General features: G+C 43.3%; 5 protein-coding genes across 6 annotated transcripts in view; 1 reads left to right on the top strand and 4 right to left on the bottom strand.

The window, feature by feature from the left end:
• Nucleotides 1–6,496, top strand: part of slc25a15b (solute carrier family 25 member 15b) — a gene marked incomplete at its 5' end in the record, with an annotated part of 12,896 nt that extends 6,400 nt beyond the window's left edge. The window contains 4 exons of the mRNA XM_084177969.1: nucleotides 1–92; nucleotides 2,863–3,038; nucleotides 3,461–3,619; nucleotides 3,965–6,496. The exon at nucleotides 1–92 is cut by the window's left edge and continues 46 nt beyond it. Of these exons, the coding sequence (XP_084034095.1) occupies nucleotides 1–92; nucleotides 2,863–3,038; nucleotides 3,461–3,619; nucleotides 3,965–4,086 (549 nt within the window). The 3' untranslated portion in view covers nucleotides 4,087–6,496. The remainder of the gene's footprint in view (nucleotides 93–2,862; nucleotides 3,039–3,460; nucleotides 3,620–3,964) is intronic.
• A 3,196-nt stretch (nucleotides 6,497–9,692) lies between these two features.
• tm4sf21a (transmembrane 4 L six family member 21a) lies at nucleotides 9,693–13,473 on the bottom strand. Its single transcript, XM_084178385.1, has 5 exons — nucleotides 13,070–13,473; nucleotides 12,374–12,439; nucleotides 10,870–11,003; nucleotides 10,563–10,749; nucleotides 9,693–10,279 (listed from the first exon to the last, which is right to left on the bottom strand). Exons 1-5 carry the CDS (start codon nucleotides 13,244–13,246, stop codon nucleotides 10,271–10,273), a joined length of 573 nt encoding a protein of 190 aa, XP_084034511.1. The 5' UTR covers nucleotides 13,247–13,473; the 3' UTR covers nucleotides 9,693–10,270.
• Nucleotides 13,474–37,189: 23,716 nt separating this feature from the next.
• Nucleotides 37,190–39,609, bottom strand: LOC311142694 (transcription factor Sox-19a-like). 2 transcript variants are annotated; one of them, XM_084178352.1, is made up of 3 exons: nucleotides 39,513–39,609; nucleotides 38,700–39,285; nucleotides 37,190–38,421 (listed from the first exon to the last, which is right to left on the bottom strand). In XM_084178352.1, exons 2-3 carry the CDS (start codon nucleotides 39,281–39,283, stop codon nucleotides 38,115–38,117), a joined length of 891 nt encoding a protein of 296 aa, XP_084034478.1. In that variant the 5' UTR covers nucleotides 39,284–39,285; nucleotides 39,513–39,609; the 3' UTR covers nucleotides 37,190–38,114. The 2 variants fall into 2 exon arrangements, with proteins under 2 accessions (XP_084034478.1, XP_084034477.1); XM_084178351.1 differs by having other exon boundaries at nucleotides 38,700–39,603.
• Nucleotides 39,610–49,733: 10,124 nt separating this feature from the next.
• Nucleotides 49,734–104,833, bottom strand: LOC311142390 (eukaryotic initiation factor 4A-I-like). The gene is made up of 11 exons (XM_084178039.1): nucleotides 104,763–104,833; nucleotides 95,060–95,117; nucleotides 94,688–94,820; nucleotides 93,955–94,094; nucleotides 93,085–93,253; nucleotides 79,662–79,771; nucleotides 65,807–65,950; nucleotides 63,685–63,822; nucleotides 57,271–57,360; nucleotides 56,820–56,899; nucleotides 49,734–50,843 (listed from the first exon to the last, which is right to left on the bottom strand). Exons 1-11 carry the CDS (start codon nucleotides 104,783–104,785, stop codon nucleotides 50,699–50,701), a joined length of 1,230 nt encoding a protein of 409 aa, XP_084034165.1. The 5' UTR covers nucleotides 104,786–104,833; the 3' UTR covers nucleotides 49,734–50,698.
• Nucleotides 104,834–143,884: 39,051 nt separating this feature from the next.
• The window catches only part of senp3a (SUMO specific peptidase 3a), an 11,946-nt gene continuing 11,651 nt past the window's right edge, over nucleotides 143,885–144,179 (bottom strand). The window contains exon 11 of the mRNA XM_084177898.1: nucleotides 143,885–144,179. This exon is cut by the window's right edge and continues 561 nt beyond it. The gene's annotated coding sequence lies outside the window, so the exon portion shown is untranslated.

The raw sequence follows: 144,179 nt of genomic DNA, 5'->3' as shown, positions 1-144,179 counted from the left end.
TCTCTGGTCCTCTGCCCCACTGAGCTGGTCAAGTGTCGTCTTCAAGCCATGTACGAGATGGAAGCGTCGGGCAAAATCGCAAAGGGCCAAAAGTGAGTGGTTTAAAGGCCCAGTGCAGTCAACATTTTTCCTGTGTTTTGTGTCATATTGTACAACAGCTGATGAAACTAACACTGTAAAAGTGTAAAAAAAAATGTGATCAGTGTTATTTCCTGATAGTTGCTGGTTGAAAATACAATCTACACAGGACCTTCTAATCAGCAGATTTTGCACGAGTGGAGCTTCGGCAGGTGGTAAATTAGTTACAGTGAGGGAAAAAAGTATTTGATCCCCTGCTGATTTTGTACGTTTGCCCACTGACAAAGAAATGATCAGTCTATAATTTTAATGGTAGGTTTATTTGAACAGTGAGAGACAGAATAACAACAACAAAATCCAGAAAAACGCATGTCAAAAATGTTATGAATTGATTTGCATTTTAATGAGGGAAATAAGTATTTGACCCCTCTGCAAAACATGACTTAGTACTTGGTGGCAAAACCCTTGTTGGCAATCACAGAGGTCAGACGTTTCTTGTAGTTGGCCACCAGGTTAGCACACATCTCAGGAGGATTTTGTCCCACTCCTCTTTGCAGATATTCTCCAAGTCATTAAGGTTTCGAGGCTGATGTTTGGCAACTCGAACCTTCAGCTCCCTCCACAGATTTTCTATGGGATTAAGATCTGGAGACTGGCTAGGCCACTCCAGGACCTTAATGTGCTTCTTCTTGAGCCACTCCTTTGTTGCCTTGGCCGTGTGTTTTGGGTCATTGTCATGCTGGAATACCCATCCACGACCCATTTTCAATGCCCTGGCTGAGGGAAGGAGGTTCTCACCCAAGATTTGACGGTACATGGCCCCGTCCATCGTCCCTTTGATGCGGTGAAGTTGTCCTGTCCCCTTAGCAGAAAAACACCTCCAAAGCATAATGTTTCCACCTCCATGTTTGACGGTGGGGATGGTATCTTGGGGTCATAGGCAGCATTCCTCCTCCTCCAAACACGGCGAGTTGAGTTGATGCCAAAGAGCTCGATTTTGGTCTCATCTGACCACAACACTTTCACCCAGTTCTCCTCTGAATCATTCAGATGTTCATTGGCAAACTTCAGACGGGCATGTATATGTGCTTTCTTGAGCAGGGGGACCTTGCGGGCGCTGCAGGATTTCAGTCCTTCACGGCGTAGTGTGTTACCAATTGTTTTCTTGGTGACTATGGTCCCAGCTGCCTTGAGATCATTGACAAGATCCTCCCGTGTAGTTCTGGGCTGATACCTCACCGTTCTCATGATCATTGCAACTCCACGAGGTGAGATCTTGCATGGAGCCCCAGGCCAAGGAATATTGACAGTTCTTTTGTGTTTCTTCCATTTGCGAATAATCGCACCAACTGTTGTCACCTTCTCACCAAGCTGCTTGGCGATGGTCTTGTAGCCTTTCCAGCCTTGTGTAGGTCTACAATCTTGTCCCTGACATCCTTGGAGAGCTCTTTGGTCTTGGCCATGGTGGAGAGTTTGGAATCTGATTGATTGCTTCTGTGGACAGGTGTCTTTTTTACAGGTAACAAGCTGAGATTAGGAGCACTCCCTTTAAGAGTGTGCTCCTAATCTCAGCTCGTTACCTGTATAAAAGACACCTGGGTGCCAGAAATCTTGCTGATTGAGAGGGGGTCAAATACTTATTTCCCTCATTAAAATGCAAATTAATTTATAACTACAAGAAACGTCTGACCTCTGTGATTGCCAACAAGGGTTTTGCCACCAAGTACTAAGTCATGTTTTGCAGAGGGGTCAAATACTTATTTCCCTCATTAAAATGCAAATCAATTTATAACATTTTTGACATGCGTTTTTCTGGATTTTTTTGTTGTTATTCTGTCTCTCACTGTTCAAATAAACCTACCATTTAAATTATAGACTGATCATTTCTTTGTCAGTGGGCAAACGTACAAAATCAGCAGGGGATCAAATACTTTTTTCCCTCACTGTAATAGACCAATAACAAAGAGTTCCAAACCTCTGCCAATGGGCGAGATCGTTTTGCATCACCTGGTGCCTCGGGAGGGCAGGGTTTGCACATTTTAGACCTTTACATTGGTCCTAAAGTGAAATCTCCACCCACTCTGGGCAGCGAGCCATGCAAAACGAACTCGCTCAATAACAGCTAGTTTTCAGTTTTCCCCTCCCGCTCAGACCACTCCTAGGCAGTCCTAGCAAAATTCTTGCTTGAGTTTTTTTTTTTTTTTTGGGACCATATTAATGGAAAAACTATTACACTAAGGTACTTAATTGTTAGCCAGAAATCATTTTATATTGATATAAAAACAGACCGCATTGGCCTTTTTAAGAAGGATATTTACTTAACTACTTAAATTTTTAACTGAAGTTTTGCTATTTTAAAGCCTTGTTTTTTTCACTGTTTTGTTTAGAGGTCTTCCTGGTTGTGTAAACTATTCTTACAAAATGGCCATGTTTTGATTCTCATATTACCTTTTATAAAAGAGAGCTTTTCTACCTCTGAACTTCATGAGTGGTCCGGTGTGGCTGAGTTGGTAAAAGCTTAGCCCTAATAATGCCAAGGTTGTTGGTTCAATTCCCACAGGGATCACACACATTTAAGCACTCACTCTTCTGTAAATCCCTTTGCATAAAAGCGACTACTAACTGGCATATACAAAGTGTATAAACTACCCATTTTCTCTCTGTCTCTGTCTCTCTGTCTCTCTCTCTGTCTCTGTCGCTCTCTCTCTCTCTCTCTCTCTCTCTGTCTCTGTCGCTCTCTCTCTCTCTCTCTCTCTCTCTCTCTCTCTCTCTCTCTGTCTCCAGCACAGTGTGGTCGGTGGTGAAGTCGGTGATGAAGCAAAATGGTCCTACAGGGTTTTTCACAGGCCTGACCACAACCATCGCCAGAGAGGTGCCTGGGTACTTCTGCTTCTTCGGGGCCTACGAGCTCTGCCGAACCACCTTTGCTGACCACATGAAGTGCAGCAAGGAAGACATAGGTACTGTAGTATTACTTAACTATTAAGGGGCGGCAAGTAGCCTAGAGGTTGGAGAGGCAGGCCAGAGTCCCGGACCTTCCGGAGGGGATGGGATAAAGGAGAATGCAGTGTTCTTATTCTTCATTACTACAGTTGTGTCTCAGACCACATGTTCACCTCTGTTATGGAGAGTGAGCTGTAAATACAGCCACTACTCAGTACGTTGTAGATTAGTAGCTTTTAAAGATTAATTGTGTAGCAATATGCTTGATTGGGATTCCTTTGGGGATTATGCCGGAATTGGCCAATGTAAAGCAATCGCCTTTTGCGCCAAACTCTCTTTCCAAAACATTCAACCTAATTTGTTTAGTTTGTTGGAAAACAAAAACACACTGTGCTTATGGCTGTGTTCCTGATGACTTGTGGTTATGTGTATGTTACAGGAGTGGCCCCTATTGTGTTCAGTGGGGGATTCGGGGGTGCGTGCCTGTGGCTGGTGGTCTACCCCTTTGATTGTGTCAAGTCTCGCATCCAGGTCATGTCAATGATGGGGCGCCAGGAAGGCTTCTTCAAGACCATGATGACTATCGTGAGGATGGAAGGTAAGCACTGTGTGGGATGTTTTATGGCTTTGAGCAACATTTTTTATTTTTAAACATGAATTGTAAAGACATTCCTATCTTTATGACATCCAAACATTTATAGATAATTGATGTAAATCCCACCCCAAAAAATTGATTGAGATGCAGATGCATTATTTGTTCTCGCTGCATGTGATGTGTTTGTGGGTGAGCAGTACCAGAGCAGTTGTAGAGCGATCGACAAAGCCAACATTCTGACTTTGAAAAATCCGCTCTGTGCTTCAAGCGAGATGCATCACTCCTCTTACATGCTTTGTTGAGGACAGTAGTAAATATGATCCTTTCTTGTATTTCCCTTTTGTTTAGGTGTAAGGGCACTCTATTCTGGTTTGACCCCGACCATGATCCGCACGTTCCCCGCCAACGGAGCCCTGTTCCTGGGGTATGAGGCCAGCCGTAAGTTCATGATGAAACAGTTTGACAGCTGACCTGGTCCTCCTCCGACAACGATGTCCCCCATCTCTTTTTTTGCCTTGTCATTTGTTCTGGTTAACCCTACTACGTTGTGTCGTTAACCTCTTACAACACTCCATTTCAACACTTCAAACTGGTTGAAATTATCTGATTTCAACGAGTTCTGGTTGTAAACGGGTTGAAATTACGTCATTTGCCCGCTGGGTTGGGCTTGGAACCCACACTCCTCAGAGTGAAGCATTGTGGCTAATAATATGTTTTTAGGTACTTGATTTAAATGTGAATATACACTGAGTGTACAAAACATTAGGAACCTATTTGCCCTCAGAACAGCCTCAATTCATCAGGGAATGGACTCTACAAGGTGTCAAAAGCGTTCCACGGGGATGCTGGCCCATGTTGACTCCAATGCTTCCCACAGTTGTGTCGAGTTGGCTGGATGTCCTTTGGGTGGTGGACCATTCTTGATACACACAGGAAACTGTTGAGCGTGGAAAAACCCAGCAGCGTTGCAGTCCTTGACACAAACCGGTACGCCTGGCACCTGCTACAGTACCATACCCCGTTCAAAGGCACTTCAATATTCTGTCTTGCCCATTCACCCTCTGAATGGCACACATACACAATCCATGTCTCTATTGTCTCAAGGCTTAAAAACCCTTCTTTAACCTGTCTCCTCCCCTTCATCTACACTGATTTTAAAGTAGATTTAATCGGTGACATCAATAAGGGATCATAGCTTTCACCTGGATTCACCTGGTCAGTCTGTCATGGACCAAATGTTTTGTACACTCGGTGTAAGGTTGATATAATGGGTGCTTTCCCAAAATGCTTCCTCAGTGAGACCTGACTTGAAACGGGATCAAGGTATGGAAGTGGAAAATTAGTGTTTTAAATATAATTTTATAGTATTCATAAAATACATGTTATTTTATAAAGCCCTTTTTACATTAGCAGTTGTCTTTTGTACATCAGCAGTTGTCTTTTGTACATCAGAACAGAATCTCAGAATAGTCGTAATCTATATCTTAATCTGTGAGAAGGGTATACTGCAAAGCAGAATCAAGGAGTTAGACAGCGAACTTGGTTATATATTCTGAAAAAAACGTTTTATATTTTAAAAAGGTAAGCTTGAAGTGGGCATGGTAATATTGACTCCTCAAACAAAAACGCATATCTAAGTTTAGCTTTCTTAATGAACCAGAAAATGATCAGTTATTCCTGGCTGTTCTGTTGTGGTCTTGTGTCTGTCTACCGCAGCAGAGTTATGCATATACACAGCCAACCATTATTTCCCTCATATATTCACAACACTCCACTGGAGTGGACTTGACCTGAGGGGTATACTAAAGCAGGCTCAATGGGTTAGCCAGCTAGCTTTGATAAACAACCAGAAATAACTATTGATTTTCTGATTCATTAAGAAAGATAGATATGTGTTTTTGGTTGTTGAGTCAATTAGACCATTCCCATTTCAAGCTATCCTTCAAAAAAAAAAAATACAAAGTTATTTCAGAATATTTAGGCAAGTTAGCTGGGTAACTCATTGATTCTTCTTTGTAGTACACCCCTCTGGCTTACTTGTCATATTGCTGGTACACAATTGAGAAAAACACTCTGTAATAGTACTGTATTTTCCAGCCATTCCAAGAAAACAACACTCGGTATTCAAACACATGTTTAATACTGCTGCCAGATTGTCTAGGATTGCCTTTATGCCAAGTTCCCTGAACTATAACTCCATTAATTTAGATGTTCAGTGCTTTTCCGGCTTTTTTTTTTGTAATTAATATTGGTAACACTTAACATTCAGTTGCTCTTATACCTGTGTAATAATGCTGTAATTATTATAGTAACAACATTGTACTAACATGTTGTACTTCAGGAACTGCGTTATAATTGATTTGAGCAGTTTTGTAATTAATAGGGGAGGAATTGGGGGTGAAGTGTTACCTTATTATTGTTTGTCTATTAACCACTATTCTTCACCTTTTTTGTCATGTACTGTAACGTTATATTGTGATGTGCAAGACCATGAAATTCTCAGCTTCAAGGAACACAGGCTAAGTATCATATCCAAGCTGCCATTTGCACAATGTGTAATGCTCAGCAGGAGGTATCATTCCGTTGTCAAATATTCCTTAAAAACAAGCCTTTAACTTAAGACATTTTACATATGTGATATTTATTTCAAATAAAGATGCATATTCTTTTAATCATGTTCAGGGAATTATCAGGACCGAGTAGCCTATTACACTATCCTACTGTTTAGAGTACAATAATACTATATAGAGTACAATAATACTGTATAGAGTACTATAATACTGTATAGAGTAAAGAATACTATTAACTGTATATGTTGGGAAAAATTGTTTTTGTATTGTAATTACATGACTTGCATTAAAAGTGTCACTGGAGGACAAAGATGTGGGACATCTCTTGTGTTGTGTTCAGCACTTCACACCCCTTGACTTTTTCCACATTTTGTTATGATACAGCCTGAATTTAAAATGGATTAAATTTAGATTTTTTTTTGTCACTGGCCTGTGCTCAATACTCCATAATGTCAAAGTGGAATTATGTTTTTCAATTTTTTTGAGTCATTAAGTATTCAACCCCTTTTGTTATGGCAAGCCTAAATAAGTTCAGGAGTAAACATTTTCTTAACAAGTCACATAAGTTGAATGGACTCACTCAGTGTGCAATAACAGTGTTTAACATGATTTTTGAATGACTACCTCATCTCTGTACCCCACACATACAATTATTTGTAAGTTCCCTCAGTCGAGCAGTGAATTTCAAACACAGATTCAACCACAAAGACCAGGGAGGTTTTCCAATGCCTCGCAAAGAAGGGCATCTATTGGTAGATAAAAAAATAAAAAAATCAGACATTAAATATCCATTTAAGCATGGTGATGTTATTAATTACGCTTAGGAAGGATGCCTGTATCTTTATAGTGACTGGGTGTATTGCTACACCATTCAAACTCAGTTGCCAGAGAGGAAGGAAACTGCTCAGGGATTTCACCATAAGGCTAATGCTTTAGGACACTTTCACATGTACCCGGATCCTGTAGCGTTTGGTGCCCTGATCTGTGCTATAAAGCATGTGAGAAACGCAAATGAACCCTGGCTGAAACGAATCCTGAACCTGCGTCAGTAGTGGGTCCAAGATCCGGGACCAGAGTACCAGGTATTGTGACGCAGCAGTGTGAGTCGTGTGGACCTTTTTGGCCGTTGCAAACAAGCTAACTCGTTGATGTCATGTAAAGTACGCGTCTTGCTAATCGCACCCTAAAAAGGTTGTTTTCAGGTTTTGTGGAAGCATAACGTATTCTGTAGAATTCTCACAAATGCTCCAGGAAACCAAACCAGGGTGCCGAATTTCATATGTGAAAACGCCCTAAAACAGTTAGAGTTGAATGGCTGTAATAGGACAATACTAACCTAACTAACAGAGTGAAAAGAAGGAAGTCTGTACAGAATAAAAAATATTCCAAAACATGCACCTTGTTTGCGATAAGGCCCTAAAGTAAAACTGCAAAAATATGACAAAGGATTGTCCTGAATACAAAGCGTTATGTTTGGAAGTTTATATACACTTAGGTTGGAGTCATTAAAACTCGGTTTTCAACCACTCCACAAATTTCTTGTTAAACTATAGTTTTGGCAAGTCGGTTAGGACATCTACTGCATGACACGTAATTTTTCCAACAATTGTTTACAGACAGATTATTTCACTTATAATTCACTGTATCACAATTCCAGTGGGTCAGAAGTTTACATACACTAAGTTGACTGTGCCTTTAAACAGCTTGGAAAATTCCAGAAAATGATGTCATAGCTTTAGAAGCTTCTGATAGGCTAATTGACATCATTTGAGTCAATTGGAGGTGTACCTGTGGATGTATTTCAAGGCCTACCTTCAAACTCAGTGCCTCTTTGCTTGACATCATGGGAAAATCAAAAGAAATCAGCCAAGACCTCAGAAAAAAATTGTAGACCTCCACAAGTCTGGTTCATCCTTGGGAGCAATTTCCAAATGCCTGAAGGTACCACGTTCATCTGTACAAACAATAGTACGCAAGTATAAACACCATGGGACCACACAGCCGTCATACCGCTCAGGAAGGAGACGCGTTCTGTCTCCTAGAGATGAACATACTTTGGTGCGAAAAGTGCAAATCAATCCCAGAACAGCAAAGGACCTTGTGAAGATGCTGGAGGAAACAGGTACAAAAGTATCTATATCCACAGTAAAGCAAGTCCTATATCGACATAACTTGAAAGGCCGCTCAGCAAGGAAGAAGCCACTGCTCCAAAACCGCCATAAAAAAGACAGACTACGGTTTGCAGTTGCACATGGGGACAAAAATTGTACTTTTTTGGAGAAATGTCCTCTGGTCTGATGAAACAAAACTAAAACTGTTTGGCCATAATTACCATCGTTATGTTTGGAGGAAAAAGGGGAAGGCTTGCAAGCCGAAGAACACCATACCAACCGTGAAGCACGGGGGTGGCAGCATCATGCTGTGGGGGTGCTTTGCTGCAGGAGGGACTGGTGCACTTCACAAAATAGATGGCATCATGAGGAAGGAGAATTATGTGGATATATTGAAGCAACATCTCAAGACATCAGTCAGGAAGTTAAAGCTTGGTCCTAAATGGGTCTTCCAAATGGACAATGACCCCAAGCATACTTCCAAAGATGTGGCAAAATGGCTCAAGGACAACAAAGTCAAAGTATTGGAGTGGCCATCACAAAGCCCTGATCTCAATCCTATAGGACATTTGTGGGCAGAACTGAAAAAGTGTGTGCGAGCAAGGAGGCCTACAAACCTGACTCAGTTAAACCAGCTCTGTCAGGAGGAATGGGCCAAAATTCACCCATCTTATTGTGGGAAGCTTGTGGAAGGCTACCCGACACGTTTGACCCAAGTTAAACAATTTTAAAGGCAATGCTACCAAATACTAATTGAGTGTATGTAAACTTCTGACCCACTGGGAATGTGATGAAAGAAATAAAAGCTGAAATAAATAATTCTCTCTACTATTATTCTGATATTTCACATTCTTAAAATAAAGTGGTGATCCTAACTGACCTAAGGCAGGGACTTTTTACTAGGATTAAATGTCAGGAATTGTGAAAAACTGAGTTTAAATGTATTTGGCTAAGGTGTATGTAAACTTCCGACTTCAACTGTAGCTGTATCGCTGGCAAAGGTGATTCTAACATGTATTGACTCAGTGGGTTGAATACTTATCTAATCAACATATATTAGTGTTTTATTTTTCATAAATGTTTTACAAATTTTAGAATTTTTATTCCACTTTGCCATTATAGAGTATTTTGGGTAGATTTTTTTACTAAAAATGATAATTAAATCAATTTGAATCCCACTTTGTAACACAAAATGTGGACAAAGGGGTGTGAATACTTTCTGAAGGCACTATATAATGCATTAATTAATGTCTCTTGTAATGGAGAATAGACTATCATTAACCATTACTTAGTAATGGACTCAATTAGTAGAAATCATAAATGTATCTCACTTATTTTCAACACATAGTGTCTATGTATCAATACAATGGAAAAGAGATCACAAATAGCCTTAAAGAATAACAAATATTTCATTTTATTTCAGAAAATGTATACAATGCGTGTATACAATGAACACAAATAATTGATTTTGTATATTATATGCGGCACAACTGAATAGCAATTGCATGTCACTGAAGAGTTTACTGAAAAATTCTGAAATGACACCAATCCATTTTTCGGACAAAGCGTTAATTTCTGTTTAAAACACATTTAAACACATTCTACATTTGCATCTAACTATACCCACAAATGATATGCGGTTGTCTTACCTACCTATAATAATAATAATAAAAAATATAATAATATGCCATTTAGCAGACGCTTTTATCCAAAGCGACTTACAGTCATGTGTGCATACATTTAATACATTTAACAGTTAATTGAATTCACTAACTGTAAGTCACTCTGAATAAGAGCGTCTGCTAAATGACTAAAATGAACATTTAGAAGGTATATCACATTGCAAACATTCAAATAAGTGAGAATGGTGTGCATCGCATTGCAAACATATTGAAGCCAATTTCTTTCTTGGTCCACTTAGAGGCACCAGTCAATCATCATGGATTGAGTGTAGAATAGGAGTCTTCCTTCCATTAAACAACCTGGTTGGGACAAGATTAACAGGGAGAACAATTTAATAAGGAAACTTTCCCCACAGTGAAGGACTATTTAGAAGATGAATCAGCTCTCGAGAAGACAATACTATAGGAGTTAATGGGTCTCCTTTTCAAACCAAGCCATTAACCTTTCAGCAGCGTAGGCTATAGCTGATACATTTTAAGGATTTACAACACAACAATTAAATTACATTAAAAAAAATGTATTTAATTGAAGAAATATTTCTATTAAATTCAATGACAACGGTCTCACAAACAGTCTCCATACCCCTTTGTTGGTGCAGGTTCCACAGAGGCATCCGAAGAGCCCGTTGATCATCTGGCTGCAACAGAGCACCAGCTGCAGAGAGCTGGTCACCAGCAGGATGGCGAACAGCCCAATGTTAAACTCCACCACGTTGTTAGGCGCTGTGCACAAGCCCCACAGATCACGGTTGTTCAGGTAACTGTTCTCTCTGATGGGGAAAGAGGGAGCGGGTTGTAATTCATTACAAGCATAGTGGTGGTGGTGTGTGCGTGTGTGTGTGCATGTGTACGTGCATGAGTGTGTGTTTGTGATCTGTGAAGTCTCTAACCTGTCTTTGAAGGGAGTCATCCAGACCAGCACAACTCTACAGTAGGGCCCGTTAATTAGGCCAAGCATTGCCACTATAAAACTGTAGAGGGCGCCAGCAACCCCGACCGCAGCAAAGGCAATGGAGAGGAACATCTGTGGGAACAAGATTAGTTTAGTTTGGTTTTAATTTACTGGTCTTTCAGCATTATTACAGGTTCTTTAAAAAAAGTTAGCATTAAAAAACACTGAATTACAATAACAAATAATGAATATGAAATAAATAAGACAATTTCAAAGTGCTGAAAATGATGATGACTATCTCATTTAGTATTCCCTACATTCTTTGCATCCTATCTCCTTGTCCTTCTCAACTGTATTGGAGCAGAAGGCTCAAGAAACCAATGCTTTTCGAAAAAGAGGAGGAGAGAGAAAGCAAGCAATCAAGGAAAGATTAACTGAGAAAGAGACCAAAAGGTCAATTAAGTCACATAAAATGCAAATATCTTGTCATAACAACATTGAGTATCTACATCTATAACATGATTCCCCTTTGTCTGACCACTTCGAGACAATTTATTCACCAGCTTCCCCTCTGAGAATTGCAATGCAATACAGAACCTGCTGTTTTTATTATCCTGTTTTTCCATTGTCTTTACAATCAATTTTGGGTTGGTCAAAGTCATTATTATCATTATAATCAGCCCTGGTGAGAGGTGAGCATGTCTTGTTGGTATGATCTTTGTGCCTCTGTAACTTTCTCACTCATCTATATTTACGATTCATTCATGATTATCCGTAACCATGGTAGCATCCACCTTAATGTAGACGTGTTCAGAAACATTCTACTCTTATTTGCAATAAAAGTAACTCAAAAATTACACAATGCATTATTTACCATTCATTTTTGTTGGTCACAACACAATCCGAAACACAACCCAAACAAACTGCAAATGCATCCAACAAGTTTGTAGAGTCACAAGCTTGGCGAAGTCATTGCGTGCTAGGAATATGGGACCAAATACTAAACTTTTGACTAAATGTAATACACTATACGTGAATTTGTTCAAATAGGGGGACTAGATACATAAAGTGCTTTCGTTTCTAAATGGTAAAACAGATACATATGAAAATACCCTCAAATAAAAGTTGACATTCTGTACTGTTGCTGCATATGAAACATTTGATCTCAAATCCAAAATGCTGGAGTATAGAGCTAAACTAATCATTTTAGCTTCACTGTCCAAATAAATACGTTGGGGAGTGTATACAATGTGTTGGCAAATGATTAACGCATGATTCCTTTCTTCCTTTCTTTCTCTCTTGCTCTGTCTCTGTATCTCTCTCTCTCTCCCTCTCTCTCTCTCTCTCTCTCTCTTTCTCTCTCTCTGATCCTTTTGTAATCTTTCAAAATTCATCTTTCAGTTCCCTGCTCTTCTTTTTAGAGCTTTCTAGTCTTTTAGAGTTATACAGTATTTATCCTTATAGACTTCTCCAGTGTTTTGTTGTCTGTAAAGAGGACTCACCCCGCAACGATTGGCACAGCAGCCCTGCTGTCCAGTAACATGGATGTAAAATGCTGGTACCAACACCTGGAAAGGGAATGGGCAAGGGAATCAGTACCATGCATGTAACCTGAAGGACTTTTATCCTGGTTAAATAAAGGCTAAATAAATAAAAATCTACATTTGACTAACAACAATTTGCATTTGAAAAAGGCAATACTAGTGGTTGAACGTTTGAATGTTTTTCTTTTTGTGTGTGAATTATTTTGTTGATCTTCTTGTTCTTGAATGAGGCAGTAGTAGGAAGATCCAGCAAATGTGCCGTTTGATAAGGGCTGTGGTGAGCTTCTTGGCAAATAAAGCAGCATGATTCACCAGATTACTCACATATCACACTGTAGTTTGTCCCTAACCATGTAAAGATCTGAAAACTAGTAAAAAACACTAAAACATGCAAACCATATTTGAATCACTGGCCCCCTTAGATAACAAAACTGTGTCAACTCTTGGGTGACTCCCTATTACACATATAGTTGTGAATCATGTGGAACCTAACAAGGGCTTCATCAATACACAAAACAAAATTTAGATGCAATTTCTCTGACATTGTTTCTCATATGAATGTTTTTTGGGGATTTCCCAATGGCTTGCACTTAAAAAAATATCAAATAATAATTAAATTAAAGACCATTCGTTATTTAAGAAGAAAGAACTTACCATTAGTCCCCCTCCAACCAGTCCTCCCATGTACTTCACCTCTTCTGTGATGTATCCATCTTTGGCGTAACTGGTTTCCCAATCCGGGAAGAACAGTATGATGTTACAGATGATGGAGATGACTGCTAGAGGGTACAGCGTCACCCCAATACACCGGGAGCATTTACCTGTACACATCCTATCTGTCACTTACTGTTCGGCTGGTCTAAGAACTGTGCAGCCAACAGGTTTGAGACCCTTGGATGATGAGAGCCTTGAACGTTCCAAAAGAAAAACTGGGTTATTTCAGTTAGGTATAAAGTTGTAAAACAAAGTCTTATAATTCCACAAAGGGTTTTTTCTGATGTTGATACGCGGGGGGAATAGTTTAAATACTAGGTGGGAGGAGTGGTTTTGTGTGTGAGTAATAGTGTACTGTGAGTCATAGGAAAGCAAAGCCTATATTTGAACGCCTATTCTTCACCCAAGGCAGCTAGGGGACTCTGAACGGCGCCATTGATGTCAAATCGATTATGGAGTAATGATTAACACTAGACGTTGGCATGGTTTCCTTTGGTGATAAACACCTAACCATAGTCAGAAAGGATACCCGAGAAATAACCTAGTAAACCTACAGACTACAGTTGTTTGTCTGTTTAGTATGCCCCCATTGTCACAATATTCTCTAATAAATAAGAGAGGGTCATTGTTTTTGTTTTGTTCTGCTTCTTTCAAATCCTCCAAGCTACACTGAAGGTGTTCCGCCAGTGTGTGTTTGCATTGTCTATCTGAGTTTCTGTGCAGGCCCCACTCCTTGTGAACTTTGGACCGGTAGTGCGTGATGCTATAGATGGGAGGGATACAATAAGTCAGCGATATCAGCAGTAAAACATGAATAAGCGACTGATGAAACATTAATAAGAGACTGTACACTAGCCAGGGTGAGCTAAGAGAATGGAATGTCATTCACAACTTAAAAACATTAGCCGTTTTGAATAGAGTAACTGTAACTTCCAAATGTAGATATTACTTGGAACAGTTGTGTGCACCACTAATCAAATATTTCTCAGTCACATACTCCATGATTTAGTCTGTCATTATAGGATGATGAGCAATGAGCATCCTTTTGATTACAAAAAAAGGAACTGACGAAAACCAAGAGGCCGACATGTAAACTTGAATAAAAATAAGTGATACTAGCAAAAGCAGTGTGCAGGTTTCTCTTTTCTTTGAAGATTACCATGAGTTAAAACCTGTGAGAAGTAAGGGGGATCTTTGCTATTAGCGCAGGTGACAAATCTAGGGAGAGAGAAAGTTTTTGTAATGTTACCTGCAATGTTCCCCAGATGTTTGAGTGTCCAGTTTTCTGTTAGTTAGGGGAACATTCTATGTATGTTAGCAAAAACCTCCTGAGAACCTGTTTAGACTGTTTTGGCATTAGAGTTAGGAGAAGATTCCCTAAATGTCAAACAGAACATACCCAGAATGTGGTTGCCATGTTCTCAAAATATCCAATATTAATGTTCTAGACACGTTTCATTGGAACGTTGCAAGAACATTCCTGTGTCCAGTTTTCTGAGGGTTAGGACAATATTCCATCAACGTCCCACCAAACATACAGTGCATTCGGAAAGTATTCAGACCCCTTGACCTTTCCCACATTTTTTAACTTTACTGCCTTATTGTAAAATTGATTAAATAAAAAAAAATCCTCATCAATCTACACACAATACCCTATAATAACAAAGCAAAAACAGGTTTTTAGAAATGTTTGCAAATGTATTAAAAATAAAAACAGAAATACCTTATTTACATAAGTATTCAGACCCTTTGCTATGAGACTCAAAATTGAGCAATCGGGGGAGAAAGGCCTTGGTCAAGGAGGTGACCAAGAACCAGGTGGTCACTCTGACAGAGCTCCAGAGTTCCTCTGTGGAGATGGGAGAACCTTCCAGAAGGACAACTGTCTCTGCAACACTCCACCAATCAGGCCTTAATGGTAGAGTGGCCAGACGGAAGCCACTCCTCAGTAAAAGGCACATAACAGCCCGCTTGGACTTTGCCAAAAGGCACCTAAAGGACTCTCAGACCATGAGAAACAATATTCTCTGGTCTCATGAAACCAAGATTGAACACTTTGGCCTGAATGCCAAGAATCACGTCTGGAGGAAACCTGGCCCCATCCCTACGTTGAAGCATGGTGGTGGCAGCATCATGCTGTGTGGATGTTTTTCAGCGGCAGGGACTGGGAGACTGGTCAGGATAGAGGGAAAGATGAACGGAGCAAAGTACAGAGAGATCCTTCATGAAAACCCGCTCCAGAGAGCTCAGGACCTCAGACTGGGGCAAAAGTTCACCTTCCAACAGGACAACGACCCTAAGCACACAGCCAAGACAACGCAGGAGTGGCTTCGGGACAAGTCTCTGAATGTCCTTGAGTGGCCCAGCCAGAGCCCGGACCTGAAAATAGCTGTGCAGCGATGCTCCCCATCCAACCTGACAGAGCTTGAGAGGATCTGCAGAGAAGAATGGAGAAACTCCCGAAATACAGGTGTGCCAAGCTTGTAGCATCATACCCAAGAAGACTCGAGGCTGTAATCGCTGCCAAAGGTGCTTCAACAAAGTATTGAGTAAAGGGTCTGAAAACGTATCTAAATGTAATATTTCAGTTTTTTTATTTTTTATACATTTGCACAAAAATCTAAAAACCTGTTTTTGCTTTGTCATTATGGGGTATTGTGTGTTGATTTATGAGGGGGAAAAAACAATTTAATACATTTTTGAATAAGGCTGTAACGTAACAAAATCTGGAAAAAGTCAAGTAGTCTGAATCCTTTCCGAATGCACATGGTTGCCATGTTCTCAGAATATAAGATATTAATGTTCTAGACATGTTTCATGGGAACGTTGCAAGAACATTCCTGTATCCAATAACGTTTAAAGTAACTGTCCAGTGGTTCCAGATTTCTATAAAATATGACCTATAATTACTTAGAAAATGAATGAGATAGTTTTCCTTCCAACATTTTTTTATTAAGCATGTTAAAAAGCAGCTTTTCTGCTTTGTAATGGTGTGGGCGTACCCCAACAACAGATTGTATACCGGTCATTACAAATATTCATGCAAGTAGACCTCTGATTGGCCAGCTCATCCTGCTTTAGACCGCTGATTTGCCATGACATCATACTCTATGAGGAAATAGCAAGCATTTTTTAAATGGTCTGTTTGCGATGTTTGAAGTTGTGTTTTTGAATTGTTTTTTTTTCTCCAATTTATGCTTTGGCCAGAAATACGAGTATAGGATGAGTCAACGACATTATTAAGCTATGAGTTAACAGAATATGAACTTTTAAAGTGAGATTTTCACTGGACAGTTACTTTAAAACATATGCCATTCTGAAGGTTTTGTCTAGTTCCCAGCTTGTTTCGGGGACATCCCAAAATATTTTTTTTAGGACCTCGCCTGATGGTCCCAAAGAAACGTTCTCCAGAAGAAAAAAATACGGTTTCTTTACACATCACCCCTCGTTACCATGCCAACCCCATCAAGGGCCTGATTGGTGAACCACTGATCCATTCACAGCTCATTGTCTGTTGGCAAGGTTAGGGACACCCACACACACAAACAGTGCTTTTAACATGCAATGTTTTCAACTTACATATTTGACACACTTGTTCATTTATACAGTAATTAATTTTACAACATGTCGATTTACACTCACAACCACTTGGTTCACGGCATTCCGATCTTCCTGCTACGCCACCATGTCTGTGCCAGTTAACAGTTAATCTGACTATTCTCTCATCATTGATTTGATTGACTTATTTCAGCAATTTTGGGGTTTTCTGTACAGTTGTCTAATGTTGGTGGGGCATACTACTCTGTTTTAATGTTACTCCTTAATCACTATGATAAATAAAATAGTTATTCTTGAGTGTACTTTGAACAGAGCTGAGATTTACTTTGAAATGCAAAGTGAAGCAAATCAGGTGGAATAAGTCGTTGACAGAGACATGGTGGTGTAGCAGGAAGATCGGAATGCCTCAACCAAGAGGTTGCGACTTCAAATCCCAGGTGAGGACATGGGGGGGGGGATTCCGACCCGAGTTAAGTGTGCGTAAATGGAACGTAATTCCCTTTTTGTGCACTTTTCTCTCTATGCGTATTCTGATCTTGAACTTAAGCATGAGAATAGCATGCTATTCACCTGCTATTCATTTGGGGGTTGATTCCAACTTAGGAAATGTACACCTTTCGCACGCCTTTCGTACACACTTCTCAGTAGTTGGTATTCAGTCTTTCCTTATTCAGTCGCATATCGTGCTCTGCAGGTGTAGCTACTGTACCTTGCGCCCTCTAAATTTAATTCAACCACTGAAAACACTCCCACAGTTTTTATTCAATAGGGTTTTCAGTACATTTACACTATATGTATATAGAAAAGTCTGTGGACACCCCTTCAAATGAGTGGATTTGGCTATTTCAGCCACACCCGTTGCTGACAGGTGTATAAAATCGAGCACACCACCATGCAATCTCCATAGACAAACATTGGCAGTATAATGGCCTTACTGAAGAGCTCAGTGACTTTCAACGTGGCACAGTCATAGGATGCCACCTTTCCAACAAGTCAGTTAGTCAAATTTCTGCCCTGCTAGAGCTGCCCCGGTCAACTGTAAGTGCTATTATTGTGAAGTGGAAACATCTAGGAGCAACAACGGCTCAGCAGGGAAGTGATAGACCACACAAGCTCACAGAACGAGATCGCCGAGTGCTGAATCGTGTAGCGCGTAAAAATCGGTTGCAACACTCACTACCGAGTTCCAAACTGCCTCTGGAAGCAACGTCAGCACATTAACTATACGTCGGGAGCTTCATGAAATTAGTTTCCATGGCCAAGAAGCCGTACGCAAGCCTAAGATCACCATGCGCAATGCCAAGCGTCAGCTGGAGTGGTGTAAAGCTCGCCGCCATTAGACTCTGGAGCAGTAGAAGCGCGTTCTCTGGAGTGATGAATCACGCTTCACCATCTGGCAGTCCGACGGACGAATCTGGGTTGGCAGATGCCAGGAGAATGCTACCTTCCTGAATGCATAGTGCCAACTGTAAGGTTTGGTGGCGGAAGAATAATGGTCTGGGGCTGTTTTTCATGGTTCGGCCTAGGCCCCTTAGTTTCAGCATGACAATGCCCCCGTGCACAAAGCCAGGTCCATACAGAATTGGTTTGTCGAGATCGGTGTTGAAGAACTTGACTGGCCTGCACAGAGCCCTGACCACAACCCAATTGAACACCTTTGGGATGAATTGGAACATCGACTGTGAGCCAGGCCTAATAGCCCAACATCAGTGTCCGACCTCACTAATGCTCTTGTGGCTGAATGGAAGCAAGTCCCCGCAGCAATGTTCCAACATCTAGTGGAAAGTCTTCCCAGAAAAGTGGAGGCTGTCATAGCAGCAAAGGGGGGACCAACTCTATATTAATGCCCATGATTTTGGAATGAGATGTTCGAAAAGCAGGTATCCACATACTTTTGGTCATGTAGTGTATCTTAAGCCATCCCTTTAAATACGGTGTGCCTTTTAGTTAGAATTGTATTGACAGACTCACTATAATATATTGAGAGAACGGGTTCAGAATATTAGGGACAAATGAAAGAAGAAATCTAAATCTATGCATATTCGTCTTAGTTTCAGCACCAATTGGTAGATTTAAAAATACTCTGATCTTGTAGATTATTTAGGGTTAGGTAAGTATTATATAAAATCAGGTTTGGAGAGCCTTTACGCACAAAATGTCTTGATGAATCAGAAATACAGTGGTTTGATTTATCTTGGAAGTTGCCATATTCAGTTCTTCAACCCATGGAAATGTTGGAATATTAGTGTACATAGTAGGCTATACCCTCGTCTATTGCCTGCACTTGCCTGCAATAATCATCTGGTTCAAACTGTTACGGCTACGTCTGCGCTCCATAACAATTGATTTAATTGTAATTTTTTTATTATTATCAACTGTTACTAATGATCCTCAGCAACAACCACACGGCCGTGACAGCATTGAAGCAAATGAAGGTAAACAAAACAATGTAATTAAATGGAATGGTAATGTAGGCTGTACCAACTGAAGAGAACTAACAGTAAATTGGAGCAGTCCACCACCTTTACGTGCGATGAAACGATGAAAAAGGTCGAGCAACCTGTGGAACAACATCTACTTAATTTTTTCAGATAGATATAACACCATTCTCCATGCATGGTAATTTACAAATTGATAAGAGCTAGGTAAATGAGTAAGCCGTTTGGATAAGGGGGTTGTAAATATAAATGACAATTGTTTTAGATCTATTTTACCTTATGATCACTAGAGACAAATGTGAAACCAGTCACATGGCACTAATGACAGCAAACTGAAGCATATTAACATATCACCTTTTCCACAGTGAAGTTTATGAAATGCTGGCCTTACAACTTGCAGGGATGAAATTTGAAGACCCAAGCTATAGGCTTAGTAGCCATGCGCAAATGACAGTATAGTGCCAAACCTGCCGAGTTGATTTATGATTTATAGAATGTTTTAATTATAGGCCCAGACTTTTCACTGTATTTTTAACAGTTTGTATCATGTTAAATAGCCACTATCGGTAGCCACCGTCAGTTATACCCACATACACTTATAACTGTCACTTTAGTGTTAGTTTCCTTACATTTTGTATCATTACATTACATCATTAGTCTACTTTTCTTTCCTCAGTCACATTCATGTGGTTGTTCCTGAGGATCGCTAGCAATATTGGATCATATTAGGCTAACGTATTACAAGTTGTGCAATAATTTGGGACATGTAGCCTATTTTAATCATTAATGTTTAAACCTGGAGCCTGGCGCACGGTTCACGATGACTGGACTATTGACATCACAGTTCCATGATTAGTGATGATTACTAGGTTAGATTTGTAGACTAATATATAGACTACTGTTCAACTCCTGTTGTACACTTTTCTCACCTTCCAATATTTCATGTTTTGAATAATTTAATATGGCAACTTTCACCGATATATTTTGTGCGTAAAGGCTCTCCAAACCAGTATTTTTGTTGTATTATTCATAAATACTTTCCTATCCCTAAATAATATACAAGATGAGTATTTTTTATTTACCAATTGGTGCTGAAAAGGAGACAAATATACACTGAGTGTACAAAACATTAGGAACACGTTCCTAATATTGAGTTGCACCCCCTTTTGCCTCAATTCGTTGGGGCATGGACTCTACAAGGTGTCGAAAGCGTTCCACAGGGATGCTGGCCCTTGTTGACTCCAATACATTGCACAGTTGTGTCAAGTTGACTGGATGTCCTTTGGGTGGTGGACCATTCTTGATACACACAAGAAACTGTTGAGCATGAAAAACCCAGCAGCGTTGCAGTTCTTCACAGTCTCAAACCGGTGTGCCTGGCACCTACTACCATACCCGTTCAAAGGCACTTAAATATTTTGTCTTGCCTATTCACCCTCTGAATGGCACACATACACAATCTATGTCTCAATTGTCTCGAGGCTTAATAATCCTTCTTTAACCTGTCTCCCCTTCATCTACACTGATTGAAGTGGGTTTAACAGGTGACATCAATAAGGGATTATAGCTTTCACCTGGGTTCATCTGGTCAGTCTACGGTATGTCATGGAAAGATGTTTCCTATTGTTTTGTACACTCTGTGTATGTGTATTTACATGGCTTTCTTTAATTGATCCCTAATATTCTGAAACGTTCTCTCCATATATTCTTTCGAGAAAATTCATTTTAAAGGTCCAGCAAATTTAAAGGGATGGGTTTAGATAAATGTGCTGAAAACCCTATTGAATGAAAACTACAGAGAAAATCTGTTGGCCAGCAAGTGGGAGGGTTTTCAGCGGTTGAATTAAATGTATACAGCGCGCGCAAGGGAACCACGCCAGCAACGTCTGTTATGCACCTGCATAAGGTAAGTCTGAATACCAACTACTGAGAAGTGCATAGGAAAGGCATGCATTTCCTGAGTCTGAATCGGGCCCATGTTGAATAATAAATACTGTATAAATGAACATGCACAATGTAATCATGTATGTCAAAGTGTGTCAAATATGTAAGTTGAAAACGCTGTATGTTGAAAGCACTGTTTTTGTGTGTGGGTGTCCCTAACCTTGCCAACAGACAAAGAGCTGTGAAAGGATCAGTGGTTAACCAATCAGGGCCTTGAATGGCTCTTCAACAGTAACAAGGGGTGATGTATAATGAAACAAGTTCTTTGGGTGGGAGAATATTTCTTTGAGATCATGGGGGCGACGTCCTAAAAACGTCTTTAGGGATGTCCCCAGAACAAATCGGGAACTAGACAAAATTCTCCAGGGGACCATGACAGAATGTTTTTAAACATCCTTGGACACAGGAATGTTCTTGCAACGTTCCAACATTCTAGAACATTAATATCTTATATTCTGAGAACATGGCAACCATGTTCCGTGTATGTTTGGTGTGACGTTGATGGAACATTCTCCTAGCCCTCAGAAAACTGGACACATGAATGTTCTTGCAAAGAATAAGGTTTTGAAGTATCTGTCCTATATCTAGGAGAAATAAGGAAGCTCAGGAAATGTTATATATACAGTACCAGTCAAAGGTTTGAACACACCTACTCATTCAAGGGTTTTTCTTTATTTTTTACTATTTTCTACATTATAGAATAATAATGAAGACATCAAAACTATGAAATAACACATATGGAATCATGTAGTAACCAAAAAAGTGTTAAACAAATTTAAATATATTTTATATTTGAGATTCATCAAATAGCCACCCTTTGCCTTGAAAAGCAGCCATATGTGGGAACTCCTTCAAGACTGTTGGAAAAGCATTCCAGGTGAAGCTGGTTGAGAGAATGCCAAGAATGTGCAAAGCTGTCATCAAGGCAAAGGGTGGCTATTTGGAGAATCTCAAATAGAAAATATATTTAAACGCTTTAAATGGGCACTTCCGACATATATATATGTACACTTCCGGTCAAAAGTTTTAGAACACCTACTCATTCAAGGGTTTTTCTTTATTTTTACTATTTTCTACATTGTAGAATAATAGTGAAGACATCAAAACTATGAAATAACACATATGGAATCATGTAGTAACCAAAAAAGTGTTAAACAAATCAAAATATATTTTCTATTTGAGATTCTCCAAATAGCCACCCTTTGCCTTGATGACAGCTTTGCACATTCTTGGCATTCTCTCAACCAGCTTCACCTGGAATGCTTTTCCAAAAGTCTTGAAGGAGTTCCCACATATGGCTGCTTTTCAAGGCAAAGGGTGGCTATTTGATGAATCTCAAATATAAAATATATTTAAATTAGTTTAACACTTTTTTGGTTACTACATGATTCCATATGTGTTATTTCATAGTTTTGATGTCTTCACTATTATTCTACAATGTAGAAAATAGTAAAAATAAAGAAAAACCCTTGAATGAGTAGGTGTTCTAAAACTTTTGACCGGAAGTGTAGATATATATATGTCGGAAGTGCCCATTTAAAGCGTTTAAAACCAAGATATGGTCATTATGCCAGGGTTCTCTCAAAATAAGATTGTTGATGCGCCACATTGCTGGCTTGGCTGCGCCACCATGTAAAGATTTCACAGCAAGTGAAACTTATATTTAGTAATGATTGCCAATGACATTGTTGTGAATTGCAAAATAGGCCATAAATTCAGGGCGTTATCATGTTCCTCAATTAATTCAGTGCATTTCAGCAGTAGGCCTAGGCTATCTTGACACATAGCGCTTTCAGGACACACAGAGCACACCCCCAAGTAGGCTATAGCGCTGTCGAATCATACAATGGCAGTCAAACAAAAGTAATATGACTAAAGTTGCAAAGCTTGCTACATAACCTCCAACGAATTACAGAATATCTCCCATTTGGTCAAATCAAGTTGATGATTAGGCCTATACAGCACAGGAGGCTGCTGAGGGGAGGACAAATCATAATAATGGAGTGGATGGAATGGTATCAAACACATGGAAACCATGTGTTTGATGAGTTCGATACCATTCAATTGATTCCATTGCAGCCATTACTATGAGCCCGTCCTCCCCAATTAACGTGCCACCAACCTCCTGTGCTATACAGATAGCAGATCAGCTCATGAATAACGGGGAGATGAAGAGAGGAAATTGTTTAAATATCAAGGTATCTTGACGGGGACCAACTCTGTTTTTAAAAAAATATCCATATCTACTCTCATACTGTTTGTTGTTCACACATTCTCTACCGAAGCTCTCATATGTGGTCCTCTGTGGTCCTGTGGTCCTCTATAGCTCAATTGGTAGAGCATGGCGCTTGTAACGCCAGGGTAGTGGGTTCGATTCCCGGGACCACCCATACATAAAAATGTATGCACACATAACTGTAAGTCGCTTTGGATAAAAGCGTCTGCTAAATGGCATATTATTATATGGCCAGCAATACGAGATAGCGCAGAGAAGTGGGGGAAACGTTATAGCGGTGTTTTGTCATGAATAGGAAAATAGCCTAGGCTCTATATTAGGCTATATAAGGCTACTGCGTGAGTCAATAGATAAATAATACACTTCATTTAGGCTACAAATATCCAAACGGAGATTCAGTGAAAACAATCTGACATAGATTTTTCTAGATGAGTTCCCCACGCTTGTCTCAAAGCAGCGCGATGGCTCTCCCAATCAAAACGGTGCTGAAATGATCATCTATCTGACCACATTGCTTTAAATTGGTAGGATATGACTTTGGGAGTTTAAGTATAAGCTAGAATTTGATACATGCCTTCAATTGCATTAGCCTACTTTAGTCCAATATGTTCATCATTGTTGCTTCCACTGGTCCAAGGGCCCTTCCCACTGTTTCAATGTCATGTGATGGCGTTGAATCAACGTGGAAAACTGATTGGATTTGCAAAAAAGTGATCAACATAAGGGAATTGTCTTTTTTTCACCTAATTTTCAACCTAAATCCAATAACATGGTACATTTTTTGTTGATTTCACATTAGGTGACAACTCAACCAAATATAAATCAAAACTAGACGTTGAAATAAAGCCTTTGCCCAGTGGGTTGTTAAGGTCAACGGCATCGTGAACTCTATTAAGTACCAGGAGATTTTAGCCAAAAACCTGGTTGCCTCTGTCAGGAGGCTGCAACTTGGCCACAAGTGGATCTTCCAGCAAGACAATGACCCCAAGCTCACATCATAATCCACAAAAATGGTTAATTGACCACAAAATCTACATTATGCAATGGCCATCTCAGTCTCCAGACTTGAACCCCATTGAAAACCTTGAATTGAAGAGGGCAAAGCACATCAAGGATATGGAAAGATTCTGTATCAAATCAAAGTTTTTGGGTAGCGTACACAGTTTAGCAGGTGCTATAGCGGGGGCAGCGAAATGCTTATGTTACTAGCTCCGAACAATGCAGTAAAAGGTCAAACAATTAAAATGTAAGGGAAAAAAAATCAAAAATGACAAGAAATCAAGAAGGGTAGGACGAATCTGATTAACAACCTAAATAGCACTCTAGCAATAATCAAATGCAATCTATATGTATGTACACCAGGAGAATTTACACAAGATCAGCTAAGAATCATATGTACAGCAGTAGATATACTACAGTATGTAAATAATCCAGTGTAGAAATATGCAGTGTAACTAAAATACAGTGTACAGTAGTAGAAATATTATGATGAGCTACGTCGGGGATACAGTTTTTAAATACACAGTGTAAAACGGGAAATGACCAGTGGTTGAATGTCGCTATAGCATGGGACAGCAGCGTTGGTATATGTGTGTTTGTGAGTAAGAGTTGTGTGTGTAACGAAGACGCAGGGAGTCAGGAAGCAGGTGCAGTCGGTGAGTTTAATACGAACAAACATATAGTGAATACACAAACAAGAGTAGCGTCTGAACATGAACACAGAAACAATACTGCCTGATGGGTGATAACGGAGTGCTACATAAAGGGGGAGTAATCAGGGAAGTGATGAAGTCCAGGTGTGCCTAATGAGGCGCAAGTGTGCGTAATGGTTGCCAGGTGTGCGTAATGATGGGATGCCAGGACCGGTGGTTAGTAGACCGGCGACGTTGAGCGCCGGAGGAGGGGGAGCGGGAGTAGACGTGACAGTACCCCCCCCCCCCGACACGCAGCTCCAGCCGCAGGATGACGCCGGCAAGTAGGACGGCCCAGAGGGCGAGGATGTCCAGGGGAGGCGGAGGGGTGTCGTGGGGGACAGCATCAGCCAGGGGACCAGGAAGCACCGGCCTGAGGAGGGAAACGCGAAAAGAGGGTGAGATCCGGTATTTAGTGGGGAGCTGTAATCGGTATGTTACCTCATTGACCCTCCGGAGGACTTTGAATGGCCCCATAAACCAGGGGCTCAGCTTCCGGCAGGGCAGGCGGAGAAGGAGGTTCCTGGTGGAGAGCCAGACGCGATCACCAGGATAGAACACGAGAGCCTGCTCCTTCTGACAGCAGACAGCGCGTTAGAGCCTGAAGTGGACAGCATTCCAAACCTCCTCTGCGCGCCATAAACACTCATCCACTGCAGGAACGTTGGTCTGGCTCGGGGTCCATGGCTGGTACCCCAGGATGCACTGGAAGGGAGACAGCCCAGTGGAGGAGTAACAAAGTGGATTCTGGGCTTACTCCGCCCAGGGAAGGAACCGGGCCCACTCCCCCTGCCGGTCCTGGCAGTGACTCGTAAGGAACCTCCAGGTTCATCCTCGCCACCTGCCCGTTGGACTGTGGCCGGTACCCGGAAGTGAGGCTGACCGTGACCCCCAGCTTCTCCATGAAGGCTCTCCATACCAGTGATGTGAATGGGGGCCACGGTCGGAGACGATGTCCTCCCGAAGGGCATAGTGCCGGAAGACCTGCTGGAACAGTGCCTCAGCAACCTGGAGAGCGGTAGTGAGATCAGAGAGAGAGATAAAACGGCAGGATTTAGAAAATCTGTCCACAGCAACCATAATAGTAGTGTAACCATCAGAAGAGGGGAGATGAGTGATGAAATCAATGAACAGATGAGACCAAGGCCGCTGAGGCACGGGAAGGAGTTTCCCTGCTGGAGCGTGACAGGGAAATTTGGTTTGGGCGGATAAGGAGCAGGAGTTGACGTAGCGAGCAACGTCCTGCGCCAGGGTGGACCACCAGTACATAGCGGAGATGGATTTAATGTTGCGGGTGATACTTGGGTGTCCAGCGACAAGGGATGTGTGCGCCCAGGTCAACAGCCGATCCCTTACCTCAGTGGGAACGTAGGTGTGCTCCGGAGGGCAGGTAGCAGGCGCAGGTTCCCCCTCCAGAGCCTGGCGGATGTCCACGTCCACGTCCCAAACCACGGGGGGAACGAGTCGGGAGGGTGGAATGATGGGCGCACTCAGCACAGGGACCTCTCCCGAATCGTGGAGACGGGAAAGGGCATCGGCCTTGATGTTCTTTGAACTTGGGCGGTATGACAGAGTGAAGTTGAATCTAGTGAAGAAAAGGGCCCACCTTGCTTGGCACGGGTTCAGCCGCCTCGCTGTCCGTATGTACTCCAGGTTCCGATGGTCGGTGAGGATGAGAAATGGGTCCTTGGCGCCTTCCAGCCAGTGTCTACAGTCCTCTGGATAACATTTGTGGGTTACCTAGACATTTGTGGGTTACCTAGATGTTGTGACAGGACAGCCCCCACGCCCATTTCGGAGGCGTCCACCTCCACCACGAAGGGCAGCGTAGGATCTGGGTGTTTCAGCAACAGGCGGAGGTGAAATGCCCCTGCAGTAGGCGGAAGGCCTCATCGGCTGCAGGACTCCACATCAATTTACGGGGACCACCCTTGAGGAGAGAGGTAAGAGGAGAGGCGATGGAGCTGAAGTTTTTAATGAAGCGGCGGTAGAAGTTGGCAAACTCCAAAACAGCTGTAGTCCCTTTATGGTGGTTGGGACTGGCCATGACCTCACTGCCTCGACCTTCCTGTCATCCATAACCACACCCTGCGGGCTGATCCGGTATCCCAGGAAGGAGACAGCGGCCTGATGGAACTGGCACTTCTCCGCTTTGACGTACAGGTGGTTCTCCAGGAGGGGTCCCAGGACTACCCAGACATGGGCGATATGATTCTCCAAGGTGGCCGAGTAGATCAGGATGTAGACGATATACACGACCACCTGACACCCAAGCATATCCCGGAACACCTCGTTCACGAATGCCTGGAACACCGACGGAGCATTGACTAATCCATAAGGCATCACCAAGTACTCGTAATGCCCAGACATTGTGCTGAAGGCCGTCTTCTATTCATCCCCCTCCCGGATGCGGATCAGATTGTAGGCACTCCGCAGGTCCAGTTTAGTAAAAGACCGGTTCTCGCGGAGCTGTTCGATGGAGGCCGGTACCAATGGTAGAGGGTAGCGGTACTTGGTGGTGATGGAGTTGAGACCTCTGTAGTCGATACACGGACGTAGACCACCCTCCTTCTTGGCCACGAAGAAGAAGCCTGCCGACGCAAGGGAGGTGGATGGGCGGATAAAACCCTGTTGGAGAGCCTCCTGGATGTACTCCTCCATTGCCTTGGTTTCAGCCACCGACATGGGGTAGACACGGCCTCGCGGAGGGGCAGAGTCTGCTAGCAGGTCGATGGCATAGTTCCATGGGCGATGAGGAGGGAGACAGGTTGCGCGGTTCTTGGAAACCTCCCGGAGATGCTGGTAAACCTCCGGGATGTCAACCACAGGACTCTCAACCGACGTGGAACCACAGGGTAAGGAAAAGCAGGTCTTCCGACATCTGGGTGCCCAGGCTCGACCAGGAGATGGTGGGGTCGTGGCGTTGGAGCCATGGGAGGCCAAGGATGATTTTGTGTACGGGTGATGAGGAAGGGAAGGCTTTCTTGGTGCAGGGGTCCCATGGTGATGATGAGTGGTGCTGTGCTGTGCTGTGCTGTGTGTGATTGCCCCAGATGCCAGTGGTCGATTATCCAGCGCTTGAACTGGAAACGGAGAGGAGAGTTCAGGGAGGAGGCAAGGGCCTGGTCAATGAAATTTCCCGCGGCACTGGAGTCCACTAGAGCTGTAGAAACAACGCATGAGGGACAGCCAGCTGGTGAAATCTGTACTAAAAAGGATTTGTTTTCTGTAACGAAGACGCAGGGAGTCAGGAAGCGGGTGCAGTCGGTGAGTTTAATAAGAACAAACATAAAGTGAATACACTAACAAGAGTAGCGTATGAACATGAACACAGAAACAATACTGCCTGATGGGTGATAACGGAGTGCTACATAAAGGGGGAGTAATCAGGGAAGTGATGACGTCCAGGTGTGCCTAATGATGAGGCGCAGGTGTGCGTAATGATGGTTGCCAGGTGTGCGTAATGACAGTGTGTGATAGCTTGTGTGAGTGTGCATTACCTGGTAGCTAGCTAGTGATGTCTGTTCAACAGTCTGATGGCCTGGTAATAGAAGCTGTTCAACAGTCTGATGGCCTGGTAATAGAAGCTGTTCAACAGTCTGATGGCCTGGTAATAGAAGCTGTTCAACAGTCTGATGGCCTGGTAATAGAAGCTGTTTTTTAGTCTCTCTGTCTTAGTGCTGATGCACCTGTACTGTCTCCGTCTGTTGGACGATAGCAGAGTGAAATGTCTGTGGCTCAGGAGCTGAGGTCCTTAATGATCTTCTTGGCCTTCATTATAGAAAAAGACTCAGTGCTGTTTTCCTTGCAAGGGGAGGGTATTGAAAACAGTAACAAATGTCATAATAAACATTTGCCTATAGACTTTGACAGACTGGCTGCTGAGTGTTTATGTTGGGTGTATTTGGCCAGGTGATCCAGACAGGAGCTACTGCCATGGCAACAAGGGCCAGCTGTCACCCCTGTCTGTGTTCCTGGTCTTCACTGGTTTTCACTAGAAAAAGGTAAAAGCAGTGTTTCTCTGTGTTTGTATTACTCTTATCAAAATATTCAGTATCATTACAACCCCTTTCAATGCCTCTTTTTGCATTTTACCCTGTTTTCTCATTTTACTCATACCATCTCTCTTTCCTTCTCACTCCCTACACTCCTCTGTTCCTCATCATTCACCTTCCCTCATTCCCCTCTCATCACTTTCCTCCCTTATCCCCCTCTCATCTCTCTCCTCCCCTGGTCCGATCCCTCTCTGTGGGAGACTGGAGACTAGAGCTCTGTTTTTACTCTGACCCATGTGTCTGTCACAGCTGCAGACCCGGCGCCAGGATAAAGTGACTAAGGAAGCAGTTGAAATCGGTGAGGGGGCACCATTTTGTCATCTTGTCATAAATCATTGAAATGACATTGAATTCTGCTTATATCACGCTATACCACAATAAAGAAAAAGCTCAAATGCCGAAACTCCGAGAACATTGATTGAGTGCTTTTGAAATGACAGGTTGGCGAGAAATCTGTAGCCTATGTCCACTGTGCTGTATCAGCTCAATAGACAGCGCCCTACCCACTAAAGCAAGGCCGTTTTGGTAATGAATATAAGCTACAAGATAGATAGGGTAATTCACCTATTACAAACAGCCTTTGTGAATGCAGCCGTACACACAGGTGTCTTACCAAAATAATGCTAACGGAATGCTGAACGTAGTAGCCTAGTTATTCATGCATGCAAACAAAAATACTGAATAGCAGTTTGGCTTCGAATACTGACAAAACTGCGAATGCGAACGAATGAATGCGAACAGAACAAAACAGTGGTACCAAGTACTCTTCCTGTTAACCAGTTGCTATTAAATGAACGTTTTTGGACAGAAAACCTGTTGCTAGGGTAGGGTTGAAGGCTAACCTGGGTTGGCTCCTCTGTTCCTAGATCTTCAGGAACAGTTGGAGGTGGAGTCGGCTGTGGAGCCATTATCCTGGCGGCGCTTGTGGAAGGGTGGGTAGGCTCTGCACGCGGAGCTAGCTGGAGCTCGGCATCATTATCGCAGCTGGAATTGGCGACGGCCTCGCTAGTTTGATGCTGCTGCTCATTGCTCTCCTTCTGCTTTGTTTGTGTACTTTAGCGATGCCAATTTCTGATATCCATTGTGGCAGTGGCAGATTAGCTGGTTCGAACTAGCTAAATAGGCTAATGTGAACTGAACTCTCATTTTAATATGGTGAAACTATTCCTTTAAAAAAGTCCATAATATTTCAGGTCACATAACAAAATATAATACTCTATAAACTATATAACTATATAAACTGTATATACACTGCTCAAAAAAATAAAGGGAACACTAAAATAAAACATCCTAGATCTGAATGAATGAAATAATCTTATTAAATACATTTTTCTTTACATAGTTGAATGTGCTGACAACAAAATCACACAAAAATTATCAATGGAAATCAAATTTATCAACCCATGGAGGTCTGGATTTGGAGTCACCCTCAAAATTAAAGTGGAAAACCACACTACAGACTGATCCAACTTTGATGTAATGTCCTTAAAACAAGTCAAAATGAGGCTCAGTAGTGTGTGTGGCCTCCACGTGCCTGTATGACCTCCCTACAACGCCTGGGCATGCTCCTGATGAGGTGGCGGATGGTCTCCTGAGGGATCTCCTCCCAGACCTGGACTAAAGCATCCGCCAACTCCTGGACAGTCTGTGGTGCAACGTGGCATTGGTGGATGGAGCGAGACATGATGTCCCAGATGTGCTCAATTGGATTCAGGTCTGGGGAATGGGCGGGCCAGTCCATAGCATCAATGCCTTCCTCTTGCAGGAACTGCTGACACACTCCAGCCACATGAGGTCTAGCATTGTCTTGCATTAGGAGGAACCCAGGGCCAACCACACCAGCATATGGTCTCACAAGGGGTCTGAGGATCTCATCTCGGTACCTAATGGCTGTCAGGCTACCTCTGGCGAGCACATGGAGGGCTGTGCGGCCCCCCAAAGAAATGCCACCCCACACCATGACTGACCCACCGCCAAACCGGTCATGCTGGAGGATGTTGCAGGCAGCAGAACGTTCTCCACGGTGTCTCCAGACTCTGTCACGTCTGTCACGTGCTCAGTGTGAACCTGCTTTCATCTGTGAAGAGCACAGGGCGCCAGTGGCGAATTTGCCAATCTTGGTGTTCTCTGGCAAATGCCAAACGTCCTGCACGGTGTTGGGCTGTAAGCACAACCCCCACCTGTGGACGTCGGGCCCTCATACCACCCTCATGGAGTCTGTTTCTGACCGTTTGAGCAGACACATGCACATTTGTGGCCTGCTGGAGATCATTTTGCAGGGCTCTGGCAGTGCTCCTCCTGCTCCTCCTTGTACAAAGGCGGAGGTAGCAGTCCTGCTGCTGGGTTGTTGCCCTCCTACGGCCTCCTCCACGTCTCCTGATGTACTGGCCTGTCTCCTGGTAGCGCCTCCATGCTCTGGACACTACACTGACAGACACAGCAAACCTTCTTGCCACAGCTCGCATTGATGTGCCATCCTGGATGAGCTGCACTACCTGAGCCACTTGTGTGGGTTGTAGACTCCGTCTCATGCTACCACTAGAGTGAAAGCACCGCCAGCATTCAAAAGTGACCAAAACATCAGCCAGGAAGCATAGGAACTGAGAAGTGGTCTGTGGTCACCACATGCAAAACCAGTCCTTTATTGGGGGTGTCTTGCTAATTGCCTATAATTTCCACCTGTTGTCTCATCCATTTGCACAACAGCATGTGAAATGTATTGTCAATCAGTGTTGCTTCCTAAGTGGACAGTTTGATTTCACAGAAGTGTGATTGACTTGGAGTTACATTGTGTTGTTTAAGTGTTCCCTTTATTTTTTTGAGCAGTGTATTTGTTCTGTCAGTAAATGCATTTTTGCTTGGAGACCTCTAGAGAGCGACAGAGCCCAATGTTCATGTCATCTTGAGGAAAGCTTCTGCAGAAGTATAATCTTCTAATAAAAAAAGAAAATAAATATTCAAAATGTTGCTTCTCTTTTGGCTCATATATGGGGATTGGGTTATTGAATTTGTTGAATTTTCTTATAATTAAAACTGTTGAATTGATTAACATACTTGAGTTTTTTTAACTTCTAGGAAGATTTTAACCCACTTAACCCCAACACTTCTCCAAGTGTATACCATCATTGTAAAGTCTTTGTTATTTCTTGCTTTGACAAGTCATTTCTGAAGATTATAATTTATTTAATGTGATTAGTGATTAATTAATGTCTGTCCCTCATTTTAAGGTCAACCCTATCATGTGAACTGAAGTCTCATTTTAATTTGGTGAAACTATTCCTTAAAAAAATTAAATAATCTGAACATAATAGTCAAATCACTGTGTAAAAGCAGGTGAGCTGGTTCTACTCTTTTTGGCCATTTTCTGTTGTTTTGTGGTGGAAAACTGAGCGCGTTGAGCATAACATGTCAACCCTGTTACCCATAGATAATGTTTTTAACTATTTTAAAAACATTGTGAAGCTTGAATTCAATTGCCGCTCCCTGTTGCACCAAAGTTTCCATTCCCTCTGTCACAAGGGGATTTGATGGCTGATTTTAAGATGAACCTCAACCCTGTTATGGTCAGTCCTGTTACTTTATTGGCACTTACAATAGTCATTTTGTTTATTTGTTTATGAGATGGGAAAACATGTTTTTTATGAAGTTGAACAAGTGCTCTTTATGACAATGTAAAAATTAGGTCATATTAAAAGTTTATTTTGACCAAGTTACACTACCCAAAATGTACTCTATTACTGGGTTGACCCTACAGCAACCAGAGCAGTGGCATCATGGCCAGCTTTACAGTTGAATGCACTAACATCATTAAAGGTCCAATGCAGCCGTTTTTATCTCAATATCAAATCATTTCTGGGCAACAATGAAGTACCTTACTATGATTGTTTTCAATTCAAATGGTCAAAAAGAAACTAAAATAGCTTCTTAGCAAAGAGCAATTTCTCAAGCAATAATTTTGCTAGGACTGTCTGTGAGTGGTTTGAGTGGGGAGGGGAAAACTGAAAATTAGCTGTTATTGGCAGAGAGGTTTGGAACTGTTTCTTATTGGTCTATTAACTAATTTACTGCATGGTGATGTCACCATGGAAGGCCTAAACTCCCTCCCACCAAAACTGGCTGAAATTACAGGCTGTCTTTTCAAACAGCTCTTACACTAAAAGGGCATTATCATAATTTTCACAATATCACAGTATTATTCCAACCTCATAGTGTGGAAATATATATAAAATCATGTTTTTGACTGCACTAGGCCTTTAATGAGAAAGGTAGTCTCACTGTGTGGGTGCAAACATGTAATGATCTTATTTGTTTGTGTGGAAGGCTGTGGAAATGTTTTTTTTTTCACCTGGCCATCATCTTGGGAGGTCTTCTCTTGAAGTTAAGCTTCATATCTGCTGGAACTCTTGTGGCCCAATGTGTTGTCCTGTCCTTATCTACCTGTACAAGCTCATGTGTCTCCAATCTCTCTGACGCATGAATGCGTCAGTGAGTTTCTATGCCTTTAGGCTGCTTTTTGATGTGCCGTGTACAGCCTCACCCTTCACAGATCTGATCGAAGGATATTTGTGTCCATGTCCCTGTGGCCAATACTTGTCCACGTTTTGTTTAGTTAGGGTTTGCAAAAGTGTCTCCCGAGTGGCGCAGTGGTCTAAGGCACTGCAACGCAGTGCTAGCTGTGCCACTAGAGATCCTGGTTCAAAACCAGGCTCTGTCGTAGTCGGCCGCGACCGGGAGACCCATGGGGCGGCGCGCAATTGTCCCAGTGTCGTCCAGGGTAGGGGAGGGAATGGCCGGCAGGGATGTAGCTCAGTTGGTAGAGCATGGCGTTTTCAACGCCAGGGTTGTGGGTTCGATTCCCACAGGGGGCCAGTATATAAAAATAATGTATGCACTAACTGTAAGTCGCTCTGGATAAGAGCGTCTGCTAAATGACTAAAATGTAATGTATTACAATAACATTTTATTTTCTAGGACTAACACGTTAGAATTAAATTAAGAGACAATTCCATGAAAATGTGTATACAAGAGAACATCTAAGCACAGCCAGCCTTTCTAAGAAATCAGTTGAGTGCTGTGAAAGTTTTTGGAGGGATCAACTCAACAAAAAAACGGGTCTGTTTGCGTGCCTGAACAAAACGTGGGTTTACCGGTGCATTCATTTGAGGAACACCTGTGCTAACTCCACGCCATGTTTCTTGGGCGGGAATTGTGTGAGTTGTTGACCTCGATGTGTTGGCTTTGTGTGGTGTGGCACGTCATGGGGAGACTGAGAACTGGATAGACCAGTCCAGCCCCAGCCCAACCTTAGGGTGGTCCCTCTCTCCCTGTGAGAACTAAAGTACAGCTGTGGTGGTGGTGGGAGTGGAGCAGTGAGTTTACACTGGAAACACACCTTCCAATGCTTCTAGAATGGGGGTAGAAGATAATTGTCAGAGTGATTCGTTTGAACTAAAATCAGCCCAGTTTTGGGGGTAAGAGATTGTCATGAGTCCATCGTTCCAGTTGGTCCAAAGACCATTATTCAGAACCAAAATCTTAACCATCATAAATTTAGTCACCAGGTTTCTCTGAAACCATTTATGTAATAGGGATGTATTTACTACCCTTACGACACTTCTCATCAGTTGCAAGTTGATTGACAACTGACGTGTAATTTAGCTATTTCGTGGAGTGCTTGAGTATCTTCAGTGTTTTCACATTGTTCTGTAGAAAATGGAGATGACTGTTTGCTTTGACCAGCTAATGACTTCTGAGGCAGAGGTGTATTATGTGGGAGCCAGACACAACACCTTTCCCTATCTCCACCATCACACATGGCCCTGGCCACACACACACACAAACGGCTGCCATGCCAGCTTGTCACCCGTGACAGAGCACAGCCCTGATCTTTGGTGACTGTTCACAGTTGTGGTAAAATATGCTGCAGATCCAGCCCCCTCTTGTCACATACCACTGAAGCGTGGCAGCCATTCTACTAACTCTAGAAGACGCCCACTCATAGCACTCACCTGCTGTCTGCCTGCCTGCCCCCAAAACATTGTTCATTATGACTTGGGTAAAACTACCCTGTCTGCCCAATGCACATGGGAGTGGCTCTTGCTTGTGCACGTTTTATTCATTCCCTCGCTCTAACCTAAAGGAAATTTAAAAAAACAATTGAATAAGTATTTGAAACTAAATGGGTCCTTCCACCAATTAGGTGCCTTTTAAGTAGTGTAACTTGGTGAAAAAGCCCTTTTATTTAACCTAATTTAAATATACTATCATAAATAGCACATGTTCAACTTAATAAAAACAAGTTTTCCCATCTCAAGAAGTTCAATAAAAAAATTACTACAATAAGTGCCTATTAAGTACCAAATAAAGTAACAGGGTTGACGACTTCCTCTTAAATCATCCATGAATGCTCTTGTGACAGGGGGAATGGAAGCTTGTCGTGTGCAGCAGGGAGGGGCAATTGAATGCAAGCTTCACTAAACAAATTACATTGTTAAAACATTTCTAGTCTGTCTATCTATGGGTAACAGGGTTGACGTGTTATGCTCAGTTTTCCACCACCACAACAACCCAAAAAAAGAGTAGAACCAGCTCACCTGCTTTAACACTTATTTGACTATTATATGCTTCTTTTGAAAAAATATTTTAAAAGGAATAGTTTCATACATATTAAAATGAGTTCAGTTCTCGTAACAGGGTTGACCTTAAAATGAATCACTAATCACATTAAACAACTAATAATCTTCAGAAATGACTCTCAAAGCAACAGGATAACTAGGGCTTTACAATGATGGTGAAAACTTGGAGAATGTTGGGGTTAAGTGGGTTAAATCCTCATAGAAATCACATAGGATTCACAGAGGGACATGTCAAAATGCAGAATTGTGGCACTTTAGCAAGTCTTAATTCATATTAAAAATCACGTATTGAATTTTCCATGTGGTTTAAATTAATAGGCACTTAATTTAATATAACAGGCTTTTAAAATTCAATATTTGTGCACAATTTCTACTTAAAATATCAAAGGGACGCAAAAAGGCACTCATTTCAAGGAACGGCCCAAATGTGATTTTTTTTGGCCGCAGATATGAAAGCCTTCTGTCTAGATCTTAACCGTAAACCCCTTACACACACATTACGTTATCCTTTAACATCATCAGTTTGATCATCAGGTTCACAGATCAATGTTTAACTATCAATTGCATATTATACAATTGTTGAATTGTGCTGTCTAGGCCTACATAATTTACATCTACAAACGAATGTTGGGTGGGTAGGATTAGAGTTGTTTTGCTGTGATGCAAGAGGACAAGAGTGTCTTTGGAGTGGCATAGTCATTTAACTGGAGGGGGTAGTTTGGTGACAGGGGTATCCCTTGGTAACAACAACCTGTGGAAGACTGTCTGTTGCTAGGAGATTTCTTCAGAATAGTGGACCCCCCTTCCTTTGGGGTCCACCCCCCCTCCCTCCCTTCCTCCAAAAGAGAGTATAGCTTACATGCAGACTCTCACTCTGTTAGTTTACATGTTCCTAGTTGCCCCAATTAAGACAATATTTTATAAAAAAATATTTGAACTAACTGTCTTCAGTTAAGGAAATTGTTTTGTCACAATAGGTTGTTGAGTTCCGCTAATATGAATCCATGGCCTACCCTAGGACATTCCCTAGCCTAGCTTGACTAGTCAGTCAGTGATGTGATGGCAGACCTTATTTCCATGAGAATGGTGAGGGGCAGGGAAAGGGTTAAGCCTGGACTGTGGGATAAGGAAGAAGGGGCACTCAATGCAACGCTAATTTTCTGCCCCATGGGGCACCCAGAGAAAAGAGGACAAAGCCCGCCATAAGACACGCTGAGAACCACGGTTTACTGTGTGCACCTGCATGCTCTAAAGCAGTGAGAGAACAATGAGATTTACCGAAACGGGTAATTATGCTCTGGAGTTGGATGGCCTTCCACTCTCCTTTTCTGTTGGGAAAGAGAAACGGGCAAAGGCCTGGAGAAAGTTTCTCCTGTCTCTATGTTAAATCATATAGGCCTTGAATTTATTCCACGGTTGCATTGGTAGACTTTAGTTATGTTTTATGTAAATGGTGTTAGTTTAGGAATTTATCATAGGCACATTATGTGACAGTAGAAAATAGAAAAATAATAACATTCTTTATTACTTTTTTTTTTTACATAATTGTTGTCAAGTGACTTGAAATAACAATACTCTTACTAGAAGGTATTAATAAAAACATTCAATACATTTCACAACTGTAAATAAGGCCTGAACCTCAGAAAAGCAGCATTGATTTAAACTAAACACTAACAAAATCCTCAAATATTGGTTCCGTTTTGTGTTTCAAAAAGTGGAAAAAACCAACTGCTGTTTAACTTTTATATAAATTACAGGGTGTAGACCCATTTAGAGGTAAATTCCTTTTCTGAACGGATATAGAAATGGCAGTTGTCTGAGAGAAACATTTGGGATTGTCAACGTCAAAGCCATTTTGTTCAGAATTCATGAAAACAAAATGTAATACGTCCACTCCAACTTTTTGAGTTCCCATTGCAGTCATTAAAACTCTTTTAGACGGTGGGTTTAGAGAAATAGCAGAATGGGACAATTTCTGGGGGTTTGCAATCACTCATAACCATCAAGGCATTCCAACTGGAACGTACACTGAAACCATTCAACCAATCAATGACCAATGATGACATCATCATCTTGTCACACAATATTGTCCGTGTCAGTCAGTGAATGATCTCATCTTTGTATAAAAATTAATATTATTTTCTTTCTTCAGTCCCTGCACGTTTACTGACCCCATTGGGCTGCCACCAGTCAATCCCAGCATATCAAGTCAGATCAGGTTGTTTGCCAACATCCATCCTTCTGGACTTCCACAATATCAGTGTCAGATCCAGGAGGTCAGATGTGGATAAGGGGCTCCAACAAGAGTTAGGAGGGGAGTCGACAGCACTTCAACCAGCATGATACAAGGTTGTTTGAATCAGTGTAATGTCTCAGTTCAGAGGTGTGCGAGTTGGTGAGTTCAGCTTAGAGGTGCGTGAGAGTGAATTCAAAGGTGGGTGAGTGGAGCTGACCCTCCCAGGTAATGCTGCTGGATGTTTGCTGCAGAGACGGAGTACCCTCTCTGGGCCTCTGAGGCATCTCCCCCAGGCATGTACATGCTGATCATGTCCCTGAGATGTTCTCCCTGGACACCACGCTGGGTCTGGTGCTGCTGGTGGGCCTGGTGATGGTGCTGCTGGAGGGGGCTGTGGGGCCCGGTGGGGGAGGGGGACATGCTGTGGCTATCAGACTGCTGCTTCACCATGGACATCACTGGGCTGACCTGCTGGGGGCTGCTGCTGTAGGACATGGGGCTGGGGGCGAGAGATTGGAGATTGGGTTACAAATCAATTGAGACAAATTAACGAGAGTAACTAGGACTTCAAAAAGTCACAAAGGGGTCACTGACCAAAAATAAATGGACAAGATGGGAATAGACTATTAGCGCCAATAAAACCACCTGGCCATGGGTTTTGTTGATTCAATAACAGCTTAGGCCTATAACTGCCATTTGTACATTGGAAAGAAAATATAGGTGAATACACTGTAGACAGCAATTCAAATCACAGAAAAGGTAACAATCTAGACTCACCTGTATGCGTTGGCACCATTCATGTAGGCTTGGGCCTGGGCCATGCTGGACTGATACTGAAGTGCTGACAGGTCGTAGCGGTGAAGCTGCTGGCTGTAGCCGAGTGCCTCGCTCTGCATCGCCGCAGTGTAGCCCCCTGTGTGGCCCCAGCCATATGCATCCATTCTGGGGTTTCCAACTTGTCCCTGAGCCGCGGACGCACTCAGCAGGTGGTTACCGGCCGACATCTGATACTGCGCGGCTAGAGTATTGTTCTTCGGAATCGGTTTGGTTTTACGACGGGGCTTGTATTTGTAGTCTGGATAATCCTTCATGTGCACGGCGCGGAGGCGCTTTGCCTCGTCAATGAAGGGCCTTTTCTCGGCGTCTGTAAGAGATTTCCACGCGACACCCAGTCGTTTGGATATCTCAGAATTGTGCATTTTGGGATTTTCCTGAGCCATTTTCCTTCGCTCACCGCGAGACCAGACCATGAAGGCATTCATGGGCCGCTTGACTTTGTCCATCGGGTCAGGTTGGATTGCCGGTGATTTGGAACCTGTGTGGCCACCCCCGTGCCCCCCTACTCCGTTCGCAGGTGGCATTCCTGTTCCAGGATGATGTGAGGGAACAGAGGACTTGAGTTGGTGCTCTATAATGTTATACATATTTACCATAAACGAAATATACAAAGTTTGAACAGAGTTTTAAAATTACACCTGCTGTGTAATGTCAACCAAGCATCCCAAGCCGCAAGTTGAAAACAATAATAATAAAACAAATTGTCAGAGATGGAAACAAAATCTGAGCAAAAACATCCTGCTACCAACTCACTATTCAGATGCAGGCCTTTAAGCTACAATGAGAAGAGCGATCTAGAGATACTGCTGTAGAGTTCCTTCTTGAAATCAAAACTCCCTCTCCCACTGGTAGCTGGTGATTATAAAACTTCTACACAAGCAAATCTGCTCCTAACTTCCCTCCCTCCAGCCCACTCATTTACATCACTATAGAAGGGGTGCGGTGAATTTGGAATGCACTTGAGTGAATATGAAGAGAGGAGGAATCGCTGTGGGAGGGAGGAAGGGCACCCTTCTCTCTCGCTCTGCAATACAAACTACAAACTTTAGTTTGTTAAACTGATTATATAGTTCTTGTTTATTTAAGATAAAGAATCGTTTTGTTTCAGGCTTCTCTCCATAACATTGGCCAACAGACATGTTTAAGGCAAGGGAGGGAGGAGGCAGGGAACCCTCACCCAATTCTCTCTCCAATACAAACTTCAAAAAAACTAGTTTAAATGTTCAGATTCATCATTCTTATTTACTTAAGGTACATAATATTTTTATTTCAGATCTTTCTCCATAATATTGGCCACTACATTAATGACACCTGTTGACAATAATCAAAATAAGTTTAGGCTTTTCAATTCAATGTCATATCGGAATGACATCTGTAGCATATTGGAAAGACCTAATAACATATTACAATGTACATTCCATTGGATTCCATTGTCAAATGCCTGGTAGGCCTATTTTTTCAGAGAGAAAGTATGTCAACAAAACAGGATCCATTTCACAGTATAGCCCATGCATGGTCCATGCCCCCTCTATCCAGTAGCAGCTCCCTGCTGTTCTAAAATGAGGCTAGGTGTGACATTACTAGTAGCTACCCATTACACTTTATTCTAGTTTCTATGGTCACCACTTTACACCTCCATTGTGGGTTAGGTGTTTGCCCATAGCCATCCATCAGTAAATAGCTCATTCATTATGCTTTGCAGGATTAAGAGTCAGTGTTTGAATTGAGCTGGTGCCCACCGGTGTACCGGCACCTCTTATAGAATACAGGCAATAAAATATGATATGTACTGACACCTACATATAAAGTCTGCTGGGCCGGCACCCAAAACGAGTGCTAACTGGCACCTACGATTTCAGTCCACTTCAAGCACTGAGTAGAGTGATACAAGTAGAATGATAGAGTGATACAATCAAATAGGATGATGACAAATATAACAAAAAAATTGACCACAATGTGCACAACAATCCCAGTCCCCCTTGGCATCAGGGAGATTTGGTTGGTTGAGAGATCGATCTGTTAATTTGGACTGAAAGTCCACAATAATACAGCCATTATCCAATCTATTTGGACTAGCTAGTTCCAATTGCCAAGATAATATAGCCATTATGCAATTGATTTGACTATTTGTACTTGGAGTATGCCTCCCCTATTGTGCTAGGGTCATTCATATTGTGAGCAGAAGATGGGGGAAATAGAGGAAACACATTTATGTCTCCTGGTGTTGTGATGGTGACAATCAATTCAGCATTAAAGTGGACAAATAAAAGACCGACAGGACAGAGGGGGTGAGATTTGAAAGCCTCGAGCATTATATACATAAGAAAAAAATTAGATTGGCAATGACAGATTTGAGGCAAAGGAAAATGAAGTGAAGAGGTAGAGGGGAAGAAAGAGATGGAGGCCAAGAAACAGAGAGAGTTGCACAAACAAAGGGTTGGTGATGGGGGGTTGGTGGTTGGAAGAGAAAGTCCTCAGAGACAAGCAGATTGAAAGTCGCTCTATTCATCGCTCTCTCCTCCGGCTCTTCTCATGTAAATTGGCCCTGCGGTCTCCCAGCTATCCGTCACAGGGCAGAGGAACCCAGGCAGGGCCCTTTACGAGCCTCCCGCACACACAATTGCCCTGCCAACAATTGGGGTGCCAGTGGGGGGTTGGGGGGTCACGGTTGGGAGGCCAATCCTGGTGAGAGAAATACTGAAGGCTGGATACCGGAGGGGCGGGGGTGGGGGTGGGGGGGTGGGGGGGGAGAAATTAGAGGAATGGCCACCTACACTGAGCCAGAGAAGTATACATTGGTTTAGGTTGGTTGCGTTTAATAACATAAGGAAAAGTGATGAAATGACAACACGAACAGTGTGTGAGAATGACGAGAGGCTGTTTGATGCCATTCTCAACTGTAAAAAGTTTAGAGGGTGAGGATTTGTTTCTTCTTGTGAAAGAAATAGGACGCTGACATGCTGTTACCTCCTATACCTCTGATTCATGTAGACTTGTTCAATTGACATGCTGAGAGATCTTTAAATTGGGCGGTAGTCTATAGACCTACAACATTTCTAAGGAGCACTTAGGCCTATTCCGGACAAACATAAAGACACCCAGCAGAGATAATACAAATTGTAGAAATATATTAGAAAATAATTTCAGGAAAACATGAATAAAATCTTTGATTTAGATTACATGGAATTATTCACCTGATCCCCTTTATGACTGTCAGTAACTCCATTAGTAACTAGTCCAGTTATACATTTGTATAAATTCTAACTCATGATGGTCTTCAGTGGGCGGCAGGTAGCTTAGTGGTTAAGAGCGTTGTGCCAGTAACCGAAAGGTCGCTGGTTCTAATCCCCGAGCTGACTAGGTGAAAAATCTGTCGATGTGCCCTTGAGCAAGGCACTTAATCCTAATTGCTCTGGATAAGAGCGTCTGCTAAATGACTAAAAAATTTTTTTTTAAAAATCAATATGACACTTGAGACAAAGCCGTTGTTCAAAGTCTTTCTGACTTATCTACCACCTTGGGTCCATCTCTCTCTTTTGTGGGTGCATTTAAACATAAAAAGTGATTTGTAATGTTTTAACATCTAAATGCCTGAAGGATAGGCACTGCTGAGTAAAGCAGCAGCGCTGTATGGAAGGCACCCAAGATTGGACAGTATTTGGAATCCATCTGGTGGCAGATACAGGTATAACAACCCCATTATCATAATACATTTGTTTTTCCTCTGATACATAATGTCAAGCAAGCCGTAACATTCTACATTCTATTCCTAAAATGAGACTGGTCAAGCATAGTACATTTGCCAAACCTCAAGACTATATTTTGAATAAACAAAATGTGATTAAGTGCACTCTGTGTGGGGATCAAATCAGATCAACTGCAGATATCCAAAGAAGCAGAACATTTGTATTAAATCAAAGACATCCACACTTACATAGAGCAGAATCTAATGTAGAAATGATTATTACATTGTTTCTGTTAAAAAATACTTACATAAATTATTTAAACTAGCTAACAACGCTTGCATGATTATTGCTGTTGTTTCATTAAGTTCCAGCTAGTCTACAACGTCAATATTGTTGATTACGTTTGAGCAGACATCGTAAAACATTTGCAGGCAGAGCTGATCTGATTGGTCAAAAGACCAGTTGGTGGAAAAAGAATTAGGCTGCCTGTGTAAATGCAGCCAAAGTTGCTCACAGTACAACATTTGCCTAGTCCTAGAGACAATCTGAGAATGCATCTGAAAACAAAATATATGGGCTTTACAAGACAAGCATGCAATCCTTTCATGGCCCCATTATGTATGCAATGAATCCCTCTGCATGACCATTCAGATGTTCCAAAAAACAGGATCATTACATCTCCCAATATGGGTCAAATTGAGGGAGTTCGATTAAGCTGAACCTCAGTGCACCGGTCTATGGCCCGTGACATGAATGTGCAAAAATGGTGAGGGAGGAGCGCCCTTCTCAAATTGAACAGTAATCTGCACCGCTCTGTCATATTGTTAACAAGGCAGCATGGTGCATCATTTAGAAACATACAACATCTCTTTTCCACAAAATACACTATATATACAAAAGTATATGGACACCCCTTCAAATTAGTGGATTCGGCTGTTTCAGCGACACCCATTGCTGACAGGTGTATAAAATCAAGCACAAAGCCATACAATCTCCATAGACAAACATTGGCAGTAGAATGGCCTTACTGAAAAGCTCAGTGACTTTCAACGTGGCACCGTCATAGGATGCCACCTTTCCAACAAGTCAGTTCGTCACATTTCTGCCCTGCTAGAGCTGCCCCGGTCAACTGTAAGCGCTGTTATTGTGAAGTGGAAACATCTAGGAGCAACAACAGCTCAGCTGAGAAGTGGTTGGCCACACAAGCTCACAGAACGGGACCGCCGAGTGCTGAAGCATGTAGCGCGGAAAAATCGCCTGTCCTCAGTTGCAACACTCACTACCGAGTTCCAAACTGCCTCTGGAAGCAACTTCAGCAGTGGTTAAGAGCGTTGTGCCAGTAACCGAAAGGTCGCTGGTTCTAATCCCCGAGCCGACTAGGTGAAAAATCTGTCGATGTGCCCTTGAGCAAGGCACTTAACCCTAATTGCTCCTGTAAGTCGCTCTGGATAAGAGCGTCTGCTAAATGACCAATTATTATTATTAAGAACTGTTCGTCGGGAGCTTACTGAAATGGGTTTCCATGGCCAAGCAGCCGCACACAAGCCTAAGATCACCATGCACAATGCCAAGTGTCGCCTGGAGTGGTGTAAAGCTCGCCGCCATTGGACTCTGGAGTAATGGAAACGTGTTCTTTGGAGTGATGAATCACGCTTCACCATATGGCAGTCCAACAGACAAATCTGGGTTTTTGGCGGAAGCCAGGAGAACGCTACCTGCCCCAATGTATAGTGCCAACTGTAAAGTTTGGTGGAGGAGGAATAATGGTCTGGGGCTGTTTTTCATTGTTTGGGCTAGGCCCTTAGTTCCAGTGAAGGGAAATCTTAACACTACAGCATACAATGACATTCTAGACGACTCTATGCTTCCAATTTTGTGGCAACAGTTTGGGTAAGGCCCTTTCCTGTTTCAGCATTACAATGCCCCTGTGCACAAAACGAGGTCCATACAGAAATGTTTTGTCGAGATCGGTGTGGAAGAACTTGACTGGAGTGCCCTGTTCCTCAAACCCATCGAACACCTTTTGGATGAATTGGAACGCCGACTGCGAGCCAGGCCGAATCGCCCAACATCAGTGCTCGACCTCACTAATGCTCTTGTGGCTGAATGGAAGCAAGTCACCCACAGCAATGTTCCAACATTTAGTGGAAAGCCTTCCCAGAAGAGTGGAGGATGTTATAGCAGCAAAGGAGGGACCAACTCCCTATTAATTGATTTTGGAATGAAATGTTCGACGAGCAGGTGTCCACATACTTTTGGTCATGTAGTGTATATGTTCGAATTTTGACATCCGGTTCCGTTGGCATGCATTGAAACGTGGGGCCTTTTCGTGGCTTTCTTTTGTAAATTACCATGAATGAATGGACTTATTTCCTAAAACGTGTTATTTCCTAATACTAAACATCATATTAAGGTGTGGGACATTCATTGTGTGACAAGAAATAACTAGCAGGTCTGTTTCGCTCCAGCAGCTAGAATTTGTCTGTCCACTGTGGGAACATGGCGGCTCTCAACACCAGACAACAGAAAGAGATTGTTTGTGAGAAGATTACATCCGCCCTCGACTTACCATTAAAAATGTTAAATAAATAATTGGCAGTGCTCACTGCTAAAGTGGATAACTTTTCAACTAAAGTGGAAAGTCTGAACAAGACATCCAATGCAACAGAGGTGTTACTCCATTACCTGGAAAGGATAATCATACTCCTAAAAGAGAAAACGGAAAATGATTCCGTTAAATTCAATGTGCGGGTCACAGGAGTTGAAACTGGTGTGGAAGCAGGCAACCCAACTTCCTTCATGAGACTGCGGTAAAGTTAGCTTCATATTAAAGATTCAGACTTTGCTCATCAATACCTCTTTAACAGAATTAGCCAGGATGAAATAAATGACATATTCTGAATCACCTGATGATAGCGAACAAGCTACACCCTTATTCTCGGTTCCGTTCTGTTTTCAGTCCATTTATATTCATTTCGATGGCAGGGACCATCTTAAAAGTGCAATTGGAACCTAGAAAAACAACCACATGACATAGAACTCTCAAGCCAACTGTAATATTTATTTTTTACTTTGGTGATTTTCAATCAATTTAATTTGACTTCCTTAAAACTTCAATCGCTTCCACCCCATAATACTTTCATGAAGACACATTTTTTTCTATATATTTTATATCATTTAATGTCTAAAATACTTCCTATACTTCAATAGCTTTAACCCAATATGACTTGCATGAATACAACCAACTGTTATTGGTCCAGGGACCCCTTCCTTCCAATCCACAGCAATTACTTTTGAGCTTTTTGACTTTGTCTATTTTTTTATAAATGTTAATTGTTTTTACATATACTTCCTTAAATCTTTAATTACTTCCATCCCATATGAGTCATATTACTCGCAATTTACCCCGCTTCATTGAATTTCTTCACTTTGACATGAGGAGCACTGGCGAAATGGGGCTTTTCTCCTTTGAATATTTGTCATTTGGTTGAGCCACATGGCCGAGTAGACCTATTTCCGGCTTACAGACTGGCTGTCAGTCGCCCTATCTAGTCATCAATGTGCTACGCACTACTTACCTGGAGAAGAGGGAACCAAGGTCCTTCAACTGGGGTGGGCATCCTCTTCCTACTGCTTGTCTCTGTCCGGCACTCGGAGACACCTGAGGGCAACACAAGAGGGATTATTCGACTGGGAATCGGATGGTAGCGCCCTCGGCCACTGTATGGAAGCATGAGCTTTGCCGGTGTGAGTGTGTGTTTGTGAGACTTGTTACCATTCCGCCCCGTGCACCTTACCAAGTGTGCGTATATGTGTGAGTATGGGTGGATGTGTGTTGTGAGCGGAAGTCACTTTCATTACCGTGCCATCCCTTGTTTACTCCCTTCGGCCTGCACTTTCGTCAAGAGTGCCCTCATGCTCTGACGACCGTCTTTGTTCCTCCTGGCCAGAGCCGGGGATTTGTTTGAGCCACATTCATCTAATAGACCCCTTGTCTACTCCCTTTGGCCTGCACTCTTTACGGATCTAGTCATCATGAGGGTAATTATTACCCCAGAGTCCCCGGAACATGGGAAACACTTTTCTTTCAATGAATAGGAGGTGCATCATATGTGCCTTGCCTGTGTGCCTCTCATGGTTAGTTTCTCATACCTCTCTTTGCAAACTCTAGAGGGTATGGACCTGGCTCGTGGACCTGTTTTGTAAGATGGCCCTCCGACCTGCAACTGTCTTTTATGGTAATATGTGTGTTCCCCTTCTTGTAATGTATCTTATTGCCCCTTTTACTATCATCCTGGGCTAAGGTTTCCTTACGAGTCATAGTTACTCCCACCGTTTACCTGTGCTTCATTGAATTTCTTCACTTTGACATTCAGAACACTGGGCAGAAATCACATCGTGTCAACACCCACCTCGGGCCTTCGCGATGCTTTGTTTTAATTAAACAGTCGGATTCCCCTGGTCCGCACCAGTTCTAAGTCAGCTGCTAGGCGCCGGCCGAGGGGACCCGCCAGAGACCCCGCGCGAACGGGGCCGGCGAGCGCCGTAGCTGGGGAGATCCGCGAGAAGGGCCCGGCGCGCGTCCAGAGTCGCCGCCGCCAACCGCCGGACAAACCCCCCACCGGTCCGCCTTCGGCCCGCTGGCGGACACCGCTCCGACGAACCCCTGCACGCAGCCACTTGCGAGACCACGCACGAGAGCCTGTGAAACGGAGCGACTTCTCCCCCAGCCGCGGCTCGAGCCCCGCTTCGCACCCCAGCCCGACCGACCCAGCCCTTAAGAGACAATCCTTATCCCAAAGTTACGGATCGGACTTGCCATACATTGTTCTAACATGCCAGAGGCTGTTCACCTTGGAAAGATGCTGTGGATATGGGTACGGCCCGGCACGAGATTTACCCTCTCTACCCCAGATTTTCAAGGGCCAGTGAGAGCTCACCGGACGCCGCCGGAACCACATCGCTTTCCAGGGCTTTTTATGTCTAAAATATTTCCTATACTTCAATAGCTTTAACCCAATATGACTTGCATGAATACAACCAACTGTCGTGACTTCTGCAGAGGCCCCATTGCAGTAAATGCTGTACGGCCCATGCAGACGCCAGAATGACCATAAATTGGTTAGTGGGCAAGTGAGCATTGTCAAAATCAAAATCAAACCCTCAAGTAACAAATACACTTACAAAACTCCATTTTGGACCGACTTTATGAACAAAAGTATCCTATTTACACTTTGTAGTCAATTTTGACACTAGAATATACAGTGGGGAGAACAAGTATTTGATACACTGCCGATTTTGCAGGTTTTCCTACTTACAAAGCATGTAGAGGTCTGTAATTTTTTAACATAGGTACACTTCAACTGTGAGAGACGGAATCTAAAACAAAAATCCAGAAAATCACATTGTATGATTTTTAAGTTATTAATTTGCATTTTATTGCATGACATAAGTATTTGATACATCAGAAAAGCAGAACTTAATATTTGGTACAGAAACCTTTGTTTGCAATTACAGAGATCATACGTTTCCTGTAGGTCTTGACCAGGTTTGCACACACTGCAGCAGGGATTTTGGCCCACTCCTCCATACAGACCTTCTCCAGATCCTTCAGGTTTCGGGGTTGTCGCTGGGCAATACGGACTTTCAGCTCCCTCCAAAGATATTCTATTGGGTTCAGGTCTGGAGACTGGCTAGGCCACTCCAGGACCTTGAGATGCTTCTTACGGAGCCACTCCTTAGTTGGCCTGGCTGTGTGTTTCGGGTCGTTGTCATGCTGGAAGACCCAGCCACGACCCATCTTCAATGCTCTTACTGAGGGAAGGAGGTTGTTGGCCAAGATCTCGCGATACATGGCCCCATCCATCCTCCCCTCAATACGGTGCAGTCGTCCTGTCCCCTTTGCAGAAAAGCATCCCCAAAGAATGATGTTTCCACCTCCATGCTTCACGGTTGGGATGGTGTTCTTGGGGTTGTACTCATCCTTCTTCTTCCTCCAAACACGGCGAGTGGAGTTTAGACCAAAAAGCTCTATTTTTGTCTCATCAGACCACATGACCTTCTCCCATTCCTCCTCTGGATCATCTAGATGGTCATTGGCAAACTTCAGACGGGCTTGGACATGCGCTGGCTTGAGCATGGGGACCTTGCGTGCGCTGCAGGATTTTAATCCATGACGGCGTAGTGTGTTACTAATGGTTTTCTTTGAGACTGTGGTCCCAGCTCTCTTCAGGTCATTGACCAGGTCCTGCCGTGTAGTTCTGGGCTGATCCCTCACCTTCCTCATGATCATTGATGCCCCACGAGGTGAGATCTTGCATGGAGCCCCAGACCGAGGGTGATTGACCGTCATCTTGAACTTCTTCCATTTTCTAATAATTGAGCCAACAGTTGTTGCCTTCTCACCAAGCTGCTTGCCTATTGTCCTGTAGCCCATCCCAGCCTTGTGCAGGTCTACAATTCTATCCCTGATGTCCTTACACAGCTCTCTGGTCTTGGCCATTGTGGAGAGGTTGGAGTCTGTTTGATTGAGTGTGTGGACAGGTGTCTTTTATACAGGTAACGAGTTCAAACAGGTGCAGTTAATACAGGTAATGAATGGAGAACAGGAGGGCTTCTTAAAGAAAAACTAACAGGTCTGTGAGAGCCGGAATTCTTACTGGTTGGTAGGTGATCAAATACTTATGTCATGTAATAAAATGCAAATTAATTACTTAAAAATCATACAATGTGATTTTCTGGATTTTTGTTTTAGATTCCTTCTCTCACAGTTGAAGTGTACCTATGATAAAACTTACAGACCTCTACATGCTTTGTAAGTAGGAAAACCTGCAAAATCGGCAGTGTATCAAATACTTGTTCTCCCCACTGTATGTTTGACTAATATCGATGCTACATAGGCCGTTTTCTATCAGAGAAGTGGTTTATTGCCTTCAGTTGCGTGCTTTTAGAAAGCTGAACTTGAAAATGGACTGTGATTGTCAAGTAACTCATATCATGCATTTATTTCAGGGCTATCTGGCTAACTCATTGATCCTGCATTCTGGAACAAAAAGATCCCACCTTGTCTAGCGTATTTTGTTTTGTCGGCATTTGGAAAGTTTGGAAAGTACCGAAAAATGTTCCGTTCCATCAGGCCTGTCATGGCATTTTTTATGCAACATGTACTTCACTCGCATAAAAAGTTTGGTTGGAAACCTGGTTAGTGTCGACAAAAAAACTGGACAAGTTAATGGAAACATAGCTACTGATCGTAATAAGAAAATAAATAACTGGCAAAACAAATGCATTATTTATTTGGTAACTTTATTTAAGTCACCCCCCTCCCCTAATTTGTAAAATGAAACCAAACTAATGAATAAAAAAAGGTGTGGAAAATAAATATAATGTTTATACTGGAATATAATTTAATGTAGTCCATCAAATATCTTTGCACCCAAAGCAAAACTCCCAATAGCCCCCTCTGTACACCTTCAGTTTCTCCCCAAAAATGCCAACCCTTGTGAAATGTAAATTATACACTTCAGAATTAAATAGGTTGTTTTATATTATTCAGTCAAAATATCCACCAACAGTTTGTCTGGCTTACCACTCATTAACAGTATTCAAATGAATAGCTGTACTTTCGAGGCACATACAAAATTAATTTAAAAAAAAAGATTAACAATGTCATCCTTTGTTTGTTTAAAAACTCTCCTGCAGAAAATCTACTGCATATCAGCAATGGATAGTGATACAATATAACAACTCAGATGCAAATAAAGACTGCAACTGCATAGTGCAATCCCCATTCCCCAAAGAAGTCACCATTTCCTATTGAAATGGAGTCCCAAGGGGTCCTTGCATACAACATAAGGACATGAAGTCTGCTGCTAATGCAAACATACTGATCCTCATCTGTGGCCAAGTAAATATACAATTCTTGATTTGTATTATGCAAGGCTAGCAGGAGAGGTGGTCTCTTTCCTTTAAGCCATAGAAAACCAAATGAGTGGGGCTGAGCTGAGGGACTGAAGAGGGCATGGAAGAGGAAGGAAACCGGGGGTTCCCCTACCCCATTTAAGAGCGCAAAATTGGGATACACGGGAGAGGCTTGGATAGGTGGGAAGATAGGTAGGAAATGGGAGATTTTAGAGAATGGAGATTGAGGAATTGGGGGGAGGGGGGGGGGAATAGTTAGATGATGATGATAGTGGTCTGTAGAGTGTGAAGGGACCACCAGCAGGCAGGGCGCCAGAGGCTAGGTGCTCTACTCTAGATCAGGTCAGCCACATTCATGGGCATCTCTTCTACTGTGGTGTTGTAGAATGTCTCAATGTCCCGGAGTGTGCGCTTGTCCTCCTCAGTCACCATGTTGATGGCAACACCCTTCCTGCCGAAACGGCCTCCTCTCCCGATCCTGGCACACAACAAGCAAAGACAAGGTTAATATGAACCCTGACGATTTGCATTTATAATTAAAACAGTATTGAAATAAACAAACCAGGAGGAATGTGAGCAGGAAAATATAGAAAACTCTGGAAATGTCAAAAAAAGCAGGAATTCCTGATTAATTTGCTGTATGACTAGTGCATGCATGCCCCTAGGGTGGCAACAAATTCTACGGGTGGAATTCAAACCAGAGTTAAGCGCACGCAAATTATATATAATTCCCTTTTTATGCACTTCTCTCTACGCATATTCTGACCTTTAATTTAAGCACGAGAATAGCATGCTATTCATACGCTATTTGTTTGGGGTGGAGATCCAAAAAAAATGAAGTTGTGGCAGAGGTGTCTTTACAGATAACTGAGCTCTACTTAATTCCCTCATAATTCCACCACCTTTACGCACGATGAATAAGGTCGAGCAACCTGTCAGTTCCAAGTGGAACATCTTTATTTTTTCTAATAGAAATAACACCATTCTCCATGCACTGTAATTTACAAATTGATAAGCGCTATTGATTAGAGCTAGGTAAATGAGTAAGTCGTTTGGATAAGGGGATTGTAAATATATCTAAATGTGAAACCAGTCATATGGTAGCAAACTGAAGCATATCAACATATCACCTTTTCCACAGTGAAGTTCTTGAAATGCTGGCCTTATAACTTGGGGTGAAATTTGGAGACCCAAGCTTATAGGCTTCCGTAGCCATGCGCAAATGACAGTATAACGCCAAACCTACAGAGTTGATTTATGATTTCTAGAATGTTTTAATTACAGTGAGCTCCAAAAGTATTGGGACAGTGACACATTTTGTTGTTTTGGCTCTGTACTCCAGCACTTTGGATTTGAAATGATACAATGACTAGGAGGTTAAAGTGCAGACTATCAGCAGACCTTTAGGGTATTTTCATCCATATCGGGTGAACCATTTAGAAATTACAGAAATCTTTGTACATAGTCCCCGCATTTTAGGGGACCAAAAGTATTGGGACAAATTGACTTATGTGTATTTTTTATTTAAAAAATGTATCAAGATCAGAGTATTTTTAAATCTACCAATTGGTGCTGAAAAGGAGACGAATGCGTGTATTTACATGGCTTTCTTTCACTGATCCATAATATTCTGATGCGTTAGTGAGTGTTGAACATTTTAATTAAAAAGGTACAGCCAATTTAAAGGGATGGCATTAGATAAATGTACTGAAAACCTTATTGAAAACTACACAAGACAATCTGTTGACCAGAAAGTGGAACGGTTTCAGCAGGTTTTTTTTCTTCTGGTTAGGCTATCGATTTCTGGCTCCCTTGAAACATTTATGGGTCTTAATTATTTAATCAAACAGCATGCTTAAAGCATCAGACAAGTTCAGTACATTTAGTTGATTTTATTAAAAAAACATAAGGTGTGGGTCTATACAGTGAGGGAAAAAAGTATTTGATCCCCTGCTGATTTTGTACGTTTGCCCACTGACAAAGAAATGATCAGTCTATAATTTTAATCCTCTCCTCCCTTTCTGCATCCTTTGACTCTCTGTGTCCCCTATCCTCACGGCCGGCTCGGTCCTCCCCTCCAGCTCCGTGGCTTGATGACTCATTGCGAGCTCACAGAACAGAGCTCCGGGCAGCCGAGCGGAAATGGAAGAAAACTAAATTCCCTGCCGACCTGGCATCTTTTCACTCCCTCCTCTCTACATTTTCTTCATCTGTTTCTGCTGCTAAGGCCACCTTCTACCACTCTAAATTCCAAGCATCTGCCTCTAACCCTAGGAAGCTCTTTGCCACATTTTCCTCCCTCCTGAATCCTCCCCCCCCCCTCCCCCCCTCCTCTCTCTCTGTGGATGACTTCGTCAACCACTTTGAAAAGAAGGTTGACGACATCCGATCCTTGTTTGTTAAGCCTAATGACACTGCTGGTCCTGCTCACACTGCCCTACCCTATGCTTTGACTTCTTTCTCCCCTCTCTCTCCAGATAAGATCCTGCGACTTGTGACTGCAGGCCGCCCAACAACCTGCCCGCTTGACCCCATCCCCTCCTCCCTTCTCCAGACCATCTCCGGTGACCTTCTCCCCTACCTCACCTCGCTGATCAACTCATCCTTGACCGCTGGCCATGTCCCTTCCGTCTTCAAGAGAGCGAGAGTTACTCCCCTTCTCAAAAAACCAACACTCGACCCCACTGATGTCAACAACTACAGACCAGTATCCCTTCTTTCTTTTCTTTCCAAAACTATTGAGCGTGCCGTCTTTAGCCAACTCTCTTGCTATCTCTCTCAGAATGACCTTCTTGATCCAAACCAATCAGGTTTCAGGACTGGTCATTCAACTGAGACTGCTCTTCTCTGTGTCACAGAGACTCTCCGCACTGCTAAAGCTAACTCTCTCTCCTCTGCTCTTGTCCTTCTAGATCTGTCTGCTGCCTTTGATACTGTGAACCATCAGATCCTCCTCTCCACCCTCTCCGAAATGGGCATCTCCGGCGCGGCTCACTCCTGGATTGCGTCCTACCTGACCGGTCGCTCCTACCAAGTGGCGTGGCGGGAAGCTGTCTCCGCACCACGTGCTCTCACCACTGGTGTCCCCCAGGGATCGGTTTTGGGCCCTCTCCTTTTCTCCCTATACACCAAGTCACTTGGCTCTGTCATATCCTCACATGGCCTTTCCTATCATTGCTACGCTGACGATACACAACTAATCTTCTCCTTTCCCCCTTCTGATCACCAGGTGGCGAATCGCATCTCTGCATGTCTGGCAGACATATCAGTATGGATGACGGATCACCACCTCAAGCTGAACCCTGGCAAGACGGAGCTGCTCTTCCTCCCCGGGAAGGACTGCCCGTTCCATGATCTCGCCATCACGGTAGACAACTCCGCTGTGTCCTCCTCCCAGAGTGCGAAGAGCCTAGGCGTGACCCTGGACAACACCCTGTCGTTCTCCGCCAACATCAAGGCGGTGACCCGCTCCTGCAGGTTCATGCTCTACAACATTCGGAGAGTGCGACCCTGCCTTACACAGGAAGCGGCGCAGGTCCTGGTCCAGGCACTTGTCATCTCCCGTCTGGACTACTGCAACTCGCTGTTGGCTGGGCTCCCTGCCTGTGCCATTAAACCCCTACAACTCATCCAGAATGCCGCAGCCCGTCTGGTGTTCAACCTTCCCAAGTTCTCTCACGTCACCCCCCTCCTCCGCACACTCCACTGGCTTCCAATTGAAGCTCGCATCCGCTACAAGACCATGGTGCTTGCCTTTGGAGCAGTGAGGGGAACGGCACCCCTGTACCTTCAGGCTCTGATCAGTCCCTACACCCAAACGAGGACATTGCGTTCATCCACCTCTGGCCTGCTGGCTCCCCTTCCTCTGCGGAAGCACAGCTCCCCCTCAGCCCAGTCAAAACTGTTCGCTGCTCTGGCACCCCAATGGTGGAACAAGCTCCCTCACGACGCCAGGACAGCGGAGTCACTCACCACCTTCCGGAGACATTTGAAACCCCACCTCTTTAAGGAATACCTGGGATAGGCTAAAGTATTCCTTCTAACCCCCCCCCCAAATTGTAAAGTGGTTATCCCACTGGCTATAGGGTGAACGCACCAATTTGTGAGTCGCTCTGGCTAAGAGCGTCTGCTAAATGACGTTAATGTGCCCTTGAGCAAGGCACTTAACCCTAATTGCTCCTGTAAGTCGCTCTGGTTAAGAGCGTCTGCTAAATGACTAAAATGTAAAAATGTAAATGTTAATGGTAGGTTTATTTGAACAGTGAGAGACAGAATAACAACAAAAAAAACCAGAAAAACTAATGTCAAAAATGTTATAAATTGATTTGCATTTTAATGTGTTTTTCTTGATTTTTTTGTTGTTATTCTGTCTCTCACTGTTCAAATAAACCGACCATTAAAATTATAGACTGATCATTTCTTTGTCAGTGGGCAAACGTACAAAATCAGCAGGGGATCAAATACTTTTTTCCCTCACTGTATATGGAAAAGTACACGTTTAAAAATGTAAACCAATCGATTGGTCGAAAGAAAAGACCACTCTTGGTCGACCAATATTGTTTTGGGTCGGGGACAACCCTAATCAATACAACCAGTCACTACAAAGAAACAGGCATCCTTCCTAACTCAGTTGCCAGAGAGGAAGGAAATCACTCAGGGATTTCACGAGGCCAATCGTGACTTTAAAACCGTTACAGAGTTTAATGGCTGTGATAGGAGAAGACTGAAGTTGAATCAAAAACATTGTAAGAGCTTCGCACACCTGGATTGTACAATATTTGCACATTATTCTTTCAAAATTCTTCAAGCTCTGTCAAGTTGGTTGTTGCTAGACAGCCATTTTCAAGTCTTTCCATAGATTTTCAAGCGGATTTAAGTCAAAACTGTAACTAGGCCACTCCGGAACATTGAACGTCATCTTGTTATGCAACTCCAGTGTAGATTTGGCCTAGCGTTTTAGGTTATAGTCCTGCTGCAAGGTGAATTTGTCGCCCAGTGTCTGTTGGAAAGCAGACTGAACCAGGTTTTCCTCAAGGATTTTGCCTGTGCTTATAGCTGTAGTCCATTTATTTTTATCCTAAAACACTTTGTAGTCCTTGCCGATGACAAGCATACCCATAACATGATGCAGCCACCACCATGCTTGAAAATATGAAGAGTGGTACTCAGTGTTGTGTTGGATTTGCCCCTAACATAACACTTTGGAGAATGGTGTCCACTTGGAACTGACTTGTCGCTCAACCTTATTCATTGTTTCATCACGAGTAGAGGTGGTGGAATTATGAGGGAATTAAGTCAAGGTCAGAATACAGCATATCTGTAGACGCAGCTCCGCCACACCATTTCTGTGAATAGCATGCTATTCTCATGCTTAAGTTCAAGGTCAGAATACGCATAGATAGAAAAAAATTGCATAAAAAGGAAATTACGTTCAATTTACGTGCGCTTAACTCGGGTCGGAATTCCCCCCTAATTGATTTCAATGGGGCTTTCTCCATTCTGATTATTTATACTGTTCAATCAAAATAAATACTCTGCATTTGAATCAATTTCTGCACTCCTTTGAGATCATTTCCACACTGCTACAATGGGTGTGCACAATATGGGCCCAAAAATCTAGGCCTTAATATTTAACAAAAATTGCAATTGCGATTTAGATCAAAACACTTGGGTGAACTGATGAAATCATGGAAATAGAATGATTATTCTAATTCTATAGTTAGAATATAATAGTGGGCACTTTGAATACAGTGTTTGACATGACAACGAATGAAAAAGCCAGGGAGAAATTATTGTTACAGGGTAGGAACCAAAGTGTTGGTCAGTGTTTCCTAGGGGACCCTATAATTTAGCTACATTAAAATGTTCTCTCTTAGCTACTTCATGTAGCTAACATATTCATGGTTCGCCTATTCCTCTCTGATTTAGAAGATACTGTTGGACAAACACAATAATGATCTAGGCCTACACCAGCACTGGGATCAGGCTGTATTAGCTAGCTACGTTTGCTCCGACTCAGTACACTTATTAGCTAACTAGCGATTAGCATTAGTGGCTAAAACTATACAATTTTAGCAACAACTTGCTAAGAAAAGACACCAGCTGTTTGCAGACTGCAAGATACACAAACTAATAGTGTAATTATAGAACGCTTGACGCTTGTTGACATCAACATCTTGTCGCAAGTGCAGCATTAACCATGCATACTGAGCGCAAGTGGTCTCGTGGTCGAGCAACAACAACTGCACTCCTTGAGTGACGGGGCGCTGATTGGTCTGGGTGGAAAGCGGCATAGAGAGGGAGAGAGTGAGAGGAGATGACTCAAGTAGCATATCATATTTAACAAACCAAACATTCAAATACCATTATAGAAGGTAAAGTAAAATCACAAACCGGGCCGTGCATCAATACCGGTATATAGTAAAATACGGCCAGCCCTAAGGGTCCCTCCTACCTGTGAATGTAGTTCTCACGGTTGGTCGGCAGGTCATAGTTAATAACCAGAGACACCTGCTGAACATCAATTCCTCGAGCCTGAAAGGAGAAACATGATTAGCACTCCTTCAATGCCTGACCTCTAGCTGTATTACCCTGCACACTGGTGCAGGCTAGCTTAGTCCTGTGTGGATCAGTTGGTAAGAGTGTGTGGTGCTAGCAATGCCAAAGGTTATGGGTTCAGATCCAATAGGGATCACATACTAAAATGTTGCCACTTGATTAAAATGTTGTCATCACTGTTCTTTAAGAGTAGGCTGATTAAATAGATCATATAGAGCCCACTTACACATTGGATTAATATAATAAGATATTAATATAATTTTACATCCAACATATGAAAAGATTCAGGGCACAGCGTGCTCTACCAAGGTAGTAGGGTGCTGTGGCGTCTCCAGAACTCAACTCACCAGCAGATCTGTGGTGATGAGGACACGGCTGGAGCCAGAGCGGAACTCCCTCATGATCAGGTCCCTCTCCTTCTGGTCCATGTCACCGTGCTGGGGATGAAGGAAGACATTACATTTAGCAGACACTCTTATACAGAGACACTTATAGTCAGACAAGATAGTTAGCCTGGATCTGACATCACATTAGTGAATGAACACCACAAGCATTTCATGAATCTCTTTACTGTACCAAGAACAAACAGTTACAGAAACCATCAAAAAGACCAACAAATGCTGATCTATGGAAATCATACAAATGCTTATCTAACCAGATCAACGGGATGTTTTCTGCACGAATATAGGCACTAAGAAGTACAGGAGGAACTTTGTGACAAAGACAGGAACTATACTGTGGAGATCGAAGGCTGTGGCTTCTATAGATAATGTAAACGAATGTGTTTAATGTAAACAATGACATCAATAGGATAAATTACACAGACACGTCAACACTGTGCCTGTATTAAGTGTTCAACTCAATGACGAGTTTGTGCCCATAGCATGAACCAACCTGTTGCTCACGGCACAGAGTCGGCTGGGATGAATATGGCTTTGTCTCTCCCCCCCGGCAGATAAGACTCAGTGCCACTCAAAAGGCACTACCCAGTGACAGGGGTGGAACTAACCACTTAAAAACATCAACGGCACTCTTTTAAAGCAATTTGTGTCTAGTTTCCCAGACACAGATTAAGCTAGTCCTGGAGATCATGCTTTTAGTCCAGGACTAGTCTTAAATTGGCACCTGGAAACCCAGCTCATAAACTGTTATCAGTTTTCAGAAAGTATTCACACCCCTTGACTTTTTCCACATTTTGTTGTGATACTGCCTGAATTTAAAATGGATACAATTTAGATTATTTTGTCACTGGCCTAAACACGATTCCCCCATAATATCAAATTGGAATTAAGTTTGGCGAAACTTTGGCCTCCCGAGTGGTGCAGCGGTCTAAGGCACTGCATCGCAGTGCTTGAGGCGTCACTACAGAACCGGCTTCCATCCCAGGCTGTGTCACAGCTGGCCGTGACCGGGAGACCCATGAGGCGGCGCACAATTGGCCCAGCGTCGTCCGGGTTAGGGGAGGGTTTGGCCGGCCGGGATGTCTGTCCCATCGCGCTCTAGCGACTCCTTGTGGAGGGCCGGGCGCCTGCAAGCTAACTTCGGTTGCAAGCTTGACGGTGTTTCCTCCGACACATTGGTGCGGCTGGCTTCCGGGGTAAGCGAACAATGTGTCAAGAAGCAGTGCGGCTTGGCAGGTTCGTGTTTCGGAGGACGCATGGCTCTCGACCTTTGCCTCTCCCGAGTCCGTAGGGGAGTCGCAGCGATGGGACAAGACTGTAACTACCAATTGGATATCACGAAATTTGGGAGAGTACAAAATCAGCATATGTCACAGTACTTTACATCAGCATATGTCACAAAGTGCTTATACAGAAACCCAGCCTAAAACCGCAGAGCAAGCAATGCAGAAGGAGTAAATATTTGCTTAACAAGTCACATAATATACAGTGATGGAAAAACGTATTTGATCCCCTGCTGATTTTGTACGTTTGCCCGCTGACAAAGACATGATCAGTCTATAATTTTAATGGTAGGTTTATTTGAAGAGTGAGAGACAGAATAACAACAAAAATCCAGAAAAACGCATGTCAAAAATGTTATAAATTGATTTTGCATTTTAATGAGGGAAATAAGTATTTGACCCCTCTGCAAAACGTGACTTAGTACTTGGTGGCAAAACCCTTGTTGGCAATCACAGAGGTCAGACGTTTCTTGTAGTTGGCCACCAGGTTTGCACACATCTCAGGAGGGATTTTGTCCCACTCCACTTTGCAGATCTTCTCCAAGTCATTAAGGTTTCGAGCCTGACGTTTGGCAACTCGAACCTTCAGCTCCCTCCACATATTGTCTATGGGATTAAGGTCTGGAGACTGGCTAGGCCACTCCAGGACCTTAATGTGCTTCTTCTTGAGCCATTCCTTTGTTGCCTTGGCCGTGTGTTTTGAGTCATTGTCATGCTGGAATACCCATCCACGACCCATTTTCAATGCCCTGGCTGAGGGAAGGAGGTTCTCACCCAAGATTTGACGGTACATGGCCCCGTCCATTTTCCCTTTGATGCGGTGAAGTTGTCCTGTCCCCTTAGCAGAAAAACACCCCCAAAGGTGGGGATGGTGTTCTTGGGGTCATAGGCAGCATTCCTCCTCCTCCAAACACAGAGAGTTGAGTTGATGCCAAAGAGCTCGATTTGTGTCTCATCTGACCACAACACTTTCACCCAGTTCTCCTCTGAATCATTCAGATGTTCATTGGCAAACTTCAGACGGCCCTGTATATGCTTTCTTGAGCAGGGGGACCTTGCGGGCGCTGCAGGATTTCAGTCCTTCACGGCATAGTGTGTTACCAATTGTTTTCTTGGTGACTATGGTCCCAGCTGCCTTGAGATCTTGACAAGATCCTCCCGTGTAGTTCTGGGCTGATTCCTCACCGTTCTCATGATCATTGCAACTCCACAAGGTGAGATCTTGCATGGAGCCCCAGGCCGAGGGAGATTGACAGTTATTTTGTGTTTCTTCCATTTGCAAATAATCGCACCAACTGTTGTCACCTTCTCACCAAGCTGCTTGGCGATGGTCTTGTAGCCCATTCCAGCCTTGTGTAGGTCTACAATCTTGTCCCTGACATCCTTTGAGAGCTCTTTGGTCTTGGCCATGGTGGAGAGTTTGGAATCTGATTGATTGATTGCTTCTGTGGACAGGTGTCTTTTATACAGGTAACAAGCTGAGATTAGGAGCACTCCCTTTAAGAGTGTGCTCCTAATCTCAGCTCGTTACCTGCATAAAAGACACCTGGGAGCCAGAAATCCTTCTGATTGAGAGGGGTCAAATACTTATTTCCCTCATTAAAATGCAAATCAATTTATAACATTTTTGACATGCATTTTCTGGATTTTTTTGTTGTTATTCTGTCTCTCACTGTTCAAATAAACCTACCATTAAAATTATAGACTGATCATTTTTTTGTCAGTGGGCAAACGTACAAAATCAGCAGGGGATCAAATACTTTTTTCCCCTCACTGTAGTACCTTCAGAAAGTATTCATACCCCTTGACTTTTTCCACATTTTGTTGTTACAGCCTGAATTCAAAATGGATTCAATAGATTTTTTCCCCACCCATCTACACTTGACAAAGTGAAAACATATTTAGAAATTGTTGCACATTTCTTGAAAATTAAATACAGAAATGTCTCATATACGTAAGTATTCAAACCCCTGAGTCAATACTTTGTAGAAGTACCTTTTGCAGCGATTATAGCTGTGAGTCTTTCTGGCTAAGTCTCTAAGAGCTTTCCACACCTGGATTGTGCAACATTTGCCCATTATTTTGAAAAATGTTCAAGCTGTGGTTGTTGATCATTGTTAGACAACCATTTGCAGGTCTTCCCGTAGATTTTCAAGCAGATTTAAGTCAAAACTGTAACTTGAGTCACTTGGGAACATTTTCTGTCTTCTTGGTAAGAAACTCCAGTGTAGATTTGGACTTGTGTTTTAGGTTATTGTCCTGCTGAAAGATGAATTCATCTCCCAGTATCTGGTGGAAAGCGGACTGAACCAGCTTTTCCTCTAGGATTTGGCCTGTGCTTAGCTCCATTCCGTTTATTTTTTAATCCTGAAAAATTCCCCAGTCCGTAACGATTACAAGCATACCCATAACATGATGCAGCCACCACTATACCTGAAAATATGGAGAGTGTTACTCAGTAATGTGTTGTATTGGAATTGCCCCAAACACACTGTATTAATTGCTTTGCCATATTTGTGCAGTATTACTTTAGTGCCTTGTTGCATGTTGCATATTTTGCAATAAAAATATATTCTGCACAGGCCTCCTTTTCGCTCTGTCAATTAGGTTAGTATTGTGGAGTAACTACAATGTTGTTGATCCATCCTCAGAGTTTAATGGCTGTGATAGGAGAAAAGTAACTGTTTTACTCACCATTGGCCTCGTGGTGAAATCCCTGCGCGGTTTCCTTCCTCTCCGGCAACTGAGTTAGGAAGGACGCCTGTACCTTTTTATGACTGGATTTATTGATACACCATCCAGAGTGTAAATGAATTACTTCACCATGGTCAAAGGGATATTCAATGTCTACTTTTTATTTTTATTTGTACCCGTCTACCAATAGATGCCCTTCTTTGCGAGGCATTGCAAAACCTCCCTGGTTTTGTGGTTGAATCTGTGTTTGAAATGTACTGCTCGACAGAGGCCTTACAGATAATTGTATGTGTGGGGTACAGAGATGAGGCAGTCATTTAAAAATCATAACCACTATTATGGCACACAGAGTGAGTCCATGCAATTTATGTGACTTGTTAAGCATTTACTCCTGAATTATTTAGGCTTGCCATAAGAAAGGGCTTGAATACTTATTGACATTTCAGCTTTTCATTTTGTATTAATTAGTCAAATTTTTGAAAAACATTATTCCACTGAGATTATGGGGTATTGTGTGTAGGCCAGTGACAAAAACAATCAAAATTTCATACATTTAAAATTCAGGCTGTAACAACAAAATGTGGAAAAAGTAATGGGGTGTGAACACTTTCTGAAGTTGCATGGACTCACTGTCTGCTATAATAGTGTTATTTTATATTTTATTTTTCTGTGTACTTTTAACCCCTTTTTCGGGATATCCAAATGGTAGTTACAGTCTTGTCCCATCGCTGCAACTCCCGTACGGAGAGGCGAAGGTCGAGAGCCATGCGTCCTCCGAAACACGACCTTGCGAAGCCGCACTGCTTCTTGACACACTGCTTGCTTAACCCGGAAGCCAGCCGCACCAATGTGTCGGAGGAAACACCGTACAACTGGCGACCGTGTCAGCGTGCATGCCACAGGAGCCGCTAGAGCACGATGGGACAAGGACATCCCGGCCGGCCAAACCCTCCTCTAACCCGGACGACGCTGGGTTAATTGTGCGCTGCCTCATGGGTCTTCCGGTCGCTTGACGCCTCAAGCACTGCGATGCAGTGCCTTTGACTGCTGAGCCACTCTGGAGGCCGCAATTATAGTGTTAAACATGAATTTTGAATGACTTCCTCATATCTGTACCCCACACATACAATTATCTGTAATGTCCCTCAGTTGAGCAGTGCATTTGAAACACAGATTAATTACACTTCGGATGGTGTATCAATATACCCAGTCACTACAAAGATACAGGCATCCTTCCTAACATAGTTACCAGAGAGGAAGAGAACCGCTCAGGGATTTCAGTTACAGAGTTTAATGGATGTGATAGGAGAAAATGGATCAACAACATTGTAGTTACTACACAATACTAACCTTATTGACAGAGTGAAAAGGAAACCTGCACAGAATAAAAATATTCCAAAACATGCATCCTGTTTGCAACAAGGCACTAAAGTAATACTGCAAAGAAATGTGGCAAAGCAATTAAGTTTTTGTCCTGAATACAAAGTGTTATGTTTGGGGCAAATCCAATACAACACATTACTGAGTACCACTCTCCATATGTTCAAGCATAGTGGTGGATGCATCATGTTATGGGTATACTTGTAATCGTTAAGGACTAGGGAGTTTTTTATGATAAAAAGAAACGGAATAGAGCTAAGCACAGGCAAAATCCTAGAGGAAAGGCTGGTTCAGTCTGGTTTCCACCAGACACTGGGTGATTAATTCACCTTTCAGCAGGACATTAACCTAAACCACAAGGCCAAATCTACACTGGAGTTGCTTACCAAGAAGACAGTGAATGTTCCGTAGTGGCCAAGTTACAGTTTTGACTTAAATCTGCTTGAAAATCTATGGCAAGACCTGAAAATGGTTGTCTAGCAATGATCAACAAGCACATTTGACAGAGCTTGAATATTTTTTTAAATAATAAATGGGCAAATGTTGCACAATCCAGGTGTGGAAAGCTCTTAGAGACTTACCCAGAAAGACTCACAGCTGTAATCGCTGACAAAGGTGATTCTAACATGTATTGACACAGGGGGTTAAACACTTATCTAATCAAGATCGTTTTTTAGTTTTTATTTTATTTACAAATGTTAGAATTTTTCTTCCACTTTAACAGAGTATTTTGTGTAGATCGTTGACAAAAAATGACAATTCAATCCATTTAAATCCCACTTTGTAACACAACAAAGGTGGAAAAAGTCAAGGGGTGTGAATACTTTCTGAAGGCACCGTAGGCCTTTGTTCATCATCATCCACATACTTATTACTAAAACATCAACGCACATAACACAAACCATTATCAACCCGTATGTCCATCACCAAACACATACCTGGGTGTTAGGTATGACAACACTGTGGGACATGGACACAGCGCTGGAGGTGCAGGAGCTCTTACCAGGGCAGAGACAGTGAAGTCCCTGGCGTGCATCTTCTCAGTCAGCCAGTCCACCTTCCTGCGGGTGTTGATGAAGATCACAGCCTGGGTGATGGTCAGGGTCTCGTACAGATCACACAGGGTGTCCAGCTTCCACTCCTAACAATGGAAAGGGGGTTGAATTGAGACTGGAGACATGGGAATAACGTTGCTTTAAAGCTAAGTTGCGGAAAGGGACAGAGATCCCATCCACAGTGGACGTAATGACGTCACACCTGAAAAAACACTTCAGCAAAAACCCTACAGTGTCGAATAAAAATGGTGGTTGAAGTGTTTCCATTAAATTGTGCATTAATACATTGGCGACAGCCTGTACGCACTCACACCTATCTGTTTCATGTCTCAGGTAGCCTGCAAAAGCCAACATGGACAGAAGGCAATAATTGACTAATATTTGCCATATTCTAATCACTCTCATGTGTGGCAAAGTGAAACTTGCACTCATGTAGTGCTGAAATAATTGGATGGTGAAACTTGCCAGCCAACCAAAAAAGAAAAGTGACGCAATTCAGGCATTCTTGAAAGTCAGGACAATCAATGTCCTGCAAAGATTTTGCAAGCAGAATAATTTAGAATTAAATGTGGAGCTTTATAGTTACGTGATGACACCACGTGTCCCACGTGACTTCAAAATTATTTGGCAATCATTATTTATTAGAAAAACAGTTTCCAGTATAATTTGTCACAATAAAGAAAAGTTCCACAAAAGATAAATCCAACCCTGTCGAACGGATGTAAAAAATATAAAATCTGATCTTTAGAAAATGTCTCCTATCTGCCGTTTCCATTACAGATGTCGCAAAGATTTGTGCTTTTGTCGAATAAACCTGGGTCATTGGAAAGCTGCCTACTGATTAGTATTCTATGTGAACAGAACACAGTTACTAGTAACAGGGGGGATAATTTTTTTTAACGATCTGTCGTATCGTTTTGACAATATCGCACCAAAACTGCAGTATTCTTCCTTCATAGCTTGTTATCCATCTTTTTAACACTAGAACCGCTAAAGAAGTCATTTTGACTGCTTATGAATTACATGTTTTAATTACTCTGCAATTTAAGTCATGCCCCCCTTTGTCCTTGACTTTTCCTAAATAAGTCTATATAACACACTGTAGTTAGACTCTTCAAATCACAAACAGAACTGGAGTTATAACCAGTTTTAGGAGGGCATGTCATATTTTTTTTATGGTTTCCCCCGTTGCCCCTCCTTCTCCCGACAGTAGGGCCTGCTCCACTCCTTCTCCCAACAGGTCAAAGTGCAGTGCCCAGCTGATAATCACCTCGAAACTCAACCTAAACAAAAAAATGTTTTGTTTACTGTCCCAATACCTTTGGAGCCGATTATAATGCTTTTGTTTCTGATTTTAACTATTTATCATCAAGGCCGCTCGTGGTTGGGGTATTTTTTTAAATGTGTCTTAAAAAAAGAAGTGGTTCCCGTGTTCCAACACATACACTTTCTGTTTCATAGTTGTAACACAGGTACTCCACCAACAAAATAAATTGAACACTTGAATTTGTTTGTTTTGTTTTTACATATAGCCTACATTAACAAACTAATGAAAATGCTATTGTCTTCTTTTAAATTAAATACAAATCGTATTCCAATGCTTTACAAGGTCTTCATAAACGCAATCAAATGATTATTATATATGACATTTATTAATTACACTGTTATAATGTTGCAGTCTAGTGTTAAATAGCGAGCCAATTTGTTTTTAGCACTTATTCCATGACTGATATAAACTTGTTTTCTCATGGCTCTCTCTTGTCCCTCTGCAGCAGACATATGGTGAGCAATACGTTTGGAACATCCAATCGCAATAAAATCACAGAATTGCATATCGTATCGTGAGGTCCCGGGCAATTCCCAGCCCAAAGAGTTACTGTGTTGTATTGACAAAATGGGGCTACTTAATTACTTTTGTTTTCTTTTAGATAAAATGTTTTGTATATGTTAAATCAACAGTTTTAATTATATAGAGCAAAGGAACAAAACTATTCACAAGCATCTATAAGAGCCATATATTTTATCTATATATACACACGTTTCTATAACAAGCATCTAGAACAGCAATACCTCTTTCTCCACATTAATGTAGAACTGGCGAATACCCTCCAGGGTGAGCTCCTCCTTCTTCACAAGGATACGGATTGGCTCACGCATGAACTTCTTGGTGACTTCCAGAACATCCTGAGGCATGGTGGCAGACAGTAGCACCACCTGGAAAATAGGATTGCGAAAGGTATTAGCTAGGCTCTATAGAACAAATACCTGACAGAGGAAAGTCTCTCACTCTCTCAGACACAACGATTCTACATTCACCAAGTTGATGCTTCATTCTGTTGTGATAATCTTGTCATCAAAACATTCTTTATTCAAAGTCCTGAATCATTCCAAAGAGGCAGCAGGAAGAGCATGAAATCAACGTTTATTGGTTGCATACACAGATTTGCAGATGTTATCACAAGCGCAGCAAAATTATTATGTTTCTAGCTCCAACACTGCAGTAATGCATAGCAATACACACATAAGCCAAAAGTAAAAACAAAAAATTAAAGCATATCAGAACGAGCAATGTCAGAGACCGGAATATAAATATGTGTACAGTGCATTCGGAAAGTATTCAGACCCCTTGACTTTTTCCACCTTTGGTTACGTTACAGCCTTACTCTAAAATTGATACAATTATTTTTTCTACTCAATCTACACACAATAACCCATAATGACAAAGCAAAAATCGTTTTTTTTAATTTTTATAGCAAATTTATAAAATAAAACCGAAATATTAAAGTTAGACAAGCATTCAGACCCTTTACTCAGTACTTTGTTGAAGCACCTTTGGAAGCGATTACAGCCTTTAGTCTTCTTGGGTATGACGCTACAAGCTTGGCACACCTGAATTTGGGGAGTTTCTCCCATTCTTCTCTGCAGATCCTCTCAAGCTCTGTCAGGTTGCATGGGGAGCGTCGCTGCACCGATATTTTCAGGTATCTCCAGAGATGTTCGATCGGGTTCAAGTCCGGGCTCTGGCTGGGCCACTCAAGGACATTCAGAGACTTGTCCCGAAGCCACTCCTGCGTTGTCTTGGCTGTGTGCTTAGGGTCGTTGTCCTGTTGGAAGGTGAACCTTTGCCCCAGTCTGGAGGTCCTGAGCAGGTTTTCATCAAGGATCTCTCTGTACTTTGCTCCGTTCATTGTTCCCTCGATCCTGACTAGTCTCCCAGTCCCTGCCGCTGAAAAACATCCCCACAGCATGATGCTGCCACCACCATGCTTCACCTAAGGGATGGTGCCAGGTTTCCTCCAGACGTGATGCTTGGCATTAAGGCCAAAGAGTTCAATCTTGGTTTAATCAGACCAGAGAATCTTGTTTCTCATGGTCTGAGAGTCCTTTAGGTGCCTTTTGGCAAAGTCCAAGCGGGCTGTCATGTGCCTTTTACTGAGGACTGGCTTCCGTCTGGCCACTCTACCATAAAGGCCTGATTGGTGGATTGCTGCAGAGATGGTTGTCCTTCTGGAAGGTTCTCCCATCTCCACAGAGGAACTCTAGAGCTCTGTCAGAGTGACCATCGGGTTCTTGGTCACCTCCCTGACCAAGGCCCTTCTCCCCCAATTGCTCAGTTTGTCCGGGCGGCCAGCTCTTGGAAGAGTCTTGGTGGTTCCAAACTTCTTCCATTTAAGAATGATGGAGGCCACTGTGTTCTTGGGGACCTTCAATGCTGCAGATATTTTTTGGTACCCTTCCCCAGATCGGTGCCTCGACACAATCCTGTCTTGGAGCTCTATGGACAATTCCTTCCACCTCATGGCTTGGTTTTTGCTCTGACATGCACTGTCAACTGTGGGACCTTCTATAGACAGGCGTGTGCCTTTCCACAGGTGGACTCCAATCAAGTTGTAGAAACATCTCAAGGATGATCAATGGAAACAGGATGTACCGGAGCTCAATTTCAAGCCTCATAGCAAAGGGTCTGAATACTTATGAAAATAAAGGTACCTCTGTTTTTTTATTTTTAATACATTTGCAAACATTTCTAAAAACCTGTTTTTGCTTTGTCATTATGGGGTGTTGTGTGTAGATTGAGGAGGAAAAATATGTATTTAATCCATTTTAGAATAAGGCTGTAACGTAACAAAATGTGGAAAAAGTAAATGATTAAATAAAAAGTAAAGTAAAGCAACTGTTTTGTCTGTTGTAATAAAGGCTTTATATATACACACATTTGTTTTGTTAGAACAGACTCTGGTATACATATTTATTTAGTGTTGTTTACACTGTTCCAAATCGTCCGAATAATAATACAAATAATATTGTAATCTAACAGCAACTGTTCGGCACACAATACTCACGCAACGCTTGCACCTATACCCTCCTTTTTCTTGATCTCCAGTACCGTATTTCCCGCACTATAAGGCGCACCGGAGTATAAGCCGCAGCAGCTAAATTGAATGATATTGAATGATGTGTACATCTATAAGCCGCACTGGACTATAAGCCGCAGGTGTTTTAATGTTTAATTACCATATGTAAGGGTTCGTGCACAGAGGGGATTGTCGGGAAAGAGACAAACTGTCTCGCTCTCGTAATGTCTGTCTGTCTTGCTCTCGTTCTGTCTCTCGTACCACTCTCGGTTCCACTTTTACTTTTGCGCGCTACCTGTCTCACTCTTTTCCGGCCTCCAGCTTTTCCTGCTGGAGCCCGCCGCTTAAAGGTGGGGGGCGCGGACCGGACATAGAGCCCATAGAGTTAAAGTTGGTGGACTGTAACCTGTAAAATCCATAGATTTAGGAGGTCTTCTAGTGGCCGTTAGCTGTAAAAATCCATAGATTAGCCGCACCGTTATATAAGCCGCAGGGTCGGAAAATTGGAAAAAAGGCGCGGCTTATAGTCCGAAAATTACGGTCGTTTCCACAACTAAGTCAAATGTCTTCCACAGATCTGACTTCCCCTTTCCCTCCTGAGCAACCAGTAAACATTCGGCCATTTCGAGTTTCTTTTTCATGTCCTCTGCATCCATTTTGTTGTCGACATTACTGTATTTGCCGTTTGTTATAACCAATTTATTGATGTGATTATGATAGGTTATAGGTCAGGCCCTATTGGTCACATGCATGCGATGCTTACATGTTTCATGTAAAGAGAGCAAGGGTTGAGGGAATAGGGAATGTTTTTCCTAAACAAATTAGGGATTTCGGTAACATAACTTTTCAGTCAGAAACAAGTAAGACACTAAATGGCTGAAATTATGTTACAATTTCAGCACGGAGAGCGCAATAAACACTTGCTGTGCTGCCATTTTGCTGCAGTAGGGAGGAGAGCGAGAACATGCGCCAGTCACACAGGCACTCACTGTCATTTTTAACACAGTGTGACCATCAGGCTCTTTGAGTCATTTGTGTGTCTTAATTATTTCATCAAACAGTGTGCTTAAAGCATCAGACAAGCTCAGTGCTTATGTAGATGATTTTATTCAAACACATGGTCTATCTATATATGGAAAAATAACTTTAAACATTTAGACCAATCGACTGGTTGAAAGAACAGGATGACTCTCGGTCGACCAATATTTATTTTAGTCGGGGACAGCCCTAATATGAATAGAAAAAGGTGTGAACAGCAGTAGTTATTTAAGATGAGCCATGACTAGAATACACTATATACACACAAAGTGGGTAAGAGTATGTAAACATTAAAGTGGCCAGTGTTCAATGACTATGTACATAACGCAGCAGCCTCGAGGTTCAGGGTAGGGAACCGGACGGAGGCCGACTAGTGATGAATGTTTAACAGTCTGATGGCCTGGAGATAGAAGCCGCTTATCAGTCTCTCGGTCCCAGCTTTGATGCACCTGTACAGTCTCCTTCTAGATGGTAGCGGGGTGAACAGGCCGTGGCTCGGGTGGTTGAGATCTTTGATGATCTTCTTGGCCTTCCTGTGACACACGGTAGATGTCATGGAGTGCAGGCAGTGTAGTTGCCGTACCAGGTGGTGATACAGCCCGGCAGAATGCTCTCGATGGTGCATCTGTAGAAGTTTGTGAGGGTCTTAGGGGCCAAGCCAAATTTCTTCAGCCTCCTGAGGTTGAAGAGGCGCTGTTGCGCCTTCACCAAGCTGTCGGTGTGGAGGGACCATTGCAGGTTCTCAGTGATGTGCACGCAGAGGAACTTTAAAAACAAATATTTTACCCTCTCCACTCCGGCCCTGTCGATGTGGATGGCGGCGTGCTCAGTGTGGCCCTGTCGATGTGGATGGGGGCGTGTAAGCTGTCTCGTTGTTTTTGGTAATCAGGCCTACCACTGTTGTTGTCAGCAAACGTGATTCTGTTGGAGACGTGCATAGCCACGCAGTCATGGGTGAACAGGGCGTACAGGAGGGGGCTGAGCACACAACCCTGTGGGGCCCGTGTGTTGAGGATCAACGTGGCAAAGGCGTTGTTGCCTACCTTCACCACTTGGAGTCGGCCCATCAGGAAGTCTAGGACCCAGTTGCACAGGGAAGGGTTCAGGCCCAGGGCCCTGAGATTAGTGAGGAGCTTGGAGGGCACTATGGCGTTGAACACTGAGCTGTAGTTGATGAAAAGCATTCTTACATACAGTGGGGAGAACAAGTATTTGATACACTGCCGATTTTGCAGGTTTTCCTACTTACAAAGCATGTAGAGGTCTGTAATTTTTATCATAGGTACACTTCAACTGTGAGAGACGGAATCTAAAACAAAAATCCAGAAAATCACATTGTATGATTTTTAAATAATTAATTTGCATTTTATTGCATGACCTAAGTATTTGATCACCTACCAACCAGTAAGACTTCCGGCTCTCACAGACCTGTTAGTTTTTCTTTAAGAAGCCCTCCTGTTCTCCACACATTACCTGTATTAACTGCACCTGTTTGAACTCGTTACCTGTATAAAAGACACCTGTCCACACACTCAATCAAACAGACTCAAACCTCTCCACAATGGCCAAGACCAGAGAGCTGTGTAAGGACATCAGGGATAAAATTGTAGACCTGCACAAGGCTGGGATGGGCTACAGGACAATAGGCAAGCAGCTTGGTGAGAAGGCAACAACTGTTGCCGCAATTATTAGAAAATGGAAGAAGTTCAAGATGACGGTCAATCACACTCAGTCTGGGGCTCCATGCAAGATCTCACCTTGTGGGGCATCAATGATCATGAGGAAGGTAAGGGATCAGCCCAGAACTACACGGCAGGACCTGGTCAATGACCTGAAGAGAGCTGGGACCACAGTCTCAAAGAAAACCATTAGTAACACACTACGCCGTCATGGATAAAAATCCTGCAGCGCACGCAAGGTCCCCCTGCTCAAGCCAGCGCATGTCCAGGCCCGTCTGAAGTTTGCCAATGACCGTCTGGATGGTCCAGAAGAGGAATGGGGGAAGGTCATGTGGTCTGATGAGACAAAAATAGAGCTTTTTGGTCTAAACTCCACTCGCCGTGTTTGGAGGAAGAAGAAGGATGAGTACAACCCCAAGAACACCATCCCAACTGTGAAGCATGGATGTGGAAACATCATTCTTTGGGGATGCTTTTCTGCAAAGGGGACAGGACGACTGCACCGTATTGAGGGGAGGATGGATGGGGCCATGTATCGCGAGATCTTGACCAACAACCTCCTTCCCTCAGTAAGAGCATTGAAGATGGGTCGTGGCTGGGTCTTCCAGCATGACAACGACCCGAAACACACAGCCAGGGCAACTAAGGAGTGGCTCCGTAAGAAGCATCTCAAGGTCCTGGAGTGGCCTAGCCAGTCTCCAGACCTGAACCCAATAGAACATCTTTGGAGGGAGCTGAAAGTCCGTATTGCCCAGCGACAGTCCCAAAAGATGATCTGAAGATCTGGAGAAGGTCTGTATGGAGGAGTGGGCCAAAATCCCTGCTGCAGTGTGTGCAAACCTGGTCAAGACCTACAGGAAACGTATGATCTCTGTAATTGCCAACAAAGGTTTCTGTACCAAATATTAAGTTCTGCTTTTCTGATGTATCAAATACTTATGTCATGCAATAAAATGCAAATTAATTACTTAAAAATCATACAATGTGATTTTCTGGATTTTTGTTTTAGATTCCGTCTCTCACAGCTGAAGTGTACCTATGATAAAAATTACAGACCTCTACATGCTTTGTAAGTAGGACAACCTGCAAAATCGGCAGTGTATCAAATACTTGTTCTCCCCACTGTATGTATTCCTCTTGTCCAGGTGGGATAGGGCAGTGTGCAGTGCAATGGCAATTGCGTCGTCCGTGGATCTGTTGGTGCAATATGCAAATTGTAGTGGGGCTAGGGTGTCGGGTAAAGTGGAGGTGATATGATCCTTAACTAGCATCTCAAAGCACTTCATGATGACATAAGTGAGTGCTACAGGGCGATAAGTCATTTAGTTCAGTAGTCTTCGCTTTCTTGTAGGGGTGTAACAGTCCACGTATTCGTATCGAACCGTTGGGTACGGAGACCTCGGGTCGGTCTGCACTGAACCTGAATGAATCCATAAAAAATATATATATACACCAAATCAAAACTCTAGGCCTATAGGCTATGACTACGCTGCGTTGTATGACTTGAGTAAATCTGAGCTGAAATAAACATGGTCTATTCCGTTAAAACAACTAGAGCCTATTGCACATGCTGTAAAATTTGAATCTTTAATTGGCACATTTCAAACTGTACTTTAGTGAGGCGCAGCCTGGAACTAGTTCTGTACAATGGCTAGTGGTGGGGTCGATAAACCAGGAGAATTTTCCCTCGTCGTTTAAATCTCCAGTTTGAAAAACATTTTGGCTTCCCAGTAGATTACAACGGCAATGGACAGACAGAGTATGTCACCACTGCTCAACGAGAATAGCCTATGCAGCTGCCAACACCTCAAACGTTGATACATTTACACCAACATCACCCCAGTATTCATACCACCGGAGCAAGACGGAAATGCAAAAAAAAAAAACGACTTAGTTTCCCGTCTGCATTCAAGCAGCCCTTCACAGCAGATTCTGACCGGGCCAAAGAAATTTGAGAGCGATAGGTATGTTTATAACCGCAGATATGCGCACATTCTTGTTGGGTGAGAACAACACTGTCTTTCGAGCCACATTACGAACTTTGCCCTCTTGCACCCATTTCAGCAAACAGGTAGTACCCGCTCTACAGTGCCTTCAGAAAGTATTCACACCCCTAGATCTTTTCCACCTTTTGTTACATACTGAATTTAAAATGGTTTACATTTAGATTGTGTGACTGATCTACACACAATACCCCATCATGTCAGTGGAATTATACTTTTAGAATGTTTTACAAATTAATAAAAAATGAAAAGCTGAGTCAATAAGTATTCTACATGTTTGTTATGGCAAACATAAATCATTTAGGATTAAAAATGTGCTTAACAAGTCAGATAATAAAGTTGCATGGACTCACTATGTGTGCAATAATGGTGTTTAACATTCTTTTTTAATGACTACCCCATCTCTGTACCCCATACATACAGATAATTGTAAGGTCCCTCAGTCGAGCAGTGAATTTCAAGCACAGAGTCAACGACACAGACCAGGAAGGTTTTCCAATACCTCGCAAAGAAGGGCACCTATTGGTAGATGGGTAAAAAATAAAAAAGCAGACATTGAATATCCCTTTGAGCATAGTGAAGTTTTAATTACACTTTGGATGGTTTATTAATACACCCAGTCGCTACAAAGATCTACAGGCATCTTTCCTAACTCAGTTGCTGGAGAGTAAGGAAACCACGCAGGGATTTTACCATGAGGCCAATGGTGATTATAAACCAGTTACAGAGTTAAATGGCTGTGATAGAAAACTGAGGATGGATCAACAACATTGTAGCTACTCCACAATACTTACATCAATTAGAGTGAAAAGAACGAAGCCTGTACAGAACAAAAATATTCCAAAACATGCATCCTGTTTGCAATAACGCACTAAAGTAATGCTGCAAAAAAACTGGCAAAGAAATTGACTTTTTGTGCATTATGTTTGGGGCAAATCCAACACATCAATGAGTTCCCACTCTTTATTTATTTATTTTTAAAGAAAAGGAACAGAGCTAAAACACAAGCAAATTCCTAGAGGAAAACCTGTTTAGGTCTGCTTTCCACCAGACACTGGGAGACAAATCCACCTTTCAGCAGGGCAATAACCTAAAATGCAAGGCCAAATATACACTAGAGTTACTTACCAAGACAACATTGAATGTTCCTGAGTGGCCTAGTTACAGTTAGAAAAAAATTCTAAAAGCATAATTCCACTGACATTATGGAGTATTGGGCCTCCTGTAGCTCAGTTGGTAGAGCATGGTGCTTGCAACGCCAGGGTTGTGGGTTCGATTCCCACGGGGGGCCAGTAGGAAAATGTATGGACTCCCTACTGTAAGTCGCTCTGGATAAGAGCGTCTGCTAAATGACTAAAATATAAAAAATGTAAATGTATTGTGTGTAGATCAGTAACAAAATGTGGAAAAAGTCAAGGGGTGTGAATACTTTCTGAAGGCATAAGAAATAAGCAAGCTAAAGTCGAAGTTGTCAATGAATTGGCCAATGCCCCCTGTGTTGCGCTTACTACAGATGAATAGACCCCCAAGGCTACAAAGAGCTACTTAACAGTGACAGCCCATCACATTAGCCCGGCGTGGGAGATGACAAGTACCGTGCTACAGACACGCCCCCATTATGAGTCACACAAGTGTGCATATTTTTCTCTTTGTAACGAAACATAGCATAAACCTATACAATGTCTGAGCCATGTTTACATATTGATTTCACATGCATATTGCACTTTATTTTAGTTTGCGTAATCGTGTGTTTTCATTTAAGAAAATACAAAGCGTTGGTATTCCTTATTGTGCTCTCATGAGGCATTATATGATCACATACTGTATGGAATCAGGAATACCAACACTTTGTATTTTCTTAAATATTTTTTTTAAAAACTAGTACCGAAACTAGGGGTGTGAATGTTTAAACATTAAAACGTTTAAACAAAGTTGGGATCCTTAATGTTAAGAAAAGTCCCTAACTGAAAAACTAATGTCTTTGCCCCCCCCCCCAACCCCCACTTAAATAAAATCACAGTTCAGTTATCACAAAACATTATTTTCAGTTTTATAGCCGATAGGCTATAAAAGGCCTGGGGAAGTTGTGCAATTCAAATAAAACCAGAGAGGAAGAGGTGAAGACAAGACATTACGAGATTTAATTTATTTTTATTTAACTAGGCAAGTCAGTTAAGAACAAATTCTTATTTACAATGACGGCCTACACCGGCCAAACCCGGACGACGCTGGGCCAATTGTGCGTTGCCCTATGGGACTCCCAATCACGGCCGGTTGTGATACAGCCAGGGGGTCTGTAGTGACGCCTCAAGCACTGAGATGCTGTGCCTTAGACCGCTGCGCCACTCGGGAGCCCAAGATGCAGATTACCAAAACATATGAGCATGCTTCAGCCTCTCTCTCCCCCTCAAGCTGGCCTGCCGGCTCTGTCTATTTGCTAATGATGCAAGTGTGTGTTCAGTCTTCGGTTTATTGCATTTAGAATATCCTAGCCTATTCATGGCATCGATGTCTTCGAGCTAGTCTTGCGAGCACGGGGTAAAGGAATGCCGCTTCTGTAAAGGAATGCCACTTCTGAAGTGGGACTAAAGTCCATCACTAGGCAACCAGAACTGTCAATCAAATAATCTTGAGCTGCTGCTGCGCACAGCCTGCTTGACTGCGCACAGACCACTCTCTACTAAAAAAGTACTTTGTTAAATACCATGACGTACCAAGACATTTATACTGAACAAAAATATAAACCAACATGCAACGATTTCAAAGAGTTTACTGAGTTACAGTTCATATAAGGAAATCAGTCAATTGAAATAAATTCATTAAGCCCTAATCTATGGATTTCACATGACTGGGAATAAAGATATGCATTTGTTGGTCACATATACCTTTTTTTTTAAAGGTAGGGGTGTGGATCAGAAAAACAGTCAGTCAGTATCTGGTGTGACCATTTGCCTCATGCAGCGCAACACATCTCCGTCACAGAGTTGATCAAGCTGTTGATTGTGGCCTGTGGAATGTTGTCCCACTCCTCTTCAACGGCTGTGCGAAGTTACTGGATATTGACCGGTGTAATGATCATGCTGTTTATTCAGTTTCTTGATATGCCACATCTGTCAGGTGGATGGATTATCTTGGCAAAGGAGAAATGCTCACTAATAGGGATGTAAACAAATGTGTGCACAAAATGTGAGAGAAATAAAGATTGTGATATTTTATTTCAGCTCGTAAAACATGGGACCAACACTTTACATGTTGCGTTTATATTTTTGTTCAGTATATAACCTCATTGCCTGGCCCTATTATTCTGCATTGTAAGTTCACCTGGAATTGTATTACTTTTTCTTATCGTTTAACACACTTGAAGGCCTTACGTTGGCCACAGAGATGGGGAGCACACAGTCCTCGTTAGCGGCGGGGGCCCATATTGGCGGCTCTGTGTTGTTTTCCTCAAAGCAGGTGAAGAAAAGGTGTTTAGCTTGCACGGGAGAGAGGTATCGGTGTTCGCGACGTGGCTGGCTTTCCCTCGTCTGTCTGGAGTCCCTGCCACATGCGTCTCGTGTCTGAGTCGTTAAATTGCGACTTGTCCCTGTATTGTAATTTTGCATCTCATTGCCTTACGGAGGTCATAGATGTTCCCAGTCACCGTGTCGTGGTTAGATGCGAATGCTGCCATCTATCCACAGTTTTTGGTTTGGATATGTTCTAATCGTCACAGTATGAACAAAATACTCTACACACTTCCTGATGAATCCAGTCACCAAGTCTGTGTATACGTCAATACTATTCCCAGAGGCGACCAGGAACATTTCCCAGTCCGCGTGATCAAAACAGTCTTGAATCATAGATTCTGATTGGTCAGACCAACGTTGAACAGTCCTTACCACAGGTGCTTCATGCGTAAGTTTCTGTCTATAGGCGGGGAGGAGCAAGATGGAGGCGTGATCTGATTTGCCGAAGGGAGGGCGTGGGAGGGCTTTGTTCTCTCCGCGTGTAGCACAGGAGATGTGTTGGTAGAATTTCGGCAGCATTTACCTCAGATTTCCTTGATTAAAGTCACCAGCTACAATAAATGCGGCCTCAGGATATGCGGTTTACAGTTTGCACAAAGTCCAGTGTAGTTCCTTGAGAGTCATCGCGGTGTCAGCTTGTGGGGGAATATACACGGCAGTGACAACCGAAGAAAATTCTTTCTGGAGGTAATGTGGTTGGCATTTGATGGTGAGGTATTCCAGATCAGGAGAAGAAAAGGCCTTGAGTTTGTGTACGTTACCACAATCACTCCATGAGTTGTTAATTATAAGACATTCCCCTCCACCCAAATAGTTATTTCTTCCTGTCCGCGCGATGAACAGAGAACCCCACTGGCAGAGAGAGCCATGATTCTGTAAAACAGAGTATGTTAGAGTCCATTATGTCTCTCTGAATGGAGATTCTCGCCCTGAGCTCGTCTACTTTACTACTGTCCAGGGACTTAACGTTAGCGAGTAATACTCTGAAGCGGTGGATGGTTTGCTCGCCACCTGAGCCTGACTAGAACCCCACTTCTCCCTCTCCTCCAACGTCAACGTTTTGGTGTAGCACCCAGGATGAATGGGGCTGCCTCGGGAAGGATCCAGGTCAGGGAAGTCAAATTTCTGGTGAGTGGCCACCGATCTAATGTCCAAAAGTTATTTTCGGCTGTAGGAAATAATACTACAAACATTCAAATCAAATTTTATTGGCCACATGTGCCGAATACAACAGGTGCAGACATTACAGTGAAATGCTTACTTACAGCCCTTAACCAACAGTGCATTTATTTTTAATACAAAAGTAGAATAAAACAACAAAAAAGTGTTGAGAAAAAAAGAGCAGAAGTAAAATAAAATAACAGTAGGGAGGCTATATATACAGGGGGGTACCGGTGCAGAGTCAATGTGCGGGGGCACCGGCTAGTTGAGGTAGTTGAAGTAATATGTACATGTGGGTAGAGTTAAAGTGACTATGCATAAATAATTAACAGAGTAGCAGCAGCGTAAAAAGATGGGGTGGGGGGGGCAGTGCAAATAGTCTGGATAGCCATGATTAGCTGTTCAGGAGTCTTATGACTTGGGGGTAGAAGCAGTTGAGAAGTCTTTTGGACATAGACTTGGCACTCCGGTACCGCTTGCCGTGCGGTAGCAGAGAGAACAGTCTATGACTAGGGTGGCTGGAGTCTTTTACAATTTTGAGGGCCTTCCTCTGGGTCCTGGATGGCAGGAAGCTTGGCCCCAGTGATGTACTGGGCCATACGCACTACCCTCTGTAGTGCCTTGCGGTCGGAGGCCAAGCAGTTGCCATACCAGGCGGTGATGCAACCAGTCAGGATGCTCTCGATGGTGCAGCTGTAGAATTTTTTGAGGATCTGAGGACCCATGCCAAATCTTTTCAGTCTCTTGAGGGGGAATAGGCTTTGTCGTGCCCTCTTCACGACTGTCTTGGTGTGTTTGGACCATGATAGTTTGTTGGTGATGTGGACACCAAGGAACTTGAAGCTCTCAACCTGTTCCACTACAGCCCCGTCGATGAGAATGGGGGCGTGCTCAGTCCCCCTTTTTTTTTCTTCCTGTAGTCCACAATCATCTCCTTTGTCTTGGTCACATTGAGGGAGAGGTTGTTATCCTGGCACCACACGGCCAGGTCTCTGACCTCCTCCCTATAGGCTGTCTCATCGTTGTCGGTGATCAGGCCTACCACTGTTGTGTCGTCGGCAAACTTAATGATGGTGTTGGAGTCGTGCCTGGCCATGCAGTCATAGGTGAACAGGGAGTACAGGAGGGGACTGCGCACGCACCCCTGAGGGGCCCCCGTGTTGAGGATCAGTGTGGCAGATGTGTTGTTACCTACCCTTACCACCTGGGGGCGGCCCGTCAGGAAGTCCAGGATCCAGTTGCAGAGGGAGGTGTTTAGTCCCAGGATCCTTAGCTTAGTGATGAGCTTTGAGGGCACTATGGTGTTGAATGCTGAGCTGTAGTCAATGAATAGCATTCTCACGTAGGTGTTCCTCTTGTCCAGGTGGGAAAGGGCAGTGTGGAGTGCAATAGAGATTGCATCATCTGTGGATCTGTTGGGGTGGTATGCAAATTGGAGTGGGTCTAGGGTTTCTGGGATAATGGTGTTGATGTGAGTCATGACCAGCCTTTCAAAGCACTTCATGGCTACAGACGTTAGTGCTAGGGGTCGGTAGTCATTTAGGCAGGTTATCTTAGAGTCCTTGGGCACGGGGACTATGGTGGTCTGCTTGAAACATGTTGGTATTACAGACTCAGTCAGGGACATGTTGAAAATGTCAGTGAAGACACTTGCAAGTTGGTCAGCACATGCTCGGAGTACATGTCCTGGTAATCCGTCTGGCCCTAAGACCTTGTGAATGTTGACCTGCTTAAAAGTCTTACTCACATCGGCTATGGAGAGCGTGATCACATAGTCATCCGGAACAGCTGGTGCTCTCATGCATGCTTCAGTGTTGCTTGCCTCGAAGCGAGCATAGAAGTGGTTTAGCTCGTCTGGAAGTCTTGTGTCACTGGGCAGCTCGCAGCTGTGCTTCCCTTTGTAGTCTGTAATAGTTTTCAAGCCCTGCCACATCCGACGAGCGTCAGAGCCGGAGTAGTACGATTCAATCTTATTCTGAGCAAATAATGTAAGAAATAACACCAAAAGAAATACTGCAAAGTTGTCTAGGAGCTAGAAACAGGGTGACCGTGTCTGTTGGCGCAATCTTGTCATCATAGCATCCTAATGGACTGTTTGACAGTCTGTCCCCTTACCTGTGTGTGTGTGTGTGTGTGTGTGTATGTGTGTGTGTGTGTGTGTGTGTGTGTGGTCCTCTTACCTGTGTGCTGGTGCAAAGCTTCTGGAAAATCTCATAGATCTGGTCCTTGAAACCCCGGCTCAACATCTCATCAGCTTCGTCCAGGACAAACATCTTGATGTACTTAGCAGCTGTGGGGGAAGATGAGCACTTAGTTCAGAACACAAAATAGTCCAATCTCAATACTCTGTTCAGTAAACAAAAAATGTAATAAACATACCGATGTAAGGTTTGCACCCATTCCATAATATGGGGCTTGTCAAAGCAGCCTTTTCCTACATGAGAGGATCCGGACAAGAAAATCACCACAAACTGTAAAACCTGAACCATGTGAGCTACAAACTAATATGTCACCAATATCGAAAGGGGAGATTCCATTGAACACGACAGTGTCTGTTGTTTGGGTCTATGATATCCACAAGCTTTACCGCAGTTGTCTGAACTCTATTGCGGACGTCCTCATTTCGAAGAGGTCTTCTCACAAAACTGACTGTCCAGAGCGAACCGTTGGAGCTACAAACTAATATGTCACCAATATCGAAAGGGGAGACTATCACAAACAAGAAGGTATTGGTTGTTCTGCTCTACGCCAGTACTGGGCTGTAAAATGTTCCAGATGTGTAGATATTGTAATCTAAGGCCTTAGACCTACAGGGTGAACCGGTTCCCATGCTTTTAAAATAACCATTCTGTTTGGAACAGTATAGATCACTTTTCATTCGCGGTTTGATGAAGATTTTTCAGTAAACTATTGGATAAACAAAGTTAATCACAGACATGACAAAGATATAGTCAGAATTCTCTGTTGCTAGGCAATAACTTAATTGGTTCCTTTCACTGGGGGTGTGTGTGAAATGGGGATCTGACCTCGGGTCAAATTCCTTGCTCTTACCTAATCCATGGCTGTCCTACCTTATCAGAGACTGAAACCAGACTGTTGCCTTTTGCCTATCTCCTCAAACAAAGTCCTGAGAGCGGAGCCAGAGTTGAACAGAGTTTAGACTAATTACAGCATGACGGGAGGGGAGAGAGGAGTTGGGTTTTGGGTATGTTTGAGAGATTGAGTGTGGACCTGTTATGTCCAACAATCAATCTTCAGGTCAAGTCAGGGTGAGCCGGGGTTGAACAGAGTTTAAACTGAACATGATTATTTGTGCATGGCAAGGGCTTGATTGATGGTACTACTATTGATTCTAAACTGAATAAAAGTCCAATTTAGCCGCTATCATAGACTAAGGAAGTGGGCGGAGCGGTCGAGAGGGGGAAACTGAGGATGGTGGTGGCGGAACCCAAGAGGGAGGGGCTATAAGCTAAGATGTATGTGAATATTACTATATAAACGGAGAGCTGAGAGGTAGACGAGAGTTGCTCTGCAGACCAGCTCGGCTTTCGTTGCTCTATGTAATAAAGTCTATCTTGATTCTACAAAAACTCTGGAAGATTTTTAATAAGTATAGTGATCATTTTCCACATCATATTGGCGACCCAGATGGGACTGGAAAAATAGACCATTGGGGTTACTACACCGTCTGAGAAAGTTTGGACGGATCACACACAAAAATACAGTGGCCACTGTTAATAGAGGTAATCGACGTTCTTACTTTTAACATAGAAATTGTGTGATTCGATCAAGCTGAATCTGAAGGTAAGGTACAATAGAGGGATCTCTCCAGTATTAAGGACTACATTTAGGAAAAGTTTTTGTTGGAATGATAAATAAGCATGCATGCAATGTTGTTGACAATTGATGTTTGAGCAGGCTAGCAGACGAGCAGGCTAGCAGACACACAGGCTAGCAGACGAGTAGGCTAGCAGACACGAAGGCTAGTAGACGGGCAGGCTAGCAGACACGCAGGCTAGCAGACCGGCAGGCTAGTAGACAAGCAGGTTAGCAGAGACGCAGGCTAGTAGACAAGAAGTTTAAAAAGTAGTTTTGCTCGTCCAGAGTAGGTGGGCAGTAACTAAATAAAAAATCATGCGGATACAGCCCAGGGGATGCAATACATAGGGCCAATCGGGTAAAAAAAAGTAGGTCATCCTGAGTAGGTAACACCATAAATTGGAAGTAGCGCTGGTCATCCAGAGTAGGTGAACGGTTGTGAAATAGCCACAAGGGCTTCAAAATATACAGAAAGTGTTAAATAGAGTAGGTCTGCTCATCTCGTGTGGGTGAATGGTTTGCTTGAGCGGCTGTGAGTCATTCAATTGTGATTAAGTTGTATGTTTCATCGGTCTCATTCAGCTTGCTCATTTGGTCAGCTTGATCAATTTGTGTGGTTCGATTGTTTTGTCTGACTCGTTTTGTCCAAGACTGGTTTGTTGGACCTGCTTGGGTTTGCGAAAGCAACTCTTTCATCTTTGTCCACTGGTCTGACTCAATTCGTGCATTCAATCTGTCGAATTCACTCAGTTGTTCATCTGATGTATTTGTTCAATTCGTCTGATTCATTTGTTTGTCTTGCTGGCCATTCTGTTCGATTCATTTCGGCACAAGAGGCTGCTCATCGTTACCGGTGTGTGTGAGTGTGTCCTGATCAGAAAGGGATCAGAAGGTGTGTGTGTGTGTGTCCTGATTAGAAGGGGATCAGAAGGTGTGTGTGTGTCCTGATCAGAAGGGGATCAGAAGGTGTGTGTGTGTCCTGATTAGAAGGGGATCAGAAGGTGTGTGTGTGTCTCCTGATCAGAAGGGGATCAGAAGGTGTGTGTGTCTCCTGATCAGAAGGGGATCAGAAGGTGTGTGTGTCTCCTGATCAGAAGGGGATCAGAAGGTGTGTGTCTCCTGATCAGAAAGGGATCAGAAGGTGTGTGTGTGTCCTGATCAGAAAGGGATCAGAAGGTGTGTGTGTGTCCTGATCAGAAAGGGATCAGAAGGTGTGTGTGTGTCCTGATCAGAAGGGGATCAGAAGGTGTGTGTGTCTTTACCAGTAGGAGTATGAGAAATCCTGTTAGGGGAACAGGTCACAGGTACCGGTGTGTTTGTGTGCGGTCTAGACATTGTATTTTGGCCAATCTTTTAGGGTATCATTATATTTGGGAAATTTTGAAGTGATGTAGGATTATGGTAAAATTGACCACAGTAAAATAATAAATGTGATAGGGTTAACGTTCCAAATTTGGGCCCTTTGATAGAATAAAATATTATACGAATATTGATTAAGCGTGTTAGGAAATAGTATTGTGTGAATGTGATCTGAGAGTTGTGTGAATATGGGAATTAGTTTTAATGTAAGTTTGGATAATAAGTTTCGATATATAACAGGCTTAGGTCATAGAAGATCAAGGAGTGGTATTAAGAGCGGAATGGTGTTTTACAAAGTTGTGGAAAGTCTGTATTTGCAAGGTGGATCCCATGACAGGCAGGGCGGTGTTCTGGAAACTACAGTCTGTTTTTTGGTTCCGCTGGAGGGTGTTTGTAGAAGAAGATTTGTGTCGATTGAGAATCGTTAAACAAAGAAGGGTTTGTTTGATGTGAGTACCTAGGAGTTCTAACATTCTATTTGGATTATGTGAATATGATGCATTTTATGTTTGTTTAAGGGATTACTAGAGATGTGATAAATGTCATAATTGGAATATTATTAGTATACAATATGTTAACCCCAAAACGTAGACGTACGTCAGAGGTGGGAAACGATAAATAAAAGTTTTCGGAGTTGGTGCCGTTCATGGATCATGTGATAGAGATAAGGCTTAAGGAATAAACTGCCCATAAGGACTGGAATTTATAGACGTAGACTTATAACATGGTACAAAGCCAATTTAGGGTTTCCATTAAACAAATTATCATTGAGGAGCTATGGTGAGGAAGTGAAGGAATTTCATTATGTGCCAGATGTTAAGACTACAGACCATTATAATTGGAATAAAGGAGGATTTACTTGTAATTTCAATAAAGCATAGGTTCTGCAATACTGACTAAAATCTAGGTTTTCTGATTGTAGTTAGACTATGGTTATGGGTTGCTTAGATTGATAGAACAGTCAGTGTTTGATTTTGCGATGTTAGACTGGACGATTTAGCAGCTTGCTTGTTTCAAATTGAAAGACTCATTAATTCAACAGGAATAGAGGGATGATTTCGAGGTAGTCAGTTTTTGCGTTGCCTAATGATTTGATAGTTTAAACTACTATGAATAGGGTTGTAATTTGGAATATTGAATTAAATATGGATATGAACTGAATGTATGCTTGTCAACTATAGCAAGTGTTTGTTTTATTAACTATAGCCTAATCAGAAAGGACAGTTACATAAATGTAATAGCGGACTGGCAATTACAATAGAGCCGTGGCCATGATTTGAATATAACAAAGGAAAAGAAGGTATAAGAAGATATATTAGGGATACCTAAAGTAGAGTACGAAAATGGAAACGTAGGAATATTTGAGAAAATAGTAACGTGAATATTATTAGGGGACAATAGGGGGTGGTTTAGTGACCTAAGACTGAATAGACCACTGGGAAAATACCTAAGGAGGAAAGTGAGGGGGGTATTTTATATGTTTGAGATAAGATAAGGGAACAAAGAAAAATAAGAATATAATACCGAAGCACAGGGAAGTGAGTGTGTTATCTTAATGGGAAGTGGAGCACGGGGACAAAGAGAATAAAATAATATTAAAAGGAGGAGCACAAGGGATAAAAACACATTTTTGGAAAGAAGCAGAGTATGAAGATATATTAGGGAGAAAGATACCATTAACTGAGGAACATAAAAACTTTTAGCTGAGATCGCTAACAGAAATAACACATTTAGCAGAAGCAAGAGAAGAGTGGCCATATATAGATTGGGCTGGGATAGTAGAAAGGAATTGGACAAAAGGTTGTATTTTCTAATAATCCCAATAGATGAACAGGTTGAACCTTGGCTGACATTAGGGGAAGAACTCAGGGCATAAGAGGGAAAGGGCAGACAGGAAAACAATAGGAGATCCTCAATTAGAAGTGTCTATAAGTATTGAGAGAAGTTCAGTGGGTTAGTCCAAAATGAGAGACAATAATAAGAGAACAATTAGGCATGAGGAAAACAGTAAGGAAAATATTGGTGGCCTACATCCTAACAAAGACACTGAACCAAACATAAGGCTAAAACAGCAATCTAGTATTGTGAAAGTAGTTTTTGACCTTACGATAGAGGTAAACGCAGAACGTTGGTTGAGAATGGGTTTTATTTGTTATCTACTAGTAAGAATAGAAGCGTTTCCATGTTTTAGTCTGCGGATGTTAGCGACTGGGGCTCGCTGAACTCGAGCGAGCTGTAAGGGACGTAATGGGTTAAGTTTGGTGTAGCCGGATCACCGTTTGCTGCGGAAAAGGAGGTGGTCAAAGGGGGGTGAGTGTAACCGGTGTGAAATGGCTAGCTAGTTAGTGGTGCGCGCTAGTAGCGTTCCATCGATGAGGTCACTCGCTCTGAGACCTGGAAGTAGTTGTTTCTCTTGCTCTGCAAGGGCCGCGGCTTTTGTGGAGCGATAGGTAACGATGCTTCGTGGGACGAAGTTGTTGATGTGTTCAGAGGGTGCCTTGTTCGAGCCCAGGTTGGGGCGAGGAGAGGGACGGAAGCAGATCTGGTACATTGATGTTGTTGACCCGGATCACTGGTTGCAATGATTGGATTATCTGAAAGGGATTGTCCTACCAACTCATGGCGGTCTGGGGTAACATAGTAATTAGTGGCTTCTCTGTGAAGAGATGTTTTGTTTGTTTTGACTATAATTTAAAAATAACTGTTCACCTGCTAAAGTAGCATTAAATGGAAAGACAGAGGTAGAGGATGATAGAGATTGTAGAGGGTTTTCTGGGTTAAAAGGAAAGTAGGTTCATTGGGAAATGTGGAAGTGTTTGAGTAGACTGGAATTAAAATAATGCCTTCCAGTAATGTGAATGCAAATATGTTATGAGTTATTGGTGGTTTGTGGATAGACTTTACTAATGTCATGATTTAGTGTGTGGGTGAAAGAGTTGTGCTCGCTGGGCGATATAGAGATGTAAGATACGCAATGGGATATTTGAAGCAGAGGTCTGAATAGGTGAATTGGAAAGGTTATTTGATAAATTCTAATTATTACTACTCAGTGCTATAGTTTGAGTGACACCTGTGATTTATGCAAACAGTTACTGAATTCTAAAATGGTAAATCTATTTCTGGTACGTTGAAAATGGATGGCAGGTAATTTTGACTATTAAAATGGTAGGGTTCTGGATTGATTAAACAACAAATTTATATTTTTACTAAATCAATGCAACAGGTTGAAATGATTAGATTACCGGAAAGTGGTTATGGGTTTGTTATTTTATAGGCGTATATTCCACTTAATGAAACGTGGTAATATCTGATGTGTCTTGAGTGGGAGTCTTTCTTCTAGGATTGATGGAAGTCCCCTACAGTATGAAGGTTAAGGGAGATGTAGGAGACCACGTCTCAAACAACATTTTAATAGATGCTTGGGCTCAAAAATCACTGATTCCTTACACTGAGAAATTGACTGTATTTGCGACAGGGAAAAGTATTACATTTAGTGGGGTTAGAGAATCTTTCTGAGAGTCAAAGATAATGGATTCTGAAAGGTGACATGTAAATTGGCAGTTTTGAGAATGACACAAGTATTGGTCTTCACAAAGTTCGCTGCTTCAGTGTTATGAGATATTTTTGTCAGATGTTACTATGGTATACTGAAGTATAATTACAAGCATTCCATAAGTGTCAAAGGCTTTTATTGACAATTACATTAAGTTTATGCAAAGAGTCAATATTTGCAGTGTTGACCCTTCTTTTTCAAGACCTCTGCAATCCGCCCTGGCATGCTGTCAATTAACTTCTGGGCCACACCCTGACTGATGGCAGCCCATTCTTGCATAATCAATGTTTGGAGTTTGTCAGAATTTGTGGGTTTTTGTTTGTCCACCCGCCTCTTGAGGATCGACCACAAGTTCTCAATGGGATTAAGGTCTGGGGAGTTTCCTGGCAATGGACCCAAAATGTCGATGTTTTGTTCCCCGAGCCACTTAGTTATCACTTTTGCCTTATGGCAAGGTGCTCCATCATGCTGGAAAATGAATTGGTCGTCAACAAACTGTTCTTGGATGGTTGGGAGAAGTTGCTCTCGGAGGATGTGTTGGTACCATTCTTTATTCATGGCTGTGTTCTTAGGCAAAATTGTGAGTGAGCCCACTCCCTTGGCTGAGAAGCAACCCCACACATGAATGGTCTCAGGATGCTATACTGTTGGCATGACACAAGACTGATGGTAGCGCTCACCTTGCCTTCTCCGGACAAGGTGTTTTCCGGATGCCCAAGAGAAAATGACTTTACCCCAGTCCTCAGCAGTCCAATCCCTGTACCTTTTGCAGAATATCAGTCTGTCCCTGATGTTTTTCCTGGAGAGAAGTGGCTTCTTTGCTGCTCTTCTTGACACCAATACATCCTCCAAAAGTCTTCGCCTCACTGTGCGTGCAGATGCACTCACACCTGCCTGCTGCAATTCCTGAGCAAGCTCTGCACTGGTGGTGCCCCGATCCCGCAGCTGAATCAACGTTAGGAGACGGTCCTGGCGCTTGCTGGACTTTCTTGGGCGCCCTGACACCTTCTTCACAACAATTGAACCTCTCTCCTTGAAGTTCTTTATGATCCGATAAATGGTTGATTTAGGTGCAATCTTACTAGCAGCAATATCCTTGCCTGTGAAGCCCTTTTTGTGCAAAGCAATGATGACGGCACGTGTTTCCTTGCAGGTAACCATGGTTAACAGAGGAAGAACAATGATTTCAAGCCTTTTAAAGCTTCCAGTCTGTTATACTAACTCAATCAGCATGACAGAGTGATCTCCAGCCTTGTCCCCGTCAACACTCTCACCTGTGTTAACGAGAGAATCACTTACATGATGTCAGCTGGTCCTTTTGTGGCAGGGCTGAAATGCAGTGGAAATGTTTTTTGGGGGGATTAAGTTCATTTTCATGGCAAAGAGGGACTTTGCAATTAATTGCAATTCATCTGATCACTCTTCATGACATCCTGGAGTATATGCAAATTGCCATCATCAAAACTGAGGCAGCAGACTTTGTGAAAATTAGTATTTGTGTCATTCTCAAAACTTTTGACCACGACTGTATATGGGCGACAGCACGAATGATGGTTAAAAATAGGCAAACGTTGTATCACGCTGCATTTAAACAATCGCTGAAAGGTGTGAATTTGAGGAGTTTTGTGTTGTAGTGAATTGTTATGGGCGTGGAAGATGGGAACACTGATAGGCCAGAACATCATCACATTAGTAAACTATTTTGGTAGAGAGGGGCCACAAGGCATGTAGGAAAGTACAACCAACAAGGCAAGAGATAGCATATTTGGGGATTTGAGTTTTCGAAGTCATGAAGCATGTTGGAAAAGCCTAGGGGTTTTAATCTCATGAGACTTTATTTCGTTTTATGTGCACTGGATTGTGGAATTGACAGGGGAGGGGAGGAGTCACGAGTGATGGTCTTGAGGGTTTTCTGAGTTGGTGGAGGCGGAGATGTGGACTGGTAAATTCAATAGAAAGTGAGGATTTTCGAATTTGAATTGTTTGGACTGGTTAAGAGGTATTAAAATGGAAACTAACGGAATGTGCACTTTTTCTACCAGGAAAATAGGGGGAGTGATTTTCTCTTTCTTTGAAATGTTTCCCGAGACTATAGATAAGGCCTGGCCATTTTTGTTTGTTGTGCTATTTTTGTCTATATGCTTTTCAAATAACCACAAACTACACACTTATTAATAAATGTTAGTTGTATAGGGGTTTTATTTTAGGGTTATTTTCACGGGTTGGAAACGATATATCTTAAAGGGGCACACACATGGAATTTTCTGAGGTTTTATTTACTGAGTGAGTTAAGTAAATACATGTGAGTTCTTTTGAAAAGAGCTGTACTAAGGACTAACTGTACACAAAAATGTATGAAATGTTTTGACTGTTGTTTATGATAAGTCTACTATAGAATGAAACACTTCTTTGAAGTGTTTGAATTACCTCTGACCTTTGTCCTGACTTTCTAGTGTGATTTGATCACCCACACTGAAAAACCGAGTGACATAGGATGATGAGTTTAAGGTAATTTATTCTACCGAGTTGAGGGTCATTTATAACACTGATAATTATGAAGAAGTTTACAATTTGGCAATAGTCCTATATATTATTCCAACCATGACAAAGACAGAGTGAGAGAGCGAGTCCTGAATGAGGGATACCTGTCACTACCTAATTTTGCTATTCCTTGAGTAATCTTATGGGATACAATTAAGTTAAGATATTATCAAAGGTTGTCATTTTAATTTCATTTATTATTTTGGTTTAACAGGCAAAGTTGTTGTTTTGTTTTTTGAACGCATGAATCACGATTATGTGTTATGTTATTATGTGTTATGGGTTAGGTTAAATGTTTAATGTGAAAGTATAGTTGTGGTAGGAGGCAGGGAGTAGAGGAGGCCTGTCTATGAAACGAGTGGACTGCAACAAGCTGCAAGGAGGTGCACAGTAGCATGTGTCTCACCTAACCTAACAATGTTCTTAAGACTTTCTTCCCATGGGTGAAGGCAACTCTGCCCAACTGAGCAGGAGAATCTGAGCATTTTCTGCACCCTGGAGACTATGTGGCGGTAAAAGACTACAGAAGAAAGAGCTGGAAAGACCCTAGGTGGAGGGGCCTGTACCAGGTGTTGTTGGCTACCTCAATGACGGTGAAAGTGGCAGAGACAGATACTTAGATCCATGTGTCCCACCGTAGGAGTGTTCCAACCCCAGGAGAGGAAGATGGGCCCCGCCGTTGGGTAGCATAGTTTTATTTTGTGTCTGTCTGTGTTTATGTGTCTGCAGCGTTGACTCCGAGCTTCCCTATTGGTAAACTGCCAGAAGGAAACTCTCCCAAGACCAATGTCAATGGATTGAGAGGGACTCTGGCTGATCCAGAGACCCTAGTGACGGAAGAAGGTTAAGAGCTAAAGGGACCATACATCGTCATCCAGGCTACACCAACGGCTGTACGGATAGAGGGGAGATCGACCTGGTATCATCTAATCCACTGTACCAGAGTACCACGAGGTAACCGACTACATAGAGATGAGGGAGCTGAGGATGATGGAGCTGGCCAGAATCATGAGATGGGGGAGAATGGCATTGGGAATGCTACTGATGAGCTACGTGCTCTTGCTGATTCTCCCAGACCTACAAGACCTCCAAGAGATCCCAGACCTCCAAGATATTCCAGACATCCAAGACGCACCAGATATCCCCATCATTGATTTTTCTGCCCTTGACTAGTCCCCCTAAGAATAAGGGGAATGGCATACTGACAATAGTAAAGAGCAAAAGATCAAGACAGAGAAGAGAAACAGACAGGATTAAAATGTATATTCCTGCACAAGCAGGAACCTTAACTAAAATACAGAAATGAATCGCTATTAAAGTACGAGGGTCAAATGGTTATTGGTGTGGGAGGAACCAGCACAAGGATTATGGGGAAATCACATGGGGTAACTGTGACCTTAAGATAATAAAAGAAAAAGACAGGTGGATCATAGACATAAGGGTAGAAGCCCAAGACTTAGATAAACAATTTGATGTAGCACTTATAAGTGCTACATTTCCAGGGGGAAGTGTTGTTGAAGTAGTTATTCCTTGGGAAAGTGCACTAAACCCCTTACATGTTAGAGCCCCACCAAAAGCAGAAGAAAGGGAATGGAAGGAGGCGCTAAATAATGACTGGTATAGATGGGCACAATATACTACATTAAAACTAAAGAAAGAAAACTGTCTAGTATGCACTTCATCTCCTTTAAAATAACTAACAGTATTTCCGAATCCCCACAGTTACCAGGACTGTGCTATGTTCAACCACAACTTCTGTTATCTAAGGAACTCGGAAAGACCATATAGCCCAGCAGAAGGAAATCCTAAATATAAACAATTTTATAATCAACCAATGGGGAGAGAAGTGTAAGCAATGAGACGTTAGAATAGAGACAAGGAAAAGGGAAACACCAGAGAAATATCAAATAGACTATGAGCAAAAATATGAGTGTTACAATAAAACAATTGGGTTATATAATTTGGGAGAATTCAAGGGAGAATGTGAAACGGTGGCATTTATACAGATAGCCTTTGGAATGCAGGGACCCCTCAAAGAAAAATCTATCAGGCAGCAGGGTCAAGTATTAGAAATTGGTTTTAAGAATAATTGGTGAAACATAATAATTAGTCATATAGTCAATGCTTATAGGGATGTTTTGGATTGGAAATGAACTCAACTAAACTGTTATGATCTGCCCTTTCTCGAGGTTACTACGGATGGTGTCTTAATGCATAGCAGAGATAATTCTGTCCAGAACGGTGTGAACCTCAATAAAAACCCTCTACCCGGCTGAAGAGGAGCAACAAAGGCGTTGAAGACGTTCCTGTCCAGCGCCACTTCTACCAAGAGACCTAAATCAGAACCAGCATCCAATCGAAGCAATCAACTGCCTTTTCTCTTATGCATTTTCTCTCAAGACTATGACAGGAGTCCATGTGGAGTGGGAATGAAAAGAGATCTGTTCAAATATAACATCTCTCATGGTGCTGGTATACTGGTTGGCAAATGGACCAAACAGAATGGGGGTAGAGGTGGGGCGGCTCAGGTGTGACATTGGAATTGGGACATTGTCATGGGCAATCCAAGCTGAACTATGAAGCTATCTTACATTTACATTTTAGTCATTTAGCAGACGCTCTTATCCAGAGCGACTTACAGTTAGTGAGTGCATACATTTTTCATACTGGCCCCCCATGGGAATCAAACCCACAACCCTGGCATTGCAAATGCCATGCTCTACCAACTGAGCTACACGGGGCCTATCTGAAGAACATAATGAAGACACGCCAGAAGATTGAGTGCCGGTGGAGGAAGGGATTGTTATTTGGGGTATTAGGTTGGTTAAGAAGGTATACACAGTGCTAAATGTATAGTAATTTAGACTAAGAATGCATTGAGATACTGAATTATGGATAATTATACTGTATGTTAATATAAATGTACATTCTGCCAGTGTCAATGGGTGCTAAGGTGAGGGTTTTAACTTTGAGTGATGGAACCCAGGTGAATAACTAAGAATTGTCATTCTAAATTTGTTTTGGGTAATTAATTTGATTATGATTATGAGTTGTAAGATGACTGATTTATTTGAATAAGTTATTAATATGTTAATAACTAAAGATGTTAACACTGCAATTAATGGATTACATATTGATATTGATACTTTAGATTGATATACTACTTGTGATATGGGTAAAGAAGTTATGTGAGCTACAGATGTTGACACTATTCTCAACATGCCCTAGATATTATGGTTAAAACAACACTACGTTAGTTTTAATGTGTTAGGATACACGTATATGGTTTTGTTGAGTAGAAACTTTGAATCTTAATGTTTCAAAACTATAACCTTAAAATGCAAGGATTGTGCTTGATAGCATAAACAATTATTCTTATGTTAGTTACTATATTAATCATTATATACTTTTGTAAGGATTTGGGACCAATGATAGTCCCATGATGAAGATTTTTCAGTAAACTATTGCTAAACAAAGTTAATCACAGACATGACGAACATATAGTCAGAATTCTCTGTTGCTAGGCAAGAACTTAATTGGTTCCTTTCACTGGGTGTGTGTGAAATGGGGATCTGACCTCGGGTCAAATTCCTCACTCTTACCTAATCCATGGTTGTCCTACCTTATTAGAGACTGAAACCAGACTGTTGCCTTTTGCCTATCTCCTCAAACAAAGTCCTGAGAGCGGAGCCAGAGTTGAACAGAGTTTAGACTAATCATGAGTAATTACAGCATGACGGGAGAGGGGAGTTGGGTTTTGGGTATGTTTGAGAGATTGAGTGTGGACCTGTCATGTCCAACAATCAATCTTCAGGTCAAGCCAGGGTTGAACAGTTTAAACTGAACATGATTATTTGTGCATGACAAGGGCTTGATTGATGGTACTACTATTGATTCTAAACTGAATAAAAGTCAAATTTAGCCGCTATCATAGACTAAGGAAGTGGGCGGAGCGGTCGAGAGGGGGAAACTGAGGATGGTGGTGGGGGAACCCAAGAGGGAGGGGCTATAAGCTAAGATGTATGTGAATATGACTATATAAACGGAGAGCTGAGAGGTAGACGAGAGTTGCTCTGCAGACCAGCTCGGCTTTTGTTGCGCTATGTAATAAAGTCGATCTTGATTCTACAAAAACTCTGGAAGATATTTAATAAGTATAGTGATCATTTTCCACATCAGGTTCTGATTCTGTTCCTCTAAACATTTAGTCAATTTCCGGTTCTGTTCCCTGAACCGGTTCCAACCTACCTATACAAATCTGGTCACAATAAAAAAATATATAAATGCAGAATAACACAAACGTAAACAAAGACCCTGAGGTCATTACTCACAGAGGAACTTGCGGTTCAACATGTCAAACACGCGGCCTGGCGTTCCAACCACTATGTTGGGTGCCTCAGCCTGGAGCTTAGTCACCTCGTTGCGGACGTTTGTGCCGCCAATACAGGCATGGCAGGAGGCTCCCATGTAGTCACCGAGGGCCAGGATCACCTTCTGGATCTATTGAAGAGGAGAGGGAGTCAATACAATTTATTAAAGCCCTTTTTCACATCAGCAGTTGTCACAAAGTGCTTTTAGAGTAACCCAGCCTAGACCCCAGAGAGCAAGCAGAAGCACAGTGGCAAGGGAAAGCTTTCCCTCTGGCACAAATTTTACTACATTTACATGCACACAATACTCATGAAGACCCGCATTACAATCATATTCCATATGTTCTTAGTCAAGGTAATTCCATGTTCAAGATACTTTGAGCTTTTTCGTACAAATTTGGATTACTTTGCCAAGCAACAATATTCATAAGGAATCCGATTTTTGTAACTCAATTATGAGTTTGTGCCCATAGCATGAACCAGCCTGTTGCTCACTGAACAGAGTCGGCTGGGATGAATATGGCTTTGTCTCTCTCCCCCTGACAGATTTAATACTCAGTGCCACTCAAAGACACTGCCTTGCCCAGAGACAGGGGTGGCACATTATAGTACATGGTTTGAGTCACACTATGGAGCAGAGCCGAGCCAAGCTGTACTGTGCTGGTCTGGTCACTCATCCACTATAGTTGCTAGAACCGTACTGGAAAGGACCATGTGATATTAAAATACCAGAGGCAGCATCGTACAGCATCGTTACGACTGTGTAAAGGGTACAGGAGTTGCATTTACAGTAGACTGTTTTTAGGGCAATTTAATGTTTGTGCAACCTGCCTGCTGAGCCAGCTCTCGGGTGGGAGCGAGGACCAAGGCCTGGGTGCCCTTCAGCTCGATATCAATCTGCTGGAGGATGGAGATGGCGAACGTGGCAGTCTTCCCTGTGCCGGACTGGGCCTGTGCAATGACGTCATAACCTGGTGGGGAATGAAGGGTCGTATTCATTTGTTCACACCGTAGCAAAACATTTTGCAACAGAAAACAAAAACAAGCGTTTCTTATTGAACAAATTCAGTTAGGTCCCTCCCCGTTTCATCCAATTTGGTTCCTAGTTACTAAGACCAAGGATAAGCTTGAAAGGCATTTGGGTCACACTGTTTTGAAGCTTAGGAAACGTGCAAGCTTAATCATTAACTTGCATGAAAATAATACAAAAATGAAAGGCATGATTGACAACGTCTCCAAACCTGACGGGTAGGATACTCTGGAATAAATAAAAGCCAGTATAGTATGATCTCTCAAGAAAACCTTATGTTCTACATAGGAATTAAGAGGATTAAGTAAGTATGTAAGTATAGAAGCTCATGCAACTTCAGTCAGCGACAACTTAGGCTAGATCATCTTGAAGCAAAAAGCAATGTTCAAAAATCAACACATAATAGGCATTTGGAACCTTAGCTTATACCCATCTGGAAAAAGGTCTGACTGAAACGTGAACAAAATAAACAACTTGCAGAGGTTATATCCTGTGTGTGTGCGCGAGTTTATATTTTAGGAAGCTTGTACTTACCCTTGATACAAGGGAGGATGGCCCTCTGCTGAATGGCAGACGGTTTCTCAAAACCATAGGCATAGATTCCTCTCAGAAGAGTCTCACGCAGGGCCATCTCATCGAAGCTGTCCACGATCTCATTCCAGTTACTCTGTGGAGAGAAAAAATAACGTTGAGCACGGTCAGTTTAAATAGCTCCCCAACACAAACCCCAGTACTGTTTTACAGCCAGCGGAGACAGAAAACCATGCAAGACCCTGATTGTCGGTGTGAGATACTTGCATCTCTTCTTCCATCCCATTGGACTACCTGCCATTCAAATATTCAACAATGCAACCTGTCCTTTATCCAACTTTTGACAAAGTGTAGCCTGACACACACACCACTTACCTCAATGATGCCATCTGGCTCCATGCCCTCTGGGCCATTGTCTCTGTTGGAGAGGTCTCTGGAGGAAAATGTTCAATGTCAATACTTCATGATACATGTCACGTTGCATACATTTGCTATTTATAATGTCGTCATGGGAAAAAACTAAATTTCTAACAAGAAAGGGGTGTAATGCCAGAGTGTGATTGTAATGAGCATGGCATGCCTGAATTCAACCCATGTAGTGCCAATGATTGCATTGAGGCAGCCATGTTCAATAAACTCGCATAAAATGGTCGTTTTGGTACGCCACCATCGTTGCTGGCGACCAGCAATGCAAAAGCTGAGGCACACACCTAAATTGCGTGATACATTCTGAGAGGACGAGGTAAAGCGAGAGGCTCCACTCCCATCAATCTGTCCACGCCAGAATACAGCGATAAGCAGACCAATTGGGGATTTTTTTTAATGGAGGTCTATGAGAGTGTCGGATTTGGTCAACGAAACATGTGAATGCTAAGTTGCTAAGTGAGGCGTATTTGATCGAATAGAAAAGTTTCGTAATGTTTAGTTCGTTACGAACGTACTGGTATAAGTGGACGCACGTGGTATCTCCCCAAATTTGAGAAAAAATATTTTATATCGTAGTTGTCTGTTGTTCACACGCGTTATCTGCCCTCTCATTGGCTAGAATGTTCCCTCCTGATCTCGCCTCCTTTCGCCTGCCTTTCCGCCAACGACTCCCATTGTTAGGGCAGAGACAAGACGATCTCGTCATTATATAGAGTATCACTAGCTAGGTTGCCATGCAATTTACAACTTTTTGGGGGGTTTTTGCATTCCCCACCAGAGTTGTGTTTCCATCAGACTGTCTTTGTTGTGGATAAAAGACTGTGCTTGATGACGTAAAATAATGGCTATAAATACATAAGCCTACCGGTAGGCTGAAACATGGGGCTTGTCCATCTGCATTTACCCAATTGGAAACATCCTGATTATTATTATTAGCATAGTTTCTATAATATTAAAGTATAGGGCGTTCACTCACTGCTTTACAATGTAGAGAAAAACGGTGCAATTCAAGAGGGTGATACGAAATTAATGTCAAAACATAGGTTTCTTTGCCCCATGTCATTATAAATTACATACGATTAATCATTAGGATTGTTCTTTACAATATTATAACCTTAATATATTTCTACTTAACAGTGTTGATGAAATAAGATCATTAATTGGCTGTGACCATTTCTAGTTTAGAATGCACCGCTCTTGGTTGTATCTCTTCCATATTTGGTGTTGTGAGGTGGTAACATTTGGAGGTGTTTCAACTGGTTGGACCAATCAAAATCAACTTGATACCTTTGTCATTTTCACCTCCAGATCCTGGACTTTCATTGCCTATATTGGCGATCGATCTATGTTGAGGGGCCGTTTCTATGGCGATTTGAAGGGAAAGACTCAGAAATATACATGAAAACAAAAGATTGTCTTTGTGGAGGGTGGATATTGAAATTCTGTCAGCTTTGTAAGTAAATATATATTTAGTCCCTATTTAGTTTTGTATTCAGCAGATTTCATAAATCCCATGTCTTCACTCACAAATATGCAGCAACTAGTTAGTTGACGTTCGAAGTTAACCCCGTTCTGCCGCGGAGCAGCGCCACAGAGTTCTATTGAGCAGTGACCACTATTTGATCATGCCTGTGATGATATTCCATTCACTCTAAGCATGCTAAATTCTCATAGAAAACCGTCTAACTTTTTAACCATACACAGTGCATTCGGAAAGTATTCAGACCACTTGACTTTTTCCAAATTTTGTAACGTTACAGCCTTATTCTGAAAAGGTCCTCAATCTACACACAATACCCCATGACAAAGCAAAAACAGGTTATACATTTTTGCTAATGTATAAAAATATTTAAAAACATACCTTATTTACATAAGTATTCAGACCCTTTGCAATGAGACGCGAAATTGAGCTCATGTGCGTCCTGTTTATATTGATCATCCTTGAGATGTTTCTACAACTTGATTGGACATGATTTGGAAAGGCACACATATTTACATTTCAGTCATTTAGCAGACGCTCTTATCCAGAGCGACTTACAGTTAGTGAATGCATACGTTTTTTTGTGTTTGTTTTTTTTCATACTGGCCCCACGTGGGAAACGAACCCACATCCCTGCCGGCCAAACCCTCCCCTACCTTGGACGACGCTGGACCAATTGTGCGCCGCCCATGGGTCTCCTGGTTGCGGCCGGCTGCGACAGAGCCTGGACTCTAACCAGGATCTCTAGTGGCACAGCTAGCACTGCGATGCAGTGCCTTAGACCACTGCGCCACTCGGGAGTCACACCTGTCTATATAACGTCCCACAGTTGACAGTGCATGTCAGAGCAAAAACCAAGCCATGAGTTCGAAGGAATTGTCCGTATAGCTCCGAGACAGGATTGTGTCGAGGCACAGATCTGGGGAAGGGTAACAAAACATTTCTGCAGCATTGAAGGTCCCCAAGAACACATTGGCCACCATTCTTAAATGGAAGACCACCAAGACTCTTCCTAGAGCTGGCCGCCCGGCCAAACTGAGCAATCGGGGGCGAAGGGCTTTGGTCAGGGAGGTAACCAAGAACCCGATGATCAATCTGACATAGCTCCAGAGTTCCTCTGTGGAGATGGGAGAACCTTCCAGAAGGACAACCCTCTCTGCAGCACTCCACCAATTTGGCCTTTATGGTAGACTGACCAGATGGATGCAACTCCTCAGTAAAAGAGATATGACAGCTCGCTTGTTTGCCAAAAGGCACCTAAAGGACTCTCAGACCAAACAAGATTCTCTGGTCTGAATGAATTGAACTCTTTGGCCTGAATGCCAAGCGTCACGTCTGGAGGAAACCTGGCACCATCCCTATGGTGAAGCATGGTGGTGTCAGCATCATGCTGTGGGGACTAGTCAGGATCGAGGGAACAATGAATGGAGCAAAGTACAGAGAGATCCTTGATGAAAACCTGCTCCAGAGTGCTCAGGACCTCAGACTGGGGCGAAGGTTCACCTTCCAACAGGACAACGACCCTAAGCACACAGCCAAGACAACGCAGGATTGGCTTCGGGACAAGTCTCAATGTCCTTGAGTGACCCAGCCAGAGTCCGGACTTAAACCTGATCGAACATCTCTGGAGAGACTTGAAAATAGCTGTGCAGCGACGCTCCCCATCCAACCTGACAGAGCTGGAGAGGATCTTCAGAGAAGAATGGGAGAAACTCCCCAAATACAGGTGTGCAAGCTTGTAGCGTCATACCCAAGAAGACTTGGGTGCTTCAACAAAGTACAGAGTAAAGGGTCTGAATACTTACAGTACCTGTCAAAAGTTTGGACACCTACTCATTCCAAGGTGTACTTTATTTTTTCTATTTTCTACATTGTAGAATAATAGCATAGACATCAAAACTATTGAATAACATATGGAATCATGTCGTAATAAAGTGATAAACAAATAAACAACAATTTTATATTTGAGATTCTTCAAAGTAGCCACCCTTTGCCTTGATGACAGCTTTGTACACTGTTGGCATTCTCTCAACCAGCTTCATGAGGTAGTCACCTGGAATGCATTTCAATTAACAGGTGTGCCTTCTTAAAAGTTAATTTGTGGAATTTCTTTCCTTCTTAATGCGTTTGAGCCAATCAGTTGTGTTGTGACAAGGTAGGGGGGTATACAGAAGACAGCCCTATTTTGTAAAAGAACAAGTCCATATTATGGCAAGAACAGCTCAAATAAGCAAAGAGAAATGACAGTCCATCATTACTTTTAAGAAATGAAGGTCAGTCAATACGGAACATTTCTAGAACTTTTAAAGTTTCTTCAAGTGCAGTCGCAAAAACCATCAAGCACTCTGATGAAATTGGCTCTCATGAGGACCGCCACAGGAAAGGAAGACCCAGAGTTACCTCTGCTACAGAGGATAAGTTAATTAGTTACCAGCCTCAGAAATTGTAGCGCAAATAAGTGCTTCACATAGTTCATGTAACAGACATCAACATCCAACTGTTCAGAGGAGACTGCGTGAATCAGGCCTTCATGGTCGAATTGCTGCAACAAAAAAAACTACTAAAGGACACCAATAATAAGAAGAGACTTGCTTGGGCCAAGAAACACGAGCAATGGACATTAGACCGGTGGAAATTCTGTCCTTTGGTCTGATGTGTCCAAATTTTAGATTTGTGGTTCCAACCGCCATGTCTTTGTGAGACGCAGAGTATGTGAACTGATGATTTCTGAATGTGTGGTTTCCACCGTGAAGAATGGAGGAGGTGGTGTGATGGTGCTTTGCTGGTGACACTGTTGATGATTTATTTAGAATTCAAGGCACACTTAACCAGCATGGCTACGACAGCATTCTGCAGCGATACGCCAACCCATCTGGTTTGAGCTTATTGGGACTATCATTTGTTTTTCAACAGGACAATGACCCAACACACCTCCAGGCTGTGTAAGGGCTATTTGAATAAGAAGGAGAGTGATGGAGTGCTGCATCAATGACCTGGCCTCCACAATCACCCAACCTCAACCCAATTGAGATGGTTTGGGATGAGTTGGACCGCAGAGTGAAGGAAAAGCAGCCAACAAGTGCTCAGCATAAGGTTGAAGTCGGAAGTTACACCTTAGCCAAATACATTTAAACTCAGTTTTTCACAATTCCTGACATTTATCCTAGTAAAGATTCCCTGTCTTAGGTCAGTTAGGATCACCACTTCATTTTAAGAATGTGAAATGTCAGAATAATAGTAGAGAGAATTATTTATTTCAGCTTTTATTTCTTTCATCACATTCCCAGTGGGTCAGAAGTTTACATACACTCAATTAGTATTTGGTAGCATTGCCTTTAAATTGTTTAACTTGGGTCAAACATTTCGGGTAGCCTTCCACAAGCTTCCCACAATAAGTTGGGTGAATTTTGGCCGATTCCTCTTGACAGAGCTGGTGTAACTGTCAGGTTTGTTGGCCTCCTTGCTCGCACTCGCCTTTTCAGTTCTGCCCACAAATGATCTATAGGATTGAGGTCAGGGCTTTGTGATGGCCACTCCAATACCTTGACTTTGTTGTCCTTAAGCCATTTTGCCACAACTTTGGAAGTATGCTTGGGGTCATTGTCCATTTGGAAGACCCATTTGGGACCAAGCTCTAACTTCCTGACTGATGTCTTGAGATGTTGCTTCAATATATCCACATCATTTTCCTTCCTCATGATGCCATCTATTTTGTGAAGTGCACCAGTCCCTCCTGCAGCAAAGCACCCACACAGCATGATGCTGCCACCCCCGTGCTTCACAGCTTGCAAGCGTCCCCCTTTTTCCTCCAAACATAACGATGGTCATTATGGCCAAACAGTTCTATTTTTGTTTCATTAGACCAGAGGACAATTCTCCAAAAAGTACGATCTTTGTCCCCATGTGCAGTGGCAAACCGTAGTCTGGCTTTTTTATGGCGGTTTTGGAGAAGTGGCTTCTTCCTTGCTGAGCGGCCTTTCAGGTTATGTTGATATAGGACTTGTTTTACTGTGGATATAGATACTTTTGTACCTGTTTCCTCCAGCATCTTCACAAGGCCCTTTGCTGTTGTTCTGGGATTGATTTTCACTTTTCGCACCAAAGTACGTTCATCTCAAGGAGACAGAACGCGTCTCCTACTAGAGAGCGGTATGACTGCTGCGTGGTCCCATGGTGTTTATACTTGCGTACTATTGTTTGTACAGATGAACGTGGTACCTTCAGGCATTTGGAAATTGCTCCCAAGGATGAACCAGACTTGTGGAGGAGTACACATTTTTTTTCTGCGGTCTTGGCTGATTCTTTTGATTTTCCCATGATGTCAAGCAAAAAGAGGCACTGACAAGAAATTTGTGGAGTGGTTGAAAAAACGAGTTTTAATGACACCAACCTAGGTGTATGTAAACATCCGACTTCAACTGTATGTGGCAACTCCTTCAAGACTGTTGGAAAAGCATTCCAGGTGAAGCTGGTTGAGAGAATGCCAAGAGTATGCAAAGCTGTCATCAAGGCAAAGGGTGGCCATTTGAAGAATCTCAAATATATTTTGATTTGTTTAACACTTTTTTGGTTACTACATGATTCCATGTGTTATTTCATAGTTGATGTCTTCACTATTATTCTACAATGTACAAAATAGTAAAAAGAAAAGAAAAACCCTTGAATGAGTAGGTGTTGTCACCTGTTTTCACTTTGTCATTATGGGGTATTATCTGTAGATTGATGAGGGGGGAAAAAAACAATTGAATCCATTTTAGAATAAGGCTGTAACGTAACAAAATGTGGAACAAGTCAAGGGGTCTGAATACACACAAACTCAGCAAAAAAAGAAACGTCCCTTTTTCAGGACCCTGTCTTTCAAAGATAATATGTACAAATCCAAATAACTTCATCTTCATTTTAAAGGGTTTAAACACTGTTTCCCATGCTTGTTCAATGAACCATAAACAGACCACGTGTAACAACACCTGCACAGGATCAGTACATCCGAACATCACACCTGCGGGACAGGTACAGGATGGCAACAACAACTGCCCGAGTTACACCAGGAACGCACAATCCCTCCATCAGTGCTCAGACTGTCCGCAATAGGCTGAGAGAGGCTGGACTGAGGGCTTGTAGGCCTGTTCATCACAGGCAACAACGTCGCCTATGGGCACAAACCCACCGTCGCTGAACCAGAAAGGACTGGCAAAAAGTGCTCTTCACTGACGAGTCACGGTTTTGTCTCACCAGGGGTGATGGTCAGATTCGCATTTATCGTCAAAGTAATGAGCATTACACCGAGGCCTGTACTCTGGAGCGGGATCGATTTGGAGGTGGGGGGTCCATCATGGTCTGGGGTGGTGTGTCACAGCATCATCGAACTGAGCTTGTTGTCATTGCAGGCAATCTCAACGCTGTGTGCATTACAGGGAAGACATCCTCCTCCCTCATGTGGTACCCTTCCTGCAGGCTCATTCTGACATGACCCTCCAGCGTGACAATGCCACCAGCCATACTGCTCGTTCTGTGAGTGATTTCCTGCAAGATAGGAATGTCAGTGTTCTGCCATGGCCAGCAAAGAGCCCGGATCTCAATCCCATTGAGCACGTCTGGGACATGTTGGATCGGAGGGTGAGGGCTAGGGCCATTCCCCCCAGAAATGTCCGGGAACTTGCAGGTGCCTTGGTGGAAGAGTGGGGTAACATCTCACAGCAAGAACTGGCAGTCCATGAGGAGGAGATGCACTGCAGTACTTAATGCAGCTGGTGGCCACACCAGATACTGACTGTTACTTTTGATTTTGACCCCCCCTTTGTTCAGGGACACATTATTCCATTTCTGTTAGTCACATGTCTTTGGAACTTGTTCAGTTTATGTCTCAGTTGTTGAATCTTGTTATGTTCATTCAAATATTTACACATGTTAAGTTTGCTGAAAATAAACGCAGTTGACAGTGAGAGGACGTTTCTTTTTTTAATGCGTTTATATACAGCTGTGGAAAAAATTAAGAGACCACTGCAAATGTTTCTTAAATCACCATCTCTACATGTATGACAGCCATTCCATTCCAGTGTCTGTTGAATTCCAAAACAGGCACACCTCATTCTACTGAATTAGGTACTGATTAGGTGATCACCTGAACCAAATCTTATTTAACGTGGAAAAGTATAAAAACCATTGCTGTGGTCATCACTATCCTCTTGCAATAGGACCAGCTGGATGGCAAAAACAGTGCTAATAGTACCTCAAAAACTATTGACCATGCCAAGAGAGTTGAAAAGGAAAGTTTTGAGTGAGGAAAAGAAGGGTTCAATTCTGGCTTTACTGGCGGTTCATAAGAACAAGGTCAAGCAGCAGACATTGGGGACAACAACGCTACAGACCGGCAGAGGGCGAAAACGACTCTACTGACCGGGATGACCGCCAACTCATTCGAATGTCACTCAACAACCGTAGGATGACATCAAGTGACCTACAAAAATAATGGCAAACAGCAGCTGGGGTGAAGTAGGGGCAGGGCTGAAGTCATTCAAAGCTAGAAAAAAGCCCTTCATCAATGAGAAGCAAAGAAGAGCCAGGCTGAGGTTTGCAAAAGACCATAAGGATTGGACCGTAGAGGACTGGAGTAAGGTCATCTTCTCTGATGAGTCCAATTTTCAGCTTTGCCCAACACCTGGTCGTCTAATGGTTAGACAGAGACCTGGAGAGGCCTACAAGCCACAGTGTCTCGCACCCACTGTGAAATTTGGTGGAGGTTCGGTGATGATCTGGGACGCATCTTTGTGAAGGACGCATGAATCAAGCCACGTACAAGGTTGTCCTGGAAGAAAACTTGCTTCCTTTTGCTCTAACATTTTTCCAGCAGGACAATGTGCCATGCCACACAGTCAGGTCAATCAAGGTGTGGATGGAGGGCCATTTAAAAAAAGTACTATTATATTAATCAAACTATCCACAATCACATTGTGTGCATGTAACCATACAGTGACAGAACTATAACCCCTGAAATGTACCTACACGTGGTTATTCTAGCAACAATTGTGCAAGAAAACGTTTCCACAGCAAATCGTCGCATAATTAACTTTACAGACACAAATAGAATGTGTTCGTTTGACATGGTATTGTCTGTAGACATTAATAACATTGTACCGACACTTCCTGTTTCCATCACACTTATGGTTTCTTTTTTTCATGACTTTACTCACAAAAACTGTGGATGGAAACGTGGTTTCTCATACATTTGATCACGTCTTCCCAATGCTGACGACTTGAACACCTCCATACAAATACCGTTTATTGTGTTCAGACAGAGGTTTTGCAGTGAACAGCCCGAGTGGTCATAGTTGATAACAAAATTGGTTGGGGTTCGCTGGCTAGGCGCGAGTGGAAATTTAAACCCCGTGATTCAACGCCTACTACTAATAGTTAGCTAGCAAAACGGCACAACACATTCAGCAGGGATAACCATACTAATTTAGCTGGAATTAGCAATCACCCTCAATAGTCAACCAAATGGCCTATCCTAGCAAATCCTTCCATTTTGTACAAGTTCGTAAACATAACATTTGGGATAGCTAAGAGATGTAACATTATCGTTAGCCAGACACTAAATTACCTAGCAAACTAGCGCGAGTTTTGGGATTATTAGCCAATGTAGCTAAACATGACCAAAGACACTCACTGGTGCAGAAAAGCATTTGTGCACCATATAGCGGGGCTCGCTGGTGAGACAGGCAACCATTTTCCCGAAACCTCTGTATGGTGTTCGCCTGCCAAATTATAGCTAACGTTAGCTAGCTAACTATCTTAGTTACCCGATTAGCAGTTCGCCTTCAACAAAGTCAGTCAATTAGTGAGCTGACCAGCAAATCAGTGTTTACAATTCAGGGCACAATATTCGCTAACTAGCTAGTTAACATGTTATAACGTGATAAAATGTACAAACGGCTTGGAATTTGACCTGGCTGGCGACTCCAACCAGACTAAGTTACTACAAGCTAGTTTACAGTTGCTAACGTTGGCTAGCACTAAAACTACAGCACAAGGAAATCGCTAACGCAAGCTAGATAATATTGCATGCTACATTTTACAACGAAAAAAAATCACGGAATTGCTTGACTGACGGCTATTTTATCAACGTATTACTGGTAATAATAAAAGAGTGAAACAATTTGCTGGGCTCTTTACCTTTCTTCATAATCTGCCGACATTGTCACAAAGGGCGAATATGTTTTAGGTACCACAACTGATCTGGAAAGTACAGTTTTGATTGCAGAAGGGGACTATCGTTCAACGTTGGCCGCACCCATTGTGATATTTTATTGGGTATCTAAGACGTCACTAAACTTGTGGTCTACGCCTTTTTCACCAAAATAGGAGTGAAAGGACTCGTCTTTTTGTTCCTCCCCTGCAACAACACCATTGGAAGAAACATAAGGAAAAATTAATTATTGGGAGTTCTTAATTATGACGCAGTAGACACCATTTTGGCTCCAGTGAATGACACAATACAGTGCTGTCAGTACCGTACCTGGCCAAAGGTGCTGAAAACAGTAATGGTCTGGCTAGATTTTCTTTCTCCAGAATAATGAAATAAATATTTTAAAGCCACACCATGAGAGAGATGTGCATACTATCAAAGAGTGGGTCACCAACAAAACCGAAAATATTCGAGAAAGATCCGTGTATATGTTCATCATTTCATTATTTTGAATTCCAACTCAAAACAGAGTGGGAAAACGGAAAACAACTTGTTTTCTCATTTATTGTGTCAAAATTGGAAATGGAATAACGGAAAACAAATAACATATATATATATATATATATATATATATATATATATATATATATATATATATATATAAATTGATTGTTGTTTTGGCAAACCCGAGGAACCGCTGGACTTGTTTGAGTGAGGCAGGACGGGGCCAGTTGGTGACTGCCTTAACCTTAACAGGCTCCATTTGGATGCCGGTGGTAGAGATAATGTGACCCAGGAAAGAAACTTGGGATACGTGGAACTCACATTGCTAAATCTTGACGTGTAGTTGGCTCTGCAGGAGACGCCTCAGGACTTGGCGGACATGCAGGATGTGTTCCGGAAGGGTCTTGGAAAAGATCAGGATGTCGTCGAGGTAAACGAAGACGAACCGATTCAACATATCCCTAAGCGTGTCATTGACCAATGCTTGGAAGACTGCCGGTGAGTTAGGAAATCAGAAGGGCATGACTAAATACTCAGAGTGGCCACTAGGGGTGTTAAGGGAAGTCTTCCATTTTTTTTTTTTTTTTTTTTTTTTTTTCATTCATCACCCTCCCTGACTCTCACCAGGTTGTAAGTGTTGTGGAGGTCCAGCTTAATGAAGAATTGGGCCCCTTGAGCCAACTCCAAGGTGGCGGACATCAGGTTAGAGGGTAATGATTCTTAATGGTAATCCTGTTCAGCCCTCTATAATCAATGCAGGGACTCAGACCCCAATCCCTATTACCTACGAAGAAGAAGCTTGCACCAGCTGGGGATGTAGAAGGGCGAATGAACCCTGCCTCCAGCGACTCCCAGATGTAATTGTCCATGACAGCTGCTTTGGGGGCCGAGAGGGAGTTCAGCCGGCCCCGAGGAGGTGTGGAGCCGGGTAGAAGTTCTATGGACGATGAGGGGGAAGGGTGGCGGCTTGCCTCTTACTGAAAACCTCCTGGAGGTCGAAGTACTCAGGAGGGAGAGTTGAGAGGTCCTGGTCTTCGAGGGATGCCGGAGAACGTGGCAAGGCTCTTGGTGGAGGTCTCAGACACTTGGTTAGGCAGTTCTTGCCCCAGTCTAGCAGGTGTCCAGTGGACCAGAAGAATAGTGGGTCATGGAGCACTAGCCAGGGGTACCCTAGGATCAGAGGATTCTCGGGAGTAGTGATCAAAAGAAAGCTAAGAGTCTCAGAATGGTTCACTCCAACCTGCAGTAGAATGGGCTTGGTCTGATACTCCACCTGGGCGGAGCCGATGAGGCGCCCATCGAGCGCTTGAATCTGCAGAGGGATAGGACATTCCATGCAGGGGATTTGTAGTTTTGGTCCATGAAATTATCCGCGGCCCCAGAGTCCACGAAGGCTTGAAGGTGGTGCTGACAGTTGTCCCAATGGAGGGTTGCGGGTAGTGACAGACGGTGACTGGGTAGCTGGGGAGGAACTGCACAGCTCGTCAGGGTCTCCCCTTGACCTGGCGAGCCCTGGCGTTTCCCATCAACTCTGGACATGTAGCACAGAGATGGCCGAGACCTCCGCAACAGAGGCAGCAGCCTTCGCGCATGCGCCCTCAGGTTCCTGTAGGCTCAGACGTGTGCGTCCCAGCTGCATGGGTTCCTCAATGCTGGGCTTGGGGGGCTTGGGGTGCTCAGGAAACCGGGATACCGAGGGGGTGTCAAAAAGGCGCTGTCTCACACGATCTCGGATGCGGTTGTCAATCCTGATTGCCAGTGTTATCAGTGACTCAAGGTCCTCTCCGAGTTCTCGAGCGGCCAGTTCATCCTTGATGGGGTTAGACAGACCTTGGTGGAAAGCGGTAACCAGTGCCTCCATATTCCACCCGCTCTCGGCGGCGAGGGTGCAGAACTCAATGACGAAGTCAGCCACTGGTCTGGCCCCTTGGCGGGGTCTGAACTTTCGGTTTGCTGCTTCTCGTCCGCCTTCTGGGTGGTCGAAGACGCGTCGCAACTCGGCGGTGAAGACCAATATGGAGCTGCAGGATGGTGGCTGCTGTTCCGACATCGCCGTAGCCATGCCAGGGCCCTGCCCGAGAGTAGAGAGATGATGAATGCGATCATGGCTCGATCGGTGTTGAACAAGGAGGACTGTAACTCGAACACCAGAAAGCACTGAGTAAGGAACCCCTTGCATCCTCCCGGGTGACCGTCGTACCGCTAACGGGCAGGGATCTTGAGTTCCCAGTCCAGGTTCCCTGGAGGAACTATGGCGACGCCTATAGTACTGGGCGATGAGACTTGGGCATTGGCTCCTCCTGGGTTGGTGTTGGGCCATGGTAGGAGGGAATCGGTAAGTGCCTGAAGGGTCTCAGATATTTGGGAGAGTTGTTCTTGCTGCCGTCCCAACAGTGCTCCTTCGTGGGCTATAACATTCTTGATGAGGGTGATCTCTGCTGGGTCCATGTTGGTGGCAGTAGCTTGCTGTGACATGATGAGGTTGAACCCAGGAGCAAATAATAGACCAAACGAGAACTTAGTGGTAAAAGTAAACGTAAATACTTTACTGAGAATAGGTAACAGCAGGATTACAGTAACGCTGCGAAAACAACAAACACTAGGACTAGAGAACTTACTCAGGAGGCAAACACACATGACAAACGAATTAAGCTACTGCAAAGGGAAACAGAAAACACACCTCATAATTAGAAAATAGAAAACACCTGTGTCACAATACTCTCTAGGAAGGTCTCTGTCACCCTCTGATGACAGGTGGAACCATGACAGCTACAGTGCATTCGGAAGGTATTCAGACCCCTTCCCCTTTTCCACATTTTGTTATGTTAAAGCCTTATTATAAAATTGATTACATTAAAAAAATGCCTCATCAATCTACACACAATACCCCATAATGACAAAGCAAAAACAGGTTTTTAGAATTTTTAGCAAATGTATATATAAATAAAATAATACCTTATGTACATAAGTATTCAGACACGTTCCTATGAGCCTCAAAATTGAGCTCAGGTGCATCCTGTTTCCATTGATCATCCTTGAGATGTTTCTACAACTTGATTGGAGTCCACCTGTGGTAAATTAAAATGATTGGATATAATTTGGAAAGGCACACACCTGTCTATATAAGGTCCCACAGTTGACAGTGCATGTCAGAGCAAAAACCAAGCCATGAGGTTGAAGGAATTGTCCGTAGGGCTCTGAGACAGGATTGTGTCGAGGCACAGATCTGGGGAAGAGTACCAAAAAATGTCTGCAGCATTGAAGGTCCCCAAGAACTCATTGGCCTCCATCATTCTTAAATGGAAGAAGTTTGGAACCACCAATACTTCCTAGAGCTGGCAGCCTGGCCAAACTGAGCAATCGGGGGAGAAGGGCCTTGGTCAGGGAGGTGACCAAGAACCCGATGGTCACTCTGACAGAGCTCCAGAGTTCATTTGTGGAGATGGGAGAACCTTCCAGAAGGACAACCATCTCTGTAGCATTTCACCAATCAGGCCTTTATGGTAGAGTGGCCAGACGGAAGCCACTCCTCAGTAAAAGGCACATGACAGCCCACTTGGAGTTTACCAAAAGGCAGCTAAAGACTCTCAGACCATGAGAAACAGGATTCTCTGGTCTGATGAAACCAAGATTGAACTCTTTGGCCTGAATGCCAAGCTTCACGTCTGGAGGAAACCAGGCATCGCTAATCACCTGGCCAATACCATCCCTACGGTGAAGCATGGTGGTGGCAGCATCATGGGGATGTTTTTCAACGGCAGGGACTGGGAGACTAGTCAGGATCGAAGGAAAGATGAACGGCGCAAAGTACAGAGAGATCCTTGATGAAAACCTGCTCCAGACTGCTCAGGACCTCAGACTGGGGCGAAGGTTCACCTTCCAACACGACAACGACCCTAAGCACACAGCCAAGACAACGCAGGAGTGGCTTCGGGACAAGTCTCTGAATGTCCTTGAGTGGCCCAGCCAGAGCCCGGACTTGAACCCGATCGAACATCTCTGGTGAGACCTCAAAATAGCTGTGCAGCGACGCTCCCCATCCAACCTGACAGAGCTTGAGAGGATCTGCAGAGAACAATGGGAGAAACTCCCCAAATACAGGTGTGCCAAGCTTGTAGCGTCATACCCAAGAAGACTCAAGGCTGTAATCGCTGCCTAAGGTGCTTTAACAAAGTACTGAGTAAAGGGTCTGAATACTTATGTAAATGTTATATTTCAGTCTTTTATTTTTTATACATTTGCACACACAAAAAATCAAACCTGTTTTTGCTTTGTCATTATGGGGTATTGTGTGTAGATTGATGAGGGGGGAAAAAACGATTTAATCAATTTTAGAATAAGGCTGTAATGTAACAAAATGTGGACAAGGTCAAGGGGTCTGAATACTTTCAGAATGCACTGTATGTTAAATTCTCAGGCACTGGCTCATTGGAAGAGAGGGGAGGGGTCAGAGAATTGAGAGACAAAGGCCTGAGGCTACAGCCCACTAACAAATGACCAGCCAAAGAACATGGAAAATGGCAGACTGAAGACGGCGATGCCTCAAGAATGCCTCAAGATAAAAACGTAATATTCAATATCTGTAAATTTGACTAAATATTAGCACTTCACTCCACATACTTGTAGGCAATAACATTCAATCTCGATAACAACACAAAACCAATTATGAGGCTAGAGAAATTTATTGACAAATATCACCAATACAATCAACACCGAAACATGTCGGAGAGTCAGCATGGAGAACCAATCCCCCCCCAAAAACGAGACTCCTCGACGGACACAGACAATTTATGCTTTTCACCACCAGGAATGGTAAGTGTAGAAACCGACTCCCTAAATTCGATTAAATGATAAATTGGGCATATTTGAGCTAGTCAGTAAAGACATAAAGGAGTTGAAGGCGAGCCTCGAGATGAGTGAGGAAAAAGCTGCAACAATGGAGAAAGAAACAAACAAGCTAAAAGGTAGAGTCAATACTATTGAAACGGACGTTAATGAACTTCAAAAGGAGAACATGTTTCTGAGAGAAGCGTTACTTGAAATACAGACTACATCTACAGTGAGGGAACAAAGTATTTGATCCCCTGCTGATTTTGTACGTTTGCCGACTGACAAAGACATGATCAGTCTATAATTTTAATGGTAGGTTTATTTTAACAGTGAGAGACAGAATAACAACAACAAAATCCAGGAAAACGCATGTCAAAAATGTTATAAATTGATTTGCATTTTAATGAGGGAAATAAGTATTTGACTCCTCTGCAAAACATGACTTAGTACTTGGTGGCAAAACCCTTGTTGGCAATCACAGAGGTCAGACGTTTCTTGTAGTTGGCCACCAGGTTTGCACACATCTCAGGAGGGATTTTGTTCCACTCCTCTTTGCAGATCTTCTCCAAGTCATTAAGGTTTCGAGGCTGACGTTTGGCAACTCAAACCTTCAGCTCCCTCCACAGATTTTCTATAGGATTAAGGTCTGGAGACTGGCTAGGCCACTTCAGGACCTTAATGTGCTTCTTATTGAGCCACTCCTTTGTTGCCTTGGCTGTGTGTTTTGGGTCATTGTCATGCTGGAATACCCATCCACAACCCATTTTCAATGCCCTGGCTGAGGGAAGGAGGTTCTCACCCAAGATTTGACGGTACATGGCCCCGTCCATCGTCCCTTTGATGCGTGAAGTTGTCCTGTCCCCTTAGCAGAAAAACACCCCCAAAGCATAATGTTTCCACCTCCATGTTTGACGGTGGGGATGGTGTTCTTGGAGTCATTGGCAGTATTTATCCTCCTCCAAACACGGCGAGTTGAGTTGATGCCAAAGAACTCGATTTTGGTCTCATCTGACCACAACACTTTCACCCAGTTCTCCTCTGAATCATTCAGATGTTCACTGGCAAACTTCAGATGGCCCTGTATATGTGCTTTCTTGAGCAGGGGGACCTTGCGGGTGCTACAGGATTTCAGTCCTTCACAGCGTAGTGTGTTACCAATTATTTTCTTGGTGACTATGGTCCCAGCTGCCTTGAGATCATTGACAAGATCCTCCCGTGTAGTTCTGGGCTGATTCCTCACCGTTCTCATGATCATTGCAACTCCACGAGGTGAGATCTTTCATGGAGCCCCAGGCCGAGGGAGATTGACAGTTATTTTGTGTTTCTTCCATTTGCGAATAATCGCACCAACTGTTGTCACCTTCTCACCAAGCTGCTTGGCGATGGTCTTGTAGCCCATTCCAGCCTTGTGTAGGTCTACAATCTTGTCCCTGACATCCTTGGAGAGCTCTTTGGTCTTGGCCATGGTGGAGAGTTTGGAATCTGATTGATTGATTTGCTTCTGTGGACAGGTGTCTTTTATACAGGTAACAAGCTGAGATTAGGAGCACTCCCTTTAAGAGTGTGCTCCTCATCTCAGCTCGTTACCTGTATAAAAGACACCTGGGAGCCAGAAATCTTTCTGATTGAGAGGGGGTCAAATACTTATTTCCGTCATTAAAATGCATATCAATTACAACATTTTTGACGTGTTTTTTCTGGATTTTATTTGTTGCGGTCAGATGAGACCAAAATGGAGCTCTTTGGCATCAACTCAACTCGCCGTGTTTGGAGGAGGAGGAATGCTGCCTATGACCCAAAGAACACCATCCCCACCGTCAAACATGGAGGTGGAAAGATTATGATTTGGGGGTGTTTTTCTGCTAAGGGGACAGGACAACTTCACCGCATCAAAGGAACGATGGACGGGGCCATGTACCGTTAAATCTTGGGTGAGAACCTCCTTCCCTCAGCCAGGGCATTGAAAATGGGTCGTGGATGGGTATTCCAGCATGACAATGACCCAAAACACACGGCCAAGGCAACAAAGGAGTGGCTCAAGAAGAAGCACATTAAGGTCCTGGAGTGGCCTAGCCAGTCTCCAGACCTTAATCCCATAGAAAATCTGTGGAGGGAGCTGAAGGTTCGAGTTGCCAAACATCAGCCTCAACCTTAATGACTTGGAGAAGATCTGCAAAGAGGAGTGGGACAAAATACCTCCTGAGATGTGTGCAAACCTGGTTGCCAACTTCAAGAAACGTCTGACCTCTGTGATTGCCAACAAGGGTTTTGCCACCAAGTACTAAGTCATGTTTTGCAGAGGGGTCAAATACTTATTTCCCTCATTAAAATGCAAATCAATTTATAACATTTTTGACATGCGTTTTTCTGGATTTTGTTGTTGTTATTCTGTCTCTCACTGTTCAAATAAACCTACCATTAAAATTATAGACTGATCATTTCTTTGTCAGTGGGCAAACGTACAAAATCAGCAGGGGATCAAATACTTTTTTCCCTCACTGTATGTGAGAAAATCTGGTACTTACCGGTATTAAAGAAAATGATGGTGAAGATCCTGAGAGTGTGGTGAAATAATTCATTTTTAAAGCGCTACAGATCCCAGGCGATACTGTTGACAAAATAAAACTCGAACATGTGCACTGTTTCAGACAGTGAAGACAGCGATACGAGCGCCCAATCGTTGCCAAATGTGCATTCTTTAAAGATAAAATAATGGTAGAATGCCTGGGCAAAAGACTCGCTGGCACGAAAATAGGCATGAATGATCAGTTCCTGAAGGAAATTGCAGAATGGCGAAAAGTTCTGCACTCACTTTTGAAGGTGAATAGACTAAAAGGGAAACGTGTAGCTCTGGTAGTTGATAAACTGTACATTGATAACCAACTGTTCCGAGACACCAAGACTACTTCATGGCTATTCTAAATAATGCAAAGTTGTCATAGAGGAGTCGAATAATGGAACACCCAATACTATCCATGGTAGGGATTGTAATAAAAAAAAACTGGAAAACAATTGATAAAGAAATAAACTACAAATACACTATACCATTCAAGATAGGGAATGTTGTAAAATAATTAGTATTCGACTTTCTATTTATAGTATGTATAAATAAAAGACAGCATTAGAAGAAAGGATAATTATTTAAATAATACAACTGGACCACAAAAGTACTAAAAAGTCTGAAATTAGGTAGGAATCAACATGGTAGGGAGAAAAACACAGCAAACAGAGGACATAGAAAGCACAGTATGTGGGTATGTGTGGGTGTATTGTGATGGAAGGTGGGGTGTTTGTTTTTGTGTTTGGAAAAGTGTGGAGTTAAGTGACTGAAAAAGAAAAATGGTTGCAAATGCCAGAGCCCATGTGTGCCTGTGAGCAGTAGTTGTGACAAAGAGAGCTTTCAATTTTGTGCATATATGGGATATACATTTTAGAATAAATTATAAATATAGTTTATTTATTGTCCTATCATGATGGAACGGTCCCCAACCATATACCCTAGAGAAATCCGTATCTGTTTTATAGACCTACTGCAGGTTGCCTATACGCAGCCAAGACAGAAAGATTACCACGGTCAGAGACCCACCAAAGCAGCACCGCCCCTGAAGAGTCTGAGCCTGCCTGGCAGGGTTGGTCCTACAAAGCCAAAGCCCCCGGATTTGGTGAGCATAATATACAAGGAATTTCTCAAAGCTGCTAATGAGAACCTTGACGACCTTGTACCTAGCCGGTGGGAATTCCACTGGGGTGCCCCCACCCAGGTAGTGGCAGTGCTGGCAACACTAGCTGCAGTAACCAATTGGGAGGGGTCACACTCGGACAACCATAGAGGGGGCAAATTATTGTGGTACTAGTGCCACAAAATATTCAAAAGGTTTGACTGCACGGAGATGCTCGGGAAAATGGTCACAACGGGGGACCAGCATGTGTGTGTTTCAGGGTAGGGGGGGTGTATCTGAGCTCCATCAGCTAGGACTTGACATTGGTTAATCAACTCTTCCCATTCTTGCTGAATTTAGAATGCCTTCTCAAACAGCTACAACTGTATATGCATTCGCACATCAAGTCTTCTCTTGAGTTGGCGTCGGGGATGCATCAACCGTTGTACATCTGAGCTTGTGGTTGTTTGTGGGAGAAGGGTGGGGAGAGTGTGTGTGTGTGTGTGGGATGTTAGTGACAATATACGATGTTTATGGTTCATTGAACAAGCATTGGAAACAGTGTTTAAACCCTTTACAATGAAGATCTGTGAAGTTATTTGGATTTGTACAAATTATCTTTGAAAGACAGGGTCCTGAAAAAGGGACGTTTCTTTTTTTGCTGAGTTTATACATATTTTTTTTATAACTGTATACAATACAATCGAGGTGAGGGCGTTGAAAATGCTTTCGGCAGTTCATCTGCTTCTGTTCTGTGGGTGGCACTGTGTGCTCTTTTTAAAGGATGTGTCCCAATCTCTCAAAGGCCCTAGGATCCAGGTGGACAGGGCTGGTCTGCCAGTCACTGGGACGACAACCCAACTTGGGATGGGGGGAGATTTTAGCGGGTGGAGTAGTGGAGAACAACTGGAGGTTTACTCAGTAGCAGTGAAAATATCATGGTACAGCTATATGGACACTCAATCATTACGGTACTATTTAATGGTAAGTTTACAAACATACACTACATGACCAAAAGTATGTGGACACCTGCTCCAAAATCATGGACATTAATATGGAGTTGGTCCCCCCTTTGCTGCTATAACAGTCTCCAATCTTCTGGGAAGGCTTTCCTCTAGATGTTAGAACATTGCTGCGGGGACTGATGTTGGGCGATTAGGCCTGGCTTGCAGTCGGCATTCCAATTCATCCCAAAGGTGTTCGATGGGGTTGAGGCCAGGGCTCTCTGTGCAGGCTAGTCAAGTTCTTCCACACCGATCTTGACAAACCATTTCTGTATGGACCTCGCTTTGTGCATGGGGGCATTGTCATGCTGAAACAGGAAAGGGCCTTCCCCAAACTGTTGCCACAAAGTTGAAAGCACAGAATCTACTAGAATGTCATTGTATGCTGTAGCATTAAGATTTCCCTTCACTGGAACTAAGGGTCGTAGCCCCAACCATGAAACAGCCCCAGACCATTATTCCTCCTCCACCAAACTTTACAGTTGGCACTATACATTGGGGCAGGTAGCGTTCTCCTGTCATCCGCCAAACCGAGATTAGTCCATCGGACTGCCAGATGCTGAAGCGTGATTCATCACTCCAGATAACATGTTTCCACTACTCCAGAGTCTAATGCCGGCGAGCTTTACACCACTCCAGCCAACGCTTGACATTTTGATCTTAGGCTTGTGTGCGGCTGCTCAGCCATGGAAACCCATTTCATGAAGCTCCCAACGAACAGTTATTGTGCTGACGTTGCTTCCAGAGGCAGTTTGGAACTCGGTAGTGAGTGTTGCCACCGAGGACAGACGATTTTTATGCGTTACGTGCTTCAGTACTTGGCGGTCCCGTTCTGTGAGCTTGTGTGGCCTACCACTTTGCAGCTGAGCCGTTGTTGCCCCTAGAAGTTTCCACTTCACAATAACAGCACTTACAGTTGACCAGGGCAGCTCTTTCACAATAACAACACTTACAGTTGACCGGGGCAGCTCTAGCAGGGCAGAAATGTGAAGAACTGACTTGTTGGAAAGGTTGCATCCTATGACGGTGCCACGTTGAAAGTCACTGAGCTCTTCAGTAAGGCCATTCTACTGCCAATGTTTGTCTATGGAGATTTCATGGCTGTGTGCTCGATTTTATACACCTGTCAGCAACGGTGTGGCTGAAATAGCCAACTCCACTAATTTGAAGGGGTGTCCACATAGTTATGTATATAGTATATTAAAACTATAGTTCCTCACAGGAAGCTATTTGAAAAATATTTCAAACAATCTTCCCCTCAATAATCACCAATCCTCTGTGTGAAAGAGAAATTGAATTTATAGGCCTACTGCTGCATTGGCCTATAGGCTGTGATGAGTTCAATGTGCTCATTTCTTTAGCCGCCAATGGATCACGGTGTATCAATGTGTCCATATGGCAGAGGTTGGTGATCTCGCATTGGTTGACTTTTAACTTTTAGATTTTTTTTATTTATATCAGATTTTTATGATTAACCACGTGACAATGATTTTGAGAAACAAAAAGGTTATTATTCAAATTAAACTGTTCCAAGAAAATGGGCATATGAAAATCATAACTGGCACGCAGAACGGTAGAAATGGTAGGATAAATTGTGAGCTTCCCAAACTTTAAACTCACGCGCCTCCACGTTTCCATGGTCGGATTTTGCATATAGTCTACTTTGAAGCAAGGTAAGACATGCCTTATAATATGAAATAAAACATTCAGGTTTCAAACAATTAAGTATGTTTTCAAAATGCATATTGCCTCCAGCTCACATTGTAAAGGTGGGTGACGTGCTGATAGTCTGCTGCCTGCACTTGAATGGTGAATGGGAGACGCACTTCAATTATCAGTTGAGAAATAAAAATAGTAACTATTTTAAATCTTGCACCAAAACAGTTTTTAACATCCGATTGCATTTTGAATCGTTGTGCAATGAATGAATGGGTTTATAAAAGCATGTTTCACTCCAGTAGCAACCAGCTGAGGGGCTGCAGGAGAAATCCCACTTAAAATACGCTCTGTAGGCCTATACTATGCGTGTGTTATAGTTGTGTTGGATAAATAGTTACTGGAAAAATAACTTACATGATGACAAACAAAAGTACACACAAGACAATTTAATTCCACAAAATAATGCAAATTACTGATAAGCATGACTGTCACGCCCTGACTCAGGGGACTCGTATATGTTGAGTCAGGGTGTGTATATTCTTTGTTGTGTTTATTCTATGTTGTCGATCTAGTATGTGTGGATCTATGTTGGCCGGTGTTGTTCCCAATCAGAGGCAGCTGTCGCTCGTTGTCTCTGACTGGGGATCATACTTAGGCAGTCTATTGGCACTGTGTAGTTGTGGGATCTTGTTCCGGTTAAGGTTTGTTGTATCTACCTTGGACTTCACGTTTCGTTTGTTGTTTTGTCGTTGTGTTGATAAGTTAATAAACATGTACGCATATCACGCTGCGCCTTGGTCTGACCTGTCATTCAACGAACGTGACAATGACGGTCAGAAGTACTCATATTGACTGGTATTTCCATCAATGCATAAAAAGCATTATTTTGCAATCTGATATTTTTTCTCTCTGTCATTTTGGCTGCCAACAGTTTTATTTATCGGCTTTTCATTTTTTGGTGGGGGGGCAAAAGCCGGCAATTGCTGGCTAATGGAAACCCTGACACAAACACACACATGCACCAGGTGTGTGTAATTGACAAGACAAGACAAATGGAATGATGATATATGGAGCGGCAGTGAATAGTAAGCTTGTGACGACGAATGCCGAAGCCTGCCCGAACAAGGAGAGGAGGCAGCCTCGGCGGAAGTCGTGACAGGCAATTCGGGCACCAGACGGAAAATGCACCATGGGGAAGAAGTTAGTGCAGGTTCTGTTCTGACTGGAGATGCGCAAACGTCTGCATACTTGACATGGGGAAACACTGGAGGAGTGCTTGGGCTCTCATCGAAGACAGAAGTTTGTCCGGCTCATCTATCTAATCCTCGCCTTACATTAGCATAGCATGCCTATAACGTAAATTGTCCGCCACAGTGAAATGTGCTACTTCTATGTGAATTAATGAGGAGGTGGAACACACACACACACACACACACACACATATATACACACACACACACACACACACACACACACATCAGCACTGACTATAGATTAATTTGATATTATTGTATGTGTAAGCAATAGCTAAGTTAGCTATACAACGTACCAGATAGGTAACCATTTACAGTAACTTCTGTTCATTATTACCCAGTCAATAAACACCATCAGCCGACAAAAGATCTAGCAAAGTTAGCTACAGAAAGTAATGGAGAAATCAGACCTTTCTGCAGGAGGTAGCTCTGGCCGGGCAGCCTCATCTTGTAGCAGGTTGAGGGACTAACTTACTTCCACTAGCTACTACTACTAGCTAGCATGACTATAGCCAGTAACCAGGTAGGGCTAGCTAGCCAGCTAGTGCAAGCCAACATTGTTCAGTTGTTGTTTAGTTTGTTCTATTGACATGATAACTTCATAATAAGTTCTGCATCTTAGCTAACATGAGTATTTTTATCTTCCTCACACAGTCTAATCCTTTCTTTGTGCTGCCAACCTAGGCTGTAAACACACCCCCTAAGCCCAGTGAATATTATTTATATTATTTAAGGGCACTTTTGGGTATGAAAAAAAAATAATAATAATACAATTGAATACATTTTGTTGTTATTTGTTTTCCTTTATTCCACATCTAATTTTGACACAATAAATGTCAAATTAGTTGTTGATCATTGCTAGACAACCATTTTCAGGTCTTGCCATAGATTTTTAAGTAGATTTAACCCTCTTGAGTAAATATCCGCACCCCGGGGAAATCTAATTAGCATAATCAAAAATCCCCATCATAATCTGTGTTTAAAGTAGAGATATCTGTTTATCTATTTTTTGCATGGGCTGGGTCTCAATCCACCACATCCGCATCTGCGGTGTAAGGTGGCCGAGCTACAGAGGTGTTTGTCAGACCATGAGACTTCCGAAAATCGGTCTTCTCAAGGAAATGTCTGTAGCGTCTGAACGGGTTGGCCTGTAAATTAATATGACCACTCTATGGAAAGGTGAAACTGTCTACAACCCCCACAAGCCTAACAAGAGTCGCTTGAAGGCAGCCTGGTACCAGTTTAAAAAATGAATGGAAGTATATATGGATGACGCAGCGGTCTAAGGCACTGCATTGCAGTGCTAGAGGCGTCACTACAGATCCTGGGCTGTGTCGCAGCTGGCCACGACCGGGAGACCCATGAGACGGCGCACAATTGGCCCAGCGTCGTCCGGGTTAGGGGAGGGTTTGGCTGGCCGGGATGTCCTTGTCCCATCGCGCTATAGCGACTCCTTGTGGCGGGCCGGGTGCATGCACGCTGACATCAGTTGCCAGCTGTACGGTGTTTCCTCCGACAGATTGGTGCGGCTGGCTTCCGGGTTAAGCGAGCAGTGTGTCAAGAAGCAGTGCAGCTTGGCAGGGTCGTGTTTTGGAGGACGCATGGCTCTCGACCTTCGTCTCTCCTGAGTCCGTACGGGAGTTGCAGCGATGGGACAAGACTGTAACTACCAATTGGGGAGAAAAAGGGGTAAAAAGTAAAAAAAATTAAAAAATAAAAAGGAAGTAATTATGGATGTAGTTTAGTACCTAAAAAAACAGTTTCCTGATCTTTCGTATATCTCTCAGATATAGGACAGACACTTCAAAACAAATGTATTTTTGTTATGTTCTTTAATATCTGTTTTCCCATGTATGAATCTCTTCATACAATTCAATGCTTTTCTATGGGCTAATAGCAGTAATGCCAAATTCAATGTTTCATCAAATATTTGTTTTGATATTTTGGTGGGGGATACCTAAAGAGGTTCTACAATTCTGAATCAAATAGTTAAATGATCCTTGGTATGACCATCCTAAAACAATTCCATATATTAGCTGAAGTTCTGGGTAAGAAACTCCAGTGTAAGCAACTCCAGTGTAGATTGTCCTGCTGAAAGGTGAATTAATCTCCCAGTTTCTGGTGGAAAGCAGACTGAACCAGGCTTTCCTCTAGGATTTTGCCTGTGCTTAGCTCCATTCTGTTTCTTTTTTATCCTGAATAACTCCCCAGTCCTTAATGATTACAAGCATACCCACAACATGATGCAGCCACCACTATGCTTGAAAATATGGAGTGTGGTACTCAGTATTGTGTTGTATTGGATTTGCCCCAAACATAACACTTTGTATTCAGGGCAAAAAGTGAATTGCTTTGCCACATTTTTTGCAGAATTACTTTAGTGCCTTGTTGCAAACAGGATGCATTTTTTTGAATATTTTTATTCTGTACAGGCTTCCTTCTTTTCACTCTGTCAATTAGGTTAGTAAATTATTATGGAATAACTACAATGTTGTTGATCCATCCTCAGTTTTTTCCTATCACAGCCAGTCAACTCTGTAATTGTTTTAAAGTCTCCATTGGCCTCATGGTGAAATCCCTGAGCGGTTTCCTTCCTCTCCGACAACTGAGTTAGGAAGGACACCTGTGTCTTTGTAGTGACTGGGTGATTTGATACACCATTCAAAGTGTAATTAATAACTTCACCATGCTCAAAGGGATATTCAATGTCTGCTTTTTTTTAACCATCTACCAATAGGTGTTCTTCTTTGCGAGGCATTGGAAAACTTGCCTGGTCTTTGTGGTTGAATCTGTTCAACTGAGGCATCTTACAGATACTTGTATGTGTGGGGTACAGAGATGAGGTAGCCATTCAAAAATCGTGTTAAACAATGTAATTGCACACAGAGTGAGTCCATGCAAATTATTATTATTATGGGACTTGTTAAGCAAATGTTTACTCTTGAACTTATTTAGGCTTGCCACAACAAAGGGGCTGAATACTTATTGACTCAAGACATTTCAGCTTTTCATTTTTAATTAATTTGTAAAACAATTGAAAAACATTATTCCACTTTGACATTATGGGGTAGTGTGTTTGCCAATGACACAAAATCTTAATTTAATCAATTTTAAATTCAGGCTGTAACGCTACAAAATGTGAAAAAAGTCAAGGGGTGTGAATATTGAAGGCAATGTAAGTTAGCTAGATCTTTTGGCTGTCTGATGGTGCTTATTGACTGAGTAATAATGAACTGCAGTTACTGTAAATGGTTACCTATCTGGCACTTTGCATAGTTAACATAGCTATTGCTTACACATACAACAATATTCAATGAAGCTATAGTCAGTGCTGATGTGTGTGTGTGTTCCACCTCCTCATTAATTCACATAGAAGTAGCACATTTCACTGTGGCGGACAATTTACGTTATAGGCATGCTATGCTAATGTAAGGTGAGGATTAGATAGATGAGCCGGACAAACTTCTGTCTTCGATGAGAGCCCAAGCACTCCTCCAGTGTTTCCCCATGTCAAGTATGCAGACGTTTGCGCATCTCCAGTCAGAACAGAACCTGCACTAACTTCTTCCCCATGGTGCATTTTCCGTCTGGTGCCCGAATTGCCTGTCACGACTTCTGCCGAGGCTGCCTCCCCTCCTTGTTCGGGCAGGCTTCAGCATTCGTCGTCACAAGCTTACTATTCACTGCCGCTCCATATATCATCATTCCATTTGTCTTGTCTTGTCAATTACACACACCTGGTTCTTATCCCCTCATTAGTCCGTGTATAAGTGTTCCCTCTGCACCCTTGTCCTTGTGGGTGATTGTTATTTGTGAGAGTAGTGTAGCTTGGTGGAGCTACTCTCCCTTTGTATTGCCGGGGTAGATATTTCCCCTGTGCCTGTATATTGTTGGAGTATCCCGTACCGTGTATTGCCAGGGTAGATAGTTTCCCCTATGCCTGTTTTTGTGTGTCGCTATTGTCACGGTTTCGGCCGAGGCTGCCTCTCTCCCTTGTTCGGGCAGGCTTCGGCGTTCGTTGTCTCCGGAATACTAGCTGCCACCGTTGTATGTTTCATGTTCGTTTGCTTTTGTCTGTTTGTTGTCACACCTGTTCTCGTTTAGCCTAATTAGTGTTCTATAAGTTTCTCGTTGTGTTTGTCTAGTGTTGTGTGTTATTGATTTTGGTCAGTCGTGTGTAGGGCTTCATTCTTGTATTTCGCTCGGTTGAGCTTCCCTCCACTGCGTTGGAGTATTACGCACCTGTTTTGTGCGCTTTTGTTTTGTGCGCCTTCGTGCGTATTTCGCCTTCGGGCAAGAGTTGTCCTATTTCCGTGTTTGGCGATTACTAAAGTCTGTTGGACTATCCGTCGGTGTCCTGCGTTTGATTCCACCACTGCACCCACCTACAGCACGCGTTGACAGAATAACACACCTACAATGGAATCAGCAGGAGCCGCAGCAGCCCAGGCGACGCTGGAGGACAGGGTCCGGGAACAAGGTGACCAGATCCTGCAGATGGGGACCGCGCTGCAGGAGGTGATCACCACCATCCGAGGCTGGGGGACGCCTCCACCGCCACCCTCCCTGCCAGCACCATCGGCCAGTCAGCCTATTCCCGCACCGGAACCCCGAGGAGTCCGACTCTCGCTCCCGAGGGCTTACGATGGGACCGCGGCCGGGTGCCAGGGTTTCCTTCTCCAGGTGGAGCTGTACCTGGCCACCGTGCACCCGGCGCCCTCGGGACATGAGAGCGTGTCCGCCCTGATCTCCTGCCTGTCCGGGAAGGCGTTGGAATGGGCCAACGCGGAGTGGAGGAGGATCGACGCGGACACCATAACTTACGACGAGTTCTCCCGCCGCTTCAAGGCGGTGTTTGACCATCCCCCGGAGGGGAAAGCGGCGGGGGAGCGTCTGGTCTTCCTCCGGCAGGGGAGGAGGAGTGCTCAGGAGTTCGCCCTCGAATTCCGTACTCTAGCGGCAGATGCAGGGTGGAATGATCGGGCCCTCGTCGATCACTACAGATGTAGTCTACGAGAGGACGTCCGTCGGGAGCTGGCCTGTAGGGACACCAGCCTCACGTTCGACCAGTTGGTCGACATGTCCATCAGGCTGGATAACCTGCTAGCTACCCGCGGACGTCCCGAGGGGGGTCCGTCCATTTCACCCTCCAGCGCCTCCGAGCCGTGCCCCATGGAGCTCGGGGGCGCTGGCGCTAGAGAGAGGAGGGGTCGGCTTACTAGGGGGTCCATCCCCTGCACCAACTGTGGTCGGGGAGGACACACCGCGGCTAGGTGCTGGGGATGGCCTCCTAGGGGAGAGGACGACAGGTCCCGCACTGGGGATTCCTTCCAGGTGAGTAGGCGCCCCACTCACCCAGAGCTCTCTGTTGCACATTTCTGTATACCTGTGCGTTTTCCACAGGTAGCACCTCATTCCCAGCATAAGGCGCTGGTAGATTCAGGCGCGGCTGGGAATTTTATTGATAAGAAGTTTTGTTTAGCTTTAGGGATTCCCCTTCTTCCTGTTGATGTCCCTTTCCCCGTTCATGCCCTAGATAGCCGTCCGTTGGGTGCGGGCTTGATCAGGGAGGTCACTGCGCCACTTAGGATGTGTGCGCAGGGGGGTCATCAGGAGATGATTCAGCTATTTCTGATTGACTCTCCTGCGTATCCGGTGGTGCTGGGCATGCCCTGGTTGAGTACCCATAACCCATCTATTTCGTGGCAGGAGAGGGCTCTGATGGAGTGGTCTGCCCAGTGTGTGGGTAGATGTTTAGGCGTTTCCGTAGGGGCTACCTCGGTGGAGAGTCCAAACCAGGTGCCCGCATTGCACGTTCCCCCTGAGTATGGGGATTTGGCTATTGCGTTTAGTAAGTCGAGGGCGACGCAGTTGCCGCCCCATAGGCAGGGAGATTGTGCGATAGACCTCCAGGCAGGAGCTGCGCTCCCACGGAGCCATGTGTATCCTCTGTCTCAAGAGGAGAAGAAAGCTATGGAGACTTACATAGAGGAATCTCTGAGACAAGGATACATACGGCCTTCCACTTCCCCTGCGTCCTCGAGTTTCTTTTTTGTGAAGAAAAAGGATGGTGGTTTGCGCCCGTGCATCGATTACCGTGGTCTCAATCAGATTACGGTGAAGTACAGTTATCCACTCCCGCTGATTGCGACCATGACTGAGTCATTGCATGGGGCGCGTTTCTTCACTAAATTAGATCTCAGGAGCGCGTACAACTTGGTGCGCATCAGGGAGGGCGATGAATGGAAGACAGCCTTTAGTACCACCTCGGGCCATTACGAGTATCTGGTCATGCCATACGGGTTGATGAACGCTCCGTCAGTTTTCCAATCATTCGTGGATGAGATCTTCAGGGACATGCAGGGGCAGGGGGTGGTTGTGTACATAGATGACATTCTCGTGTACTCGCCTACCCGTGTCGAGCATGTGGCTCTGGTGCGCAGAGTGTTGCGGAGGCTGGTGGAGCACGACCTGTATGTTAAGGCAGAGAAGTGTCTGTTTTTCCAGGAGTCGGTCTCCTTTTTGGGGTATCAGTTGTCTGCGTCAGGGGTGAAGATGGAGGTAGACCGGGTGTCGGCCGTGCGTAATTGGCAAACACCAACCACTGTGAAGGAGGTGCAGCAGTTTTTGGGGTTTGCGAATTACTACCGGAGGTTTATCCGGGGTTTTGGACAGGTGGCAGCTCCCATCACGTCTCTTTTGAAGGGGGGTCCGGTGCGTCTGCAGTGGTCGGCCGAGGCGGACAGGGCGTTTGGGAGGCTGAAGGACCTGTTTACCTCGGCCCTGGTGCTGGCGCATCCGGATCCCTCTTTGCCGTTCCAGGTAGAGGTGGACGCGTCAGAGGCCGGTCTAGGAGCCGTGCTTTCACAACGGTCGGGCGCGCCACCTAAACTCCGCCCCTGTGCTTTTTATTCTAAGAAGCTCAGTCCGGCGGAGCGGAACTATGACGTAGGGGACAGGGAGCTGTTAGCCGTGGTACAGGCCCTAAAGGTGTGGAGGCACTGGCTTGAGGGGGCTCAACACCCTTTCCTCATTTTGACGGACCACCGTAACCTGGAGTACATCCGGGCAGCGAGGAGGCTGAACCCTCGCCAGGCAAGATGGAACATGTTCTTGACCAGGTTTACATTTAAGATCACGTACATCCCTGGGTCACAGAACGGTAAGGCAGATGCGCTGTCTCGGCGGTATGACACGGAGGAGAGGTCCGTGGAGCCCACTCCCATACTGCCGGAGTCGTGTCTGGTGGCACCGGTAGTGTGGGAGGTCGATGCTGAACTCGAGCGGGCGTTACGCACCGACCCTAGTCCACCGCAATGCCCTGAGGGTCGGAAGTACGTTCCGCTCGAGGTTCGGGATCGATTGATCTATTGGGCTCACACGTCACCCTCCTCTGGACATCCTGGTATCGGCCGGACAGTGCACTGTCTTAGTGCCAAGTACTGGTGGCCCACGTTGGCGAAGGATGTGAGGGTTTATGTTTCCTCCTGCTCGGTGTGCGCCCAGTGTAAGGCGCCTAGACATCTGCCTAGGGGTAAGTTACTACCCCTGCCCGTTCCACAACGACCATGGTCTCACCTCTCGGTGGATTTCCTTACTGACCTTCCTCCTTCACAGGGGAACACCACTATACTGGTCGTTGTGGACCGGTTTTCTAAGGCCTGTCGTTTGCTCCCCATGCCGGGCCTTCCTACTGCCCTGCAAACCGCCGAAGCACTATTCACCCATGTGTTCCGGCACTACGGGGTACCCGAGGATATTGTGTCTGATCGGGGTCCCCAATTTACCTCCAGGGTCTGGAGAGCCTTTATGGAGCGGTTGGGGGTCTCGGTGAGCCTCACCTCGGGTTACCACCCGGAGAGTAATGGGCAGGTGGAACGTGTGAACCAGGATGTGGGTAGGTTTCTTAGAACATACTGCCAGGACCGGCCGGAGGAGTGGGCAAGGTACGTTCCCTGGGCCGAAATGGCCCAGAATTCCCTACGCCATTCCTCCACTAACCTAACCCCTTTCCAATGTGTGTTAGGGTACCAGCCGGTTCTGGCACCTTGGCAGCAGAGCCAGATCGAGGCTCCTGCGGTGGATGAGTGGGCGCGGCGCTCGGAGGAGACATGGAACGCTGCACACGTCCACCTGCAGCGGGCCCTCCGACGTCATAAGGCGAGCGCCGATCTCCACCGCAGTGAGGGACCGGTGTACGCACCTGGTGATCGAGTCTGGCTCTCTACCAGAAACCTGCCCCTCCGCCTGCCCTGTCGGAAACTGGGTCGGCAGTTTGTAGGGCCCTTTAAAGTCCTGGGAAGGTTGAACGAGGTGTGTTACAAATTACAACTGCCTGTTGAATATAAAAGTATTAACCCCTCGTTCCATGTGTCCCTTCTCAGGCCGGTGGTAGCTGGCCCACTCCAAGAAAGTGAGATCAGGGAGACTCCTCCGCCCCCATTGGACATCGAGGGGGCACCGGCATACACTGTGAGGTGCATCTTGGATTCGAGACGTCGGATGGGGGGTCTCCAGTATCTAGTGGAGTGGGAAGGGTACGGTCCGGAGGAGCGGTGCTGGGTGCCGAGGAGAGACATTTTGGACCCGTCTCTCCTGACGGAATTCCATCGTGGGCACCCGACGCACCCTGCTCCGCGTCCTCCGGGTCGTCCCCGAGGCCGGAGTCGGCGCACGTCTGGAGCCGCGCGTCAAGGGGGGGGTACTGTCACGGTTTCGGCCGAGGCTGCCTCTCTCCCTTGTTCGGGCAGGCTTCGGCGTTCGTTGTCTCCGGAATACTAGCTGCCACCGTTGTATGTTTCATGTTCGTTTGCTTTTGTCTGTTTGTTGTCACACCTGTTCTCGTTTAGCCTAATTAGTGTTCTATACGTTTCTCGTTGTGTTTGTCTAGTGTTGTGTGTTATTGATTTTGGTCAGTCGTGTGTAGGGCTTCATTCTTGTATTTCGCTCGGTTGAGCTTCCCTCCACTGCGTTGGAGTATTACGCACCTGTTTTGTGCGCTTTTGTTTTGTGCGCCTTCGTGCGTATTTCGCCTTCGGGCAAGAGTTGTCCTATTTCCGTGTTTGGCGATTACTAAAGTCTGTTGGACTATCCGTCGGTGTCCTGCATTTGATTCCACCACTGCACCCACCTACAGCACGCGTTGACAGCTATCCAGCGCATTTGTGTACGATGGAATAAACTCTTTATTCGGTGATTTACCCTCCTGCACCTGACTCCTTCTATCACACTCATCACATTGCCTTCATTGTTGTTTTCCTTACTAATAATAACTTTGGACATGTGTGCGTTCCTATCAAAGTAAGTGCCTTATTACATCATAATAATAGTTTCTGTATACCTTGTTATGTTGTTTTTACTGTAGCACACCATATATACAGTATGTATATATGGAGCATAATGTATTCTGTGTGTATTCCTTTAAAACCGTGGCCACGCGAGGTACTAATTTCATAACCTTTATGGTGTTATACTCAATTGTGCTTATGTAGCTAGCTACATTTTTTTTTTAGCTCTGTTAAACAATGCTAATGGCTTCAGAAAAGTATTAGCTTGTGTTGTATCCTTTGAAGCTGCCCTGGCCTTATCATGACTATGGCCTGTGTATTCATTTGGCCTGTCTCCTTGTGGAGCCCTTGTCGAAGCTCTTCAGTTACTGTTTCTTACTGTGTCTTATATCATTCATAATTGTGATTTTGTCAATGCAACTTATCATTTTCATAGCAGTGTTATTATGTTACGTCATTGTAATATTGTTTTATTGCTGTATCTTGATATTGTATTCTAATTACTAATAGTTCCTCTTTATTCTGTACTTTCAGAAACGACACACACAAACAGTATTTAACATTATTTGCCAACATCATAACTGGAACTGGACATCTTTCTTGCCGAAGATTGACGCCAGCTATTGTATGCTAGCAACATATTGTTTGAACATACACTCCTTTACAGTTTAACTGAAGGAAAAAAACGGCAAGAAAAGACATAGGACGATGTGTAATGGTTATCTATTTTATTGAAGTTTTGGTAGTGGTTGAACAACAAAATAAAAACAAGTTTTACAAGAGGACAAAAACTGCAAGAAAAGACTGACAACTTATTAATATTCATAACCAATATGCATTTCCACCCCTAAAGGCATAGTATCATGGCAGGTCACCTGTCAAGTCAGTCAGTCAGTCAGTAATTACTGCAGATGTGCTCGATAGTGCTTGAGCGTATGGTACTCACCAAAGCATGGCGCAACACACAGGGTTGTGTCACAAGCTAAACACGTTCTTTGTCAACCTCCTCTGCTTCCTTCTCCTGGTGCTGGACAGGCAGACTTTGTAGTGCCTCCATGTGTGAGTGTCTTGAGCGGCAGTTTGAGGGACTTTGGAGGGGAAATGCTGTGCAGTGAGGCGTAGGGGATTGTCTGCAGCAGGACGGCCCAAACACACGCACACACACACACACACACACACACACACACACACACACACACACACACACACACACACACACACACACACACACACACACACACACACGCACACGCACACTGACTGTAGTTTAATGAGACTGGGGCAAAGGTTCACCTTCCAACAGGACCATGACCCTAATGATCATGCTGTTTAATCAGCTTCTTGATATGCCACACCTGTCAGATGAATGGATTATCTTGACGAAGAAGAAATGCTCACTAACAGGGATGTGACCAAATTTGTGCACAGAATTTTTTTGAGAAATAAGCTTTTTGTGCGTGTGGAACTTTTCTGGGATCTTTTATTTCAGCTCATGAAACATGGGACCAACACTTCACATGTTGCATTTATATTTTTGTTCTGTGTAGATATACTGCCTAGTAGCCAAGATAACTTGTAGAGTGTGCAACTCAATGCATTCAATCTTGACCTTCTGTTTTCAAGTATATCTCCACAAACAATAGTGGGCAGACATGGCCACAGAAAGAGCAAGAGTTAATCAGACACCATTGGATAATTTAAGTACCCAAAAAGGCCACTAGATGTCATACTGACAGAGATAAAAAAGTAGAAAGTTCAAGTCATATTATAGATGTATCTCTACTAGAACACGTGTTAAATGTAGTGTTAGTTCAAGGAACCTATACTCTCAAGAAGCGAGCAATACAACCGTAAAATGGCAAAAACAGATACAACAATATGCAACACTATATACATTGCACCAGGAGATGTCTAGAAAACAACTAGATTAAAGTAAAGGGTGGTACAGTATGGGCAGGTTTCCCTGACAGATTATGCCCAGTCCTAGACTAAAAAGCACTTTCAGTGAATAATCTCCATTGAGCTTGCTTTTTTAGTCTAGGACTAGGCTCAATCTGTGTCTGTGAACCATTCTTAAATACATTAGCAGCAACATAAATATTACACTGAGTGGGTATAGGTAGGGGCAGAGCCATAGTGAGGCAAACTATTCTCCAATTTGGCACAAAAAGTACCATGACATTCATAATTGGAACCTTTGAGCCAGCATAGCACCCACCAAAATTCTAATGTCATACAGCCTATGAGAGCTATACTACATGACCAAAAGTATGTGGACACCTGAACATCTCATTCCAAAATCATGGGCAATAACATGGAGTTGGTCCCCCCTTTGCTGCTATAACAGCCTCCACTCTTCTGGGAAGGCTTTCCACTAGATGTTGGAACATTGCTGCAGTGACTTGCTTCCATTCAGCCACAAGAGCATTAGAGGTCGGGCACTGATGTTGGGCAATTAGCAAGCTACACTTTTCACAGCCCTGTGTAATGTTCAATGTAATTGCATTGCTGGACTTTTTGAAACTTCATGTATTTGTGTTGTTTTAAAAATGTACAAATAAAAGGAAATGTATGGTTTAAACATGTCTTTAATGTTTATTTGTTTTAGCTGTTAGTGATAATTCCCTAAGTGTTAATACATTTGTGTTTACATCATTAAGCCTTTATGGATGTGTTATGAATCACCTTAAGGTGTCTCACTTCAACCAAGTATTACAGGACAGTAAATAAAGTGTCAATAAATAGGTTATTAACGTTTTGCTGATTTATGAAGGTTCTCTCATGAGCCACAGGTTACTGTAGGGTGTGAGAGGATGGACCTGCAAAGCTTGCATTTGTGTGTGTGTGTCAGAACCAAGATGATTTGGAGTAGTCCAATCTGAGACTACCGTACAAGGTATGCCTCTTCTGTTCCCATGCTGGAGACCAGGGCTTGATCATAACCTTTTACAATGGTGCCAACATTTCGTTGCTGATCTTTCAGCGGGGGAGTGGGTGAATTTGTCAAAGACCTGACTGGGCCCAGTATGGCTTGTTTTTGTTGTGTGCATGTTTGTGTACTGAGGAACATGTAACTTGGTTCCAGAAGAAAGACACTTTCAATTTCTTTAGGTTGGGGGCTTTCATCAAGGAAAGTGTTTCTTGGTGTAACGTCATCCCCAGGATATTGTACACACAGCGCATATAAGCCTGGGATATCAACCTTTCAAAGTTGGCCTTAGTGGGAGTAACCATAGAACTCTATAGGAGTGACCTTACTGAGTAAAGTATTTGTCATTGTCACTACATAACACAGTCAAAAAGTCATAATTGTTGCTAAACCCTGCCCATTTCCACAATTTATCTTCTTAAATTTGATTTTAAACCTAACCCTAACTAATGAAGGCCAAGTTTGATGCATTGGTCCACCAGACCGTGCGAGCATTTGGGCGGAAGTGTCTGGGAACAAGATTAGGTGTAATGTGACTAACATGACATCACTGAGCATATGTCATCCTTCAGCATAACATGTCACCCTTTATAAATCACATGTTTATATCATGTTCGACATAGTGGGTTATGCCACATTTGACATTGGTGATTATGTCACACAGTTATGCCACATTTATGAACCCTTTATAAATCATGACATATGGTTATAGATGCTTTGTAACATATTTATGTAGGCTTTATGAAGCCTTTATAAGCTGAACGTCATTTAAAGCGGGATCGAGTTGGGTCTAGGATATAAAGAAACTGAATATAGCTAAGCACAGGCAAAATCCTAGAGGAACACCTAGTTTAGTCTGCTTTCCAACAGACACTGGGAAGCAAATTCACCTTTCAGCAGGACAATAACCTAAAACACATGGCCAAATATACACTGGAGTTGCTTACCAAGACGACATTGAAAGTTCCTGAGTGGCCTAGTTACAGTTTTGACTTAAATCGGCTTGAAAATACTGTACAGTACATGACAAGACTTGAAAATGGCTGTCTAGCAATGATCAACAACTAACTTGACAGAGCTTGAAGAATTTAAAAAAGATATATTTTACAATCCAGGTGTACAAAGCTCTTAGAGACTTACCCAGAAAGACTCACAGCTGTAATCACTGCCAAATGTGATTTTAACATTTATTGACTCAGGGGTGTGAATACTTATGTAAAATAGATATTTCTGTATTTAATTTTCAATAAATATTTATTGCTTATCTAGGATCACTGATCAGGTCCATCTTGTGCATGTAGTCAGCAGATGCAGCTGCTATTTCAGCACTGAGGACCGGACCCCTGTTCGACTACTCATTATAAGGCCCATGTAATAAATTATTGTGGAGATGATTTGTCTTTATATTGTTGTATCTATTTATGACATTTGATTATGGGGAATATCATGGAACATAGCCTATATATAATGGAATGTAGCCTATATATTATGGAATGTAGCCTATATATCATGGAATGTAGCCTATATATCATGGAATGTAGCCTATATATCATGGAACTTAGCCTATATATCATGCTGTACAATATGTGCAACCGCAGTGTTTTCATGAGACAAGTGCATCTGTCCTATAACGGGACACAGACCCTGTCATTCTGATTCAGACTCCTCAAAACAGTTTTTGTGCCAAAGTACACAAAATGATTCAGAAAATGTTTTACCGTTTTCATTCATCTATGCAGACCTAAAACTCAACTGTATTTATAAACAAATAAATACAATGTATGTGCTTTGATGGATACAAACAAAGTTCAATTGTATGTAGTAGCCCCGTTACATTCCACTTGATGGCAGTAATGAGCAGGAATTAAGCCTGGAGTATATTTGAATGTTAAATTCAATACAAATGTAGAGCTTTGCAATGACAGACATGCAAGTGTAATAAACACACACACACACAGAGACAGTACATTAACAAATTATGTTTTATAAAAAAAACTGGCAATGTTCAGAAAACACTAACATTAGGGGTGTGCAATTAGCAAGATGAGTAAAACACAATTAACCCCTATTAAACATTTAATGTCACAAACAAGTTTACATAAACAAATGTTGAAAAACAGTACGGGTTAATTGTAGTTAACAGTTGTCTTTAACATCAAACAAGAGAAAAAGTAAACAGGCCCAGAAGACATGGAGTGAAGTCTAACAAGACCCCCTAACTAAGCAAGTCATTTTATCGAATGTCATTGAATGTCACTGATTCCATCACATGGACAGGTAGGCTGTTCCACAAATTCATTTAATGGGCTAATTAATTAGTCTTATTACGGGTCGCACGTGAGATATTTATAATATAATAATATAATAATAATAATAATATCATATGTATCAAATACTACCCCACTACAAGTAGCCCCATGTCCTGTGACCCGAGTGTATGTGTAGTCATGTAATGATGCAGCATTGGTGCAGTGCATAACAACCTACTTTTGTTGATTTGGTTTGCAGGTAAGGTGGTCTGTCCAGGTTGTTCCTGTAAACTGACAGTTACTGTTGAACAAAAAGAGTGAGGTGAAACTCATTCCCATGGTCCATCCTTACCTGATCCCACATTCCACAATTCTGACAAAACAAATAAACAAGACAACACAAAGAGCACATACTTAAAAATATATATACAGTGAGGGAAAAAAAGTATTTGATCCCCTGCTGATTTTGTACGTTTGCCCGCTGACAAAGAAATGATCAGTCTATAATTTTAATGGTAGGTTTATTTGAACAGTGAGAGACAGAATAACAACAAAAAAATCCAGAAAAATGCATGTCAAAAATGTTATAAATTGATTTGCATTTTAATGAGGGAAATAAGTATTTGACCCCCTCTCAATCAGAAAGATTTCTGGCTCCCAGGTGTATTTTATACAGGTAACAAGCTGAGATTAGGAGCACACTCTTAAAGGGAGTGCTCCTAATCTCAGCTTGTTACCTGTATAAAAGACACCTGTCCACAGAAGCAATCAATCAATCAGATTCCAAACTCTCCACCATGGCCAAGACCAAAGAGCTCTCCAAGGATGTCAGGGACAAGATTGTAGACCTACACAAGGCTGGAATGGGCTTCAAGACCATCGCCAAGTAGCTTGGTGAGAAGGTGACAAAAGCTGGGACCATAGTCACCAAGAAAACAATTGGTAAACACACTACGCCGTGAAGGACTGAAATCCTGCAGCGCCCGCAAGGTCCCCCTGCTCAAGAAAGCACATATACAGGCCCGTCTGAAGTTTGCCAATGAACATCTGAATGATTCAGAGGAGAACTGGGTGAAAGTGTTGTGGTCAGATGAGACCAAAATCGAGCTCTTTGGCATCAACTCAACTCGCCGTGTTTGGAGGAGGAGGAATGCTGCCTATGACCCCAAGAACACCATCCCCACCGTCAAAAATGGAGGTTGAAATATTATGCTTTGGGGGTGTTTTTCTGCTAAGGGGACAGGACAACTTCACCGCATCAAAGGGACGATGGACGGGGCCGTGTACCGTCAAATCTTGGGTGAGAACCTCCTTCCCTTAGCCAGGGCATTGAAAATGGGTCATGGATGGGTATTCCAGCATGACAATGACCCAAAACACACATCCAAGGCAACAAAGGAGTGGCTCAAGAAGAAGCACATTAAGGTCCTGGAGTGGCCTAGCCAGTCTCCAGACCTTAATCCCATAGAAAATCTGTGGAGGGAGCTGAAGGTTCGAGTTGCCAAACGTCAGCCTCGAAACATTAATGACTTGGAGAAGATCTGCAAAGAGGAGTGGGACAAAATCCCTCCTGAGATGTGTGCAAACCTGGTGGCCAACTACAAGAAACGTCTGACCTCTGTGATTGCCAACAAGGGTTTTGCCACCAAGTACTAAGTCATGTTTTGCAGAGGGGTCAAATACTTATTTCCCTCATTAAAATGCAAATCAATTTATAACATTTTTGACATGCGTTTTTCTGGATTTTTTTGTTGTTATTCTGTCTCTCACTGTTCAAATAAACCTACCATTAACATTATAGACTGATCATGTCTTTGTCAGTGGGCAAATGTAATCAGCAGGGGATCAAATACTATTTTCCCTCACTGTATATTGTATAACATTTTTAAAATAAAATAAATCTTCATGACATAATGAGTGTTTACCCGAATACCTCCTCATAAATGATTAGGTTATTTTTAATTGGCATGGTTGAATAGCCAACAATCTTGGAAGTGAAGCCATCAATGGCCAAAACATGTGTAACCCCAAACATGACCAACTTTTCGTTCTGGTCCATGTGAAAATTGTGTCCCATGTACTCTCCATAGTAGGGAACTGGGTTCAAGTTCCGTGCCCCCTATAAAGTATAACCAATAAAATTGCCTATGCGTGACGCAGTAAACAAATTGTGTTGCCATGCCTATGACTAAGTATAGCTACACCGAACACACACACACACACACACACACACACACGCTAGCTCTGCTGCTCAGCCTGCACGCTCTCTCTCTCTCTCTCTCTCTCTCTCTTCTCTCTCTCTCTCTCTCCCTGGATTTGTTTCAAATAACAGCCTCATGCCAAAACCAGTCTGTGTAATAAAGGGGAGTATATATATAAAATACATGGGGGATTGGAAGTGACGCAGACAATTACATTGATGGAAGTTACAATCTATCTGCAATATTAAGCTGATCTACAGTGATGACAAACCAAACAAAAATGCTGCACAATAATTTCACAGACAAGGACAGTTTCCAAGTGACAGGCTCCTTTCACTATAGTTGAAAAACTGGTCATGCCCTCAGTGGTGGATGCTTGCCAAGAGGTTTTATGCCCAACTGCTGCTACAAAAATCAGTGAAATCCCACTTTCCAATGACACTGTCATGCGTAGAATCCAGGATATGGCAGATGATATTGAATCACATGCAGGTTTTAGACAGAGCCTGCACATCAAATTGGTTTGTAATCCAATTATATATTCACTACATATTTGAAGAATTTCTTTGTTGCAAAGAGTTGCCTCAGAATACAACTGCAGGTGAAATATGATGTTTTCTGAAGTAGTACATAATGGGACATGGATTAAGATGGGACCTTTGTATCGGGATTTGTCAACCTGATCTTTAGGCCTACCGACGCAACCTGGTCTCATAGACTAGACGTAACATATTACACGTAAATCCGAGACACTCAAATTAGTATGATATGTTACGTTTGGTATGGTTACATAAGACAGAAGGTTACTTAAGGCAAGAACGAAAGTAGGGTGGTTGGTCGGGGTGGATGGGTATGCATATAACACGAACATCTAGCAACCCAAAGGTTGCCAGTTCGAATCTCATCATGGACAATTTTAGCATTTTAGCTAATTAGCAACTTTTCAACTACTTAACACTTTTTAGCTACTTTGCAACTACTTAGCATGTTAGTTAACCCTTCCCCTTCCCCTAACCCTAACTTTAACCTTTTTAGCTAACCCTTCCCCTAACCCTAATCTTAACCCTTTTAGCTAACCCTTCCCCAAACCCTAACCCTAACCTTAACCCTTTAACCTAACTCCTAAACTCAACCCTTACAAAATTTGGGTGACGCACTGCGATGCGGTACGGAGCTCAATTTGACCTCTGCATGCCTCCAGAGGCTCCACAATTGCGTCACACCCTCCATACGACACATCCGACCACATTTTCGGATCAAGCATAAACTGTCTTTAACCCCTAAGCCTAACCTATCTAATAAAAATGCCCCCCATCCTGCTGATTTGAGCTGCTGAACAGTATTTGCACTTCAGATGTGTTTATGGATAAGAAAGTGAACTTGACATTTCCAAAAAGTTTAGCTCAGTGGGGAATCGGGAATTCCCTGCTTTGCGTTCTATTGCCCAGGACAGGGGTGTCAAACTCATTCCACAGAGGGCCGAGGGTCTGCACGTTTTTGGTTTTTCCTTTCAATTAAGACCTAGACAACCAGGTGAGGGGAGTTCCTTACTAAGTAGTGACCTTAGTTCATCCAACAAGTACAAGGGTGGAGCAAAAATCTGCAGACACTCGGCCCTCCGATATGATTTGATATGCCCTGGTATTATTTGACTTGTAAAATGAGTGTATGATGCGTGAAACCTGCTAATTCTTTGATCAGTTGTGTTTCTGTGCGTTCACTTTTTTTAAAAATTGTTTGCCTCTATAAATGACAGTCCTTTAAATTAACACAAAAGCCATGCTCTACCTTCAACATGACAATGTTGTCTTTGAACCAGTATTATTTAGTCTTTTATTATGACAACTAAAGCATATTTTCATGTTTTTATCCCATTTCCTATAAAGGGGTAAGGCACAGGGGAAGATGGCTGTTTTCGGAAGTGGTGTGGAATGATTGGCGAGCTGTGGTGACTCCTACCGGTTCTAGTTCCTGTATTGGCCGTCGCAGCTACAGCTTCCAAGGCTATAAGGAAGAGCATAATGAAGCACCTGGGCATGCAGCAATGTGTTGAGGTGGTGAAAAGTCCCGACAGGGACAACATCAGACTGACCGTGAAGAAGGTGTCTTCTGACCCTGTAGAGACGTTTTCATGGTTGCTCACAGAGTTGGAGTCAAAGGGGCCTGAGACCCCAAGGACTGTCATATACTTTAAGAGAAATGAAGACTGTTCTTTGCTGTACAAGGGTTTTCAGCATTTCCTTGGGGAGAAATCTGTGCATCCAGCAGGAGCAGAGGACACACTGGAAAACAGGCTTTTGACATGTACCACGCAATAGACACCCGAACACATAAAACTGCACATCATCACAGCCTTGAAAGATGAGTCATCTAATCTCAGAGTTGTGATGGCTACTTCAGCACTGGGAATGGGGGTAGACTTTAAGGGTGTCCATCATGTAGTCAACTATGGACCACCTCAAGACCTTGAGTCCTACATGCAGGCATATGGAAGAGCTGGGAGGGACGGCACAGGCTCACATTCACTTATCCTGTACCATGGAAGACAGCTTGTTGGAGTTTCAGATAAGATGAGACTGTATGTGTCAAACAGTACCTGCTGCAAGTGGGTGAAACTGCTGCAGCTCTTTGATGATACATCTACATTGCTTGCTGTTTGGGGTTTTAGGCTGGGTTTCTGTTTTAAATGTTTTTATTCTTTGTATTATTTTCACTCCATATATAAACTTATACGAACAACAACTTACAGACGCACACAAACAATGAATACATGTCATCTGCCCAGACCCGCTGTCACGTCTACTCCCGCTCCCCCTCTCCAGTGCTCAACGTCGCCGGTCCTGGCAACCCATCATTACAAACACCTGGCAACCATCATTACACACACCTGCACCCCATTATTAGACACATCGGGACTTCATCACTACCCTGATTACTCCCCCTTTATTTAGCCCACAGTTGTCATCAGTCCTCAGGTGTTATTGGTTTTCTCTCACGTTCAGTACCCTTCCCATGTTTGTGCTTTTGTATCTGTTCCGTATTAAACTCACCTTCTGCACCTGCTTTCTGACTCCCGGCGTATACGTTACAGAATAACACCTCACAATATGGAAGCAGCAGAAGATTCAACCATCTTCCAGACGGTTAATGAACAAGGTCATCTACCCCATCAACACCACGACCAGCTGGCGAAACTGGGAACGGCCATGGAGGAGGTCCTCCGTGTTCTCCACTGCCTCGACACCACCAGCGAGGTTCTCCATACCCCTATCAGAGGGCCTCCTACCTCGGGTCCTCACAGTAAACCAGCCCCCTAGCCTACCCAGCCGTCCGCCCAGGTCAGCGATGCCCGACTGTCCCTTCCAGAGAAATATGATGGCACTCTATCGAATTGCCGTGGCTTCCTACTCTATTTCGCCTATCAGACGGGAGCCCCCACCACCTAGAGGTCCAAGGTTGCCACAGTAATTTCCCTGTTGACCAGACAGGTGTTGAAGTGGGCTACGGCCATCTGGGAGAGAGGAGAGGAGGAGCTGGGTTCCTATGAAAGGTTCAGGGCGGTCTTCGACCATCCTCCAGAGGGCAGAGAGGGAGGTGAGCGACTTTTCCAGCTCCGGCAGGGTGCCCAGACCGCTGCGGAGTACGCCCTCACCTTTCAGACTGTGGCAGCTTCCAGCGGATGGAATGAGCCGGCGCTCCGCACTCTATTCAGCAGTGGACTGTGCGACAAGGTCCAAATGGAGTTGGCATGTCGAGATGACAACATATCCTTGGACGCTCTCATCTCGATGGCCATTTGTCTGGATAACCTTCTTTGGGAGTGCTGGTGTCCACCTCGCCACCCGCCTCCCTCCTTTGGCTGTCCTAAAGTAGAGCCTGAACCCATGGAGGTAGTGGCCACACACCTTTTCAAGGCAGAGCGGCGTTGTTGGAGACAGCTGGGGCTCTGTCCCAATTGTGGCCAGGAGGGGCACCAGCTTCAGCGGTGTCCGGTGCGCCCTAACCTGGGGTCCACTAGAACAGAGGGGCGTCCCTGTGACCTTCTGTCTCCCAGAGTATTCCATTATCATCATTTTCCGCCAAACCCATTATGGTTCCTATTTCACTGGCTGGCTGTCCCTCAAGTGTTGTCTCTACAGCTCTAGTGGACTCCGGTGCCGCTGGGAACTTCATCGACCAGGCCCTCGCCTCCTCCCTGAACTTAATCTCATACCCGCTCTCCTCTCCTTTTCCTGTCCAAGTCCTAGACACGCGACCAATGGGATCAGGCACAATTACGCACATCACCGCACCACTCACCGTGGGACCCATGCACCAGGAAAGTCTTCCCTTCTTCATCACCACCGCACCCGTACACAAGGTAATCCTAGGCCTCCCGTGGCTCCAACATCACAACCCCACCATCTCATGGTCGAGCATGAAAATCACAGCCTGGGGACCAGGATGTCGGAGGACCTGCTTCCCCGTACCTTGTGGTTCCACGCCGGTTGAGAGTCCTGTAAGTGCACACCAGCACATCAATCGGTCCTCCCGTATCGTTAGCCCCGTGTTTTAGGACGTACAGTTGAAGTCGAAGTTTACATACACTTAGGTTGTAGTAATTAAAACTCGTTTTTTAACCACTCCACAAATTTCTTGTTAACAAACTATAGTTTTGGCAAGTCGGTTAGGACATCTACATTGTGCATGACACAAGTAATTTTTCCAACAATTGTTTACAGACAGATTTTTTCACTTATAATTCACTGTATCACAATTCCAGTGGGTCAGAAGTTTACATACACTAAGTTGACTGTGCCATTAAACAGCTTGGAAAACTCCAGAAAATGGTGTAATGGCTTTAAAAGCTTGTGATAGGCTAATTGACATAATTTGAGTCAATTGGAGGTGTACCTGTGGATGTATTTCAAGGCCTACCTTCAAACTCAGTGCCTCTTTGCATGACATCATGGGAAAATCTAAAGAAATCAGCCAAGACCTCAGAAAAAAACTTGTAGACCTCCACAAGTCTGGTTCATCCTTGGGAGCAATTTCCAAACACCTGAAGGTACCACGTTCATCTGTACAAACAAGTGTACGCAAGTATAAACACCATGGGACCACGCAGCCATCATACTGCTCAGGAAGGAGACGCGTTCTGTCTCCTAGAGATTAACGTACTTTGGTGCGGAAAGTGCAAATCAATCCCAGAACAACAGCAAAGGACCTTGTGAAGATGCTGGAGGAAACAGGTACAGAAGTATCTATATCCACAGTAAAACGAGTCCTATATCGACATAACCTGAAAGGCCACTCAGCAAGGAAGAAGCTACTGCTCCAAAACCACCATAAAAAAGCCAGACTACGGTTTGCAACTGCACATGGGGACAAAGATCTTATTTTTTGGAGAAATGTCCTCTGGTCTGAAGAAACAGAAATAGAACTGTTTGGCCATAATGACCATCGTTATGTTTGGAGGAAAAAGGGGGTGGCTTGCAAGCCAAAGAACACCATCCCAACCGCGAAGCACGGGGGTGGCAGCATCATGCTGTGGGGGTGCTTTGCTGCAGGAGGGACTGGTGCACTTCACAAAATAGATGGCATCATGAGGAAGGAAAATGATGTGGATATATTGAAGCAACATCTCAAGACATCAGTCAGGAAATTAAAGCTTGGTCGCAAATGGGTCTTCCAAATGGACAATGACCCCAAGCATACTTCCAAAGTTGTGGCAAAATGGCTTAAGGACAACAAAGTCAAGGTATTGGAGTGGCCATCACAAAGCCCTGACCTCAATCCTATAGAACATTTGTGGGCAGAACTGAAAAAGCATGTGCGAGCAAGGAGGCCTACAAACCTGACTCAGTTACACCAGCTCTGTCAGGAGGAATGGGCCAAATTTCACCCAACTTATTGTGGGAAGCTTGTGGAAGGCTACCTGAAACGTTTGACCCAAGTTAAACAATTTAAAGGCAATGCTACCAAATACTAATTGAGTGTATGTAAACTTCTGACCCACTGGAAATGTAATGGAATAAATAAAAGCTGAAATATATCATTCTCTCTACTATTATTCTGATATTTCACATTCTTAAAATAAAGTGGTGATCCTAACTGACCTAAGACAGGGAATTTTTACTAGGATTAAATGTAAGGAATTGTGAAGAACTGAGTTTAAATGTATTTGGCTAAGGTGTATGTAAACTTCCGACTTCAACTGTAGATGTGGACATCCGCCAGGCTCCGGAGAGGGAACTCGCTCCAGAACACATCTACGTCCCCACGGGGGTGAGCGATTGGTTGCTGACCTGGGCACATACATCTCTCGCCGCTGGACACCTAGGTATCACCCGCACCATCCAATCCCTCTCCGAGAAGTACTGGTGGCCCACCTTGGCGCAGGACGTCGCCCACTGTCAACTCATGCTCCATATGTACCCAATCCATATCTCCCCGGCATGCTCCAGCTGGGAAACTTCTTCCACTGCCAGTGCCTCAGCGGCCTTGGTCCCATCTGTCCATAGATTTTGTTACTGATCTTCCCCCGTTTGATGGTTTCACCACTGTTGTGGACAGATTCTCAAAATCTTGCCGTTTTATCCCTCTCTCTGGGCTCCAGGTCGCTGAGGCACTGTTCCAGCAGGTCTTCCAACACTATGGCCTTCCAGAGGACATCGTCTCCGACCATGGTCCCTAATTGACTTCACGGGCATGGAGAGCATTCATGGTGAAGCTGGGGGTCATGGTCAGCCTCACATCCGGGTACCGGCCTCAGTCCAATTGGCAGGTAGAGAGGACCAACCAGGAGCTGGGGATGTTCCTTAGGAGTCAGGACCGGCAGGGGGAGTAGGCCTGGTTCCTTCCCTGGGTGGAGTACACCCAGAACTCACTTCGTCACTCCTCCACCGGGCTGTCTCCCTTCCAGTGCATCCGGGGGTACCAGCCAGACCCCGAGCCAGATCGAAGCTCCTGCGGTGGTTCCGGCGCGCAGAGGAGGTTTGTAACGCTGCCCACGTAAGGCTCCAACGCGCCGTCTGCCGCCAGAAGTAGCAGGTGGACCGCAACCGCAATGAGGCTCCCGTGTTCCATCCTGGTGATCACGTCTGGCTCTCTACCAGGAACCTCCCGCTCTGCCTGCCCTGCCGGAAGCTGAGCCCCTGGTTTGTGGGGCCATTCAATGTCCTCTGGAGGGTCAATGAGGTAGCTTACCGAATACAGCTCCCCACCAACTACCGGATCACACCTTCTTTTCACGTTTCCCCCCTCAGGCTGGTGGTTCCTGGTCCCCTGGCTGATGCCGTCCCCCACGACACACCGCGTCGGGGGTGGGGGTACTCCCCCATCCCTAGTTCCTACATTATTGTTTGCCACTTGGCCTTAAATTGTATCCATTCGTTTTTCTCGGTCTCCCATGCTATTTCAACAATAAATCATTATATTCTGCCATTGTTAATGATGGCGGATTGATTGATTTCCACGTTTTTAGTATATGTTTTTTCCAAGATGATTGATGAGAAGAGAATCATCCATCCCATTGGGTATCTCACTACACCCCCATATGCCATGTCTTGAAATATGCAGACAGGCGGATTAAAAGTACGTTTACATTATAACACTTCAAAAGATTTACGGTGTGTAGTCTAGGATATTGTTGTGGAAACAGGCCTTTTTACCATTGGAATGGAATAGTAGAATGTATGCCCAACACACAGTAAATAAATAATTTAGCTGAAAGATTTGTTATAATACTCAGTTATCTAAAGCATAGAGTGGGCCAAGATGTGAGCTGTCACCCGTAGTTACTTGTTCTTAAAGTGCATGCTCAGTGGATTGTATTACTTTATTGTAAATTAACTTGTAGTTGCCTTTTTTGGATTAAATAAATATCAAAGTGTACTACTATAAACTTTACACAACTTTCAAAGTAGAAGAAGTGTGGGTTCCCCCCAGTGTTGGCCCAGAGAATTTGGAAAAGTATAGGCTATAGCAGTTGTGTTACTGCTCTTGCACGGTGTACACATCACAACCCATAAAATGTATTCCTATATAAAGTTTCAGACAGCAACAACAGGAAAGAACGTTAACAGTACATAACATTGTAAGTAAAAGTTATTTCTATTAAAAGAATTACACAAATAAATGCAACAAAGAATGTCACAGTATAAAAGTAAATACACATGTTTTATAAGTCTACATTGTCATTGGTTTCTGTAAGGGTTGGTGTGAGGTGTGACCCAGGTGTGGTGCAGGATAGACAGTAGGCAGTAGGCAGAGATGGTGAAACAAGGATCTTTACTGCCAGGATACAAAACAATGGACTTAACGCGATAAAAGAAAGGTGGAGCAAGTAAGTCTCCAAAAACAGGCTGACAGCCAAAATACGAAATAGTAACTACGACTGAAATAATAAAGAAACAGGGAGAACACTTCTCGAGTACCTGTACATACTTCTCTGATCAGACACTGATTAGTACTGCTGAGCATAGAGAAACTAGCAGAGAAAACTGAGCAAGGGCACACAGGGAAGTGAGGGCATAAATACACAGGTGAACAGGTAGACACAGGTGACACCAATAGGATGATGATTAGTCCAGACTGTGAGTAAGGAGGTGCCTAAGGTGGTCTAAGGCACTGCATCGCAGTGCAAACTGTGCCACTAGAGATCCTGGTTCGAATCCAGGCTCTGTCGCAGCCGTCCGCGACCGGGAGACCCATGGGGCGGCGCACAATTGGCCCAGCGTCGTCCAGGGTAGGGGAGGGAATGGCCGGCAGGGATGTAGCTCAGTTGATAGAGCATGGTGTTTGCAACGCCAGGGTTGTGGGTTCGATTCCCACGGGGGAATGTGTTCACTAACTGTAAGTCGCTCTGGATAAGAGCGTCTGCTAAATGACTAAAATGTAAGGTTGTCAGAGGATGACACCTAGTGGGTTGCTCCGGAACTGCGACCCTCTCCTGTAACAGGTTTCAGTATTACACATTCTTTTATCTTTCTTTCACTACTTCTCTATCCATAGATTAGGGCCTAATGAATTTATTTCAATTGACTGATTTCCATACATGAACTGTATAACTCAGTAAAATCGTTGAAATTGTTGCATGTTGCGTTTATATTTTTGTTCAGTATAGTTTATAGGCTCATGAGAAATGTCCAGATCCTGAAATGGGTAAAACTAGAAACTGTTCTCCACGGGTCAAGACCATTGTGTAGATCATGAACGCGCAAATTTCACCAGACCGCGGCTGCTGCCCATGATTAAATGCCTCTATAACGGAATATTGAATGACATTCATGCTTTCCTTTAAAATCGAGTGGTTATGTAGTCTAAACACGTAGGCACTGAAGCTTGTGGTGTGGTGATAAGTTGCATGTTATTTAGTCTATCCACAATTATATAGACTCCAGGTTCAAGTGCTTAAGGTTGTAAAAGTTGTGGAAGTGGCTGTCTCACTGACATTGGCCAATTTGGACTGAGCACATGACCCACTACAGTGACTGTCAAGCATCAAATCATTGAAAAGAGAAACAAAAAAAATCAAAACAAAAAAAACATTGATAACGTTTATCTGTTTATTCGATTACATAATATGTAAGATCAAAAACATGAAGAATGACCCATTTATCATTTTCTGTGTTGTCAGCAAGCCACGACTAATAATTGGTCAAAACGTACTGGTGCACAGGTTGAACCAGAACCGATAATTAAAAACACAACATTTGAATATTCAAATCATCATCACGTTTCTCGTTATTTCATATTTCCTTTAGACAATAAAAACAAAACCGTTTGTGTTGATTGATTTCAGATTCAAATCAAATAAACAAGGAAAGACCCTTCACTCGTTTTTTTA

Source organism: Coregonus lavaretus, assembly GCF_964263955.1.
Source record: "Coregonus lavaretus genome assembly, chromosome: 15".
Lineage (NCBI taxonomy): Eukaryota > Metazoa > Chordata > Actinopteri > Salmoniformes > Salmonidae > Coregonus > Coregonus lavaretus.
Note: the sequence above shows the minus strand (reverse complement) of the source record. Positions and strands in the feature narration are given on the sequence as shown.

Bases quoted from the DNA above. Each gene is read 5' to 3' on its own strand.
- tm4sf21a (XM_084178385.1), bottom strand. From the start codon at position 13,246: ATGTGTACAGGTAAATGCTCCCGGTGTATTGGGGTGACGCTGTACCCT. The intron at 11,004-12,373 runs GTGAGTCCTCTT...TTGTTCCCACAG, and splicing joins GCTGTGCCAATCGTTGCGGG to ATGTTCCTCTCCATTGCCTT. The intron at 10,750-10,869 runs GTTAGAGACTTC...TTTCCCCATCAG, and splicing joins ATGACTCCCTTCAAAGACAG to AGAGAACAGTTACCTGAACA.
- LOC311142694 (XM_084178351.1), bottom strand. From the start codon at position 39,355: ATGGTAAATATGTATAACATTATAGAGCACCAACTCAAGTCCTCTGTT. The intron at 38,422-38,699 runs GTGAGTCTAGAT...TCTCGCCCCCAG, and splicing joins AATGGTGCCAACGCATACAG to CCCCATGTCCTACAGCAGCA.
- LOC311142390 (XM_084178039.1), bottom strand. From the start codon at position 104,785: ATGTCGGCAGATTATGAAGAAAG. The intron at 79,772-93,084 runs GTGAGTAATGAC...CTTCCCCCACAG, and splicing joins GTTGAACCGCAAGTTCCTCT to CTGCTAAGTACATCAAGATG. The intron at 50,844-56,819 runs GTAGGAGGGACC...GTTGTGTGCCAG, and splicing joins CGTGAGAACTACATTCACAG to GATCGGGAGAGGAGGCCGTT.